Source organism: Macaca nemestrina, chromosome 4, assembly GCF_043159975.1.
Source record: "Macaca nemestrina isolate mMacNem1 chromosome 4, mMacNem.hap1, whole genome shotgun sequence".
Classification (NCBI taxonomy): domain Eukaryota; kingdom Metazoa; phylum Chordata; class Mammalia; order Primates; family Cercopithecidae; genus Macaca; species Macaca nemestrina.
The window spans coordinates 187,487,462-187,627,664 of record NC_092128.1 but is presented as its reverse complement, the minus strand read 5'-3'; the positions used below and the strand labels follow the sequence as shown (position 1 = coordinate 187,627,664).

The following is a 140,203-nucleotide window of genomic DNA, read 5'->3' as shown; positions in this document are numbered from 1 at the left end:
CAAACTGCCACAAATTCTATTTCTGGTGAAGCTGAAAAAATGTGCACTCTAAATAGCCTGCCTGTCCTTGAGTACCACAAAACACAAGGTAAACACGTGGGTGCCTCAGTGACAACATTTGCAACATTAACCTCACGTTTTACATTAATTTTTAAATTGAGGAATAACATACATATAAAATGTACCATCTACACCATTTTAAAGCGTACAGCTCAGTGACAAGAAACACGTTTAGATTTCCCTCCTTTATTCCCCCTCCGCCTCCTTCCTCTAGGAGCCACCACTCCACTCTCGGCCTCCACGGGAGCCTCTGGTTTAGCTTCCACATGAGTGACAGCATGAGATGTTTGTCTTTCTGCGCCTGGCTTATTTCACTTAACATAATGACCCCCATTTCCATCTATGTTGCAGTAAATAACAGGATTTCATTCTTTTTGATAGCTGAATAATATTCCATTGTGTATATTTACCACATTTTCTTTATCCATTCATCCACTGATAAGCACTGAGGTCGATTCCGTATCTTGGCTATTGTGAGCAGTGCTGCAATAAACACAGGAGTGCAGAGATCTCTGACATATTAATTTCCTTTCTTTTGGATAAACACCAGTAGTGGAATTGCTGGATTACATGGTAGTTCTGCTTTTCGTACTGTTTTTCGTAGGGCTGTACTGTGTTACCTTCCCACCCACATTGTCTGGGGGCTCTCCATCTCTACATCTTCACCAGCATCTGTTACTGCCTGTCTTTTTGATATAAACCATTTTCACTGGGCTGAGATGGTAATGCACTGTGGTTTGATTTGCATTTCTCTGCTGATTAGTGATGTTGAGCATATTTTAAAACACCTGGTGGCCTTTGTATGCCTTTTTCTGAGAAAAGTCTGTTCACATCTTTTCCCATTTTTAATTGGATGATTATTATTTATTTGTTTGTTTGTTTATTATTTGTTGTTGTTTTGAGATAGGGTCTCACTCTGTTGCCCAGGCTGGAGTGCAGTGGCACAATCAGGGCTCACTGCAGCCTCTGCTCCCCGGGCTCAAGCAATCAGCAATCCTCCCGCCTCAGTCTCCTGAGTAGCGGGGACCACAGGTGTGCGCCACGATGCCTGGCTAATTTTTGTATTTTTGTAGAGAGAGGGTTTTGCCATGTTGCCCAGGCTGGTCTCAAACTCCTGGGGTCAAGTGATCCACTGCATTGGCCTCCCAAAGTGCTGGGATTACAGGTGTGAGCCACTGCACCTGGCTGCTTTTTTTTTGCTATTGAGTTGTCTGAGCTCCTCATATATTTGGGTTACGAATCCCTTGCCAGATGGATAGTTTGCAAATATTTTCTTCGATTCTGTGGGTTCTCTCTTCACGTTGTCAACCTCACTTTTTTGAACTTGTCATTGCTGTCTTCGGCAGAATGTTAAGCAGGGCACAGGGTGGCCCTTGGGGAAGTCCACATAGTGACTGCAGCCTGGCGAGCCCTTTCCAAATGAGCCCATCTCCAAGGCTTGCCCCAGGCCTCAGGCCCCAGCAACACGCTCCAAAAGCGCCAGATGAGCCAGTCTCCGAGGCTTACCCCAGGTCTCAGATCCCTGTGACATGCTTCAAAAGCGTGGTCCTAGCTTGACTTTTTTTTTTTTTTTTTTTTTTGAGAAGGAGTTTTGCTCTTGTCGCCCAGGCTAGAGTGCAATGGTGCGATCTCGGCTCACCGCAACCTCTGCCTCCCGGGATCAAGCAATTCTCCTGCCTCAGCCTCCCGAGTAGCTGGGATTACAGGCGCCTGCCACCACACCTGGCTAATTGTGTATTTTTAGTAGAGATGGGGTTTCTCCATGTTGGTCAGGCTGGTCTTGAACTCCCGACCTCAGGTGATCCGCCTGCCTCGGCCTCCCAAAGTGCTGGGATTACAGGCGTGAGCCATCGTGCCTGTCCACTTTATCAGATTTTTAAAAATGTACTAGAAAATCATAAGAAGAAAAATAGCTCATAATCCCAAATGAACCCTTTTGGTCCTTCTAGAAAAGAAGTAATCCATGATTGAAACCTGGAATATTTAAATACTACAGAAATGTGCACAGAACCAGAGCCTTCCCACCTGGCCCCACCACCTTCCCCACAGAGCCAGAGCCTTCCCACCTGGCCCCACCACCTTCCCCACAGAGCCAGAGCCTTCCCACCTGGCCCCACCACCTTCCCCACAGAGCCAGAGCCTTCCCACCTGGCCCCACCACCTTCCACAGAACCAGAGCCTTCCCACCTGGCCCCACCACCTTCCCCACAGAGCCAGAGCCTTCCCACCTGGCCCCACCACCTTCCACAGAGCCAGAGCCTTCCCACCTGGCCCCACCACCTTCCACAGAACCAGAGCCTTCCCACCTGGCCCCACCACCTTCCACAGAACCAGAGCCTTCCCACCTGGCCCCGCCACCTTCCCCACAGAGCCAGAGCCTTCCCACCTGGCCCCGCCACCTTCCACAGAGCCAGAGCCTTCCCACCTGGCCCCGCCACCTTCCACAGAACCAGAGCCTTCCCACCTGGCCCCGCCACCTTCCCCACAGAGCCAGAGCCTTCCCACCTGGCCCCACCACCTTCCACAGAACCAGAGCCTTCCCACCTGGCCCCGCCACCTTCCCCACAGAGCCAGAGCCTTCCCACCTGGCCCCGCCACCTTCCCCACAGAACCAGAGCCTTCCCACCTGGCCCCGCCACCTTCCCCACAGAACCAGAGCCTTCCCACCTGGCCCCGCCACCTTCCCCACAGAGCCAGAGCCTTCCCACCTGGCCCCACCACCTTCCCCACAGAGCCAGAGCCTTCCCACCTGGCCCCGCCACCTTCCACAGAGCCAGAGCCTTCCCACCTGGCCCCACCACCTTCCACAGAACCAGAGCCTTCCCACCTGGCCCCGCCACCTTCCCCACAGAGCCAGAGCCTTCCCACCTGGCCCCACCACCTTCCCCACAGAACCAGAGCCTTCCCACCTGGCCCCGCCACCTTCCCCACAGAGCCAGAGCCTTCCCACCTGGCCCCGCCACCTTGCCCCAAAGAGGCTCCTCTTGGATTCATTCTAGGAAGTCACTCCCACACACATGCCCGTCCACACTCACAGGCACGCTCACCCACAGAGACCCTGAGCGCCAGTCAGCACCTTGCTGCTGGAGGGTATCTCCTGCATCCGTGTCCTTAGAAAACCCAGTTTTAAAAACACCTTAAGATAACAAACATAGGACACCAATATGGAGGCCAGAACGGGGACTTGGAGTCAGTCTGGGATCAACAAGCCAACAGGCAGATGGCTGGTGGTCGGTCACCTTGAATCCCACCCTTCCTTCTCTCTGGGGGGTCCTTCTGGAAGCTTCCCCACAGCACCCTCCCCATGGCTCCTTAGGCGCGGCGGTGGGGGGGCTCCTGCTCTCTAGCCCCTCCCTATGCGGACACCCAGGGTGGGCCCCAGCGGGGTCTGCGCTCTGGGAGCAGGGATGTGGCCAGTCCAGGCCCTGTGTCCGCAGATCCCAAAGGGTCCAAGGAGCCTGGCGGGGGGCACACCAGGGCGTCTCCATCCTGCTTCGGGGCGCTGGGGGAGCGCTGGCGGGGCGGGGTGGCCGTCCCATGCCATCGCCCCTAAGCCAGGCTTCCTGCGCCCTGACTCTGCAGGGCCTGGGCGGGAGAGGTGCGCCCGCCTCCCTTCCCTAGTTCTGGGTGATTCACATCAAACAGGAGGCGTCTTTGTTCCTCCCTGGCTCTGCGCTCCCACGCGGGCCTTTCCTTGCTCCTCGGAGGCCGCGAGGCGTGAGCAGGCCCGTGGTAGCCCGGCGGGGCCCGCACTAATTACAGCTCTGCCTCCCTCGACTCCTCCCGCGCCTTTGAAGTGGGGGCTGCGGCCCCGCCGGCCTCGCACCCGGTAATTGCAGCTTCCCTCCAGGGCCTGGGGACGGCTGGTTGCTAAGCTCCCTTGGTCTTTTCAACAGGTTGTTGGGGTAAATTACAATGCAGCTCCCAGTGGAAGGGAAAACGTTTGCCTTTACCGGGTTTAGATTAATGTGGGTTAATCTGTAAAGAATTTTAAGAACATGCTTGGCTGGGTAGGGTGGGCTTTGCCTGGGGGTGGGAACTGGTGCCTCGGGCAAGCTGCAAATGACAGGCTTAGTGAACCGGAGGGGAAGGCGCGGCCGGTGGCCTCGCACCGCACAGTGGCTGAGGCAGCCTCGTCGTCTAGGAAACAAACGGCCAACGCTCCCTTGTCTGTGCCTTTAGACCAGAAAGCCTGGTCAACTGAACGCCGGCTTCCTTTTCCTAACGAGCTGAGAAAACGAAGTTGAGTGCTTGCACTAATGCAGCTTTTGGTATTTGAAATAAGCCAAAAGTCAGTTATTGAGGGAGAAGGAGGGAAATAGTTCCTTCTTACCCCTACTCCTTTGATTCTCTGCAAGAAAACATACCGTTGAGTCAGTCAGTCCTTCGGAGATTTTGTCTCCAGCAGTAAATGATTATAGAAATGATGACCTGGGCTGGGGGCAGGGGAGTTTTGCGTGCGGAGATGTCATACCTAGAGATGCAGGAAGCCTCACCGAGTCCCCGCTGACAGTGGCTGCCTTCTGTCTTCCCGGAGCGCATGGCTCCCTCAGCCACTCCACACCTGCCTTCCACACACGGACATCAGACCGACTGTGGACAAACCTGGCAGAGCCCGGAATCGTCAAAGAAAAACTCCAGGGCCGTCCTTAAGTTGCAAGTGTGACGTAATGTACTGAGCCCTTGGTAAGGGTTTGTCTGGGCTGAGATCATACTAAAGAGTCTCCTAGAAATTTATGGGATGTTATAGAGCAGAATATTGTGGAAAACAGTAAATAAATGCCTAATTCATGTCTCAACCTACTTAAGGAAGGGGGTCCATTGAAAACAGATCCTGGCCAGGCGCAGTGACTCACACCTGTAATCCCAACACTTTGGGAGGCAGAGGCGGGCGGATCATGAGGTCAAGAGATCGAGACTATCCTGGCTAACAGGGTGAAACCCCGTCTCTACTAAAAATACAAAAAAAAAAAAAAAAAAGTTGCCGGGCGTGGTGGCGGGCGCCTGTAGTCCCAGCTACGCGGGAGGCTGAGGCAGGAGAATTGCTTGAACCCGGGAGGTGGAGGTTGCAGTGAGCCAAGATCACACCACTGCACTCCAGCCTGGGTGACAGAGTGAGACTCTGTCTCAAAAAGAAAAAAAAAAAAGAAAGAAAAAAGAAAACAGATCCTACCATCAAATAGGCCACGTTGAAATTCCCTAGAACAGTGGTTTCCAGGCTTTTACACTTTTAGGAGAATCTTTTTCCCCCAAAGTGACATTACATAGAACTCCAATATATGATAATAATAAAAGCAGAACTTCTCTGTTTGTGAAGAGGTCAAGATCCAGGAGCCTCACTCCCTCAGTTCAACCCCCTCCTCTTCCTCCACCTCCTCCACTCTCCCCACCCTACCTTAGGGTGTATGTTGGAAAATAATTTCAGAAGCACTGCCCTATCTATCTATCTTTTTCTTTCTTTCTTTATTTTTGAGACAGAGTCTCACTCTGTCACCCAGGCTGGAGTGCAGTGGTGCGATCTCGGCTCACTGCAACCTCCGCCTCCTGGGTTCAAGTGATTCTCCTGCCTCAGCCTCACGAGTAACTGGGATTACAGGTGCACGCCACCAGGCCAGGCTAATTTTTGTAATTTTAGTAGAGACAGGGTTTCGCCATGTTGGCCAGGCTGGTCTCGAATTCCTGACCTCAGGTGATCCCCCCACCTCGGCCTCCCAAAGTGCTGGGAATACAGGCGTGAGCCGTTGTGCCCGGCCTTGTCTATCTATCTGTCTGTCTCTCTCTCTCTCTCTCTATCTATCTATTATCTATCTATCTATCAATCATCTATCTATGACATATTTTTCTGGAAAATCACCCAGTTCCTCGTATGTGTGTGTGTGTAGGAGTGTGTGTGTGTATACATACATGAGTGATTTATTTTAAGGAATTGCCTTATGTGATTGTGGGGGCTGGCAAGTCCAAAATCTGCAGGTGAGTTCAGCAAGCCAGAGATCCAGGGAAGAGTTGGTACAGCAGTTCGAATCTGAAGGCCAACTTCTGGCAGAATTCCCTCTTCTTCATGGGGAGGTCAATCTTCGTCTTAAGGCTTTCAATCGATTGGAAGAGACCCACCCACATTATGAAGAGTAATCTGCTTTACTCAAAGTCTCCTAATTTAAATATTAATCTCATCTAAAAAATACCTTCACAACAATATCCAGGCATGTTTGACCAAATATCTGGGTCCCAGGGCCTAGCCAAGTTGGCACATAAAATTAACCATCACACTAGCAAATGTAAGAGCATCATTAATTTTCCAAATCAAGGCACTTTCTCTGAGGGTACTTCTCTAAGCAGGCAGTCCTGGAACCCTGGAAGAGGCGGTAGCTTTTCTGAGAGTGTGGGACTCAGTTTATGTCCAGCATATTTTTCTTTACTGACTTGGTTGAATATCATGAATGATATTTCATAGTACCACTCCTTTCAGTCTGGTGAAAAGAGGTGATTAAGAGGAAAAGCAGTGGGTGGAGATAAGCTGGGCATTAGGCTCTATTTGACATGAAACTAATTAGTTAATCCTGGGCTCCTTACCATGGAGATTTACAAAGTGTCTCTATTTCAGGACTGGTTTCAATGTCTCCTATTTTGTGAGTCTTTCACCAACTCCTCAAAGCCATACACCTCCTGTAGGCTCTTGTGGTACTTCTGTTGTCAGGTGGAAATCTGTATGGTGGTGTCTGGTGAGTGAAAGCAGAGACAAGTGACATGGACATCAAACACTGTGAATGTTGGTGGAGTGAGTGCCCAGGCAGAGCTAGAGCTGCTCAGGAGAGCTTCAGGGATAAAGAGGAATGTTATGTACCAACCAGGGAAAAAGAAATTGAGAGTATTTAATGATCATAAACATATATGCACCTAACAATATAGCATCAGAATTTATAATACAACAACAGACAGAATTACAGAGAGAAATGGAACGAATAGAGAGCTCAGAAACATACACACACACTCACACAAACACACGCAAACTGTAGGAGAATGGATTGTTTTGTAGACAATGTTGGTAAAACTGTCTACTATATGGAGAAAAAGCAGAGTAAGACCTGTACCCAAGTACTTAAAATATGTCTAAATGTGTTAAAGAGCAAAAACTGAAAGGAACAATTATAAAGCTAATCAAATATCACATCCAGGGGAAAAACAGAATATCTAAGGGCTTGGTAAAACATAATTTTAACATACATTTAGAAACGTGGGTATTCAAAGGACTAATAAATTAGATAAACTCATGGGAAAACTTAAGGACAGAACACAAAAATATGCAACATTAAATATGAGAAAACATAATTGCAGATGCAGAAGAGATATATTTTAAGGACATTTTATGTTAATTATTTGGGAATAAATTTGAAAATTTGGAGGAAGTGGGTGATTTTCCAGAAGACTATGTCATCACCATTATCTCATGAAAGAGTAAAAAACAGAATGAACCAATAATCATAAGAGAAATAGGAAAATTTAAAGCATTTACCACCTAAAGAGTCCCCAGCTGGAATTGAAATATAGAGTGTATATTAGCTTTTTTTTATGGGATCAGTGATATTTTTCTTAGATATGATAGTCTTATTGTAGAAATTTGGAGTGTCCTTATTTTGAGGTGACAATACAGAAATATCTAAGAGTGAAAATCATGTTAATAATTTACATCCAAATGATTCAACAGCAAAAAAGAGTTTACATGGGCACATGTAGACAGGAGAGAGAAAGCAAATGTGACAAAGTAGTAACTAGCAGTGCATTGGGGTGAAGCGTGTTTGTCAAATTTTCTGTAGGCTGGAAAAGTGTTTTAAATGTTGCAAGCTGAAGAAGGCTCAAAAGTTTTCACAAACGAGTTCCAGTTTATCTTCAGGAAACAAATTTTATGATAGCCAAAATATTCTAGACCATATAAAAGCATGAAAAGCACTCCAGTGAATTTTATAAAGTTAGCATAATCCTAGTATCAGCCCACAGTCAAGATAATGAGTTCATTCACTGATTGGTTACACATTTATTGAATGGCAGGCACTGAAGACACAAGGCTAAACCTAAACATGCATGGTCTGGGCCACCTGCGGCTTCTGTTCTGGGGAAAAACACACACAATGATCACTTAAACAAGGGATGGAAACCACCACCCTGAAGGAGGGGCAACACATCGTGCAGTGAGAGCTCCTAATGGGTGACTTTCCCCAGAGGAGTTAATTGGGACGGGGAAAGAAGAAGGGTGTTCAGGGAGAGGGCTCAGCCTGGGGTCAGCCTTGGTAGGTGGAAGCTCATCATGGATGCGTGCCTGGGAGACACCAGTGGCTGGAGCAGAAAAGGGAGGGCATGTGCAGGGCTGAAATTGCAGCTGACGACTCCAGGGCCCTATAGGTCACATCCTGGAATATTGTCTTTATTCTGGGAGCAACCAGAAGTCACTGAAGGGAGTTCTGGCCTAACCAGTTCTGGGTTTTGCAGAGATTGCTCTGAATAGATCCAGGAGACCTAAAGGGGATGTGGGAGACTATCAGGCAGTGAAGGCCATGGGCAATGGAAGTGGCTGGACCAGGAAGGTGGCGGGGGGGTGGAAGGAGAGCAGGAGTGCTTGAGGTTAAACTCAGTGGGACTTCCTGAGAGAGATGCCAAGGATGACTTTAGGATTTCTAGCCTGAACCCCTGGATGGGGGTCAGTTTTGAGATGGGAAACATTTCCCACCTCAGTGGAGAGGGGTGGGCTGTGTCACCCATTTCTTAATCTCTGCATTTAGGGAAGACCAAAGCCTGAGGGCACTTTCTGGAAAGAGCACTAAGAAGAGAAGAATGTGTACAAATGCAACATCAGACTGAACTCAGAAGTGTATGAAAAGAAAAATGCATCCTCACTCTGTGTAATCTATTCCAGGAATGTAAGGATGTTCAGCATTAGGAAAGCAATACTTGTAATTAGTTCTATTAATAACTAAAATTGGAAATGTGAAACCATATCAACTGATGTGCAACAGCATTTAAGAAAATTCAGCAGCCGGCCGGGTGTGGTGGCTTACGCCTGTAATTCCAATACTTTGTGAGGCCGAGGCGCGGGGATCACGATGTCGGGAGATTGAGACCATCCTGGCTAACGTGGTGAAACCCCATCTTTACTAACAAAATACAAAAGATTAGCCAGGTGTGGTAGCGGGCGCCTGTAGTCCCAGCTACTCAAGAGGCTGAGACAGGAGAATGGCGTGAACCTGGGAGGCAGAGCTTGCAGAGAGCCGAGATCGCACCACTGCACTCCAGCCTGGGTGACAGACCGAGACTTCGTCTCAAAAAAAAAAAAAGTAAAGAAAATTCAGCAGCCATTCCTACTCTGAGAGGAAAAGAGGAAAAATTCTTTAATATGATAATGACTACCAAACCCCACAGCCATTACCACTGAAATTAGGAATGAAATAAGAAGTCTACTATTGCCACTATTTTCAACATTTGTTTTGAAGGCTCTAGTTCATGCTATAAAATAAGAAAACAAATCTATTGGTACACATAGTAAAACTGAAGAGGAAAATTATTTATCCTAGAAAAACAAGAGATTCTAAAATCACATAGTAAATTTAAAGTTGCTAGATATAAGATAACTGTACAAAATGAAACAATTTTCTTTATACAAGCAATAACCAATTACAAATAGAAATGGGGGAATATATTTACAATAATGATAAAATCACAAAGAAATGTATAGAAAGAACTTTACAGAGAAAATACAGGACCTCTACTGTCAAAATTATAATTAAAAAAATGATTAAAGATTGGAATAAACAGAGAGATATCTTCAGTGTGAAGACTTCATATCATAAAAATGTTCATCTGAGATAAAAACGTTCATCATTCTCAAATTAATCTATAGATGTGTTGCCATTCTAATAAGTATTTCTATAGTGTTTTTTCCTTGTTTGTTTGATTTTGATTTGGGAGATGGAAACCAATAATTTTTAAAGTCCATGTGGAAGAGTAAGTATGTTAGAATTTCTAACACATTTTTGAAAAGGGAAACTAATGCATATATTATCAGTATGAACCCTTACTATAAATACTGTTATTAAAATAATATAATGCTGACAAAGGAAATTGACAGAGATAAATAGAGCCAAGATTAATGGAATAGATCCAAGTATATATAGAAGCCTAATTAATCATAAATGTGACATTTCAAGGTGGTGGGAAAGAAGTATGTAATAAATGGAGTGTGCATAATGACCTTCTGGAAACAGTTAGACTCACTGCATTCCATATGCAAAATCACATTCCAGATGGAAGAGCAATCTAAATAGACACATACAATGGCAAAAAAGTCTAAAAATTGTAATTCAAAAATTGTCTGCAAGTTTAGTGAGCATTAGAATAAAAATTGTATTTTAAGACACATAAAGTCTCGCAGAAAATATTGCTGATTAAATGAACATTTAAAATACCTGGCAAAATGACAAGGTAAAACAAAGCATCAAAAACAGGGAAGCAGGCTGGGTGTGGTGGCTCATGCCTGTAATCCCAGCACTTTGGGAGGCCAAGGCAGCTGGATTACTTGAGCTCAGGCATTCAAGACCAGCCTGGGTAACATGGCAAAACCCCATCTTTAAACACACACACACACACACACACACACACACACACACACACACACACACACACACAGAAGCAATCAGGATAAAGCAGACAAAGGGTAACACCCTACTATTTAAAGATCTCTTTGAAAGAAAAAAAAATAGACCCTAATGTAATAGGTCAAGGGTCAGATTCTAGTGTTAGATTTTAAGAACCAAAATTTCCTCTCTTTGGAGGTCAAGATTAATAATTAATGTTGTTCTTAGTAATATAAAAGACCTACAGTATTTTTTGTTTTAAAAAAAAAACTCTTTATGTGAGAAAATAATCTGTTATTTTCTTATTAAATAACTAATGAGATCTAAATGACTTTCAAATTGGAATTCTAGCATGTATTTTCTGGAGACAATGGACCTCACATGTGCCTGGCCAGGTGACTCAATGACTGATGGACCCAGTTGCTCAGTGACAGGAGCCCAGCCTTGGAGGGCCTGGCCCAAGAGCATATAACCCCAGTGTATTAGTTCATTCTCACACTGCTATAAAGAACTCCCTGAGACTGGGTAATCTATGAAGAGGTTTATTTGACTCACAGTTCTGCAGGCTTAACAGGAAGCATGAATGGGAGGCCTCAGGAAACTTACAATCATGGTGGAAGGTGAAGGGGAAGAAAGCACGTCTTACCATGGTGGAGCAGGAGAGAGAGAGAGTGAGGGAGGGAAGCACCACACACTTTTAAACCATCAGATCTCCGAGAACTCACTATCATGGGAGAAATCCGCCCTCATGATTCAATCACCTCCCACCAGGTCCTTCCTCCAACACTGGGAATTACAATTCAACATGAGATTTAGGAGGAGACTCAGAGCCAGGCCATATCACCCAGACAGTTGGCTAATGTTCATTATCCAGGCTTGCCAAGTACTCTCCAGTCTATCTAAACTCATTGTCAGACGTCATGTGCATGCCTTCTTTTTTTTTTCCAGATACCTTTTCAAACATCATACAACAGTGGTCATTATATACCAAGTGATGGTGTATCCTGGAAGAATTGTTGTGACTTTAAATTATTAAAAACCAGCCTGGGCAGCATAATGAGACTCTATTTCTACAAAAAAATTAAAAACTAGCTGGGTATGGTGGTATGTGCCTCTCTGGTCCCAGCGACTTGGGAGGCTAAGGCAAGAGGATCACTTGAGGCCAGGAGTTCCAGGCTGCAGCGAGCCATGATCTTGCCACTACACCCCAGCATGGGTGACAGAGCAAGACATTATCTCTAAAAAGGAAACAACAAAAACCAAAATACAAAGTCCTTCTGGAGTTCATAGATCACAGAAGTGATGGTTTAGTTTAACAGAACCCAAAACTGGAGGAGTGAATGCAAGAGTGTTATTTTTGTAACATACGGTTATCATTTCCAGTTTCTCTTTGAGCTCCGTTTCTTGTTTTCTTGGAGAATGCATTGTTCCCTGGTTGGGGTAGGTTGAACATTTAAAGACATGGACACACTTCACAGGCACCTTTGGCCAAACAATGACATGCTCAGGGTTACTTCTGCAGCTTGATGAAGCCCATAATGACCTCCTGGGGTTTGCTTACTGATCTGACTTGATTAACAACCTGTGTCCTTAGAGAATAGATGGAGCCCTCCTCCTCTTCTATTGATCGTCTCTATTTCCCTTGAAGCAGACAAATTGAGTGACAGCCTGTACCAGGAAGTGTTTGGGGGAAGTTCTTGGGACATTTTCTCTTTTATTGTTTGGAGGCAGAGTTAGCAGACCTGGGATGGGCTGCTGTTCCTTCCTATGCTGTGAGGGCCTGGTGGGCCATGAATTCCCTCATTAACAATTGCAGTGCTTACCCAACCTGCTTCCCAGAAATGAAGCTCAGCTCTGATGTCTGATGTTATGGCAGGGACATGCTTTCTTCTTTACACATGCGTTTCTCTTAGTGGGTTCTGGGGATTCGTCTCCATGAGACTTTGATACATATCATGTGGGAGATTTCTGTCTTTTCTTTTCCTCTTTCTCGCTTAGTCTGTTTTCACACTGCTATGAAGAACTACCTGAGACTGGGTAATTTATGAAGAAAAGAGGTTTAATTGACTCAGTTCCACAGGCTTAACAGGAAACATGGCTAGGAGACCTCAGGAATCTTACAATCATGGCGGAAGGTGAAAGGGAAGCAAGCACATCTTACCATGGTGGAGCAGGAGACAGAGAGAGCAAAGGGGAATGCCCTATACCTTTAAAGAAAGAGATCTCACGAGAATTCCACCATGAGACAGCACGAAGGGGATAGTGCTAAACCACTAGAAACCACCCCCATGATCCAATCACCTCCCAACAGGCCCCTTCTTCAACATGTGGGAATTACAATTTGACATGAGCTTTGGGTGGGGACTCCTTCCCCTCCCCTCCCCTCCCTTCCCTTCCCTTTCCTTCCCTTCTCTCCCCTCCCTTCCCTTCCCTTCCTTCCCTCCCCTCCCCTCTCCTCTCCCTCTTTCCCTCCCTCCCTCCCTCCCTCCCTCCCTCCCTCCCTCCCTCCCTCCCTTCCTTCCTTCCTTCCTTCCTTCCTTCCTTCCTTCCTTTCCTTCCTCTCTCCCTCTCTTTCTCTCTCTCTCAAAAGAGTCTTCCTCTGTCGCCCAGGCTGGAGTGCAGCGGTATGATCATGGCTCACTGTAACCTCCACCTCCTGGGCTCATGTGATCCTTCAATCTCAGCCTCCTGAGTAGCTGGCACTATAGGTGCACACCACCACATTCAGCTAATTTTTAAAATTTTTTGTAGACATAGGGTCTCACTATATTGCCAATGTTGGTCTTGAACTCAGTTCAAGCAATCCTCCCAGTTCAGCCTCACAAAGTGCTAGGCTTTCAGGTGGGTGCCACCTCGCCCAGCCTAGGCAGGCTTCTGATCACCAGTGTCTCAGAGCTCCGCGTGGGTGACCCAAGCTTGTGTTCCTGAGGAAGAGGCAGTGGAGTCCACCTACAAATGCACCTGCTTTTTCTCATTGAGCATTTTGGAGCTGGTGTTCCCTGGGTCACGGTTCAAGAAATGCTGCTTTAGGTACATTGTACCTATCACTTAATTTATAGGACAGTCTACCACGCAGGTCCTCCTAGGCACATTTTACAGACGTGGAAGTTAAACCTTGGGGAATTTAAGTACTTGTCCAGGGTCACACAGGGAGCTGTAGAGGAGGGAACTCTGAGCTTTCCTCCTGCACTCAGCACATCTTTGTGAAGTTTTGTATATGAGCAGTATTTCCACTGGCTCACCCTTATTTATCTTTGAGACTATTACTAGTATGACTGCATCAAATGTAACATAAGGAAAATTTCCCAGAAGGGTTCAAGGCAACATAATTGTGATTCTTTAAATGAGCTCTGGAGTGCCACCTGCCCATCCTTTGCAGGGAGTCCCCACCCCCCAGGGGCATGGTTTCAGAGGCCACTGTGACCCGCAGCTGGCCCAGGATGAAGTTCCCATCCATTGGGAAACAAAAGAGGAAGACTCCATTTATTCCAAATTTACACAACGATCAGGCCTTTTGCTCCTTTAGGGAACCACGTCCTCCTTCATCAGGTTAGGGTTGTCATGAATGGTGCTGTGTGGAGCGTTTCCAGCTGCTGAGCCCCAGAAGGGTGGGGAGCCCACTGAGGAAGCCTCTGTCCCTGCACCGTGTGCCCGCCAGAGCTGGCAGGGGGTCCTGGGGCGGAAGGAGGCACACCCCACCCCAGGGCTCACTTGGGTGCTGGAAGAGGAGTCACATACAATGGAAGACCTTCAACCTCCTTTCATATGATGCCAGTTAACTCAAACCTCATAAATAGGATTACGAATTAATATCTGTAAATTAATATTAATTATGAATTAATATCCCTGGGGGTGGGGTCGGGTAAAAGAGGAAGAGGGAGGGAGAGAGCATGAGCCTCTCTGATCACAGGTGCTGTTTATGGGAAGAGCCTCCAGTGCCCCAGGAGCTCTCTGTGTCTCCCCACTTTCTCTTTCTCCCACTCCCTCTAGGTCTTTCCTCACTCTCTGTCCCTCTCTTCAGCCCCTTTCTCCTCCCCTCCCTCTGTCTCTGTCTCTGTCTCTCTCAACAAGCCCTAATGACAGGGTCTGTGCTCTTGGAAAACTCATTGTATCTGAGGTCCTGGAGCTGGGGCTTCCTTCTGAAACCAGCGGGAGTGTGCATTTTGGGGGCCTGTGAACCAGGGAAAGCCGTCGGCCTCAGACCAGTTTGCCAGGGCCTCCGCACCAGACACAGAAACCCGTCACCCAGTTGCGTTGGCAATTTCTGCAAGAACGCTGCGTTCGGTGCTGTTTGGAGAGGGTAGGGGGGCAGGGCACTTTTGTAAAAAGAACACTCCTAGTTAATAGCTGCTCCCCTCGAGTGGCATTTCATGCCCATTGCAGTGTCGAGAGGTCAGACGCGAGGGTCCTCGGCACTGGATGAGTGACCATGGCCGCGCCCCTTCCCCGAGGGACACTTGCCTCTGCTCCTTCTCATTAGCTGTTCCCTTTAAGGACCGACTTCCCTCCAGAGGGAAATTCCTGAAACCCAACAGTTGACAAACCCACACACCCTCGGGAGGGCTGGGCACCAGATAAAAAGCCCTCCGAGGGAGCCCAGCCCCTCCTGGGGACGGCCGCTGCCGCTGGGGGACTCAGCAGAGCCCGGGACCTGCCGCCTAGACCCCCAGCAGAGCCTGGGACCTGCCTCCAGGACCACCCCCCCCCACCAGCAGAGCCCAGGACCTGACACCTGGACCCCCCACCCCCCGCAGAGCAGAGGACCTACCTCTGGGACCCCACCCCCACCCCCAGCAGAGCCCAGACCTGCCTTTAGGACTCCCTGGCAGAGCCTGGACCTGCCTCTAGGACCCTCCAGCAGACTGTGGGGACCTGCTGCCCAAACCCCAGCCAGAGTGCACCCACCCTGCCCACTCCCGGCCTGCCATGGTCGCCTGTGCCCCTGGTCCTAAAAGGCGGTGAGCCCAGGGAGCCTGCGCCCGAGGGAAACGGGTCTTCTAAGTTTCTCTGGCTTGTTCTCAGCTCTCCGCAGCACGACCTAGTTCTGTCTTTCCTTTTGGAAAGTGTGCTTTGCCAGCGACTAATCCCAGGCCGTGCCAAGATTGTTATCACCTGTCACCTGCACGCAGGACCCAAGCCCATCAGGGAAATGAGATAAACCAGCGGCTGCAGCCCCACCTGCCAGGGCCACTTGCCTCCCGCAGGCAGCAACCAGAAGCTTCCCCACTGCGACCGCCAGGGCCACCTCTGTCCCCACCGCCCGCCGCTGGCATGTGGCCGTCGCAGTGACCCCCGGGGGCCCCACGGCCGCCCCTGGAAAGGCTGACGCAGACGTCTGAGGAGCAGCCACCTCCCTGCCGGCTGAGCCGAGCCCTGGATGGAGCTTGGCACCCAAGCCCCTCATGTCTGCCCTGCTGAGGCTGTGTTTTGTGCTGCCCCTGGTGGCCCCCAGCCATGGCACCCAGCGTTGGGAGCCCTGCACAGGTAAGGCAGGGGCACAGGGACTTGGGCGGGGGGAACTTGCAGGGGAGCTGGGAGGGGTGTCGAGTTGCAAATGCCACTTTCGAACACTGATTCAAGCCGCGGTGCCCGAGGACCCTTTGGCAGGACTGGCAGGTAGCACCCTGGGGAGACGGGCAGAGGCGGGAGGAGCACAGGTGGGAAAGATGAAAGCGCAGGGCGGGCAGTTGCAATAGAAACGCGGCTCTTTAGAACGCACGCAGGGTGGGGACGAGCTTCAAGAGCTAACCAGCAGCCACCGGGGCCTCCACAAGTGCTTACCTGCTGGGCCTCCTGGGGGGAGGGGCGGGGGGGGGGAGAGGCTGACACCTGCTTTGGGAATGAAGAATGAAGTCGCAGCAGCCTAGCAGGCCGCTGTGCATGAGTCCTTTCCTTAGCTGCTGGAGATGCCCCCAGCCTGCACTCAGCAAAGCAAAAGGCCACAGCAGCCCTGCTCCTTCCCCACATGAGCGAAAAACTGGAGACACAGGCACAGCCCCAAACACAACCATCTCCGGAGTGAAGAGCTCGGTTCTTTGGGGCATAACCTGGTCTGAGTGGAGAGCACTGGGCTGGCTCACCCCGGGGGATCCTGGCGAAGCCTGGGGGTTTCCTTCCCACCTTTTAGAAAGGCGATTTGGCTTGCTCTTGACCATGGCACACTAATACTTTTCTAGAGTTTCTACTGAGGGATTTTACTTATCAAACCAAAATTTAATAAAGGAATAGGACAACTAGACCTGGTTGCTAGAAACCAGGACAGTAAATTAGTGACTCGAGCACTCAGGCTCGGCAGCGCCTGTCGGGGTAGGTGAGGAGATGGCTTGCGCTTCTGGTTTTGTTTGCAAATCATGCATCCTTGGTTCCCTGGAATAGATGAAGTCTACCCCAGGCACCAGGCCACAGCTCTCTGCTTGGATGGCGCTCAGATCCCAATGACATGACCAGGGGATGAGCACGATCACCCGAGTGTGGACCGTGCTGACTCGCGTGGGTGGTGGAGGTGGGGGTCATAAACGTCTCCACCCACCCAGGGACAGCCGACTGTGCCTCCAGGGCAGCCCTGGGGCTGTGCGGTGGGAGGCAGGCAGGTCTTCCGTGCTGGAACCATTGCTGCCTGCGTGTTGGGGACAGGACTGAAGCCCCTGCTCCCTGGGCTCCAGCACAGCTGCACCTGCCTGCAGGGACTGCCTTGGAACCGGGTGATTCTGCAAACAATACGAGAGCCAAGTCAGCTTGTCGCAGAGCAAAATCCCCTGGCTTCACGCGATCTGGGGCCCAGTGCCAGCCTTTCTCCCTCCCCGGCTTGGGGACCCCGGGGCAGCTGAGCGACTCCTCAGCACACCCTGGAGTTGGGGGGGTGGGGGGCATGAGTCACAGACATGTATTTTCATGTTCCCTTTAGCTCGGGGAACAGAATCAACCTGCATAATAATAATACAGATTATTTATAAAACCCGCCCCCTCTCCCCTGAAGCTACGTTGCAAATAGTTAAAAGATGACCCAGTTATAAATACCAAGAACCAGGGAGGAAAGATAAAAGTCAAGCAAGTAATATTGAGCTAAATTTGGAACACTCCCAAGAGAATTGCATAAGGGCCAGCCAGGGTTTCAGATCGTTTTGTAGAAGTCACCTTGGTTCCATTCCGTTTGGGGAAGCACAGGCGCTTGCTGGCGCTGTAGGGTTCTGTGGGATTCCGCCTTCGCGTGGGCCCCGCTGGCTGGGGCTGTGCCGTGTGTGCGTGAAGGCACCGGGCCCTGGCTGCGCCGTCTCAGCTTTCTAATCCTGCTCCCTGAGTCTGTGCCCGCGGCGTGGAGCCGCGGCTGGTGGTTGACCCGCAGGGTACAGGCGGTCGCGAGGCTGGGGGTTTGGGTCTGCCACGGGGCCCATGCCCCTTCTCTGGAGGAGTTGGGAGGGGAACCTGCTTTGATTTCCGGCACTCATTCCCCTCTCCTCTCGCTTTGCCTTGTCCGGCAGCTTTCTAGGACTTAGTTTGCTAATCAAGTGACTGGCAGGCTTTGGGGAAGTTGTGGGAATTTCAGACGGCCCCAGCCCGGTGGGCAGCAGTGGAGGACAAGCCTGTGCTTTCACACCCGCCGTAGGAAGCCTCAGCGCAAAGCCTCCCTGCCAAGCCTCAGTGGAAGGGCAGGGACCCTTCCGATTCTTCTAAGGAGCCTGTGGTCCGGGCTGTGTGGTGCTGCGGAGCCAGGAGAGTGGGCTGCACCCTAGGCTCAGCACCCCTCACTCAGAGCAACCCACGTCACCTCCACGTGGACAGGAGGTCAAGGCGGGAGATTCCGTGGGAACCCTCTGAGGAGGGCTGGACCCAGTGGCCGGGGTCACTGGTGGGCTCTGGGGGGCTGGGCAGAGGGAGGGCTGAGAGGCTGGGAGTGGAGGAACTGCAGGATGCGAGGGCTGCCAGGTCTCTTTCCGTTGCCTCTTCCTGTCCTGAGTGTTACCGCAGGAACGGTCAGCGGTGGGTACCAGTCACGCAGGACCCTGCTCAGTGAGGCCTCAGCCCCTGAGCTGCCTAGCTCTCCTCATCCACTCCCCTTCCCCCTACATTTGCTCAGCATCTATGCCAGGAAGGGCCGTGCCCCCGCCCGGGATGTGGCAGCCACAGGCCAGGGCCCTGCCCACACGGAGCTGGTAACTTGGCCAAACTGCTGCTCTGCCTGGAGCGAGTGCTGTGAGGTCCCGTGGGCTGTGCCGGCCCTGCAGGTGTCCTGGGGGGCCTCAGGGAGCAGCATTTGGGGAGGTGACTGCAGTTTGGAAGGCTGTCAGCAGGTGGAGAGACCCCAGGGTGGGCTGAGGGAGGAATGAGAGTGGTCAGGTCTCTGGGCCTGGGGACGGGCGGGGTGCATCCCAGGAACTGGAGATGGCACTGAGGAAATGATGGTGCAGATTTGCATCTTAAAAGATCACTGGGGCCTGGAGGCTGCAGGCTGGAGCCCCTTTGCAATAGGAGGTTGGGGGAGGTTTTCCAGCCCAGCCCTCCTACTTCCACTGGTGCTCCCAGGAGCTCTGCCCTCAGCCTCTGTCCTCTGGACTTCAGTGCCTAAAGGAGTGTGAGTGGTGGGAGTCCTGGTCCCTAGCAAGGTCCCCAAGGCCGCTCTGGAAGGCTCTGTGCCAGTGACACCTTCTCTTGGCTGCGTGTGCATGACCAACGCTCTTTGAGTGTCCTGCAGTTAGGAAGCATACCCATTCCTGACCCGCAGGCGGCCCTGTCCTCTGTCCAGTGGGCCCAGCTCCCCACTCAGAGCAGGAGCCTGAAGTCCCCCCTGCTGGGGGCTGGAGGAAAGATCTGAGCTCCAGCCTGTTACCCCCAGTGCATGCATGCCCAGGTTACCCCCAGTGCACACTTGCACTCCCTCTCTCTCCTGTCCTTGCTGGCTCTTTCTCTCTCATATCTCTATTGCCTTGTGCTGTGTGTGGTGTGTGTGTGCGGGGGGCGGTGGGAGGGGGGGATCGGGGGCCACAGGCCAGGCAGCCAGGAAGGATGTGTGTGAGCCCCAGGGCTCTGGGACAGGGTGGGGGACCGAGGCTGAGGGACCCACTGGGAACGGACTGTCCAGTCCACTCCAGTGGGCCTAGGGCTTGTGGCATTTTTGTATCATGTTTATTTATCTATTCATGTTCTGAAATGAATGACACCCACCTATAGAGGCTTAGCTGCCTCACCCATCACCTTTGTCTCTTGGAAAACAAATATCAGCGTTAAGGACCCCCTCATTCCCTGTCCGGAGCCAGTCAGTCACTCTGGGACTCCTGAAGAGCAAACTGTCAGTGGCCATGCCTTTCCTTTTATAAAATTCTAAACTATAAGGCCAGGGCGTTTCCCCCCATCCCCCACTGCGTCCCCATGGTCATCAGGAAACAAAGAATGTTTAGTTTTAGGGCTGAGCCCCATGCACTCTGTTGGACACTAGGGTTCTGCTCCAGACAAGCCAAGGGTCTCCAGCCTCCCTGTTTCCAGGATAAGGAGCCGCACACGCAGGGCCCCGATGGGTCTGGACTGGGTTCACAGCTGAATGCCCCTCCTCTGCCCCTCCCTGTGCCCCGCAGCTGCGGAGCCTCGGCCTCCGCCATTACCCCTCACCCTCCCGACCCCGCGTCCTCTCTCCCCTCACCCTCTCCACCCTGCGTCCTCTCCCCACCCCCATCTTCCTGGTGGAGACCTTGGTGTTGGGGTGGGGGCGGGGGTGGAGCAGCAGGAGTGGGGAGGGCAGGTGCAGTCCTCCTGGATGTCGCCCCCTCCTAATACCAAATCCGCCTCCAGTGAACTTCGCACCCTGATGGCCTGGGCTGGGGCTAGGGGTGCTCCCTGGTCCCACCCAACTGATAAATGGAGGCGACCCCGCCTTACTGTTCCCAGAACCCCCAACTGATGCGGGCACCAATTCCACTAGGAAAGTCGGGTGGGGACGGACGTGAAAGTGGGTGCTTCCCTGCCCGCCTCTGTCCTTGGAGGGGTTGGGGGTGGAGGGACCCCATCTCTCCATGGCTCACTTTTCATCGCCCCCACCAAGGTGGGGCTTGGGGGTGGCTTTGGCCCTGGGTGGGATCTGCATAGGGGACTCTGGCGAATCCAATCCCATGGGCACCTTGGGCACTGTCAGGGGCTTGGGGGCGCCGAAGAGAAACAGAAGAGAAACTCGCCTCGCTTCTAGGGTGACCCAGTCGGGTTCAGCCTGGGGAGCCCCTCCCCGGCCCCTGACCCAGCAGCTGGGGCAGGATAGCGGTGGCGGGGCGACCCCTGAGTCCCGGGGCTGCTCAATACCCCCCACCGGCACTTCCATCTCGGTTGCTTCCTCTGAGAAGTGGGTGAAGCGCAGCGCAGCAAAATGACTGCGTGGGAAGAGTTTAGAGTGTGCTGCATGCGGGTCGGAGCCGGGAACTCCGGGAGGGTCGTACTGCACGGCTGGGGACAGCGGTGTGCGCACGGGTGTGTACATGGGTACATGCGCGTGGGTGTGTGAGCGTGGGTGCGCGCATGGGTGTGTGCTCGTGGGTGTGTGCGCGTGGGTCAGTGCTTGCGGGTACACACACCTGCGCGGAAGAACCCGGGACGCAGCCGCCCTTCCTTGGTTTTGCCGGTGCATGTTTTCTGAGGTTTCTACCAGAGCCTGGTCTTGCAACAGGGGAGGCGCTGCCAACTCTACCCGGCCTAGGCTGCCGGTGGGCACTGGGAAGGGTCTGGGGGAACCCGTGCTCACACCAGGCCTCGATCTGCAGCTGGGGGTTAGGGGCTGAGCTTGGGGCGCCAGGGAAGGGTCACCAGTCGTTGGGGACAGGCCATCGCCGGCCATGGAGAACAGGTCAGCGTATCTGGGCGGGGCGGGCATCCAGGGCTCCTTTGTAGTTAAACTGCGCCCCCCGAGGCAGCTGGGCTCCATCCAGGGTCCATGGATGGCGTGCAGGGGCCGTGACTGGGTGGGAGCTGCTGCATCTTTCTCCTGAAAACATCTCCGCAGTGATGGGTGCGGAGGCAGCGCACCGCTGAGTGGGCAGCACCTGCCACTGTCACCCAACAAGGCTCTGCTTCTGGTCCCCATGGTAGATTTGTGGAAACTTCGTGTGGGCCCATCGTGGAGAGACCCCTGCTCCTCTTGTTCATCCAAGCCTTGGTGGAAAGATTCTCAAGCCGCTGCCCTTTGGTTCTGAACGATCTGGGTAACCAGCTCCATCCAGGTGTCCCCCTTGGAAGTCTGGTGTATTCTGTCTCATGTGTTGAGAAACCTGTTCTGAGAAGGCCATGGGTTTTACCTGCCGCTGGAGGCCAACAGCTCTGGCAGGTCAGGGCCACCCCCCACTGTTTGGGTTCCCTGGGGGTTGGGGGTGGACTTGGCTAGAGGGAGGCTGATGATGTCACAGACGGGGGAAAATCTGGACTGACAGGCCACAGAAAATTTCAGGCCCCAACAGCCAGGGAAGTGGGCTTCTCTCACCCCATGTTCCATGGTAGGGACCCCTGGAGAGTGGTGGTGGTGGTGGTGGGGTACCCCAGGGAAGCAGGGGGCAGGGTCCCAGCTACCTCCCCACCCCCGGGGGCTAGGAAGACGATGGTAGGACCCAATCCATCTGAACCTATTGTCACCAACCCTGTTCTAATTGCGGGAGGGCCCTCCTCTCACTGAGGGTCTCCTCTCACTGAGGGACCTTGCAGGGAGAGTGGCACTGGAAAAGCGGGCCCAGTCGAGGGCATCTGCCCACACTCTCCAGAGGAGACAGAGGCCAGGTGATCTTAGACCTGCACTGAGGGTCCTGGGAACGTCTTGCTGGATTTCAGGGCCTCCTGGGATTGCAGCCCTGTGCACCCCTCTCAGTCCCACCCTGTTCCAGCTCCACTGCAGCTGGGGGGTCTCAGGAGCTGGGTGGTGGCATTGGTGTGGTGTGGAGGGGACAGCAGGTGAGGAGGCAGCTCTGGTGGGGAGTGAGCCTGGGTGTGGGACCCTTGGGGATCCTGAAAACACTGGCCCCAAAGGAAACCCCCAAAGAGTGGCCAGCTTGGGCCCCAGATCCCATTGTGGGATCCCTAGGTCATGTACCCTTTGGCCTCTTTCCCTCTGACCTCTGCCGCTCCTGGCTAGACCTGGGGCCAAAGAAGAGATGTTGCATTACCCTTCACAAGCACAAACAGAAGGCGTTGGCCATTTAAATAAAATGCCAGGGCTCCAGGGGAGAGGGAGGCCCCACCCCACCCCACCCAGGAGCTGGTTGACCACAGTGACACTCAGCTTCAGCTGTGCCTGCTGAGGGCCCTGCACAGAGGCCAACCTGGGCCCTGTCCCCGGGGTTCCTCAAACTCACCAGGGACAGGGAGGCATGGGGGCACCAGGCCCCTCCTGCCAAGGAGTCCTCTGGTCAGATGTGCCACCAGAGACATCACCACCTGAATCCTGGATTTGCAGCAGGGTCACCCTGAGAGTTGCCTGGAGGTGCAGATCCAGGAGGCCTGGGCTGCAGGGATGGGAGCCTGGAACTCAGCACCACTAGAAATGCTCCCACGACATGGCTAGGGTTGCCAAAGCCAGGGCTGTGTTTGCACAGAGGGCCAGAGAAAGAATGAAATAGAACACTAGGCCAGGAGATGAGCACGCAGAGGCAGGCAAGGCCAGTTTATTCATTGTGTGAGGCACGTGGTGGGCAAGGGCGGCTGATGGCTTGGAGGAGAAGGGCAGGGGGGCCCAGGGACCTCCTGTGGCTGTGGGTGACTATTCTGCCAGGGAACACGTGGGGCCCCTCAATAATAGGAGAGGGCTGTCTCGTGGTCACCTGGGCCTGGCTTGGAGGTAGTGGATGGGTAAGCCGTGGTTGTGGGGTGTGAGGTCAGCCAGCTTGCACACTGCGGTGTGTACCAGTGTGGTGTGTACTAGTGCGGCGTGTATTAGTGCGTGTGCTGAGAGGTCAGCAGTGGGAGAGGTTGGGGGGAACCTGAGCCTGGCTCGTCCTAGGGGACTTGCCCGTCAGTAGCTGGGCTTCTGGCCTGAGCAGAGGCCTCAGCAGGCCAGGCAGAGCACACAGGGCGGCAGAGGCGGGACATGCAGGAGGCCAGGCAGCAGTGGCTGGGCTGGCAGGAGAAGGCGGGCACACAACAGGAGGGGACGGGCACACAGCAGGTGGGCCTGCACACAGGGCGGCAGAGGAGGGACATGGAGGAGGAGGGTCTGCAGCAGGAGGAGGTGCAGCAAACCGGCTGGCAGCTAGACTGCTGGCAGCACAGAGAGGAAGCCCCAGAGCAGACAGGCACACAGCAGACGGGCTTGCAGCAGACAAGCTTGCAGCAGACGGGCACGCAGCAGCCCTGCTGGCAGGGGGAGGAGGTGCAGCAAGCCGGCTGGCAGCTAGACTGCTGGCAGCATGAAGTGGAAGCCCCAGAGCAGACGGGCACACAGCAGAGGGACTTGCAGCACACACGCTTGGAGCAGACGGGCACACAGGAGGACTGCTGACACGGGGAGGAGGTGCAGTAAGCTGTTTGGCAGCTAGACTGCTGGCAGCATGAAGAGGAATCCTCAGAGCAGGTGGGCGCAAAGCAGACGGGCTTGCAGCAGATGGGCATGCATCAGGCCTGCTGGCAGGGGGAGGAGGTGCAGCAAGCCAACTGGCAGCTAGACTGCTGGCAGCACGAGGACGTGCAGGAGCTGGTGCAGCCTGATTGGCAGGGGCTGGGCTCACAGGCCGTCTGGCAGCAGGGGCTGGACACACAGCTCACTGGGGTGCAGACCAGGGTCAGGCAGGAGGCCGGGGTGCAGCAGCTGGGGGCACAGCAGGGGGGCTCGCAGCAGCTCTCTGGGCAGTCGTCCACCTGCCAGGAGTCAGAGCAAGAGTCACAGGAACCAGGAAGGCAGACGCGGCTGCTGTAGCTCAGGTCACTGGAGCAGATAGACATGGTGGACGTGGCCATGCTGGGAGTTGAGCTGGGGGAGATGGAAGAGAGTGGGTGAGGGTGTGGGGGGGAGTGGGGGAGGGAGTAGGTGAGGGAGTAGGGGGAAGTAGGGGAGGGATGGGGGAGGGAGTGACAGAGGGAGTTGGGGGAAGTGGGGGGAGAAGGGGAGGAAGTGGGGGAGGGGTGGGTGAGGGAGTGGGAGGTGGGGGGAGTGGAGGTAGTGGGTGAGGGAGTGGGGGTAGTGGGTGAGCAAGTGAGGGGGAGAAGGAGAGGGAGTCGGGGGGAGTGGAAGGGGGAGTGAGGGGAGCGGGGGAAGTTGGGGGAAGTGGAGAGGGGAGTGGATGAGGGAGTGAGGGGAAGGGGAGGGAGTGAGAGGAAGGGGAGGGAGTGGGGGAGGGGTAAGTGGGGAGTGCAGGGGGGAGTGGGTGAGCGGGGAGCGGGGGAGGGAGTGGGGGAGGGAGTGCGAGGTGCTTGGGGCTGGGAGCTTTTATATCCCTATGTGTTGGGTGTTGTCTTAGTAAGAGGCTTCTCAGTGTTCCTCTTTCCTTGTTGGTGTTTGGAGCCGGCTCTTGGGAACCCCTCATCAGGGCTGGTTTATTTTCCCCGGAGAGGCTCCCCTGTCATAAAAGCCCTGGCTGCGCTGGGTCTGGGCTGGCAGGTCCTGACTGGGTCTTCTCAGTGGATAGGACCTACTCCTCAGTGGGTAGGGAGGATCACGCTCTGGAGTGTGAACACTTGGGTGCCGGGCTCTCATCTTGGGGGACCCAATGACAGGGTGACTTGGACTCTGAGCTCACAGAATGGCTCATGCTTGAGCCCCGCTCTGGGGCCTGGAGCCCCTTTCCGTTTGTGTTTGTCGCCAGGTCTCTGCAGGTGAAGGGAGGGTGGTGATTCCAGGCCCGGCTCTGCCCGTGACTGCGGCCCACTGTTCCTGCCTCAGGCTGCGCCCTGGATGTCTGTGTCCTGCCTGGGGTGCCAGCAGCCAACGCGATTTTTCTGCCAGTTGAGACACGTGGGCTCCAGGTCGTGGGATTGTGTCTGTGGGCAGGGGACCAGGTGGCTGGCATCCGGCTCAGCAGCGGCCGCCACACGGAGGTGTGAGTCCCTTCCAGCCACACCTGCTCACAGCGCCTGTGGTGCGGGCCCAGCAGGGGCTCAGCCAGGTGTGTGGCCCCGTTGCACGTCGCAGGCTGGGGGCTCTGGAGGCCTCGCGGGCTTGGCTTTAGCCTCTGCTGCCTGCCAAGGAGGTGGTTGGCGCTGCTTCTGCATCTTCTTCTGCCACGTTGTGCGTGAGCACAGACCCTCATGCCCAGCGTACCTTTCCTGGGGGCCAAGCCGAGGCGTCTGTTCACGGGCCCGTGGACAACCCCTGGGCTGCTCATTGGTGGTCAGAAGACAGTGACTGATGCTCTGCCAGGGATGAAAGTTGTGGTGTCCACTCTCAAGGAGGCAGTGGGCAGGCACCACTGCACTCAGGCTGCCCAGGCCCTGGGCTAGCAGGACAGAGACAGCCACCTGTGGGCAGGCAGGGAGCGAGGAGACTGCACTGCAGCAGGCAGCAGGTGCCTGTGGGGCACACAGGGACAGCTGGAACACCACAGCCACTGGAGGGTGGGAGCCCGAGGCAGGGAGGCCCTGCAAGGAGGCGAGGCAGTCAGGTCCTTGAAGACTGAGAGCACCTTCGTCCGCCAGGGATTGAAGGGGCTAGACCTGACCCATTAGAAGGCTGGGGCTCTATTTCGCGATTACTATTTCATTATTACTGTCGTCTGAAAGATGTTTTTTAAACCAGAATACCCGGAAATTGTGCAAGTTACGTCGATCATACAGTGCTTCACATACATTTGCAGAGTTTCTTGTGGCTGCTCTAATAAATCATCGCTAACTTGATGGTTTAAAAAACAGACATGTGGCCGGGCGCGGTGGCTCAAGCCTGTAATCCCAGCACTTTGGGAGGCCGAGACGGGCGGATCACGAGGTCAGGAGATCGAGACCATCCTGGCTAACCCGGTGAAACCCCGTCTCTACTAAAAATACAAAAAAAAAACTAGCCGGGCGAGGTGGCGGGCGCCTGTGGTCCCAGCTACTCGGGAGGCTGAGGCAGGAGAATGGCGGGAACCCGGGAGGCGGAGCTTGCAGTGAGCTAAGGTCCGGCTACTGCACTCCAACCCGGGCGACAGAGCGAGACTCCGTCTCAAAAAAAAAAAAACACAAAAAAAACCCAGACATGTATTCTGTTATTCTGGAGGCCAGATGCCTGGGAGCAGTGTTACTGAGAGAGAGTGAGGAGTCCGCAGAGCTGTGCTCCCTGCCAGAGGCTCAGGGAGGCCCCTTTGTTCCTCTTCCAGCTTTTGCTCAGTGGGGTGGATGGTGGCCTCTGCCCGCATCGCTTCAGTCTCCACCCCTGTGCTCACACGGACGCCGCCTCTCCCGGGTGGTTTCTCTGCCTCCCTCTCATAGGAACATGTGTGACGGCACTAGGGTCTCCTGGCTAAGGCAGGATCATCTCATATCTCAGGGCTCTGAACTTGGCTCAGAGATAGAAGACAGGGAACATGGATCTCGCAGAAGGAAAACAGGGCAAGAGATGCTGGAGGCTGGAAGGGCAGGGCAGGGAGGATAGGCAGAGGCTTGTTGAAGGACACAGAATTGCAGCTGGTCAGGAGGGACATGTTCTAGTATTCTATAGCAGGGGGTCCCAACCCTGGTACCGGGGACCACTATGGCCATGGCCTGTTAGGAATTGGGCTGCACAGCCGGAGGCGAGTGGCAGGCGAGTGAGCGTTACCGCCTGAGCTCCGCCTCCTGCCAGATCGGTGGCAGCACTGGATTCTCAGAGGAGCATGAACCCTGCTGTGAACTGTGCGTGTGACGGGTCTATGTCGCTCCTTATAAGAATCTAATGTCTGATGATCTGCCACTGTCTCCCCTCACCCCCTGATGGGACCATCTAATTGCAGGAAAACAAGCTCAGGCTCCCACTGATTCCACATGGTGGTGAGTTGTATAATTATTTCATTATATATTACAATGTGATAATGGAAATAAAGGGCACAATAAATGTAATGCGCTTGAATCATCTCCAAACCATCCCTTCCCTGGTCTGTGGAAAAGTCGTCTTCCGCAAAACTGGTCCCTGGTGCCATAAAGGTTGGGGACCGCTCTTCTAGATAGCACTGTAGGATGACTGTAAATCAGCAAGAATATATGGTTTCAAGTCGCTGGAAGGAAGGTATCAAATGTTCCCCACAGAAACAGTCCCTGTTTGAGGTGATGGGAGCTCTGGGCCTCCCGACCTGACCACTCCACGCTGTCCCAATGGAAGCATCTCTGGGAACCACATGGATATGTACAACGATGATGTGTCTGTTTAAAAAATGTTCAAGGATCTTAATCAGCAACCTGTAGTCAATCTGCAAAGTGCTTTTTCTCACTATAAGGGCAGATTCACAGCTTCTAGGGATGAGGCTGGGGACATCGTCTGGGGGAGTGTCATTTCGCCACCACACCTTCTTTCCCGGTGTTCTGTTGGTTTCTGCCTCTGTCCACCTCTCTCCCCTCACTTGGCTTGTGTGACCTTGGAAGATCACCCTGTGGGCTGTGGTTTCCTCTTCTGCAAGATGGGGTCATGGTCCGCCCACCCCACAGGGCCACGTGAGGATTATGTGGTTCAAAACAGGTCACGAAGGCTTCCTGAAGGTCAGCCACTGTTTTTATTGGCCACGAGGCAATATCGAGCTGAACAGTGACGCCTGAATTTCCTCTCAAGCCTGGAAAGCCTGGGATGCCCTGAGGTGGAAGGTTTCACTGCTGTAGGTGGGTTTGACCAGACACTGCTGCGGGGCTGAGGCTTCAGGGCCTCCGGGAGTTCCTTAACCATGAAGTTCCCACTGCCCGGCCCCAAGGCGGGTTCAAACCACTGACTTCATGGATATAGTGTAGTTCTAACAAAATAGAAAGCCTCATGCGGTGCCCCCGGGGCTTCCAGGCCCTGCTCACCGTGTGCTGTTTGGCTGGCAAGGCGGGGCTCTGGGAAGTCCCTGCTCCCTCCGACCTTCTCGTGTGGACTGGCCTCCTCTCTCTGGTCCTTCAACACTGAGGGACTGCAGGGATGGGCTGAGGGACTGCACGGGGGGCGGCAGAGGAGGGGCCCCAGCAAGCACAGCGGAATGGCTCTCCCTGCCAAACACACGTGGCACCCAGCACGGCCCCCAGCCTTTCTGCCGCCGGCCCTTTGCTTCCCGCTCTCTAGCCGTCCGTCATGGTGGTGGAAGCCTGGACTGAAAGGCACAGTGTCTTCTAAAGTCACCAACTTCTTCCTGTCTTTCTCCAAAATCAGCATCTTCTCCTGGACAAAGAACATGCTTTCTTCCAAAAATAAATTCTGTAGAGGAATCTCGGTTGTCACGGGGCGCTCTCAAAGCATGGGCGTCTCCCAGGATGCTCTCACCTGTGGACATGGCTGTTGACAGCCCTGCTGGCCCAGAGCTGTTGAGCAAATCGGGGCCAAAGTCACCCTAAGCTAAAGAAGTGGTGGTGGGGAGAGGCAGGGCAGACCCTGAAGATATCTGGCAGCTCAGTGAAGATGGCAGGGTTGGGGGTGGGGTGGAGTCCAGCTGCCACAGCTGGTCAGGGGAGAGGGCAGTTTGGAGGAAGATGCTAGCTCAGCTTCACATGTGCCCAGGTGCAGCTTCCCTTCGGTCTTGGGGCACATCTGGAGGCCGCCGTAAGCGTGGCTGGGAGCCCAAGGGAGGCACCTGGATGGAGGCCTGGAGGTTGGGGGCAGGGAAAGAACACACATAGAGGAAAGTCAGAGGAATGGGCACAGGAACTGAGACAGACGCAGCCTGGAAGCCCAGGAAGACGGCGTTACAGGGCCAGGTGCAGCAGGGGCCAGCCGGCAGAGTGAGGGACAGAGGGACAGCGACCTCAGCACTGCAGTTCTTGGCCAGATGAAGAGGGAAGGGAAGAACGGTGTGTTGGAGGAGCTGGGAGTGCGATGGGGTCGCCAGGAGCCGCTTCCTCTGGGAGGTGCAAAGCAGCACTGCGATCAGGAGGCTGCAGTCAGTCAGAGGCTGTGATCAGGAGGCTGCAGTCAGAGGCTGCGATCAGGAGGCTGCAGTCAGTCAGAGGCTGTGATCAGGAGGCTGCAGTCAGAGGCTGCGATCAGGAGGCTGCAGTCAGTCAGAGGCTGCGATCAGGAGGCTGCAGTCAGAGGCTGCGATCAGGAGGCTGCAGTCAGTCAGAGGCTGCGATCAGGAGGCTGCAGTCAGAGGCTGCGATCAGGAGGCTGCAGTCAGTCAGAGGCTGCGATCAGGAGGCTGCAGTCAGAGGCTGCGATCAGGAGGCTGCAGTCAGAGGCTGCGATCAGGAGGCTGCAGTCAGAGGCTGCGATCAGGAGGCTGCAGTCAGAGGCTGCGATCAGGAGGCTGCAGTCAGAGGCTGCGATCAGGTGGGAGGGGCCTTCGGCTGCATCCTTTTGCTTTCTTCATTTTTTTTTTTTTTTTTTTTTTTTGAGACAGGGTCTCACTCTCACCCAGGCTAGAGTGCAGTGGCTCAATCATAGCTCACTGCAGCCTTGATATCCCAGGCTCAAGTGATCCTCCCACCTCAGCCTCCTGAGTAGCTGGGATGACAGGTTCATGCCACCATGCCCAGCTATGTATTTTTTATTTTAATTAATTAATTAATTTTTTGAGACAGGGTCTGGAGTGCAGTGGTACAATCTCGGCTCACTGCAGCCTCCGCCTCCTGGCTCAAGTGATTCTTCTGCCTCAGCCTCCCGGGTAGCTGGGACCACAGGCGCGTGCCATGATGCCCTGCTAATTCTTGTATTTTTAGAGACAAGGTCTCACTATGTTGGCCAGGCTGGTCTCGAACTCCTGGGCTCAAGTGATCTTCCCACCTCGGTCTCCCAAAGTGCTGGGACTACAGGCCTGAGCCACATGCCTGGCCTTTTTATTTTTAATGGAGACAAGGTTTCACTCTGTTGCCCAGGCTGGAGCTTTATCTATTTTCTGTTAAAAAAGACTTCAGGATATTCATGATCTGGGCAGCAGGCTTCAGACACAGGAGTTGTAGGGGCAGTAGAAGGAAGCTGGGCTGCTTCAGACACGGGAGTTGTAGGGGCAGTAGAAGGAAGCTGGGCTGCTTCAGACACGGGAGTTGTAGGGGCAGTAGAAGGAAGCTGGGCTGCTTCAGACACGGGAGTTGTAGGGGCAGTAGAAGGAAGCTGGGCTGCTTCAGACATGGGAGTTGTAGGGGCAGTAGAAGGAAGCTGGGCTGCTTCCGGAGCTGGAGAGGCGGGACAGGCTTGGACAGCTGAGCCTGGGCACTTGTCCCCGGGACTCTGAATCTCCCTGTGAGGACTGAGGGGCTGGGCTGCAGGTGGAGCAAACCGTCCTCTCTGTCTGGGGCCTGGACTCTGTATCCAGTAAGCCCCCACTCGGCAGGGAGTGGCAACTCCACGGGGAAATGCAGGACGGTGGGGGCGGCTGTGCCTGCGAGTGACCCCGCTGCTGCCACCTCTGACACTCACCCATCAGGGCCCTGAGAGATGGACTTGCTTGCTGGGCTGGGGTGGGGATGGCTGCTCCGTTGATCCTCCCTGGGACTGGTACATTCCTCTGGGGACGGCACCAGTGCCAGACTAATGCGTGTTGGGGCCTGGAGAAGGGCTGAAGCTGGGCATGAGGGCCCCAGGAGGCTGCACCTGTGTCCTGGCCTCTTGTTGGGCTGGCCAGCAGTTCAACCAGAAATGACCCAAAGAAGAGAGCAAAGCGAAGCCAGACCACGTGGAGGGCGTTTATTAGGACTTCCAGGCATGGTCCTAGAATGGCAGAGGAGGCACAGCAGCTTCCAAGGAAGCGAGACCACAGAGGCCTGGAATGTGGGAAGTGGTCCAGAAGAGCAGGGGCAGTGGGTGGAGGCAAGTTCACCTGGAGCTTAGCAGGAGCCCCCAGGGCTTAGGGGAGGAGAGGCTGTGCACACATATCCAAGGAAGATACAACAGAGCAGCTGAGGGACCAGTAGTGGGAGAGGTGGGGACTCACAGTGGTCCCGGGGGACATGCCTGGCAGCAGCTGGACTTCTGGCCTGAGCAGAGGGAGGGAGGGAGTGTCTGGGTGCTGGATGGGAAGGAGGGAGGGAGTGAGTGAGTATCTGGGTGCTGGATGGGAAGGAGGGAGTGAATGTCTGGGTACAGGATGGGAAGGAGTGAGTGAGTGAGTGAGTATCTGGGTGCTGGATGGGAAGGAGGGAGGGAGGGAGTGTCTGGGTGCTAGATGGGAAGGAGGGAGGGAGGGAGTGTCTGGGTGCTGGATGGGAAGGAGGGAGGGAGTGAGTGAGTGTCTGGGTGCTGGATGGGAAGGAGGGAGGGAGTGAGTGTCTGGGTGGGAAGTGAGTGCTGGATGGGAAGGAGAGAGGGAAGTCAACAAGCTGCAGCCTTGTGTGCGTTCTTTTCATTATAGGCAAGCAATAATTGTTGTATATTATTACTTTATCAATACATGTGTGCCAAAACTGCATATTCTTCCATTTGACTGCCTTTAAAAATGTTTTATCATGATAAAATATATATAACATAAAATAGTCATTTTAACTATTTTTATCTTTTAAACATTGTGGTAAAATATGCACAGCATAAAATTTACCATTTTAACCATTTTTAAGTGAACAATTCTGTGGGTTAAGTACATTCACAGTGCTGTGCAACCACCACCACCGTTCACCTCCAGGACTGTTTCTTCTTGCCGAACTGAAACTCTGTCCCCATTAAACACTCACTCCCCATTTCCTTCTTCCCACTGTCACTGGTCACTTCTATTCTACCTTCTGTTTCTGTGAAGTTGCCTGTTCTAGATATTTCATGTAAGAGAAATCAAACAATATTTGTTTTTTTGTGACTGACTTATTTCACTTGGCACAATGTTTCCAATGTTTATCTGTATTGTAGTATGTGTCAGGACTTCTTTCATTTTTATGGATAATTAATATTCCTTCATATGGATATACCACATGTTTCTTTTCATGTGGAAATCTAGTTTTCCCAGCACCATTTGGGGAAGAGATGATTCCTTCTCCATTGATTGGTCTTGGCACTCTTGTTGAAAATTGGTTGACCATGAATGAATAGCTTTATTTCTGGACTCTTAGATTCCATTGCTCTTTGTGTCTATCCTTATGCTACTACTGCACTGTTTTGATTAATGTAGCTTTGCAGTAGGTTTTAAAATTGGGAAGTGTGAATCCATTCATCCATTCATCTGTTGGTAGATACTTGGGTTATTCATACCTTTTGGCTATTATGAATAATGCTGCAAAGAATGTTGACATACAAGGATCTATTTGAGCCTCTCTCTTTTTATTTATTTACTCATTTTTAGTTCTTTTGGGTACTCCTTATTTCCTGAGCCATGTGGTAATTCTATGTTTAACTTTTGAGGAACCGTCAAAATGTTTCCATAGTGGTTGCATTATTCTACATTCCCACTGGTAATGTATGAGGGTTCCAGTTTCTCCACATCTTTGTCAACACTTGTTATTTTCCTTTTTTTAAAAAAGAATTACAGCCATCCTGGTAGGTGTGAAGTCGCATCTCATTGTGGTTTTGATTTCCATTTTCCTAATGAGTAATACTGTTGCGCATCTTTTCATGTACTTATTGGCCATTTGCATACCTTCACTGGAGAAGTGTCTACTCAGTCCTTTGCCTATTTTTTAGTTGGGTTGTCCTTTTGTTGTTGAGTCACAGTCAGATGTATGATTTGCAAATATTTTCTTTCATTCTGTAGATTGTCTTTTCACTTTCTTGACAGTGTTCTCTGATTCAAAAAAGTTTCAAATTTCGGTGAAGTTCAGTTTATTTTTTCTTTTGTTGCTGGTGCTTCTTGTGTAATATCTAAGAACCCAGTGTCAAATCCAAGGTCATAAAGCATTTCTCCCATCTTTTCTTCTAAGATTTTGATGGTCTCAGCTACTATATTTAGGGCATTGATCCATTTTGAGTTAATTTTTGTATATGATATTAGGTAAGGGCCCAACTTCATTCTTTCCCATCTGGAAATCTAGTTTTCCTAGCACCATTTGTTGAAGAGATTATTCTTTTCTCGTTGAATTATCTTGACACTGTTGTTGAAAATCGATTGACCATAAATGTGTGAGTTTATTTCTGAACTTTGAGTTCTATTCTATTGGTTTATATGTCTATTCTTAGGCCAGTACCACACTGTTTTGATTACTGTAGCTTTGTAGTAAGTTTTGAAATTAGGAAGTGTGAATCCTCCAACTTTGTCCCTCTTTTTCAAGATTGTTTTGGCTATTCTGAGCTCCTATAATCTGTATATGCTTGAAGATCAGCTTTTTCATTTCTTGAAAAAAAAAAAAAGACTTGGAATTTTTATAAGGACTGCATTGAATCTGTAGATTTCTTTGGGTAGTAATGCCATTTTAACAACATGAAGTCTTCTAATCCATGAACATGGATATCTTTCCATTTATTTAGATCTTCTTTAATTCTTTCAGCAATGTTTTATAGTTATTGTACAGGTCTCTTATCTCCTTGGTGTTATTTGTTACTAGGTATTTTATTCTTTAGGATGCCATTGAAATGGAATTGTTTTTCTTCATTTCCTTTTCAGATTGTTCATTGCTGGTGTATAGAAACATGTATGATTTTTGTATATTGATCTTGTACCCTGAAACTTTGGTGAATTCTTTAATAAAGCTCTAGTAGCTATCTTGTGGATTCTTTGGGATTTTCTATAGATAAAATTATGTCGCCTGTGAAAAGAAATAATTTTACTTCTTCCTTTCAAATTTTGATGACATTTATTTATTTATTTTTCTTGTTTAATAGCTCTGGCTAGAACTTCCAGTACAATGTTGAATATTGGTGGTGAAAAGGGACATCCTGTCTTGTTCCTAATCTTAGGGGGTAAGCTTTCAGTCTTTCACTGTTGAGCATGTTGCAAGCTGTGGGTTTTTCATAAATGCTGTTTAGTATGTTGAGGAAATTCCCTTCTATTCCTAGTTTTCTGAGTGTTTTAAAATCATGAAATGGTGTTGGACTTTGTCAAAGCCTTTTCTTTGTTAATTGAGATCGTGTGTTTTTTTTTCCACTTCATTCTGTTCGTGTGGTATACTACATTGATTATTTTTAATCTGGAACTATCTTTGCATTCCTGGGATAAATCCAACTTGGTCATGGTATATAATCCTTTTAATATGCTGTTGGAATCACTTTGCTAGTATTTTGTTGAGAATTTTTGCATCTGTATTTAAAAGGCATGCTCGTCTGTGATTTTATTTTCTTTTGATGTTTTATGTGGGTTTGGTATCAGCATAATGTTGGCTTCATAGGTGAGTTAGAAAGTGGTCCTTCTATTTTTTCTTTCACAAATTGAGGAGGTTTTTGTTAAATTTTTAAAAAATGTGTGGTGATATTCACCAGTAAAGCTGTTGTAGGGTGGAGTGTCCTATACATGTCTTTTGTGAGTAACTGGTTGATAGTGGGTTCAGTTCTCTATTTCCTATTGACCTTCTGACTAGATGTTCTGTTCATTATTGAAAATGAAATATTGAAGTCTCCAACTATTGTAGAACGGTCTATTTCTCACTTGAATTCTGTCAATGTTTGCTTCATGTATGTTGGGGACTCTTTGTATGGTGCATATATGTTTCTAATTCTCATACCTTTGATGAGTTGAGTCTTTTATCCATACATAATGTCCTCATGCATTTTTGCAGTTAGCACAATATGGAAAAATAGGTCCTTGATGTTCTGTCTCTCAGTTTTTAGGGTCTTTGTGTATAGATGGGGACATAAGGATTCTTGAAAAAATAAGCTTATTATAGAGAAAGTCAGACGTAAGTAATGGCTGATACATGGTACGGTGTTAACAGTTTTACTTGAGAGACATAGGGGTGAGTGCCATTGTTTGCTGTCAGCTCTGTTCCCTGGCACCTAATGAGGCACATGCTAATTCCATAATCTCTTGAAGCTTGGAGAGAGAGAGGGACTCAAAGCAACAACGTTGTAAAATCATGTTCTTAAGAGACATCTCAGATGCTACCTAGGTAAGGGGGTGAGCGGGAGAGAGAGAGAGAAGTGGGGAGAGAGGAGAGAAGGGGAGAGGAGGCGAGGGGAGATGAAGGGAAGGGAGGGGAGGAGGAAAAACTGGCAGGTGTCAGGATTCTCCATTCCACTTTAAATTAGAGAAGCTGTGTTTTAATCTGTTTGACAGACTTGACATCTAAGTCAAATATTGAAAAAATATTTCCACTGCTTTAAAATATTTTGAAAAGAGCCTGGCATGGTGGTACATACCTGTAGGCCCAGCTCCTTGAGAGGCTGAGGTGGAAGGATCGCTTGAGCCCAGAAGCTTGATGCTAGACTGGCAACATGGCAAGACCACCCATCTCTATAAACAAACAGACAAACAAAAATGTAGAAAGGCAAATGACCACACACCCAGAGGATAAAATACATGCTACTGAGTCTTAGAAAAACACATATGCCAAATTTCACATGAAAAATCTTACTTCAAATTTATAAAAGGAAAGTAGGAAAATATAAATTGGAGCTGCTTTGGCTGACACGGGTTCCAGGGGACCGTGCCTGTTTAGTCTTCTGCACCTTCCGTCCATGGCCCCTGAGACAGTTCCACAGACCCTCTAGGAACCTTCCAAACTCAGCGTGAAAACTGGAGTAATGAGCTCAAATCTGTATTTCCATGCTGCACCAGCCTAGACAAAAAGAGTAAGGTCACAAATATTTTTCTCAAAGAGTACATTTCTTTGACTTAGAAAAGAAAATCATTTAAAAGTTATAATACTAGAACATTGGCAAGAAAATGGAGAAGAAATTTTTTAGGTTGTGGAAAATAAGATAAATTATACCCAGCAAGAGGACAGTCAAAAATTTTGAGCCCTAGAAGAATATCTTAAGATTATTTTGTGCTCAATAATATATAACTTATGACAAGAAAGAGAAAAGCATTATGTTCAGATAGGTTAAGGAGAAACATTTATATGAATATATTTTTAAACTTCTAGTATGTAATTTCAGCGCCAAGTTAGAAGCTGTGCCTAGAATTTTGTTTTTGAGTATGGAATGAAATGGGAAGGTAGAAATTGGAAAAGACTAAATCTAAGAATCATTCCTGGAGAGGTATGGCGGAATAAGTTGGCAATATGCCATGAGTACATGGATTTGTGTATACCGCTCTGTATCCTGCCACTATGCTAAACTATCAATAAATCTGCTGTCCTTATCTGTAAAAAAAAAAAAAAATAAATACAAAAAATAAGAAAAACACATATGCTTACTTAATAGTTTTATGGTTAATAAGTAGATGTCATGTTTATTGCTTATCTTAAGAACTGTTTATCTTCTGCTTAACCTGTTTCTTTAGAGCATGCTCATCTTTGGAAGTGTGGGCTGAATGTTGACCTCCTGGACATTGTGAGTGTTGTTCTGTGAGTCTATAGCATTCGGTGTTGCTGATGAGATGTCTGATGCTAATCTGATTTTTATTGCTTGTGGGTGACTTCGTTTGTTTGATTTTCTGGAAGCTCATGGGAACCACTTGTTATCTTTGATGTTATATAATTTCAACAGGACGTATCTAGGATTTTTCCATTCATTTTCTTGGCATCACTTGGTTCTTTTCGGCCTGAAGACTGTGTCTTTAACCTTGGGAAATGCTCCTCTTTAGGGGTTTATGTGCATCCTCTCCTCAATCTCACTGTCCCGCTTTTTGGGACTCCCACACATCAGGGATTGCATTCACTAGATCAGTCATTTATGATATTTTTTCCTCATATTTTTTATCTCTTTGATGTTTTGTTCCAAATCGGAGAGATTTCTCAACCTCATGGTGATGGTTAATACTGAGTGTCAACTTGATTGGACTGAAGGATACAAAGCATTGATCCTGGGTGTGTCTGTGAGGGTGTTGCCAAAGGAGATTAGCATTTGAGTCAGTGGACTGGGGAAGGCGGACTCACCCTTAATGGGGTGGGCACCATCTAATCAGCTGCCAGCAAATATAAAGCAGACAGAAAAAAACGTGAAAAGGCGAGACTGGCCCAGCCTCCCAGCCTCCATCTTTCTCCCGTGCTGGATGCTTCCTGCCCTCGAACGCTGGACTCCAAGTTCTCCAGTTTTGGGACTCGGACTGGATCTCTGCTCCTCAGCTTGCAGACGGCCTGTGGTGGGACCTTGTGATCCTGTTAGTTAATACTTAGTAACCCACCCCCATATATATATGTGTGTGTGTGTGTGTGTGTGTGTGTGTGTATATACTGCTTGTGGGTGACTTTGTTTGTTTGTTTGTTTGATTTTCTGGAAGCTCATGGGAACCACTTGTTATCTTTGATGTTATATAATTTCAACAGGACATATCTAGGATTTTTCCATTCATTTTATTCATATATATTCACACACACACACACACACACACACACACACACACACACATATATATTCTATTAGTTCTGTCCCTCTAAGGGAACCCTAATACAATCACCTTTAAGCCTCTCTGTTTAATATTAGATATGAATGAGATGTTTAATATCTATGACATTTTGGGGATCATTGTTCTAATTGTTCATTTTCAAAGCATCTTGTTCTTGTTTGATAGATGTAACATCTTCCTGAATGTCTAAGTGTATTTAGGATTTTTTAAGTTCCTTAAACCATTGGTTTCCCCTGGGTGCCATGATATGTTAGTTTATCTTGGTCTTGCTTTTTGTGCTGCCGGCTTCTCTCCTGGTTGGGGTGAGGGGTGGTTCCGGCTCCCCTCCTGGCTGGAGAGAGGGGTGGTCCCGGCTTCCCTCCTGGCTGGGGCGAGGGTGGTTCCGGGCTGCCTGGGCTCCTCTCCTGCTGTATATGTGGTCTGTTTGCTGCTGGAGGAGCCCCCACTTAAGTGGGGAGGTTGGCCTGGTGCTCTATGCTTGGGGCGCAGGTCCATCCATTGCCAGCATCACTTTGGAGTAAAAGTGATGGAAGCCCAAGGCCAGCATGAGAGAATTGTGCCTGGTGACCCTCAGGGCCTTGGGGGGCCTGGCCAGAGGGTGCCGTGCTCACACCTTCAGTTCCCCTCTCCACTGCAGCCCTCCCCACTCTCCTTCTGCTGGGCTCGCTGGGAAGCAGAGCTGCATGGGGCTCCCGAGCAGGTGGGTCCCACCTCTGCCCTGGCCAGCAGTCCACATACCCCTCTCTTTCCTTTTCATTGCTGGAGTCCCTCATCCTTGGTAAACTCATTTCCCTTCCCCTGTGGTGGTCTTGAGAAGGTGGAAACGGGAACGGTGGGCCGGGTCTGCCATCCTGCCCTGGGGCAGCCATGCTGTTTGAGTGTTGGCTTCCTCATGACTGTCCTGCTGCTTCTGGGACATTTGGTTGACCCGCAATCTACCGTTATTCTCCTTGAATGCTGGGTACCCCAGTTCTCTGCGTGTACCCCACTTCCCTCTGATCGTACCCCAGTTCTCCAAAGCAGAGATCCCGTGTGTGTCTTCTACTTTTTATGAAAACATTTACTATTTTCATCTTCTTAACTACTTTTTAAAAACGATCTTTATTTTCATTTGGTTATGAAAAACGGAAACATACAGAAAAGTTGTAAAAATTAAACAGTGGGCATCCACGCGCCTGGCCCTGGATCTGCACCTGGCAGGGCACTCACTCGGCTTGATCGGATAGTCACCCATGAGCCGGCCTCTGTCCGTACATCTTATTTCACATGCACTGCAGGAGGCGCAGCAACCGCGCACTTTACTCTCACACACTTCAGCAACGTGCCATTAACTCGAGTTCAGCATTTGTTTTTTGTGTGAAATGAGACAAACCTCAAGGGTATCATTTGATGAAGTTTGCCAATCCATCAACACAGGTCACCCAGGCCCCCTCAAGGCCCAGGGGATGGTGGGCTTCTCACACCCCGTCAGGACCCTGGACTTGACCATCCTCCCCAGAACTCTTCTGCCTTCCCCAGTCAACTTCACCCAATCCCCCAGAGATGGCCGCTGCTGAGAATTTTTAAAAGCATAAACGAGTTCTCCTTGTTTTAGAACTCATTTAGATGGCATCATACAGCAAGTCCTCCTGTGCCAGCCTATCCCACCCCGCGGGTGTTTCTGCGACGCGTTCCTGTTGCCATTGTGCGTAAGAATGCCGCCCTCAGTGCTGGTGTGGATTGCACTGTACTGCTGCGTCAGGCTGTTTATCCATCCACTGGCTGACGGACACATGGGCCATTCCGGTTTTGTCTGGCATGACACAGTGGGAGAAGTGTGCCTGCCGTTCAGAGCCCTCAGCACCCAGAAGCTGAGTAATCACCAGGCTCCAAGTATGTCACTGGGAGCCCTGGCTTTTAGGGGACTCTTCCTCCTGTTGAGCTGAAATCTGCTTCCCTGTCACACTGGCTCAGTGGCCCCAATCCAGCCTCTGGGGAAATGCGTGCTGGGGAAAAGCCCTTCTGACACCCGAAGTCAGCCACCAGGTTCCCCAGGCTCAGCCTCCTCCTTCCCACAGTCCTTTGTCCTGAGGCTTGGTTTCCAGGCTCCAAAAGAGCCCCGGGTGAGAGTCCTCGTCTGAAACCACTGGGAAGGAAACACCCACTTTGGACTCAGCAGTTTCAGCCACAGCTTTTCCCAGAGCGGCTTCCTGACATCCCAGGGTCAAGCTCCACCTCTGAGCAGTGACCCACGACAGGACCCCGCGCTGACATCGTCTTGGTCAGGAAGGCAAAGGACAGTGAGAAACAGTTTCAGGGAAATTTTTAAAAAGACCCAGTGTTGAGGAGCAGAGAGACGTATTTTTGATAGGGAACTAAGCCTTCCTGGACAAGAACGTTCAGGGGAAATTCCAGCCACGGCGGGAGATGGATTCGTCACTGGGGACTGAGAAGTGCAGGGGGATTGTGATAATAGGATAAAGGGAAAGGCTTTTGGTAAATAATAGCAGAGAGCCGGTTATCAGGATAATCCGCCAGCAGCAGGCCGGTGTGGCAGGTCACAGGTCTGCAGGCCAGGGAAGGGGCAGGAGGGCCGGCAGCACCTGGAGGACCGGCAGGAGGCGGCCACTCACAGGCCTGACCTGAGCATGCGGCAGGCCAGCTGGCAGGAAGTGGACGCCTCACACAGGGGCCGGCACAGCACAGCTGCGCGGTGGGGGCGGGGGTGGTGGTGGCCAGGTGGCAGCAGGAGGTCCCACAGCCCTGGGTGGGCAGCAGGTGGTGGGGATGCAGCATGGAGCCAGGGCAGGCCATGGTTGTCCGGGCAGCAAGCGCCCTGGTGTCTTCTCCTCTGCCCTCTCCTGTTGATCTCTCTGGGTTTTCTTGTTGAGGTTACTCAGTTCAGGAAACTCTGAGCTGGGGACTCCTGCAACTCAGCAGACCATGTGTTTCCTGGAAACAGAGCCGGGGGTGGCTGGTGAAGGGCTGTCAGTGAGGCCAGGGGCCCGCCTCATGGATGTTCAGGGTCCCCCTGTTGTAAATACTGTCTGGAACTCAACACAAGCACAGTCACAATCACTGCACCAGGGGCCCCGTTTTGACTGAGCTCAGTCATCATCAGGGTCTTCCCGAGTAATGAGAGCCAAGCTACTGGGCTCCATATTGTGGAATAATAATGATGATTATTGGGGGAGCAATAATGCACAGAGGTCTAGCGCTGTGCCAGGCTGTGATTGGCATCTTACGGGGTTATCTCATTCATCTTTGCCAGCATTCGGGGTGGCCGATACCCCATTTTACAGATCATGCAAGTCCTAGATCATTTGCATGATGGGTGCGTGTCCGTGCCACTGCAGAGACGCAGGGATCTGGACTGCTTAGTTTCACTCTGGAATCCGTGGTCGTTACCACTGTGCCAAATTATACTGGGCTCAGGGTTCAATACGTGACTCATCCTGAAGTCCTGAACCAGCTGGGACAGAGAAGATGGATGAAAACATCGGTGGCTCAGGCGTGTGACCACAGTGGGCTTCCTGACACCACACCTCAGAAAAGCCCACTTCACACGAGAAGCACTAGTGGCCACAGGCCACCTCTGCAGACGGAGCCCAGGAGGACCCATCATGGAGGGGGGCCTGAGCTACTCCTGTCTGGTTCCTCTCCCACGCTGAGGGTCTGATCAGTCTCACCTCTGCAGAGGCAGCGTGGGGGAGAGTGAGGAGCTGGCGTGAAATTCCAGGATGCTCCTGCACTTGGGAAGCAGCGGGCAGGAGTGTGGGTGGCACGTTCCTCCTCACACTCCAGCTCTGTTCTCTTGACGGATTGGCCACAGCGCTTTATTCTACGGTGGTGTCACACGGTAGGGGATGAGCCGTCTCTCAGGGCAGAGCTACTCCCTCCATCCCAGGCAGCTCCCAGGGGCACCCTCTGCTCCCGTGTGGGTCCTCCTGTGCCTGCTGGTGGTGGATACAGGTGATTCCTGCCACAGAGCCTTTGGACAACTCAGACACCACGTTAATGAAATCCCCTCCCAGGCTGAAGACCAAGTGGGGTCTCACAACTGTGGACAGAACTTACAAGTCTACGGATCCAGAGCTGATCGGTGGCCATGTGGTGGGAGTGACCTTAAGGCCTAGGGACAAGCCGGGTGAGGCCACAAGTTCAATCCTGTCACAGGCAACTCCTTTCACTACTATAGCTCAGAATCACACTTAAAAACCAAGAGAATTGGTTGCAGCCATGGTGACCATATGTTCTTTTTTTTTTTTTTTAAGTGATTAAAGGCAATTTTATTACAGCAGCATGTACTTACTTTGTTCTAAAAGAATAGAATTCATAAACAGAAACAGCTTTTATATTTGTTTGCAACCTGCAAAATTGAGTTATTTTGCTGATATAAAATGCTAAGAACTCACTAGAGGACCATGCCACCTTCTGAAAAGGCCACACACCTACTTCTTAAATGTGTTAAAGTTACAGCGTGTCCCAGACTCGTCCAGAGCAAAATAAGCAAGCGACTGACTGCTCTTGACTGTCCCTTCCCCAGCAATAGCACTGATTGTGTTGGGAAAAGCCACAGAGCAAGGCTGCACAGCCAGATGGAGGAGACTTTATTTAAAGGCAAAATACCAAAATGGCTCTCTGGTGTAGGTGATTTCTACTTTCATACTCAGCTTGTACAGGATCCCCTAACCTTAATTTCTTTTTCCTTCAGGGGCTGATTTGGATTGACTTGTTGAGAATGGTATCCATTATTACTGAGTCAGGAGAGAAAGGGATTTCTGTGGTTACATGTAAACTTGTGATAGGTCTGCAGAAGTTACAGGTGAAGAGGGTAGTGAGGAAGTCAGCCACGATCCATCTACGTGAAGGTCACACCAGCTTCATTGTACACTTTGAAGACTTTCTCAATGGCATTGACATAGGCAGCTGTTCTCAGGTCCAATCCCAGGTTATACTTCATGGCTGTGCGCATAATTTGCCTGGCAGATCGCTCCATTGTGTACGCCAAGCCAGAATGCACGCAACGTGCACGGATGTGCTTTAGGTTGACTAGGATGAGGCCAGGTGGGCCCTGACCTGCAGGAAGGAGTAGAGGGCATGGGGGGAGGTAAAGGAGCAGGTAAATATCAAAGACGCGTCCTTGTTCTTCTGTAATCGACTCGTAAGACACCTAACCTTTAAAATGGGTTACTTGGTGATTAGGTCACGTAAGACCATATGTGACCATATGGGCGGGTCTCACTCTAGTCTGGTCCTTACTCATTTGGTGCCAGGCTGTAGGGGGTCTCGGCTGGATGTTGGTGTGGGGGCTGGAGTGGGGGCTTCACTCTTAATCCTCCAGCAGCTTCTCTCTGGTGAGCCTGTGGTGGCCTTGCCCTGGGAATACACAGCCCTGCCCATCCCACAGATTCACAGTCAACTCCCACACTGCGAGGGCTGCTCTCCACATGGACCCTTCTTTCCGCTTCTCTGCTCCTTGGACTCCAGGGCTTCAACTGCATGGGCACTGGCCCTTCCTCCTTGGCAGAGTTGGACCATTGTATTTTGCTCAGACTGCAGCTGGTGACACTGCATTTTGGAAGCCTGCCCCAGCAGAGAGCTGGGAAGTGGGAGTTTATCTCCTAAGTTTCTTCTCTCTCAGGAATCACAGTCTGCACTGCTGGTTAACCGCTGCCTGAAAACGAGAGTCTCCTAAATCTCAACTGTATGGTTGATAGAGTAGCCAGTTTTGCATCACTCACTCCAGCAGGTTTCCCAGTGTGATTACATTGTCTATATTCAGTTCTGGTCTCTTCCCCAAAGTTTCTGGTTGATGCAACAGAAGTTGTGGTTCGAGGAGGTTTTTTGGGTACCACTCATGTCTGCTTCAGTGTGGAACTAATGAAGGGAGGCAGCTATCAGGCAGGTGGAGCTAAAACTGCCTGTGCATCACCAATAAATTTGGGCAGGTTCCAGATGTAACAAGAGCTTGAAGAAGGTGCAATTAGTCATGAAACAAAGGGCCAAATAAAAAACATGAGCATCTACAACAGAAAACTGGGTTCCAGAAAACAGCCTTGAGGAAGAAAAACAAGGAAGACAACAGGTGCGTGCTTCTGTGCTGTGGGGACGCCTGGGTCCAGGTATAAAGGCTGCCCAGGGAAGCTGTCCCCAGACATCACTGCCCTCTGCCTCGACCTTATCCAGCCACACACCACCATGTGCCATACCAGCTGCTCCTCAGGCTGCCAGCCAGCCTGCTGCGTGTCCAGTCCCTGCCAGGCATCCTGCTGCGTGCCTGTGGGCTGCCAGTCCTCCGTGTGTGTGCCCGTGAGCTGCAAGCCAGCCGTGTGTGTGCCTGTGAGCTGCCAGTCTTCCGTGTGTCTGCCTGTGAGCTGCCAGTCCTCTGTGTGCTTGTCTGTGAGTTGCAGGCCCGTTGTGTATGCGGCCCCCTCCTGCCAGTCCTCCGTGTGTGTGCCTGTGAGCTGCAGGCCCGTCGTGTATGTGGCTCCCTCCTGCCAGTCCTCCGGGTGCTGCCAGCCCTCCTGCGCCAGCGTCCTCTGCAGACCCATCTCCTGCGGCATCCCTTCCTGCTGCTGACCATGAATCTCCAGACCCGCTGCTCCCAGTGCAGATGAGGCCACACCTGCACACTCCCTGGATGAGTCCTCAGTTGGTCTTCTGCACATGGGGCAGGTGAAAAGCATGCTTAGTGAACCCTCTGAATTCTGGATCGAGAATATGACAGAATGATCTGGAGCCCTTGCTGACCTTGCCCATCCCCCCAGGGAAGTCCGGGGTCCCAGAGTCATTCTCTGACCCCACGAGAACCAAATAAACCAGCTTTCCCTATGCAGCTCTGCGTTTCTGGTCTTTGTTTTTTATTTCCATACTCCCCGCTGTCTATTCTTCTGATTACATAGAATTTGCTGCTAAACCTTCTTCAGTGGTCCCTTCACACAATCCTCATCAGAAGGTGGTGTCCCGGGTGGAGGGCACGGCTAAAGATGCCCATATGGTCTCGCCCAGGACTCCCAGGGCCCAGGTGCAGTGGCCACAGCTGTGACTTACCCGCCCGTGGTGGAGTGAGTGGTCTTCCCCACTGGCTGTCCACTCCTGCTCCAGGCCAGCAAGCCCTGCACTGATGGCCAAAGCCTCAGAGGACCGAGGATCAGGTTTTCCCATGTGGTTGGTGGACGTCCTGTTCCCAGGTTGCGGAGGATCTCGGGTTTACAGAACTGGATTAGTTCTGCAGCACACACTCCCATCACTGGTCCACATATGGCACTTTTAAAAAATTGATACATAATATCTTTATGTATTTATGGGGTATATGTGATACTTTACACACAGAGGATATGTAATGATGAAATCAGGATATTCATCACCTTGTCTATCACTTCTCCGTGTTGAGAACATTTTACACTCTCTCTTCCAGCTGATGTGAGACATATAATACATGGTTAACTGTAGTCACCCTATGCTGATATCAAATACTAGAACTTATTCTTTCTGTGTAACTGCATGTTTGTACCTATTAACCAAACTCACTTCCCCTCTAACACACACCCCTCTTCAACTCTGGTAATATCATTCTACTCTACTTCCACGGGATCAACTTTGTAAACTCCCACATGTGAGTGAGAACATGTAATATTTGTCTTCAGTGACCTTTGGTTCCATCCATGTTGCTGCAAATGGCATGACTTCATTCTTTTTTATGGCCGAATAAGATTCCATTGTGAATATATGCCACAGTATCTTGATTCATTTATTTATTGATAGACACTTAGGTTGAATCTGTATCTTTGCTATTGTGAATAGTGCTGCAATAAACATGGGGGTGCAGGTATCTTTTTGATACGCCAATTCCCTATCCTTTGAATAAATAGTAGCAGGATTTCTGGATAGTATGGTAGTTTTATTTTAGTTTTCTGAGAAAGCTCTGTACTGTTTTTGATAATGGCTGTACTAATTTACACTTCCACAAATGAAGTATGAGTTCTCTTTTCTCCACATCTTTACTGGCATCTGTTATTTTTTGTCTTTTTGATAATAGCCATTCTAATTGGGGTAAGATGATGCTATCTCATTCTAGTTTTGACTTCAGTTCCCTGATGATTAGTGTGATGTTGAGTTTTTTTTGTTTTTTGTTTTTTGTTTTTTGTTTTTTTTTTTTGCATACCTGTTGGCCACTTGTATGTCTTCTTTTGGGAGATGCCTATTCAGGTGCTTTGCCCATTTATCAGTGGAATTATTTGTTTTGTTGTTGTTGTTGTTGTTGTTGTTGTTGAGTTGTTTGAGTTCCTTACCTATTCTGGATATTGGTCACTTTTCAGATGCATAGTTTACAAATATTTTCTCCCATTTAACAGGTTGTCTCTTCACTCTGTTGATTGTTCCCTTTGCTGTGCAGAGCTTTTCAGTTTAATATAATCTCACTTGTCTATTTTGGTTTTTGTCGCCTGTGTTTTTGTAGTCTGAGCTATAAACTGTTCGCCTAGACCGATGTCCTGGAGCATTTCATTTATGTTTTCTTCTGGTAGCTTTATGGTTTTCAGGCTTATGTTTAAGGCTTTGATCCATCTTGAGTTGATTTCTGTATATGATGTGAGGTAGGGATCCAGTTTCATTCTTCTGCATGTGGCTATGCAGTTTTCCCAGCACCATTTATTGAGGTTTTTTTTTTTTTCTGTATTGTACATTTTTGGCACCTTTGTTGAAAATCAATTGGCTGTAAATATATGGATTTATTTCTGGGTTCTCTATTCTGTTCCATTGATCTATGTGTCTGGTTTTATACCAATACTATGCTGTTTAGCCTTGTAATATATTTTGAAGTCAAGTGGTGTGATGCCTACAGGGTTTTTTTGGTTCCATATGAGTTTTAGGACTGTTTTTTCTACTTCTGTGAAACATGTCATTGGCATTTTGATAGAGAATGCATTGAGTCTGTTGATTGCTTTGGGCAGTATGATCATTCTAACAATGTCATTTCTTCTGATCCATGAACATGGAATGTCTTTCCATTTGTTTGTGTCTTCTTCAATTTATTTTATCAGTGTTTTGTAGTTTTCCTTGCAGAGGTCTTTCACATCCTTGGTTATATTTATTGCCAGGTATTTTATTTTTAAAATAGCTATTGTGAATGAGATTGTGTTCCATGGTGGGCAGGTCTGTGTAAACCTACCCCCAAAGTTCAAGGAAGCTGAGAGGCCACAGAAAGAGGCTGACAGATCCAGTTTCTCAGAAAGAAACATTTAATAAGGACTTAAAACAGAAGCCATGTGTGACTTGGGTGGTGATAAGATAAGTTGGCGGATCCCTGTGCCATTACCCCATCCACACCCAAGGCTTATATACCATAAGGAAAGGGCATACGTGATTTAGAAGGGCTCTGTAATCAATTGAAGTACAATAACATCAAGGTTGTTTTGAAGCAAGATTTATAGTATGTGCTCTTATACAATGAACAGTAGATTAAACTGGAAATCTTAGAGGCCTTCCAAGAACAGGTTAACTAGAAGTCCATATGGCAGATTAGCATCCAAGATAGAGTTGTTTTAGCCTTCATGGATTGCCTTTTTGCTTACTTTGTCAACTAGTTTGTTATTGGTGTATCAAGACACTATTGATTTTTATATGTTGATTTTGTATCCTGCAACTTTACTAAATTTGTTTATCAGTTCTAAGAGATTTTTGGTGGAGTCTTTAGGTTTTCCTAAATATAAAATCATGTCATGTGCAAAGAGGGACCATTTGACTTCCTCTATTCCAATTGGGATGGCTTTTATTTCTATCTCTTACCTGATTGCACTGGCTTGGGCTTCCAGTACTATGTTGAATAGGTGTATTTGTCCATTCTTACATTGCTATAAAGCTATACCTGAGACTGGGTAATTTATAAAGAAAAGAGGTTTAATTGGTTCATAGTTCTGCAGGCTATACAGGAACCATAGAGGCTTCTGCTTCTGGGGCAGCCTCAGGAAGCTTACAATCATGGCAGAAGGCAAGAGGGGCACCAATGCTTCACATGTCTGGAGCGGTGTGGGGTGGTACAGGGTGCCACACACTTTTAAACAACCAGATCTCACAAGAACTCACTATTATGACAACACCTCCAACAGGGACAGTGCTAAACCATTCATGAGAAATGGCCCTCATGATCAAATCACCTCCCACCCGGCCCCACCTCCAGCACTGGGGATTACAATTAAATATGAGATTTGGGTGGGGACACAGATCCAAACCATGTCAATAGGAGTGATTAAAATAGGCATCCTTGACATATGCACGCATGCCTCTACTTACTCATGCCGCTATGGCAGCTCCCGTGTCCACCAGCAGCACTGTCTGCTCGACAGAGATTCTGTGGGCCTGTCAGTTATCAGGTGTGACCCCCGCTGCCCAGAGTTGTCTCTGTGGGAAGTTTGTCCTCCGCCCATTGCGACCATGCCACAGATACTCTATTTCAGGCAGCTCTGGGTTGACTACTGGCAAAATTGCTGGAGCTGGCCTCTTCTTTGTTGGTGGAGGTATTGGTGGCACTATCCTGTATGCCAAATGGGATTCCCATTTCCGGGAAAGTGTGGAGAAAACCATACCTTACTCAGACAAACTCTTCGAGATGGTTCTTGGTTCCACATCTTATAATGTTCCATTGCCAAAGAAATTGATTCAGTCTGGTCCACCAAAAATCTCTAGTGTATTGGAAGTAACAAAAGTCTAAATAGCCTGCCTCACAACTCCAAAAGCCAAAGGGAGATACTCCAGCTTCAGCAACAGCAGGTGATACGCTGTTGGTCCCTGGGGTTCAGCATGAGGAATCTTTAAAAACTGATCACCCTGAAATTGGTGAAGGAAAACCCACACCCCTCCACTTTCAGAAGAAGCATCCTCATCTTCTGTAAGGGAACGAGCACCTGAAGAAGTTGCAGCTTGCCTTGCACAACAGGAAAAACAAGAACAAGTTAAAATTGAGTCTCTAGCCAAGAGCTTAGAAGATGCTCTGAGGCAAACTCCAAGTGTCACTCTGCAGGCTATTTCAGCTCAGAACGCTGCGGTCCAGGCTGTCAATGCGCACTCCAACATATTGAAAGCTGCCACGGACAATTCTGAGATTGAGGGCAAGAAGAAGTCTGCTAAGTGGCGCACAGTGCAGGGTGCATTGAAAGAAGGCGGAAAGGCAGTAGAGGAAGCTGCTGATGCCCTTCTCAAAGCCAAAGAAGAGTTAGAGAAGATGAAAAGTGTGACTGAAAATGCAAAGAAAGAGGAGGTTGCTGGGGCCAAGCCTCATTTAAACTTCACAACACGATAGTTGATCTGGATAATGTGGTCAAAAAGGTCCAAGCAGCTCAATTTGAGGCTAAGGTGGTATCTCAGTATCATGAGCTGGTGGTCCAAGCTTGGGATGATTTCATTACTCCAGAAGTCCTTCCTGGGTGGAAAGGAACGAGTGTTTCTGACCTAGCGGACAAACTCTCTACTGATGATCTGAACTCCCTGATTGCTCATGCACATCGTCATATCGACCAGCTGAACAGAGAGCTAGCAGAACAGATGGCCACAGAAAAGCAGCACATCACATTAGCCTTGGAGAAACAAAAGCTGGAAGAAAAGCAGGCATTTGACTCTGCAGCAGCAAAAGCATTAGAACATCACAGAAGTAAAATGCAGTCTGAATAGGACAGAAAGATAGAGGAAGTCAGAGACGCCATGGAGAATGAAATGAGAACCCAGCTTCACTGACAGGCCGCTGCCCACACTGATCACTTGCGAGATGTCCTTAGGGTACAAGAACAGGAACTGAAGTGTGAATTTGAGTAGAACCTGTCTGAGAAACTCTCAGAACAAGAATTACAGTTTTGTCGTCTCAGTCAAGAGCAAGTTGACAACTTTACTCTGGATATAAACACTGACTATGCCAGACTCAGAGGAATTGAACAGGTTGTTCAGAGTCATGCAGTTGCTGAAGAGGAAGCCAGAAAAGCCTACCAACTCTGGCTTTCAGTGGAGGCATTAAAGTACGGCATGCAGACCTCATCTGCAGAAACGCCTACTGTCCCACTGGGTAGTGCAGTTGAGGCCATCAAAGCCAACTGTTCTGATAATGAATTTACCCAAACTTTAACCACAGCCATCCCTCCAGAGTCCCTGACCCGTAGAGTGTACAGTGAAGAGACCCTTAGAGCCTGCTTTTATACTGTTCAAAAACTGGCCCAAAGGGTAGCAATGATTGATGAAACCAGCAATAGCTTGTGTCAGTACTTCCTCTCCTACCTACAGTCCCTGCTTCTATTCCTGCCTCAGCAACTGAATCCGCCCCCGGAGCTCTGACCTGAGGATATAAACACATTTAAATTACTGTCATACGCCTCCTATTGCATTGAGCATGGTGATCTAGAGCTAGCAGCAAAGTTTGTCAATCAGCCGAAGTGGGAATCCAGACGAGTGGCACAGGACTGGCTGAAGGAAGCCCGAATGACCCTAGAAACAAAACAGTGGAAATCTTGACAGCATATGCCAGTGCCGTAGGCGTAGGAACCACTCAAATGCAGCCAGAGTAAGGTCTAGGAAGATTTTCGTAAAGTCGTATTTCATGTCGAAATCAGCAGTGATATATGATGGGTTTGCAACAAGGGTCCCAGCATTGTCTAGAAATGAGCAGGTTTACAAGTACTGTTCTAAATGTGAACACCTGTTGCATTTATATTCTTTCCACTTGCTATCACGCTAGTGAACTCCAGGAGTGCTTTCTTTGCAACTCAGGTAACATTTTCTGTTTTTCAGGTTTTACTGATCAGACTTGTGAGGCCAATCAAAATAATGTTTGTGATCTCTACTACTGTTGATTTTGCCCTCGGAGCAAACTGAATAAACAAGATGAAAACTGAAAAAAAAAAAAAATGCATCCTTGTCTCATTCAGTTCATAGAAGAAAGGCTTTCAGCTTTTTTCCATTTAATATGATGTTAGTTGTGGGTTTGTCATACATGGCCTTTATTATTTTGAGGTATGTTTCTTCTGTGCATAGTTTGTTGAGAATTTTTATCATGAAGGATATTGAATTTTGTCAAATGCTTCTTCTGCATCTATTGAGATGCTCATATACTTTCTGTCCTTCATTCTGTTGCTGTGATGTATCATGTTTATTGATTTGTGTATGTTGAGTCACCCTTGCATCTGTGTGATAATTTCCACTTGATCATGGTATATTATCTTTTCGATGGTCTGCTGGATTCAGTTTGCTAGTATTTTGTTGAGGAGTTTTGCATCTATGTTCATTAGGGATATTGGTCTGTACTTTTTTTACTGTGCTTTTGTCTGGTTTTGGTATCAAGGTAATGTTGGCCTCATAGAATGAGTTAAGAAGAATTCCCTCCTCTTCAATTTTTTGGAACAATTTGAGGAGAATTAGTGTTGGTTCTTCATGTGTTTGGTATAATTTGGCAGTGAAGCCATTCAGGCCTGGGCTCTTCTTTGCTGGGAGACTTTTTATTACTGATTCAATCTTGTTACTCATTATTGGTGTGTTCAGGTTTTCTATTTCTTTTTGATTCAATCTTGGTAGGTTGTATATGTCCAGGAAAATATTCATTTCCTCTAGATTTTCCAGCTTTTTAGAATATAGTCTCTGATAATCTTTTATATATAAAATATAAGTATATATTATATATAAAAAATATATTTTATAATTATATATTTAAAATATATATTAAAAAAATATATATATATTTTAAAGACAGGGTCTCCCTTTGTCACCCAGGCTGGAGTGCAGTGACCTAATCATGGCGTGGTCATGGCTCACCACAGCCTTGACCTCCTGGGCTCAGGTGATCCTCCCACCTCAGCCTTCTGAGTATCTGAGACTACAGGCATGTGCCACCATAACTAGCTAATTTTTGTATTTTTTTTTTTTTTTTGAGACAGAGTCTCGCTCTGTCGCCCAGGCTGGAGTGCAGTGGCCGGATCTCAGCTCACTGCAAGCTCCGCCTCCCGGGTTCACGCCATTCTCCTGCCTCAGCCTCCCGAGTAGCTGGGACTACAGACGCCCGCCACCTCGCCCGGCTAGTTTTTTGCATTTTTTAGTAGAGACGGGGTTTCACCATGTTAACCAGGATGGTCTCAATCTCCTGACCTCGTGATCCGCCCGTCTCGGCCTCCCAAAGTGCTGGGATTACAGGCTTGAGCCACCGCGCCCGGCCTAATTTTTGTATTTTTTATAGAGTTGGGCATTTGCCATGTTGCCAAGGCTGGTCTCAAACTCTTGGGCTCAAGTGATCTACCTGCCTTGGCCTCCCAAAGTGCTAAGATTACAGGCATGAGTCACTGTGCCCAGCCAGATGATCTTTGGTATTTCCATGGTATCAGTTGTAATGTCTCCTTTTTCATTTCTGATTTTGTGTATTGGGGTCTTCTTTCTTTTTCACTTGGTTAGCCTAGCTAGCTGTTTATTGATTTTGTTTATCTTTTTAAAAGACCAACTTTTTGTTTTGTTAATTCTTTGTATTTTTTAAAAGTCTATTTTGTTTAGCTATATTCTTTATTGTCTCTTTCCTTCTACTAATTTTAGATTTGGTTTGTTCTTGCTCTTCTAGTTCCTTGAGGTGCATCATTAGATCGTTTATTTGAAATCTTTTTACTTTTCTTTTTGAGATGGAGTCTTACTGTGTTGCTCAGACTGGCCTTAAATTCCTGGGTTCAAGTGATCCTCTCACCTCAACCTCCCTAGTAGCTGGGACTATAGGCACCACCACATCTGCCTTTTTGATGTAGGCATTTATTACTACTAATATCCCTCTTAGCACTGTTTTTGTTGTAGCCTATAGGTTTTGATATGTTGTGTTTCCCTTTTTTTTTTTTTTTGAGAAATTTTTTGATTTCCTTATTAATGTCTTCATTAACCCAATAGTCATTTAGGAGCATGTCGTTCAGTTTCCACATATTTGTACAGTTTCCAAAGCTCTTCTTGTTACTGATATCCAGTTTTAATTATTGTGGTCTGCGAAGATACTTGATATGATTTTGATTTTTTAAAGTTAGTTGAGACTTGTTTTGTGGTCAAACATAAGGTCTGTCCTGGATAATGTTCCATGTGCTTATGAGAAGAATGTGTATTCTGCAGCTGTTGGATGAAATGTTCTTTAAATGCCTATTAGGTCCATTTGTTTTAAAGTTCAGTTTAAATCCAATTTTTTGTTGTTGTTGTTGATTTTCTGTTTGGATGATATATCTACTGGTGAGAGTGGGGTGTTGAAGTCCTCAACTGTTATTGTATTGGAGTCTATCTCCTCCTTTAGATCTAATAATATTTGCTTGTATATCTGGCTCTTTTGGTGTTGGGGGCATATAGATTTAGAATTGTAATATTCTCTTAAGAATTTCCTATGTGGCCAGTCCAGTGGTGATGAATACCCTCAGCTTTTGATTGTCCACGAAAGACTTTATTTCTGTTTATTTATGAAGGATAATTTTGCTAAGTATAGTATCCTTGGCTATCAGTTTCTTTCTTTCAGCACTTTGAATATATCATCCCATTCTCTCCTGACCTGTAAGGTTTCTGCTGAGAAATCCACTGTTAGTCTGATGGGGGTTGCCTTATATACGACTAGTTGCTTTCTTCTTTCTATTTTTAGAATTCTCTCCTTGTCTTTGACTTTTGACAGTTTGACTATAATGTGCCATGGAAAAGAACTTTTTGAATTGTATCTATTTGTTGATCTGTGTTAGTACGTTCTTGCATTGCTATAAAGAACTACCTGAGACTGGGTAATTTATAAAGAAAAGAGGATTAATTGGCTCATGGTTCTGCAGGCTGTACAGGAAGTGTGGTTTGGGAAGCCTCAGGAAACTTATAATTATGGCAAAAGGTAAATGGGAAGCCGAAATGTCCTACATGGCTGGAGCAGGAGGAAGAGAGAAAATGGGGGGGGGGGGTGTTACACATTTTTAAACAAACAGGCCTCATGAGAACTTACTATCATGAGAACTGCAAGGGGGAAATCTGCCCCCATGATCCAATCACCTCCCCCTCAGCCCCTTCTCCAACACTGAGGATAACAATTCAACATGGGATTTTGGCAGAGATAGAATTCCAAACCATATCAGGATCTCTGAGCTTTCTGCATCTGAATGTTTAAATCTCTTACTAGACTAGGGAAATTTTCACCTATCACTTTGCTAAATAGGTTTTCTATGCCTTTGGGCTGGGCTTCTCTTTGTTTTCTGGAACATCCAATATTAGAATATTTGCTCACTTTATAGTTTTCCATATGTCAGATAGGCTTTGTTTATTCTTTTTTTCTTTTTGACTGAGTTGTTTAAAAAGACCAGTCTTCAACTTCTGAAATTTTTTCTTCTGCTTGATCTGCTGTATTGTTGAAGCTCTCAAATGGACTTTTTATTTCATTTATTGAATTATTCATTTCCAGGATTTCTGTTTGATTCTTCGGTTATGATGTCTGTCTCTTTGGTTATTCTCATTCATATCCTGAATTGTTTTTCAGTTTATTTGTATTGTTTATCTGTGTTCTCTTATATCTCACAGAATGTCTTTAATATCACTATTTTGAATTCTTTTTCTGCTAATTCACACATTTCTTTTTCATTTGAATCTGCTGCACAATTCTTGTGTCCCTTTGGAGGTGTGACATTTCCTTGTTTTTTCACGTTTCTTGAGTCCTCAGATGTTGATATCTGCACATCTGACGTAACAATCACTTCTTCCAATTTTGGGGACTGGTTTTTTTATGAAAAGACTTTTTCCTGAAGATATGTCTATGGTGGTGGCTGGGTGGGATACTTTAGCTATTATTCTGGGTGCATGCAGTAGTTTAGTCTGTGTATGATTTCTTTGGCTATGAACAGCATCAGTAGTGTTTGTGATTTGCTCAGCGGTTTGGCTGTGATTGTCAGTGGAGGCTGTGGTGAGGCTTTTCTGGGGTCAGAAATACCAGGTTAGCCAGATCCCAGGCCCCGGTGTTGGCAGCAGTGGGCCAAATGTGCCTGTCCTTAGGCCCCTGAGTAGCATATGCTGGCACTGGTGTTACCATGTCCAGGCAGGCTGATTCTTGGGCCTCCAGACAGCTTGCTTGTGTGCTAGCAGTGGCAGCAGTAGGATGGATGCATGGATGGGTCCTTGGGCCACTGGGCAGTGTGTCTGACATGGATGATGGTAGTAGCAATGGTGGGACGGCCTTTGGGCTCTCAGAAAGCACTTACTAATGTTAGCGGTGGTTGTGACAGGCTAGGCAAGCCAGTCCCCAAGCTCCCAGGTGGCACATGCAAGTGGGCACTGGTGATAGTGGCAGGCTGGGTGGGCCCATCCCTAGGTCCCTGGGAGGAGTGCATAGATGGCCGGCATTGGTAGACTGCATGGGGGGGATCACCAGGCCCCCAGATGGTATGCTTGGGCACTGGGGGTGCAGTGCCAGGCCACACAGTATGCATGGACACAGGCTATGGTGAATAGTGTGGGGTAATTTATGATGGTGGGTGTGGAAAGCCTGTACTCAGGGTACATGCAAGTGCATGGTAACCCCTGCCTTATTGATGTGTCCAGCTGGTATTGCACTCCTGCAGCCCTTCTGGGTTGGTGGGGGTTGTGGGGTTCAGTAGGGCTGAAGGGATGTGGAGATACAGGATCTGTTGGGACCCAGGGCAGGATGCAGACTTTTAGGGGCTGGGCTCTCAAAATGGCACCATGCTACAGCTGGCTGCTCAGGACTTGGTGGGTGTGTGGGACCCAGCGTGGGCTCTTTCTCTGGAGCAATGCCATTATGTAGCATCCTGGCAAATCCCTATGCAAGTCTCAGGGCCTGTGAAGGACAAGAGGCTCTCCCATGGCTAGGGTTTCAGGTCCATGCTGAGTCCATGGTGGAAATGTAGACAGCTAGGAATCTCTCATTTACCATTTCCCTGCACTGGGGAGTCTCTGTGAGCTCCCGACTGATTCCAACTGGGCCAGCTGCCTCCCTTCCCTCTCCTTCTGTGCCTCACATATTTCCTGTCACTTCTCTGCTGAATTCCAGTGTCTCTCTTAGATGTCCCATTCAAAATGTTGTTACCTACTTACTCTTTTGGGTTCTTCTTTGTGGAAGAGGCAAGTGTCAGGTGCCTCTACTCAGCCATCTTGAGCCTGCCCACTTTTTATTGATCGATTATTAATGATTGTAACAACCCCCCCACCAACCTATGAACCATGAACCCACTACCTGACAGAAACTAGAACATCATCAATAATTTACCATGGACTTCTTGGGGCAGCCACTGTTGGGATTGTGTGCCCCTTATTCTGTTACTTTCTAGAAAAAGTCGAGTTGAGTCATATCTCTTTGTATTCCTGAAATGTGTGTTTTCTAACTTAGTGGTTCTGAGTGATATTAAAAGGGCATTATTCTGAGTAATTTTCTGAGACTTATGTCTCCCACTCTGTATAGAGTTGCCAAAGGTCCTCTGCATTTCTCATGGGTGTATTCTGTATCCAGCGTGGCTGCTTCCTGGGATTCTGATGTTTCTACTTCAGGTTAAATGCTCTCTAGTAGATGGGCAGGCCTGTTGTTCCCAAGAGTCTGCTATTACAGATGGCGCTGATAAAAACATTTGCAAACCCATCCCACAATCTGTTTGTTAGTGTTCTGGGGGTAGGACTTCTCGGGGTGGGACTGCTAGGGCAAAGTGCATCTGGATTTTCATCCCAACAAGGTGCGTCACCTCCTGCAGGTGATCCATAAGCCGAGGAGGAGGATGGTGGGAATACTGGGACGGCTGTTTCCAGTAGCAATGGAGTGTGCCAGAACCCGATGTCATGGTCTCAGGTTTTCAACCTGGCAGCCTCAGTCCAGGCTCCAGGCTCCAGGCTCCTTAGTCTATACTGCAGGCAAACAGCTAGCTTCTCTTTAACTGAAAGTACAGCCCTCCAAACCCTCACCCTTGTCCCCTTGTTGCTGAGGGGCAGAGGAGGCTCTGTGTTTGTAGCTTTGTGTTTTAGGGGAGAATGCCCAGTGCTTTATTTTTTTGAAAAAAATTTATTTTTATTTATTTATTTATTTTGAGATGGAGTCCCACTCTGTCACAGGCTGGAGTGTAGTGGTGCAATCTCTCCTTACTGCAAACTCTGCCTCCTAGGTTCAAGTGATTCTCCTGCCTCAGTCTCCCAAGTAACTGGGACTACAGGTGCGTGCCACCATACCCAGCTAATTTTTGTATTTTTAGTAGAGACAGGGTTTCACCCTGTTAGCCAAGGTCTCAATCTCTTGACCTTGTGATCCACCCGCCTTGGCCTCCCAAAGTGCTGGGATTATAGTTTGATATTACATATATGCAATGCTGTTTAATGATGTCTCAGAAGCTCTTTTCATTTTTCTTAATTCTTTTTCTTCCTCTCCTTCATTTTGGATAATTTCTATTGATGTGCCTTCAAGATCATGGACTATTCTTCAATCTCATTCTACTTTTATGTCTATCATGTGGATTTTAAAATATCAGCTATTGTAGTTTTTAGTTCTAGCATTCCCATTTAAAAAATAGTTTTGATTTCTCTACTGAGATTCTCTATCTTTGATCCTGTTTGAGTTAATTTTGTATATGGTGTGAGGTAAGGGTTAAAAATAATCTTTTGTGTGTGGATATCCTGTTTTCCCATTGCCATTTGTTAAAAGTCTGTCCTTCCCTCATTGAAAGGTCTTGACAGCCTTGTCAAAAATTATTTGACTGTAGTTGTGAGTTTATTTCTGGGCTTTCTATGCTATTCCATTAGTCTATATATTGGTCTTCATGCCAGTACCACAGCTTCGATTATTGTAGTGTTGTAGTAAGTTTTGAAATCAGAAAGTGTGACTCCTCCAGCTCTGTTCTTTTTTTATGATTGATTTGGCTATTTATGGTCCCTTGAGATGCCACATAAATTTTAGGATGGGTTTTTCTATTTCTGCAATAAACATCCTTGGGATTTTGACAGGAATTGCATTGAATCTGTAGATTCCTTTGGTTAGTATGGACATATTAACAATTTCCAATTCATGAACATGGAATGTGTTTCCGTTTATTTATGTTGCCTTCAATTTCTTTCAACAATGTTTTGTAGTTTTTGTTACACAATTATTTTACTTCTTTGGTTAACTCCTATTTTATTCTTTTTAATGTATTGTAAATGGAATTGTTATTGTACTTTCCTTTTGAGATTATGCTTGTTAGTTTATGGAAATAGAACTGATTTTTGTGTTTTGCTTTTGTATCCTGCTACTTTGCTGAATTCATTTATTACTTCTTATAGTTTTTTTGTGGAATATTTAGAGTTTTCTACATATAAAAATCATATCACAGAGTTTACTTCTTGCTTTCCAATTTGGATGCTTTTTGTTTGTTTCTTTCTTTCTTTTACAAAAATTTGCCTAGTTGTTCTTAGTAAAATTTCCAGTACTACGCTGGCTTTGTTCCCAATATTAGAGAAGAAGCTTTCAGTCTCTCACCATTGGGTATGAGGCTTGCTGTGGGTCTTTCATGTATGGCTTGTATTGTGTTAAGGTAGTTTTCTTCTATTCTTAGTTTGTTGATTGTTGTCATCATGAAAGCATCTTGAATTTTGTGAAATGCCTTTTCTATATCAATTGAGATGATCACGTGGCTTTTTCCTTCGTTCTGTTATTATGGTGCCAAGTTCCAAGTGATCTGGTGTTGACATCTGTAGGCTCAGAGATTCTACTGTCCCTGCAGTATGGGGTGCACATGGCTTTCTGCTGAACATGCCCAGAAGTCATTCTGGCCCTTGGAACCTTCTATATTCAGCTCACACATATCCTGCTGTGGCTGTCCACGGGGCACTTCACTGGCCTGACATGCTTCCCTGGGAACACACTTGGACCAACTTGATTTCCTTAGAGCTGTGTCTCTATGCATGAGGGCCAGTGGTGTTGTTTCATCTTGGTTCTTAACTAGGAGGATTTCTCAAGACAAAGATCCATGGTCACCACTCACAAGAAGTTCTCTGTGACCCACACTCTTTGTCCCCACTCATCCTATGGACAAGTGATTTCCATGTTCTTTCTCCATCTGCTAACTCTCTCATCCAGCTCTAAGCTCTCAGGACATCCACAGAACAGCTGGAAACACTCTATTCTATCTCACATTGACTATGGAGCCTTCCTGAGCCATGGGAGGAGTGTAAACTTCTATCTTTTAAGGACCATCATCACACAGAGAGGAAAATCTGGAGATCTGAGTTTTTTGAATCTCACAAAAGTAACTCAGGTAAAAATTTTACAGAACAAAGAAGAATCCAGATGCAGACAGTAAAACACTCTGGCTGGTTTCCAAGCATACCAAGAGCTCGAAGAAGGTACAATTAGTCATGAAACTAAGGGCCAAACAAAACCTAGAGACACCTACAACAGAAAATTAAGCTCCAGGAGACAGCACTGAGGAAGAAAAACAAGGAAGGCAGGCGTACTTCTGTGTTGTGGGGATGCCTGGGTCCAGGTATAAAGGCTGCCCAGGGAGGCCATCCCCAGACATCACTGTCTTCTGCCTCGACCTTATCCAGCCACATACCACCATGTGCCATACCAGCTGCTCCTCAGGCTGCCAGCCAACCTGCTGCGTGTCCAGCCCCTGCCAGGCTTCCTGCTGCGTGCCTGTGGGCTGCCAGTCCTCCGTGTGTGTGCCCGTGAGCTTCAAGCCAGCTGTGTGCGTGCCTGTGAGCTGCCAGTCTTCCGTGTGCGTGCCTGTGAGCTGCAGGCCCATCGTGTGTGTGGCCCCCTCCTGCCAGTCCTCCCTGTGCGTGCCTGTGAGCTGCAGGCCCGTTGTTTATGCGGCTCTCTCCTGTCAGTCCTCCGGGTGCTGCCAGCCCTCCTGCGCCAGCGTCCTCTGCAGACCCATCTCCTGCAGCATCCCTGCCTGCTGCTGACCATGAATCTCCAGACCCGCTGCTCCCAGTGCAGATGAAGCCACACCTGCACACTCCCTGGATGAGTCCTCAGTTGGTCTTCTGCACATGGGGCAGGTGAAAAGCATGCTCAGTGAACCCTCTGAATTCTGGATCGAGAATATGACAGAATGATCTGGAGCCCTTGCTGACCTTGCCCATCCCCCCAGGGAAGTCCGGGGTCCTAGAGTCATTCTCTGACCCCACGAGAACCAAATAAACCAGCTTTCCCTATGCAGCTCTGCGTTTCTGGTCTTTGTTTTTTATTTCCATACTCCCTGCTGTTTATTCAGCTGATTACATAGAATTTGCTGCTAAACTCTCTTCAGTGGTCCCTTCACACAGTCCTCATCAGAAGGTGGTGTCCCGGGTGGAGGGCACGGCTAAAGATGCCCATATGGTCTCGCCCAAGACTCCCAGGGCCCAGATGCGGTGGCCACAGCAGTGACTTACCCGCCCGTGGTGGAGTGAGTGGTCTTCCCCACTGGCTGTCCACTCCTGCTCCAGGCCAGCAAGCCCTGCACTGATGGCCAAAGCCTCAGAGGACCGAGGATCAGGTTTTCCCATGTGGTTGGTGGACGTCCTGTTCCCAGGTCGGGGAGGATCTCAGATTTACAGAACTGGATTAGTTCTGCAGCACACACTCCCATCACTGGTCCCCAGAGGCTCAGCTCTTACTGATTGACTGATGACCAATTACTGAGAATCCTAATACAATAAACCCCCATGAACCCACTGCCTGACATAGAAATGAGAACATCATCAATAATTTACCACGAACTTCTTGGGGCAGCCACTGTTGGGATTGTGTGCTCCTTATTCTATTACTTTCTAGAAAAAATAGAGTTGAGTCATATCTCTGTGTATTCCTGCAATGCGTGTTTTCTAATTTAGTAATTTCTGATGATATGAAAAAGGAGTTATTCTGAATGTAATCTGGAACTTGCTTTTCCCAGTCTGTGTTGTGCTGGTGGCGTTCTTCCGCATTTCCCCTGTCTGGGCTGCATTCTCCTTCTGGGGGGCTCTGCTGTGGCTGTCTCAGGTTAAACGTTCCCCAGTAGATGGGCCAGCCCTCTTGCCCCAGGAGCCTACTATTCCAGATAGTATAGCCCAGAACTGTCCCCGAAGGGCATTCTCACTACTGGCTGTCTTAGATTCCAAGCTTTCTATTTGCCTTGGAGGCAGATGTTGAGTTTAGAGTTGAAAAACTTGTTTCATCATCTTTTAGGCAAGGTGATCAGGGACCTATTGTGTTGTTTAAATTGGGGGATTTTGGATAAAACTGAGCAAGAAATGGAACCAATCAATCCAGACATATAAATGCTTGCAGCTGAACACATTCAAACCCATGAACACATGCAATGTGTGCACTATACAACATGCACACACTTATGCACACACGTAAGCACTCTGGTCCCCCAGGCTGGGAGTTGGAGGTGAAACTGGAAATCAGAGCATGAGAGGAGGGAGGGCTGGTAACCAAAAAATGCTTCTGGAGGGAAGCATGGATGAGGCCTGGCTCAGCCCCCGCCCTCCAGAGCTGTGGGGCCCTCAGGGCCACTTGGAGCCCACGTTCTGTGCTGCTAGTGCTCCACATGGGGCATGTGTTAGTGAGTCCAGGTTTTTGCGTGGACATATTTGTTTCTCTCTCTTGGGTGAACATCTAGGAGTGGAATAGCTGGGTCATATGCTAAGTGTCTTGTTGCCAACACCGTCCTGTCCTGATAAATGCAGCTTTATAGCAGGTCTTGAAATCAGCTAGTGTGAGTTCTCCAATTTTGTTCTTCTTTTAAGAAGTTGTTTAGGCTACTCTAGTTTCTTTGTCTTTCCATACAGATATTTGAATAAGCTTATCAATATCTGCAGAATTTGTGTTGAGATTTTGATTGGGAGTGTATTGAAACTATAGATCAGTTTGGGGGAGAGTTGACATATCCAGCCATCCATAACATGGTCCATTTATTTAGGTTTTCTCTGATTTTTCTCATCAATATTTTGTAGTTTTCACTGTATATATTTTATTTCCTCATAATTTACCCCTAAGTATTTTATAATGTTTAATGCTATTATGGTCCTATTTTTAAGTTTCAATTTCTGATTGTTGATTGCTAGTATATTAAAATAAATTGATTTTTGTATATTGGCATTTTTTCTTTGACCTTGTTAAATTCACTTACTAGTTCTTGTAGCTTTATTGTAGAATTTGGGGGATTTTCTAGGTAGACGATAATATAATATGTTAATAGAGACTGTGTTATTTCTTCCTTTCCAGCCTGCATGCTTTTTACTTCGCTGTTTGGGAAGTCCAGTATGGTAATAAACAGCAGAGGCAAAAGCGAATGTTCTTGCTTTATTCTTGATTTTAAGGGAAAGCATACAGTCTTTCATCATTAAGTATGATATTAGCTATAGGTTTTCACAGATGTTCTTTAAAAGAAGTTGCTTTTAATTTCTAGTTTGCTAACAGTTTTTGTTCTGAATGGATGTTGAATTTTATCCAAAGCCGTTTCTGAATCTATTGAGATAATAATATGGTGCTTCCTCTTTAGTCTGTTGATATGGTGAATTATATAAGTTGATTTTTTAACACTGAACCAACCTTGCATTCTTGGGATAAATCCCACATGATCACGACCTTTTATCTCTTTTACATATTTCTGGTTTGAATTTGCTAGTATTTCGTTGATAATTTTGGCATCTATATCCATAAGAGATATTATTAGTAGTATATAGTTTTCTTGTAATACTTCTGTTCAAATTTGATATCAAGATTATGCTGGCCCTATAAATTTAATTGGGAATGATTCCTTTCCTTCTATTTTCTGTAAGAGATCATGTAGAATTGGTTATATTTCTTCTTTAAATGTTTGGTAGAATTTTCCAGGGAAGTCATTTGCCTCTAGTTTTGTTCGTTGAAAGGTTTTAACTGAAAATTCAACTTCTTTAATAGATATGATACTATTCAGGCTACCTACTTCTCTGGAATAAGCTTTCATACTTTAAAAAAAAGTGCCAATTTTATGTACATTATTAAATTTAGTGGTACGAAGTTGTTTACGTCATTCCTCTATCATGCTTTTAATAACTGTAAGATTTGTAATGATGTCTCTTTTTCACTCCTAATATTGCTATTTTGTGTCTCTTCTTTCTTTTTATTATAATTTTCCTGATCGGTCTGGCTAGATGCTTATTCATTTCATTGTTCTTTTCAAAGAAGCGGCTTTTGGCTTCATTGAAATTTTTTCCGTTTTCTGCTTCATTATTTTTTTGCAGATTTTTAATTATTTATTTTGCTAATTTTGAGTTTAATTTGCTTTCTTTTCTTTAAAGTGCAGACTTAGATAACTGATTTCAGGACTTTCTTCTTTGTGAATATAAGCACTTACTGATATAATTTTATCCCTCTAAACACCATTTTAGCCATGTTCCATATATTTTGACATGTTTTATTTTAATTTGTATTTAATTCAAAATATTTTCTAATTTCTCTTGTGATTCTTCTTTGAACCATGGGTTATCTAGAAGTGTGTTGGCTAGTTTACAGTTCTGCAGGGTGTTTCTAGTTATCATTTTGTTGTTAATGTCTAATTTAATTTCTTTGTGGTCAGAGAACATACATTGTGTTAGTTCAACTTTTTTTATATGGGTTGAAGTTTATTTTACGGCCAGAATATAGTCTTTTTGGTGAATGTTTCATGTGTTTGAAAAGAATGTGTATCTGTTATTGTTGGGTGGAGTGTTCTATAAATATCCATTAGGTCAAGTTGATTGATGGTGTTGTCCAGGCCTTCTGTATCCTTCCTGATTTTCTATCTACTTGTTCTCTTGAAGCTGAAGTCTAGTGACCAATCTGATTTATTTGTTTCTCCTTTACCTTCTGAGTTTTTTTGTTGTGTGTGTTTTGAAAGTTGGCTGTTTGGTGCTTACACATTTAGAGTTGTTATGTTTCCATGGTGAATTGATGCTTTATCATTATGTAATATTCCTTTTTATCCCTGGTAATATTTCTTTTGTGAAGCTGACTTTGTTTGATATTAATATAACCATTCCAATTTTATTTGATTAATGTTTGTGTGGTATATTTTTCCATCTGCTTACTTTTAACCTATCTATGTTTTTATATTTAATGTGAGGTTTCTGGTAGATAGAATATAGTTGGATCCTGAATTATTTAATCTAATTAAAAATCTCTGTTTTTTAGTTTTGGTGTTTAGATGATTTGCATTTAATTTAATTTAATTTTTGATCTACTTAATGTAAAATATCACTTTGCTATTTGTATTCTATTTGTTCCATCTGTTCCTTTTTATCTTCGCCCTCTTTCTATGCCACTTTTTGGATTAGCATTCTTAGTTTTTCCCTTTTATATCTACTTTTTGTATACATCTTGATAGAGTTTGGATTTGTGTCCCCGCCCAAATCTCATGTTGAATTGTAATTTCGATCGTTGGAGGTGGGATCTGGTGGGAGGTGATTGGATCATGGGGGTGGATTTCTCATGAATGGTTTAGCAGCATCCCCTTGGTGCTGTCCTTGAGACAGAGAGTGAGTTCTTGGGAGACCTCGTTGTTTAAAGGCGTGTGGCCCCTCCCCTGTCTTTCTCTCTTGCTCCTGCTCTGGCCACTGATGTGCCTGCTCCCCCTTCACCTTCCACCGTGCCTGTAAGTTTGCTCACAATTCTGCCTCCCCAGAAGCAGAGCAGATGCCAGGATTATGCTTCCTGTGCAGCTTGCAGAACTGTAAGCCAATTAAACCTCCTTCCTTTATAAATTACTCAGTCTCAGGTATTTCCTTATAGCAAGGCGATAATAGCCTAATACGTCTTTTCAAACTTAGTTGGCCTAAGATTTACAATATAAACCTTTACTGTAACAAAGTATACCTCCGGGTAATATGACGCCACCTCATCTGTAAGTGGCAGGACTTGACGGCGGTGTACCTCCATGTCCTCTTTTATATTCCTTGTGTGATTGTTGCCATGTTTTACTTTTACTTATGTTAAAAATCCCACAATGCATTGTCACTATTTTTGCTCTGGACAGTCAATTAGTTATAATGCTTTTTATATTTATCTTCTTTTAAAATAATTTCTAGAGCTCTTCTTTTCTTTCTCTCTCTCTTTTTTTTCCCCTCAAGACAGAGTCTTGCTCTGTCATCCAGGCTGGAGTACAGTGGTGCAATCTTGGCTCACTGCAACCTCCGCCTCCTGGGTTCAAGCAATTCTCCTGCCTTAGCCTCCCGAGTAGCTGGGATTACAAGAGCACGCCACCATGCCTGGCTAATTTTTGTATTTTTAGTAGAGATGGGGTTTCACCATGTTGGCCAGGCTGGCCTCAAACTCTTGACCTCAGGTGATCCACCCACCTCGGCCTCCCAAAGTGCTGGGATTACAGACGTGAACCACTGCACCCAGCCAAGAGCTCTTCTTTTCTTTGTGTGAATCCAAGTTTGTATCTGCTGTCATATTCCTTGGCTCGAAGAAATTTTTTAAGAATTTCTTATAGTGCATGTGTGCGGTTAATGAAGTCTTTCAGTTTTTGTTCATCTTTTAGTGTCATGGGATCGACAGATTTTCTTTCAGTATTTTAAAGATGTACTTTGGGTCGTGTGATTTCTGATTAGAAGTCTGATGTAAACCTTACCTTTGTCCTTATGCTCATAGTCTGCTTTTAAAACATGGATGCTTTCAAGATTTCCCTTTTTACCTTTGGTTTTTGTCAGTCACAGATTTAATGTGACATGTCTAGTCATTTGTAGTGGGGATACAGTTACTCAATTTGGGGTTCTCTGAACTTTTTGGATATGGGGCTTTATGTATTTCATTATTTTTAGAATATTTCTCAGCTATTACTTCTTTGAATATTTCTTCTGCCCTGCCCTCTCTTTCTTCTCTTTCAGGGACTCCAATTACATTCATAAATTAGGATTTGATATTGTCCCAGAGCTTTTTGATGTTTTTCTCTTGTCTTCCTCCACCCTCCTCTTTCTCTTTGTGTTTTAATTTGGTCAATTTATATTTACATGTCTTCAAATTCTAAGCTTCCACACCTGGTTGTATCAAGTATACTGATGAGCCCACTGAAGGAAGCCATCTTTGATATTGTATTTTGATTTTTACCATATCCACTTGACCCTTTCTTATAGTTTCCATCTGTCTCATGAAATTACCCATCTCTTCATATATGGTTTTAATGCTTTATCCTTGACCCTTTAATCTATTCATTACAGTTAAAGTTACAGCCTGATAGCTGTAAACCTGTGTCATTTTACTTTTTATTTTTAGAGATAGTGTCTTGCTCTTTTACCCAGGCTGGTGCAATCTCAGCTCACTGCAGCCTTGAACTACGAGGCTTAAACAACTCTCCAGCCTCAGCCTCCCAATGTGCTGGGGTTATAGGTGTGAACTGTGCCCAGTTCTTGGGTCACTTTTGAATCCAGTTTTGTTGATTTCTTTGCCGACAATGGCTTGGTTTTTCCTTGCTTTTTTGCATGTCTTATAATTTTTTATTGAATATCAGACATCAACATTTCCTTCTGGAAATGCATGTGTCCCTTTTTCTGTCAGGTCATTCGTGTGTAGGGGGAGGTGGATGAATCAATCTGGTCAGACATTGACGGTGGTTTGTGTTTTGTTGTTATCGTGGTTGCCTTCAGTGCACCAGTGGCTTGCGTTTAGGGTATATCAGTGCTTGCGCTTAAGATGAGGGGTGGGGAGGTCAGTGCATTTGCTCCACCCTCAGTTTTCACACGCCCCTGCATGCCTGACATTCAGAGGAGATCTCTACACACTTCTGCCTTTCCCCAGAGGCAGGCTGATGTTGCTTTTTGAGCTGTGCCTGCTAGGCTGGAGCTGGAGACAGGAGGGCTCTCTGTCCTGGTCCAGTGTCAGTCTTAGGCAGGCCCTTTGCATGTGGGACTTGGAGAATGAGACTTTCTTGAACTTCCTGCTGCCCCTGCCCGGGACAGACGAGCTCTGCGCTGTATTTGTGGTGGTTGTTGTTTGAAAGAGTTTCCTGCCCTCTTTGCCATAGTAATCCTTTGAGGTATTGCATGGGATCTGGGGCCCAGGACTATTTCCCATCCCTCCTTCTGGGTAGAGGATTGTTTTCTTCTACCCTCCCCCTAACACTTTCCATCTGGAAGCTTCTCTCTGGTGGTCTTTATACCCGGGTCCCAGACATCTGGGTAACATAAAAACACAACAGTTGTCTTCCTCATGGTGGTTTCCACCGTGTTTCCCAACATCTTACTATCCCACAGTGCGAAGCTTGAGGACTGAGTGTGGGGACAGCACCTTCGGGCCACTCCCCCAACCAAGAACCCTCCACTTCAGCTCAGCCATCAGGAAGGAGGCTCTCTGAAGAGGTGCTGCTGCCGTTAAAGTTGGTAGGTACCTTCAAGGAAAGAACTTACAAAATACATGAGGATAAAAGAGAGAGACGAGGTGTAAAGGGACGGCTGATTTATTTGGCTCACATGGGTTTTAGTTTCCTGCTGGAGTGAGAGAAGGACTCTGGTAGCCAGGACTTCCTTGAGGGGGTTCCCGGGGTCACAGAAGGTCTGAATCATTTTTCCATGTTCTCACCCCAAAGTTCAGAGGTTTCCTTGAGCATGCTTTTCATCTGCCCCATGTGTACAGTCTGGGGGTCCACCAGATGCTAGTTCATGGAGGGATACAGGTGTGTACCCCTGTGTACCAGGAGCAGCTGGTCAGCAGCAGGAAGGGGCGCTGCAGGAGATGGGTCTGCAGAGGATGGTGGTGCAGGGAGGCTGGCAACACCCAGAAGATTGGCAGGAGGGAGTCACATATATGATAGGCCTGCAGCTCACAGGCACACACACAGAGGGCTGGCAGGAGGGAGCCACACACACAATGCGCGTGCAGCTCACGGGCACGCACACGGAGGACTGGCAGCTCACGGGCATGTAGCAGGATGCCTGGCAGGGGCTGGGTATGCAGCAGGTTGGCTGGCAGCCTGGGGAGCAGCTGGTTTGGCACATGATGGCGTGTGGCTGGGCTGGTACTGGGGAGGAGGGTGGTGATGTCTGGAAGCCGCTTCTCTGGTGGTCTTTATACCTGGGTCCCAGGCATCTGGGTAACACAAAAACACGACTGTTGTCTTCCTCATGGTTGCTGCCACTGTGTTTCCCAACATCTTATTTTCCCGCGTGCGCTTTCCCGCGTTATGCTCTACCATAAATATCTTTGGCCTCGAGGTTAGTTTCTTCTGTAAACAGGATGTTCTGGTTTGACATTATGCAGGTTTTTTGTTGATTTTTTTCAGGCTACTACTGTGCACATAGCACCACTGGCTTGACTCAAAGTACCAAATCCTGTTTGTTCACTTTTGTTTCATGCTATCAAGGAAGATGTTGAGATAGTAATGTGTTTTGAGCTTTTATTTTGTAGAGTAAAACTTTAAGGCACAGGTTGGCAAACTATGGTCTGGGAGCCAAATTTGGCCCACTGCCTGTTTTTCAAATGAACTTTTATTGGATCACAGCATGCCATTAGTTTATGTGTCGTCTGTGGCTTCTTTTGCACTGCATTGGTACAACTGAGTAGTTATGGAAGAGACTGTAACATGCAAAGTCTAAAATATTTGCCATCTGCCCTTTGCAGAAAGTTAGTCAACCCTGCCATAGAGTAATCTATACAAGAAGTTATTTGTTCATTCAACAAATATATATTGTGTAGTAGCAGCAAAGAGGTCTTGGCCTCAAGAGCCTTCTAGCAGTGGGCAGTGAATAAATGAGTAAAGGAAGAAATGAATGCATGAAATAATTCCATACAGGGCTGAGTGCCGGGGAAAAATGGGTTCAGGAGATAGTAATGAGGGTGCCAGTGGGTGGTCTGGGGGGGGCCTCTGTGAGGAGACAGTGTGGCCATGGAGAGAGTGAGGATGCTGCTGCAGAAATCGGTATGTCCAGGGAAGGCAGGAATCCTGCACTCTGGGTATTGGGCCATGGGTGCAGGAAAACTGGTCAGATCATGAGGACTCAAGAACCAAGCATCAGAATCCCATGCTAGGGGGTCTGGGGTTTGGGGTTAGGAGTTGGATGGAAAAAGAATCAGTGAACCTGAAGACACACCAGTAGAAATTATCCTGTCTCGAAGAGGAGAAAGAATGAAGAAAAATGAAAAGACGTATGAGACAGTACTGAACTGTCTAACATACTAGCAATTTCAGCCTCGGAAAGAGAAGAGAGTGATGCTGAACCATAAATAAGTTTTGAAAAAAATAATGGCCCAAGGCACCAAATATAATTTAAAAAATAACAACTTACAGACCCAAGAATCTCAGAAACCTGTAGGAGGATCAATACAAAGAAAGCCATATCCAAGCATCAAATAGTAAAAGTGATGAAAACCAAAAATCAAAAAAATATTGAAGACAGTGGGAAGAAAAGGCACTTTTCATACAAGGTACAAGGTTCTTGAAAGGATGAGAAAATCCCTCACTTCTCAGCAAAAACAGTGGAGGCCAGAAGACAATGGAGCAACTTCTTTAAAATTCTGAGGGAAAATTTGCCAACCCAGAATTCTATACCTATGAAAAAAATCCTTCAAAACATGTTGAGGTAAAAACCTGTTCAGAAGAGCAAAAGCTGGGAGAAATCCTCCCCTGCAGATGCACGCTGCAGGCAACGTGCACGGATGTGCTTTAGGTTGACTAGGACGAGGCCAGGTGGACCCTGACCTGCAGGAAGGAGTAGAGGGCATGGGGGAAGGTAAAGAAGCAGGTAAATATCAGAGATGCATCTTTGTTCTTCTGTAATCGACTCGTAAGACAACTAACCTTTAAAATGAGTTACTTGGTGACTAGGTCACATAGGAACATGTGATCACCGTGGCTGCCCCAATTCTCTTGTTTTTAAGTATGATAATGAACGATAGCAGTGAAAGGAGTTGCTTGTGACAGGACTGAACTTGTGGCCTCACCCGGCTTGTCCCTAGGCCTTAAGGTCACTCCCACCACATGGCCACCGATCGGCTCTGGATCCGTAGACTTGTAAGTTCTGTCTACAGCTGTGAGACCCCACTTGGTCTTCAGCCTGGGAGGGGATTTCATTAACGTGGTGTCTAAGTTGTCCAAAGGCTCTGTGGCAGGAATCACCTGTATCCACCACCAGCAGGCACAGGAGGACCCACATGGGAGCAGAGGGTGCCCCTGGGAGCTGCCTGGGATGGAGGGAGTAGCTCTGCCCTGAGAGATGGCTCATCCCCTACCATGTGACACCACCATAGAATAAAGCGCTGTGGCCAATCCGTCAAGAGAACAGAGCTGGAGTGTGAGGAGGAACGTGCCACCCACACTCCTGCCCGCTGCTTCCCAAGTGCAGGAGCATCCTGGAATTTCACGCCAGCTCCTCACTCTCCCCCACGCTGCCTCTGCAGAGGTGAGACTGATCAGAGCCTCAGCGTGGGAGAGGAACCAGACAGGAGTAGCTCAGGCCCCCCTCCATGATGGGTCCTCCTGGGCTCCGTCTGCAGAGGCGGCGGCCTGTGGCCACTAGTGCTTCTCGTGTGAAGTGGGCTCTTCTGAGGTGTGGTGTCAGGAAGCCCACTGTGGTCACACGCCTGAGCCACCGATGTTTTCATCCATCTTCTCTGTCCCAGCTGGTTCAGGACTTCAGGATGAGCCACGTATTGAACCCTGAGCCCAGTATAATTTGGCACAGTGGGAACGACCACGGATTCCAGAGTGAAACTAAGCAGTCCAGATCCCTGCGTCTCTGCAGTGGCACGGACACGCACCCATCATGCAAATGATCTAGGACTTGCATGATCTGTAAAATGGGGTATCGGCCACCCCGAATGCTGGCAAAGATGAATGAGATAACCCCGTAAGATGCCAATCACAGCCTGGCACAGCGCTAGACCTCTGTGCATTATTGTTCCCCCAATAATCATCATTATTATTCCACAATATGGAGCCCAGTAGCTTGGCTCTCGTTACTCGGGAAGACCCTGATGATGACTGAGCTTCTCAGTCGAAACGGGGCCCCTGGTGCAGTGATTGTGACTGTGCTTGTGTGAGTTCCAGACAGTATTTACAACGGGGGGACCCTGAACATCCATGAGGTGGGCCCCTGGCCTCACTGACAGCCCTTCACCAGCTACCCTTGGCTCTGTTTCCAGGAAACACACAGTCTGCTGAATGATAGGGCTCCCCCAGCTGAAAGAGTTTCCTAAGCTAAGTAACCTCAACAGGAAAACACAGAAAGATCAACCGGAGAGGGCAGAGGAGGAAAAACCACCCACGAGCAAGATGCCAGGGGGCTTGTTGCCAGGATGCCAGTGGCCTGGGTATAAAGGCCACCCAAGGAAGCAGGCTCCAGACCAGCCCTGTCCTCTGTGCCCCCACCTGTCCACACCCCATCATGTGCCACACCAGCTGCTCTTCAGGCTGCCCGATGGCCTGCCCTGGCTCCCCATGCTGCGTCCCCAGCACCTGCTACCCACCCCAGGGCTGTGGGACCTCCTGCTGCTGCTCAGCCCCCTGTGTGATTCTGCTGTGCCAGCCCCTGTGTGGGGTGTCCACCTGCTGCCAGCCGGCCTGCTGTGTGCCCAGCCCCTGTCAGGTGGCCTGCTGTGTGTCTGTGAGCTGCAAGCCTGTTTTGTGTGTGGCCTCCTTCTGCCCAACCTCTGGGTGCTGCCAGCCCTCCTGCCCCACCCTGGTCTATAGACCGGTCACCTGCAGCACCCCCACCTGCTGCTGAGTGAGTGGCCTCCTATGACCCTTGTAGGTGTGAGGTCAGAAGCCAGCAGGCTCTCTGAACTCCTGCCAGGCAGTCCCCACATCCTCCCACAGCAGACTTTCGTCACCTGACCAGACCACCTGCCTCCTTTGCAGCATGGTCACTAGATCCTGACCAGTGAGTCCATGCGCCTTTCTACAGTTTCCCCGGGTTCTCGGCCTGGGTCATCCACAGGGCCCTCTGCACTGTCTGACACTGGGTCTCTTGCAAATATCTCATCAATACCAGACGCTGAGTGCTCACCTGAGTCTGTGTGATGCCTTCTCCTCAGCGTCTTTGCCACACTCCTTCCTCAGGAGGTTTCTTCCCCAGGATTCTGGAAAGTTCCTTCCCTGCAGAGAAGGCGCAGGTACCAGGTGACTGTTAGGCCTGGTGAGGAACCTCCCAATAGCACCCTCTCGGGCTAGAGGGCCGCGCTCCTGAGCTTGGCCTGATGCGAACCCCCAACCCCAGTCACATCAGGCTTCCTTTTGTCCCACTTTGTTCCTTAAATTTATGAGGTCAGTTCTTACTCTCTTCTGGGTGAGATTGAGGACAAATCACTAATTTTGTAGTTTGATCCATTTTAGGTAAAATAGGCCTTCTGCTTATTAGCTGGTATGTGCAACCCACTCTTGTCAAGAAATTAAAATATTAAACTGAATTTAAATCGACAGCTACTCCTTCACCCAACTGGATGGGAAAGAGGTTTGCGGTGTTGATAAACAAAAAATCAAGCTTTTAAGGAATTAAAGTGAGCTTTACTCAGAAGTTTTACCAAGGACTATAGAAGAGTGAGGTTTCTAGCCCCGGGGGCAGCTCTGTCAGAGGCTCGTCTCCCTGTTTCAGCTCACAGTTCATATGCAGGTGGTGGGAGGTCAGCATGTGCAGATCACATCAAACTGGCTCAGAAGCTGCATCAAAGCAGAATCCCATCCAGGTTTGGGGGCAGGAGCACATCTGGTTATGGACTGCGGAGGCGTCAACACTCGCCCTATAAGACATTATCTTGTGTGCAGGAAAAGGCAAGGACTAGCATCGTTTATCTTTTAAAGAATGTGGTGACTCAGGCAAGAGACATCAGGGGCCATGTGCTCTGTCTTGTTTTGTCTCAAAACCATCTCTGGAGAGCTGAGATGTGAGACACTGGGGCTTTGTGAAGTTTTGCTGGCAAGAAAAGCCAGCACACAGGGCTTCTTACGTTTGCTACTTGGTCTCACGAGTTCCCACTTTTGGTCATAAATCAACTGCCTGGTTGCATTTATAAGACCAGCGTTTATCATCCCATGTGGCTAGGAAGGTTCTTTCCTAGGAAGATCGATAGTCTACAGTTGTAGTTGTAAGGAATGAGTGCTGGGCCGAGCGTTTATTTTTGCATATTTATTGGAAAACACGCTTCAAATCGCATCTATTTTTAAATTAGCATGATCGGTGTTTTTTTCCTAATGCGATGTTTTCCTGCACCTAACACGACACCTTCATAGGACAATTACAAGGATACTACAATCATTCATAACAGCACATATTTAATTACGTCAAAGTGAGTTACAGGTAGGAAAAAAATATGATAACCATTTAACAAAACCAGAACATACGTTTGTATGTTTTTTCATTAACTGTATTCTTTAATTTTATAAATTTTTGTATCCACACTTACTAGAGTCTTCTCCATGAAAAGAGCTGATCACAAATGTTTTTAGAGAAGAATTCAGAACTATATCTGATTCCAAGTTCCAAAAACTTGGAATAGCCATGGTGAAAAGTTGATGGAAGTTTCCAACTGACAAGGAAATTTAGCATTTTAAGATAATAATCAGAAACATACTGACAGTGTCACATCAGGACTGTCAGACTTTTAAATTTCATATAATCTTTAGAATACTCACATTAATAACATTTCCATACAAACATAACTTTAGAAAAGATTTAACATAATTGAAATTATGACACTTTAGATTTTTTATGAATTTATATAATTTTTGAAACATTTATATCAACAACATTCTCATAAATGTAACTGAAAAAAGATCTAGTATAACTTATTATTTTACAATATTTTCCATACAATTTACCAAATAAGTCCTGGAGAAACCTGTCAAAGATGTAAAAAGTTTTAAAACATTTGATCAAAACAGAATTACAGGTCATTTAAAAATAATAGATATTCATTTAACCACAGTGATAATCAAAAGTCCTCAAAAGCAATATAGAAAGTGGCATGGAACAATTCAGATATATCAAGAAAAACCAAGTTACAGAATCAAGTAATACTGGAGGAAAAATGCTGCTTTTCTAAACTTTCAGGATAAATATTTCAGTGTCAGGCCACATAGCAGAGTTAGAATTGCAGGAAAAAAGTTATAGGAGCTGATAAAAAGTTGAAGGAGAGAATTATCATCCCAGGTCTTCTCAAGAGAAGAAAAAGCTGAAGGTTAATGACGTATGACCTGAAAATCACATGCAGCAAGGTACAGCAGAAGCTGGATTTCTGAGGCATACATCTAAGAAGTTTTAAAAAGAAACCGATTTCAGAATTAAAAACCAAAACTTCTTGCAATTTTATTAACAGCAAATCAATACTTTAAGAAAACCTTGTTGCTCTAACACAGGGGATCAAAATTTTTAGTTGTATATTAGTATATGTTTTAATGTCAATGCTCAATCTGTAGAAAGACTATTATAAATAATTTCATTTTAACTGTAGCCAACCTAATCATATACAAAATTCCTTTTATAAATTATCTTTTCAAGAGCTTTATCGTGACTTACACAGACCAGTTAGAACATGCCTGGATTTTCTGCTTTGTCCTAGTCTTCCTTATTCTTTTTTTTTTTTTTTTTTTTTTGAGACGGAGTCTCGCTCTGTCGCCTGGGCTGGAGTGCAGTGGCCAGATCTCAGCTCACTGCAAGCTCCGCCTCCCGGGTTCACGCCATTCTCCTGCCTCAGCCTCCCGAGTAGCTGGGACTACAGGCGCCACTACCTCGCCCGGCTAGTTTTTTGTATTTTTTAGTAGAGACGGGGTTTCACCGTGTTCGCCAGGATGGTCTCGATTTCCTGACCTTGTGATCCGCCTGTCTCGGCCTCCCAAAGTGCTGGGATTACAGGCTTGAGCCACCGCGCCCGGCCGTCTTCCTTATTCTTAAATAACCAGTCATTGTACGTAAGGATAAAAATTCACTATATAAGATTTTTTCATACAAAATTATTCTCTTTTCTTGTTAATCTTCCTTACCAAAAACACATCTTCATATCCATAACTTTCTTCACATTTCTTTCTCCTACTTACTGGTTACTTTCTATCTCGTTTCATGTTTCCTTCCTAAATCCATATTTTGAAACAACTTTTAAATAACCTTTGAATTTGGCAAATTATTCTTTTTCTCAATAAGGAACACCATTTTTATGCCTTTCTTACAATTTTTTCTTATTAAAGCTCATCTTATTTTTGGCAGTTTTTATACATATAATTATATATACTAATTAAAATTTTGAGTTCCTAGTAATCTTAAACTTTATTGAAAACCTAGGAAACAAATTTTAAATTTTCTGTCACATAACAATATTTAACATATAAGAACAACTTTATCATTTTTAGAAACATGTTTTCTTATCATGTAAATTTTAAAATTGAAAATGACTCAGGCATGTAATGCGTATCTATTGTTTAATTTAACATAATTTTTAGATTTCAAATTACACAAAGTTTATAGATGTTTATCTCGTTTACATTTGCCTAATTTATTTTTAACAATTGTGAAAACTGACATATTAGACAACCTTAGTCATTGTTTCAAGTTATTTCCTTGTTAATCATTTTTATAGCCTGTGAATATAGGTTTCACCTAAATAAGAAACTTAAATGTATGGGGATTTTGTTGATAGCTCAGAAGATACAGTTGTTTTCATTAAACCAACAATATTAAATTAGTCTTAGTTATAAAACATGACACAAAAGTCATTCTGTTTTTGGCTGGGTTTATAGTCTTCTAAACTTTATGTTAAACTCTGACATCCTAAAATATTTATTAGAGACAAATGTAAAACTGCCTGACGAGTAAATCCAGGGAAAAACGTATGCTGACAATTTGGAAGATATTTTAATTTTTACTTTAGTTACTTTAAAACCATCTTATTTATTAAAGATTTACTTAGGTCATGTGAACTTGGAAAATAGACTTGATAATTTATGAGTGCTCATTTATTGAAAAGTCAATTTGATATCATGTAGACACAACATATAACATAATAATACATGTACATATACATAAACACATCCAAACAAACACACAAATAAAGATCTTACCCCTTTCATTTTAGAATTTTAGTCATGAACTAGTAATACTCATTGGTTTATAAAGAATGGTTGGATCCAAATTATATTTCTGACAAAACTGAGACCTATTTACATGGCTAAACTTTGTTTGCCCAATAGATAATCTAATTAAGTTTGTGGGTCAAAATTTTGGATAAAGCGGTTTCCCTGGCAGTTTGATTTTTTAAACTTCTTTTATTCTTTCCTTCTGTTTCAAACGAGTTTAGGGTTAACTTTTCAATGTTTATATTTCAGCTAGAACTGGCTGAATTGTATAAGAAAAAGTCTACAGGCAGCCTTGAATTAGTAATACCATAAGAAGTGAATTTTTTCTCAACACCAGTAGAAAAGTCAACAGATTCAAAGTAGGCAGAAAAAAAAAATAGAGAACTCAGAGGAGTCTACCTGGGGGACCGTCAGGGAGTGTCGCCCTGTCTTCCCCCCGAGCATCTGCACAGATTCTGGCCTCAAACTTGGGTGTGTCAGACCCAAGCCATGGTTATCTCCTCTTCAGAGAACTCCGTCCACCTCTGGGGATCTCTGTGGCTTGTCCCTTGGCCTGTAGGAGGTCACAGGCCCCAGGCACTTCCCTCAGAACTCCTTTCCCAGCTTCTAGCCCCATTTCCCTGGACTCTCCACCCTCGTTGGGGGCTGGAGCTGGAGGGTACGTTGACATCCGGGGGCTGCTGTGACAGAGCCCCACGCCGGCCACGTGACACGGCAGAAGCTCAGGTCTCACGGTTCTGGAGGACTGAAGTCTGAGGCGAAGGCATTAGTGGGGCTGGTTCCTTCTGCGGTGGTGAAGGAGAGTCTGTCCCAGTCTGGGGGATGACTCTGTCCTGTTTTCTGGGCCTGTTGCCTTCTTTGGCGTCCTTGGCTTGCAGGGGCACCGCCCAGTCTCTGTTCATCATCACATGGCGTTCTCCCCGTGCCCATTTGTGTGCAATTTTTGCCTTTTTATGAAAACAGAAGTGATGTTGGCTCAGGGTCCCCCCCAGTGACTTCACTTCAACTTGACTACATCTGCAAAGATCCTGTTTCCACATAAGGTCATGTTTACAGTATGAGGGATTAGCATTAGCATCCAACATATACCTTTTCCCTTCCTTCCTTCCTTCCTTCCCTCCTTCCTTCCTTCCCTCCTTCCTTCCTTCCTCCCTCCCTCCCTCCCCCCCCCTCCCTCCCTCCCTCCCTCCCTTTCTTCCTTCCTTCCTTCCTTCCTTCCTTCCTTCCTTCCTTCCTTCCTTCCTTCCTTCCTTCCTTCCTTCCTTCCTTCCTTCCTTCCTTCCTTCCTTCCTTCCTTCCTTCCTCTTGCCTGGTCACCCAGGCTGGAATGCAGTGGTGTGACCACAGCTCACTGCAGCCTTGACCTCCCAGGCTCAAGCCGTCTTCCCACCAAAGTAGCTGGGACTATAAGTGCACACCACCATGTTCAGCTAAGTTTTAATTTTTTATTTTTTTGTAGAGATGGGGTCTCCCAGTGTTGCCTGGGCTGCTCTCAAACTCCCGGGCTCAAGTGATCCTCCCTCCTCAGCCTCCCACAGTGCTGGGATGACAGGTATACACCACTGTGTCTGGACCAACATGTCTTTTTTTAAGGGCACAAGGGGACACTATTCAGCCCAGGAAAGGGGTCGGCGCAAAGCCGTGAGAGCAGCCCGGGCTCCTCTGTGTGTCCGTGGGCTGTGGTTCCTTAGCAAGGAAGAGTTCACTGAGAATCCGCGTGGCTGGGTCTCTTCAGGACACAGCCTGAGCCCACTGCACACACAGCAAGGCCCGGCGCTGGGCCTGAGGGTGGCCCAGCTCCCATCCAGGCATTGAGGCTGTTGCAGAAGGAGGGAGGCCTGCGTGGGGGATGCCGGGGCTAATTCCAGGAATGGGAAGCCTGGCCCCAAAAACCAAGGGCTGCCCTGATAGAGCCAGCTTGGTCCCTGGGGCATGAGTGTGGGTCACACAGGAGAAAGGGTGTGGGCGTGTCCTGGGTGTGAGTGGGATTTGCCTGGAGGGGGTGCTGTCCTCCGTAGAAGGAGGCTGTTGGCACACGTGGGTACCGGGGGAGCCTTTTGGGAACCAAGAAATCAACTAAGAGGAGCACTGGCCAGTGTACCCCTCCCGCTGAGAGGCCCATATCTAGAAACTTCTGTTACCAGGATGCCCTGTGTTGACAAGCATGTGAGGTCCGAGAGGACTCCTTAGAGGGCCCCCCTCCACAGACCGCTGCTCGTCCCTTCTCCCAGGCCAGCAGCCTCGCACAGGGGCTGTGCTCTCACCCTTACAACTGGGCGAGGGCGTCTGCAGGCTGGAGGGTACCTGATCACACCCTGATGAGCATGCGCTGGCCATGTCCTCGCCTTACAGACACCCTCCCCCTGTCCCCAGGGGCTGTCCGGCTCTGTCCAGCATGGCCATGTCCTCGCCTTACAGACACCTTCCCCCGTCCCCAGGGGCTGTCCGGCTCTGTCCAGCATGGCTATGTCCTCGCCTTACAGACACCCTCCCCCTGTCCCCAGGGGCTGTCCGGCTCTGTCCGGCAGGCGGTGGAGGGGCTTTTGTGGTTTCCTGTGGTTTCACGGGATGCCTTTGAAGGCAGCAACTGCCCCTGACTCAGTGGGTCCTGCATCTCGCTCACAGCCGGGAGGGGCACTCACAGCTGTCGCTGCGCTGTGAATACCTTCATGCAGGTTCACAAGGGAGGGGGCCCGGCCGCTGCCATCCTACTCTGTCCTCTGCATCTGACACGGCAGCTTGACCGTGTGGGCTCAGACAGCTGCATGGACACATGGCCACCAGCAGACCTGCGTGTTAGCTGCCACACAGAGCACAGGGGCCCAGGTGTCACAAGCTGTGCCCCGCTGGGGCTGTCCCTGGCTTTCCCCTCAGGAGCCGTCGGGAGGCTCAGAGGCTCTCGTGCCCTGGAGGCCATGGCCCTGGGTGCGTCTGCCCGCTGGCTGCACAGCGGCTCAGCCTCAGCAATGTTGGTGCCCGCTGTGCCGACTCCCCTGTACCTTAGACTCCCCTGTACCTTTGGTTAATGGTGAGGTGGAAGTGTCTCCCCGTCTTTTTTAACTCTTTGTGCTCTGAAGGGACTATGAAGGCCTTTGTCCACTTATGTATGGGTATGACCATATTTTTCTTAATATTTGAATAGCAAGTAATGGACACGGGTGGAATAAACTTGCAAACTGAGAGATCTGTGAGTCATTGAAGGTTTAAATTCAGCTACTTTCTGGTTAAAGGTTCCCTTAGGGTTTTTGTTCTGTCGCCTCTTCCCTGGGCCCTCCCAGCCTCCTGAGGAGGTGCTGACCTGGCTGGTCTCACTGGCGCCCTCGTCACTTTCCGGTGCTAGGGGTCCACTGAGACTATAGCCTTATCCTCTTCCACTGTCCTAAGGGTTTGTAGATAAGGTGTCTTTTTGCTCTGTGTCTCCTCACTCAGGCCTTAAACCCTGAGTAGGATGAGTGATGTCCAAGTGACCCCAGAACCCCTCTTGGGGCCCACGGAATTGCTAGTGCTTCAGAGCACACAGGGTGGCCCTCAGGCTCTCGGGGCAGCCCTCTGTGTGGGCACCTTCTCCACGGCCCACACACCAGGAGGCCAGCATGGTGGCTGGGGCTCTCAGGTCCCAACTGAACAGGGTTTCTTCTTCTGCCCGACTCAGCTTTAGCTTGGACTGGCAGGGGACAGGTGTGGGCAGGTGGCACAAAGCTCACCAGAGGCTGAGCCTGCTCAGCTCTGCTCCCCTCCCTGGCTCAGTTGGAGGCTTGTCCCCTGTGGGCAGAGCGTGGCTTCCCCTGTGGGCAGGGCGTGGCTTCCCCTGTGGGCAGAGCGTGGCTTCCCCTGTGGGCAGGGCGTGGCTTCCCCTGTGGGCAGGGCGTGGCTTCCCCTGTGGGCAGGGCGTAGCTTCGGCTGCAGGAAGAGTGTGGAGATGATCACATCTGCTTTCAAATCCTGCTGTCTCTCTCGGGTGTTTGATCTCGGAATAAGAGACATTGTCCTGTCTGCCTTCAACAGGACAGTGGTCCCACACCCCAAATTTGGAGTAGGCAAAGGGGCTCAGGGGAAGAGCAGAAAGTGCACACCAGCCCGTATTTCCTGACTCAAGAATATATTGATTAGAGCAATTCTTTGTCACATTGGGTGCAAACAGCACATTTGGAGAAGGGGGTTCCAGAAGGCCACAGTCCACCTGCTGAGGGATTTGTGGGTTGTCTCTTCCCAGAGAGGGAGGAGGGAAGTGTGATGTGCTCAAAATCCCCTTCAGGCAGCAACTATGTGGCTACTGATGGAGCTGGTGCATTCTGAGGACTCCAGGGGCTCCTGAGACTGGAGAATCCTGCTTGGCGGCAAAGACAGTCAGTAGATGAGTGAGGACTGAGCACTCAGCAGCTGGACTTCTCGCCTGAGCAGAGGACTCAGCAGGCCGGGCGGGAGCACACAGGGCGGCAGAGGAGGGACACGCAGGAGGCTGGGCGGCAGCAGCTAGGCTGGCAGGAGGAGGCGGGCGCACAGCAGGAGGAGACGGGCACGCAGCAGGCGGACCTGTACACGGGGCGGCAGATGAGGGACACGGAGGAGGAGGGTCTGCAGCAGGAGGTGGTACAGCAAGTTGGTTGGCAGCTAGACTGCTGGCAGCATGAAGTGGAAGCCCCAGAGCACACAGGCAGACAGCAGACGGACTTGCAGCAGACAGGCATGCAGCAGGCCTGCTGGCATGGGGAGGAGGTGCAGCAAGCTGGCTGGCAGCTAGACTGCTGGCAGCATGAAGAGGAATCCTTAGAGCAGGTGGGCACACAGCAGACAGGCTTGCAGCAGATGGGCACACAGCAGGCCTGCTGGCAGGAAGAAGAGGCACAGCAAGCTGGCTGGCAGCTAGATTGCTGGCAGCATGAAGAAGCAGCCCCATAGCAGACGGGCACACAGCAGATGGGTTTGCAGCAGACAGGCTTGCAGCAGATGGGCACACAGCAGGATTGCTGGCAGGGGGAGGAGGTGCAGCAAGCCGGCTGACAGCTAGACTGCTGGCAGCACGAGGGTGTGCAGGAGCTGGTGCAGCCTGATTGGCAGGGGCTGGGCTCACAGGCCGCCTGGCAGCAGGGGCTGGACACACAGCTCACTGGGGTGCAGACCAGGGTCAGGCAGGAGGCCGGGGTGTAGCAGCTGGGGGCACAACAAGGGGGCTCGCAGCAGCTCTCTGGGCAGTCGTCCACCTGCCAGGAGTCGGTGCAGGTGCTGGAGCAGACGGACATGGTGGACGCGGCCATGCTGGGGTGGGAGGAGGTGAGCTGGGGGAGGTGTGAGGGAGTGAGTGTGGGAGTGAGTGAGTGAGTGAGTGAGCTGCTCAGGGCTGTGGGGCTTTTAAATCCCTCCCTGGCGTGTGTTGTCCTGACAGGAGGCTCCAGAAGCTTCTCTTCCTTGTTGGTGTTTAGAGCTGGTGGCTGGAGATGCGTCATTCGTGCTGGTTTATCTCTTTGTTTTTCCCTCATTAAACTTGTGTGTATGTTGCAGGGCTCTGTTTCTTCATCAGTTTTTATTTTGGCCCCAGAAATGTGGTGGAAAATATTTCAAGAAAGCTTTCATTCAGTTGAGGTTTTAGAGATGAATGTTTCTCCAAAAGGAGCAATTCTGGTTCCACCTATCCTGTTTCTGGACTGATTAGATATATTTTATTACTTTTAGCATATTAAAACATAAACATGGAGAAAAATGTGCACTTCGTATGAAATAAAAATGGTACTGAGGATAAGAGGAAGCTGGCCAAGCATGGTGACTCATGCCTGTAATCCCAGCACTTTGGGAAGCTGAGGTGAGTGGATCGCAAGGTAGGAGTTTGAGACCAGCCTGGCCAGCATGGTGAAACCCCGTCTCTACTGAAAATAGAAAAAATTAGCCAAGCATGGTGGAATGTGCCTGTAGTCCCAGTTACTCAGGAGGCTGAGGCAGGAGAATTGCTTGAACCCAGCAGGTGGAGGTTGCAGTGAGCTGAGATCGCACCATTGCACTCCAGCCTGGGCGACAGAGCCAGACTCTTTCTCAAAAAAAAAAAAAAAAAAAAAGGAAGCTAAGTGGCCCTCCCTTCAGTCACTCACACCTTGTAAGGAGAATGCTCAGTGATTCAGAGATTCAGTATCTGGTGGATCCACACTTTATCTTTGTCTCTTTAGCTCTTCCATGCCATCCTCAGAGTCCTCTCTTTGTTTTATTTGAAGCTGCACTCTGTATTCTTTCAATTTTCATTTTGCCTTGGTGAAAGATCAAGTACTTTTTCATATATGGTGATTTTAGGACACACATTTTAAGATTCCTTGCTTGTCTGAAAATATGTCAACTTTATCCTCACATTTATAATGATAGTTTAGCTGGGTATAAAATTCTGGTTTTAAATTACTTTTCCTCAAAATGGTGAACAAATGTCACCATTTCTTTGTGATGTCCAGTGCTGCTAATGACAGTTTGATGCTGGTCATTTGTCATTTTTTCATTTGTCTCTCTCTTTCCTTAACTCTCTGGGAGCTTTTGGGTTTCTTTTTATTATTCTAAAATGTCACGTTTTTGTTTCTAGGCTTATGCATTATTTTACTTTCTGTGGTTAGACCTTATTGAGCCTTTCAATATAAAGACTCATCTCAGAAGTGTTTTTCCATTTTTAATAATAATTTCATCTTTCCTGGTCTTTCTTTTTATTACTTTTTATTTTCATCTAGTGATGAAAGAAATATGTTACCCATTCACTCTGATGATGTTATTTTGAGTTTTTAAATGTTTTTTCCTTGTTTCATTGGACATCAGATAAAGTCTACCCATTGGTGGCAGTTCATTCAGCTTTCTGAATAAAAGACTATTTTATTCCAGTGCATTAGTGTCCTGCTCCAATTTACTCTCTAACCTGTTTCTGTTTGTCTTTTCTACAAATATATGAAAGACCCTACTGAGCCTCTCTTTATTGTTAAATAATTTTGATTTCTTTTTCTTTAATAACTCGTTAAATATCCTTTCAGTGATTATTAGTACGGATGTGTGAGAACTGTGTGCTTAATCCACTTTCTGGGACTGAAGGACTTGGTGCTGCTTTCAGGAGATGATAGGAAAGCCAGAAAGTCTAGGGTGACATCGTATTAGTGGGTGCACTACAGACACACACAGTGCACATGTGGTCTTTTTATGTCAGCCACAACATGAGGTGCAAGTTTGGAGCCCTGCACTCATTGGAGACATGACTTTTTGGATTATGGAACTTTCCACTGGGGGCCAGCAGGGCAGCTTCTGTGGACAGTCAAATGACCAAACCATTTCTTTTTTTTTTTTTTTTGAGACAGAGTCTTGCTCTGTCACCCCAGCTGGAGTACAGTGGTGCTATCTCAGCTCACTGCCAGCTCCGCCTCCCGGGTTCAAGCCATTCTCCTGCCTCAGCCTCCCGAGTAGCTGGGACTATAGGTGCCCGCCACCACGCCCGGCTAGTTTTTTGTATTTTTTAGTAGAGATGGGGTTTCACCGTGTTAGCCAGGATGGTCTCGATCTCCTGACCTAGTGATCCGCCCATCTCGGCCTCCCAAAGTGCTGGGATTACAGGCTTGAGCCACCATGCCTGGCTTTTTGCATTTTTAGTAGAGACAGGGTTTCGCCATGTTAACCAGGATGGTCTCCATCTCCTGACCTCGTGATCATGCCTGGGATTACAGGCGTGAGCCACCACGCCTGGCCCAAACCATTTCTTAAATCAAGCAGACACTCTGGGCGATCTGAGTGAGCTGAGTGGCAGGGATTAAATGGCCCTGGTTGGAGGAGGGAGGTGCCAGGAGGGTATGTGAGTTTGCAGGGCAGGGTGGCCCACAGCTGGGTCTTTTGCAAGTGACACACATTTGGATTCTTCTTTTCTAAAATGTAGTCTTTTGTTTTATTTGACTCCCTTTTGTCATGGCTGGCTGCCCAGCACAACGCTGGAGACGCTATGACAGCAGCCCGCTGGTCTTGTTTCCAAAGTTAACAGAAGTGCCTCCCTCTGCACTAAGCCAGTGTTTGCTAGTTTGTAGCACAGCCTTGGTCTCGCGCATGCAGTGTTTTCCTACTTTAGTTTATTGTGAATTTTGCCTCGGGCTTTTAAGGAAGGAATGAGTTTGTTCGTGTGTGTGTGTGTGTGTGTGTGTGTGTGTGTGTGTGTGTGTGTGTGTATTAATCTACTGAGAGTTCCAGTGGCTTTTCTGCTTCTATTTTATGAGTATAATGATACCCTTTGTAACTTGAGCTATCTGAGATAAACATTGCTTGATAATGGCTTATTATCCCTTTTTCCCCAGCTTTATTGAGATATCATTGACAAACAAGAATTATATAAATTCAAGGTGTACAGCATGACATCTTGATCACACATTGTGTGATGATTACCAAGGTCAAGCTAATTAATATGTCCATCACCCCACATAGTTACCTTTATTTTGTGATGAGACATTTAAAATGGACTCTTAGAAGATTTCAGTGTTACTATGTTGCATTCTGTGTTACAGTCAACTGTCCTCGTGCTGCACACGAGGTTTCCAGAACTGACTCATCCTGCACAGCTGAAGCTGTATCCTGCCATCAACATGTCCCCACTCCCTGCACCCCCAGCCCCTCGAACCCCCACTCTACTCTCTGCTTTGGTAAACTTGGCTTTTTTAGATTCCACATATAAGTGAGGTCTGCAGTATTTGTCTTTCTGTGGCCTGGGTCACTTCACCTAGCATAGTGTCTGCAGGTTCATCCGTGTTGCCACAGATGACAGGATCTCCCTCCTTTCTGTGGCTGAGTCGTATTCCGTCATGCATATTCACCACATTTTCTTTATCCACTCATCTGTTGATGGGCACTTAGGTTGCTTCCATATCTTGGCTGTTGTGAATAGTGCTGCAGTTAGCATGGCAGTGCAGGTATCTGAGATCTGGCTTTAATTTGTCTTGTATAAATACACAGAAGTGGGATTGCTCATCACATGGTAGTTCCATTTTTAATTTTTTGAGGAACTTCTGTACTACTTCCCATAATGGCTATACATAATGGCTTAGTTTGTTAATGTAGGCTCATAGAATCTCTTATATTATTTTTTTAAACGACATTGGTCTACAGTCCTATCTTTCTCACTGTTGCTCCTGATTTTGGCATCAGCGTGTCACCAGTCATACTAGAGGAATCCAGAGGACCTCTGGCTTCTTCTGATCTCTGGAATATTTCAAGTATCACAGAAAAGTCTTTATATTGAAGACTAATGGTATACACCTTTGAAACATCTGAGTCTGCCTTCTGAAGAATGACCTTTTTCAATACCACTTCCATATTTTCCTGGATATCATTGTATTAAATTTTTTGTTTTGTTACTCAGTGTAGGTAATTTATATTTTTTAGAACACAGTACATTTCATTTATATTTCCAAATTTTAGGATAAATATACCCATACTATTTTCTTATACTGAAAAAGGAAAATCTGAATCTGTGAGCATACTTCTTTTTCCATCTTTCAGGTCTGCTTACTTTTATTAGACTATTTTATTTAGATTTTCGTTGATGGACGTCTGTGGATTTTTGTGGAAGTTTGGAAAGAGGGGGTCGTGTTTCTTCTTGTTGGGGATTGCTTAGTAAAATTTCAGAAAGCATCGTGGGTGGTAAACTATCCAGATCCCTGTTGTTTAAGAACAGCCTTCCCGCTGACACCTGCCACAGCAGAGTCTACGTGCAGAATTTCTTCCCTCCATCTTGGTAGAGGCTGGGCTACCAATGGGTCTCATATTTGCATAACTTTGATCTTCTTGTGAAACCTTTCCTTTGTGTAGAACCTGGCACTATTGTCTCCTTCTTGTACTTCATTTCACCAGACCCCTCCCCCAACACTGTCATCAGCTGTGTTCATCCCCTCGGTCCCATCTTCCTTTAGTTCAAGGAACTTTTATTTCCATATGGGTTTGATGATTTTCTTCCATTCTTGGATTTTCTCCCCACTGTGATCCTGGTGAGGATCACAGACCCTGGGTCTCCTGGGTTCTTCCCACTCAGATCTCAGGCTCTTCTTGGCTTTATCTCTGTCCTTCTGCATTGGGTTTGGGTCAATCCTTGCCTGAAATGGGGTCACTGTATCAGCAATTCTGCTTTCAGGGTCTATTATGCAGACCATCATTGAGTTTCATGTGTGTTTAGAGTGTCGCACTTTCAGTCTCCTGGAACTTGGGGTGTTTTCCTTCTTCCTCTTCCTCCTCCTTTTTGGTAGCGCCCTGTTCTTGTTTCATGTAGCGACAGCCTCTTTGTTTCCTCGCATCTGCATCATCGTTTGTTCCGACTTTGCTTCTCTGTCATACTGTGATTTCCTCACATGTCTGAGGACTCTTAGTTGTTGTTCACATTTTTAAGTGAGGGTCGAGATTGTTTGGCATTCATTGCTGAAAGGTTTTCTGCACATAGATACACATATTCTGCACCCAGAGCTGATGCTGGGGCTCTGATGAGGGGGGCCTTGTTCATCGCTGATTGGACATGGGGGCTCCAGTTTATCTTGGCATCCAGAGCTTCCTGGGGTGTGGCCTCTTCCTCTCCAGCTTGGGACCTAGGCTCGGAGTCTCCTGGGCCAGCCCCACCCTTCCTGGTTCTCCTGCTGGTTGCAGGGCAAGGAATGGCTCTTCTTCAGAACTCGACCTCTCAGTTAAAGACGACTGAGTGCCCACAGTCATCCTCATATATGGTCCCTTTGCTAGGGTCTCCGGGAAAACTCATTTGTCTTCAGAGTCCTTCTCCTGCCTTTCTTTCTGTTGGATTTAAAGTCAATAGAACCTGATCTTTTTGTCTTGCCTTTCCCAGAAAATCTTTACTGACCTGGTCTGTGGATGGCATGCCTCCGTTTTCTATCACTGCTCTGGCACCATTCATTTTTATTTGGATGAACAGGAGGTGGAGGCATTGGCCAGTGGCCATCCCAAACGGAGGGCTGAGGCTATTTGTTTTTAACGCATTGACCGAGAGAAAATTCACAAGCCATGGAGTTCACCCACTGCAGGTGCACGGTCCATTGGTTTTTAGTAAATTCCCAGGGTTTTTCAGCCATCACCAATATGTAATTTTATAACATTCCCACTCCAAAAACCACACCCATAAGCAGTCTCCTCTCATGAGCCCCTCCCCCAGCCTTGGTCACCCACTTATCTACTTTCTTTCTCTGTGGATTTGCCTGTTCTGAGTCTTTCATACAAATAGAATCCCACTACATGTGGCCTCTCGCTGAGCATCATGCTTTCAAGGCTCATGCATGTTGTAGCCTGTGTCAGTATTTGATCCGTTTTCATGGCTGAATAATATTCCGCATGGGAATGGGCTGCGTTTTGCTTGTGTGGATAGGCTGTGTTTTGCTTGTCCATTCATCCTCTGATGGACATCTGGGCTCTTTCCACTTCTTGGCTACTGTCAGTGGTGCTGTGTACATGGGCACACAAATCTGTGTGTGAATGTTTGTTTCATTCCTCTGAGGTAGATGCCTAGAACTAGACTGACAGGGTCACAGGGTCACACAGTGAGTGACATTTTGAGGATCTGTTTTCCAAGGTGCTTTCACTAGGGGTTGAAGCTCTGATGAGGCAGGAGAACATCGAATGGAGACCCAGAGCAGGGGTCAGAGCTGAGACCCCCCACAGCTCTGGTCACCAGGAGGTGTCCTCCCTGGGGATGGCCAGACAGGCTGGGTCCTTTTGGTGCCTCGGACAAGGGCAGGTGGGGGACAATGACAAATGTGGAGGAGGTCAGAGAGCCAGCCCTGGGCCCTCCTCCTGGCTCTCTGTTCTCACCTGAGGCCATCAGTGGGCACAGTGAGGTGGGGCTCAGACACGTATGTATGGGGAGCTCCTCCCCAGGATGGCCCTGGAGCCCTAGGATGAAGTCTTGGCCCCGCCAGCTACCTGGAGAACCAGGGCAGGAAGCAAACATCTCTGTCCCTGGAGGCCCTCATCTGTCCCTTCATGGGGACCTGGCTTTGCTTCCAAAGAGATGGACGAGGCTGTGTCAGTTTGGCCTCCGGCCCGGGGAATGGCTGCTGCTGGGTGGTCTGTCCTGGGTGGTCTGCCTCGAGGGGAGTGAGGGAGGTGGCTGTGCTGACCACGGTGAACTCTGTCAGGTGGGACTCCGGGAGGTCCCGGTGCTGGGGCTGGAGGCCTCTGGCATTGACATGCAAGGGTCATTTTCTGGAGCCGGACCTGGTCTCTCGAATGCACACAGCGACCCGGTGGAAAGAGTGTGGCGGCTCATACCACTCGCCCAACGTGGCATCTGGGACGGAGGGTGGCAGGCAGAGCTGAGGGCTATTTGGGAGAGAGCTGGGAGGTTGGGGATGTGGGGACAGGGTCCTCGGGGTCAGAGTCCAGGACCACAGGATCAGGAGGGAGCCAGGACCCTGAATCTCTAGGCGAGGCTGCATGGGGCAGGGGGGCCGCAGGCTTGGTTAGTGGGTGCCATGGTCCCTGCCCATCTGTGCTCTCGCCAGCGATGCCTGAGCAATGGGTATTCAAGAACCCCATGAAGAACCCCAGGCTTCTGGGCTCAAGTCCTGGGGGAGGGGCTGTCCCACGTCTTACTGTGGAGGAGACGAGGGCTGCAGGGACGGGCACTGTGGTCCATAGCTGGTCTCCCCAGGGGTAACAGGACCGGTGAGGCTGCTGGGTGGAGCCAGGCCCCGGGTGGGCTACCCCAGTCCTGGGGGGCAGCCATGGAGCTGGGGAGGGTGAATGTGGCTCAGGGGCCCAGAGCTGCTGCCAGGGTCCACTTTGTCCCAAAACTCCTGGCCTTGGTTCCAGAGGCAGCTTCCCTAAGATGGGCTGGGGCGTCACGTGCTGGGGCTGGGGGCCCACGGGGCTAAGAGGGAGCCTGGCCTTCAGGGTTCACAGAGGCCAGCACCAGGCGCATTGCTTCCTGCCTCATCCCACGCCCCTCGGGGTCCACAGACAGGATCGAAGGTCGACAGAGACAGAGGCAGCTTTCCTAGGACTCAGAGGGGCGCTGCCCAGGGTGGAACCAGGCCTGCTGGGGGTCAGGACTGTCCCTGCAGTCAGGGGTGGCATCACTTCCCACCTCACCCTGTGCCCCCCGGGGGTCCACAGACAGGACAGAGGTTGGTGTGAGACAGAGGCGGCTTTATTAGAACTCAGAGGGGCGCTGCCCAGGGTGGAACCAGGCCTGCTGGGGTCAGTTCTGCAGAACTTGGGTCTGGGGGAGCAGCTGGGGTCCCTCGTGCAGCCAGCATCTGGGAAGGACTGGGGGAGCATCTTGGTCCCTGAGACAAAGAGCCTGCCCCATATTCTCAGGGTGTCAATGCCAGAGAGGGAGGAGCTGGCTGGGACCCCTTGGAGGTCAGCCCCAGGTGGGAAGGGACTCTGGATGACATTCAGCGCCGTCAGCAGCTGGACTTCTGGCCAGAGCAGAGGCTGTAGCAGGCCGGGCGGGAGCACGTGGGGCGGCAGAGGAGGGACACGCAGGAGGCCGGGTAGCAGCAGCTGGTCTGGCAGGAGGAGGCAGGGGCACAGCAGGAGGAGACGGGCACGCAGCAGGCAGACCTGCACACGGGGCGGCAGAGGAGGGACATGGAGGAGGAGGGTCTGCAGCAGGAGGTGGTGCAGCAAGCTGGCTGGCAGCTAGACTGCTGGCAGCATGAAGTGGAAGCCCCAGAGCAGACGGGCGCACAGCAGAGGGACTTGCAGCAGACAGGTTTGGAGCAGATGGGCACACAGGAGGACTGCTGACACGGGGAGGAGGTGCAGCAAGCCGGCTGGCAGCTAGACTGCTGGCAGCATGAGGAGGAATCCTCAGAGCAGGTGGGCACACAGCAGACGGGCTTGCAGCAGACAGGCACACAGCAGGCCTGCTGGCAGGGGGAGGAGGTGCAGCAAGCCGGCTGGCAGCTAGACTGCTGGCAGCATGAAGAGGAAGGCTCAGAGCAGGTAGGCACGAAGCACACAGGCTTGTAGCAGACGGGTACGCAGCAGACCTGCTGGCAGGGGGAGGAGGTGCAGCAAGCCGGCTGGCAGCTAGACTGCTGGCAGCATGAGGGTGTGCAGGAGCTGGTGCACCCTGATTGGCAGGGGCTGGACTCACAGGCCACCTGGCAGCAGGGGCTGGACACACAGCTCACTGGGGTGCAGACCAGGGTCAGGCAGGAGGCAGGGGCGCAGCAGCTGGGGGCGCAGCAGCTGGGGGCGCAGCAGCTGGGGGCGCAGCAGCTGGGGGCGCAGCAGCTGGGGGCGCAGCAGGGGAGCTCGCAGCAGCTCTCTGGGCAGTCGTCCACCTGCCAGGAGTCGGTGCAGGCGCTGGAGCAGACGGACATGGTGGACGCGGCCATGCTGGGGTGGGGAGGAGGTGAGCTGGGGGAGGTGTGAGTGAGTGAGTGTGTGAGTGAGTGTGTGTCTGAGCCTGTCGGCTGCTGGGGCTTTTATATGCCCAGGACCTGTGTTTTCCTAGCAGGAGACTCAGCAACGCCCTCCCCTTCCGTGTTGGTGTTTGGAGCCGGGAGGACCCTCGTTATTTCTGCTTCCCTTGCCATGACTTGTCCTCACTCTGCTCCTAACACTCGGCTGGTCCTGGGCAGGGCCTGCACCCCTGGCTGAGCCTGTCCCCGGGAACACCAGGAGGGAGGGTGTGGCCTCTCTGGGGCTGACCTGGTGACTTCCACCTGGCAGGTCTCGTGACTGTGCCCGGCGTGGGGCCAGGAGGATGCCCAGCCTCTGCAGGGACTTCATGGGGTGGGCTGGTGTGGCTGCGACTGGGAGAGCCAGGACAGAGGTGCCTGTGTTGGGAAAATGTGCTTGAGGACAGTGCTTCCTGGTGGGCTCTGGGATTTTCTGAGATCCTGATGTCTGCCAAGGGTAGGAGGAGAGGGAGGACCTCTCCTCCCCTGAGAAGGAAACAGAACATTCCAGCAAGGCCTCTGGATAGTCAAGTCATTAGGAGGACAAGGCTTAGGGACTGGCCTTTGGGTCTGGACTGCTGTCCCCTGGAGCCCTGGTCAGGTGTCCTGAGAGGGGCGGGTGCAGGTCAGGGCCTGAGGTTGGGGAGGTGCCTCCACCTTGGAGAGGCAGGTGTGGAGTGAGGGTTGTGTGGTGAGTGGAGGACATCGGGGTTGGCAAAGCTGTCCTATGCTCAGGAGGTCATCGGGCAGGGCTGGCCCTGACCCTGGGGCAGAGACCATCACAGGCAAGCTCCTCTGTCCCAGGGCCTGAGCCCAGCACAGCCTGAGGCTGGTTCTGACCAGGAACTACCAACATCTCCCAATGTCCTTCCAGCCTCTTCTGGATGAGAAAAGAGTCCAGTGGGGACACAGTCAGCCACACTGCCCAGACGCCTGGGAGCTTTACTGAAGACAAGAGCCTTACTCTGTGTTTGCACCTTGGCCGAAGCCACATGCCAAGAAATTGAAACGTGGTGGGAATTTGTGGTATCTGTAGGTGACATGATTGTACACCTAGGATCAGAGTGACTGTCCCAGGCCACGCTCACCGAAGGGCTAGATGAGAGACAAAGTCACTGCACCCAGCAGCCCCTACCTGTACCCCTGCCATGACAGTGTGAAAATACAATGGGAAAGGAAGTCCATCAGCCTGGCAGACCCAAGTATAAAATGCCCAGTGGGAATGTTAGAGGGTCAGATGTGAACGAAAGCATAAACCTTGACCAGAGCACCTACAACGTATGTCCCCTGGAAACCTGGCATGGTTGGGCACTGGAGACTGGTCCACGTGCCTCAGCTTAGCTCAGCATCCATGACATTCCCATCACAGCCCCGAAGGAATCGTTGGGTATACAAATGAAGATATGAACGGCCAGAAAGTACTTGCAATCTCCATGACAGATGGAAGATTAATGTGAAAATTTTAAAGTCCTTACCACTAAAACAGGATAAGATACAAAAGAATTGAATACAAGATTAAAAATTTTAAATTTCCAATAAGCCTTAATGAGATGAACAGCTAGTTGATCTCATTAATAACTAAAGTTCCTCAGATTTAAACACACACCTCCCACCTGTAAGAGCAAACAAGATTTAAAATGCTGATAGTATCCAGTACTGCGGCGCTCGGGCTTCATTCTTAGAAACCCTTGGCAGGTGTAATTTTATTTAAACTGTGATCAACCATAACATAAAATTTACCATTTTACCCATTTTAAAGTGTGCGATTCAGTGACATTTAGTGCAGCCACAATGTTGTGCAACCATCCCCACTACCTAGTTCCAGAACTATCTTCGCTCCAGAAGGAAACCCGTAGTATTAAGCAGCCACACCCAGCCCCTGGCAACCACTGCTATTCTACTTGTCTCTATATGGATTTGCCTGTTTTGCACATTTCATATAGATGGAGTCATAGAATATGTGCTCTCTGTGTCTAGCTTCGTTCACTGAGCATGTTTTCAAGGTACACCTGTGTTGGGGTATGTTTCAGAATGCCATTCCTTTTTATGGCTGAATTGTATTCCATCATAATGACACCACATTTCATTTATCCGTTCATCTGCTGATGGACTTTTGGGTTCTTTTCAACTTTTGGCTACTGTGAATAGTGCTTCTATAAACATTCTTTTTTTTTTTTTTTTTTTTTTTTTTTGAGACAGAGTCTCCCTCTGTCACCCAGGCTGGAGTGCAGTGGCACCATCTCAGCTCACTGCCACCTCCACCTCCTGGGTTCAAGCGATTCTCCTGCCTCAGCCTCCCAAGTAGCTGGGATTACAGGTGTGTACCACCATACCTGGCTAATTTTTTATATTTTTGGTAGAGGTGGGGTTTCACCATGTTGGCCAGGCTGGTCTTGAACTCCTGACCTCAAGTGATCCTCCCACCTCGGCCTCCCGAAGTGCTGGGATTACAGGTGTGAGCCACTGTGCCTGGCCCTATAAACATTCTTGTACACGTTTTTGTTTGAACACCTCTTTTTAATTCTGTTGGGTATATACCTAGGATTGGGAACTGATGAGTTGTATGGAATTCCATGTTCACATTTTGAGGACCTGTCAGACTGTTTTTCACAGCATTTATACCATTTTATATTCTCACTAGCAACGTACAGGCATTCCAGTTTCTCTTTGTCCTTGTCAACATCTGCTACCTTCTATTTGTTGGTGTATGTGTGTGTTAAATTATAACCACCTTAGTGGGTGTGAAGTATCAGTAGCATGTCATTGTGCTGTGGATTTACATTTCCCTAATGACCAATAATATTGGGCTTATTTTCCTGCATGTATTGGCCATTTGCATATCTTCCTTGGAGAAATGTCTATTACAGGACTTTGCCTATTTTTAAATTGGGTTGACTTTTTGATGTTGATTTGTAAGAGTTCTTTATATATTCTGGATGTTAGCTCCTTATCAGAATTATGATTTACAAGCATGTTCTCCCCTTGTACGGGTTGTTTTGCTCTCTTCATAGTGTCCTTTGATGCACAAAATTTTTTAATTTTGATGACATCTAATTTATCTATTTTTCCTTTTGTTGCTTGTGCTTCTGGTGTCGTATCTAAAAAACCGTTGCCCAATATAAGGTCATGCATATTTACTCTTATGTTTCCTTCTAGGAGTTTTATGGCTTTATCTCATATATGTGGGGCTTTGATCCATTTTTAGTTAATTTGTTGGTGTGAGATATAGTGCAACTTTATGATTTCGTGTGTAGATATCCAGTTGTCCCAGCACCATTAAAACAATTAGAGACAGGGTGTTGCTTTTTTGCCCAGGCTGGAGTGCAGTGGCACAGTCATAACTCACTGCAGCCTCAAACTCCTGGACTCAAGTGATCCTCCCACCTCAGTTTCCCAGGTAGCTGGGACTACAGGTGCACACCACCATACTTCGCTAATTAAAAAAAATTTTTTTTAGGGACCAGGGTCTTGCTATGTTACCCAGGCTGGTCTCGAACTCTTGGCCTCAAACAATCCTCTCATCTCAACCTCCCGAGTAGTTGGGATTACAGGCATAAGCCATCATTTTATAACATTTATGTACCTAACATCAGTTATAAACATTTATGTACCTAACATCAGACCCCCAAAATATACCAAGCATAAATGGACAGAATTGAAGACAGAAATAGACAATTGCAGCTCAACAATAATATTTGAAGACTTCAATAAGTCACTTCCAATGATTAAAAAAAAAAATTTTAAATAGAACTAGATCAAAGATCAATAACAAAATAGAGAACTTGAAGAACACTATAAACAAGCTAGATCTAATATGGCCATATATAAAACACTCAACCCAACAACAGCAGAATACACATTCTTCCCGAATACACATTCTTCCCGAATACACATTCTTCCCGAATACACATTCTTCTCAGTCCTCCAGATTAGACCATACGTTAGTCCAAAAAACAAGTCTCAATAAATTTAAAACTATTGAAATCATATAATGTATCTTCTCTGACCACAATGGAAATTAGAAATCAATAACAAAAGGAAAACTGGAAAATTCACAAATATGTGGCAATTAAATAACACACACTTAACCAGTTGATCAAAGAAGAAATCAAAAGAGAAGTTAGAAAATACTATGGGATAAATGACAGTGATTATATAACAAATCAAAACTTATGGGATACGGCAAAACAGTTTATGGAGGGAAATTTATAGCTATAAATGCTTATGTTAAAAAACAAGAAAGATCTCAATTCGGTAATCTAACTTCACACCTTAAGGAACCAGGAAAAGGAAGAGCAAACTAAACCCAAACCTAGAAGAAGGAAGAAAATAAAGATTATATGTAGAATAAAGGGAGCAAATAAAGAAATTGAGAATAGAAAAACAATAGAACCAATGAAGCCTAAAATTAGTTTTTTGAAAGCAACAATAAAATTTACAAACCTTTAACTAGACTAAGAAAAAAGAGAAGGCTCTAATTATTAAAATCAGAAATGAAAACGGGAACATCACTACTGACCTATATAAATAAAGAAGACTATAAGAGAATATGTGAACAATTGTACACTAACACATAATATCAATAAAATTTATTCCATTTAAGCATGCTTAGTGATATTACATACATTCGTAATGTAGATAACCTAGATGTAATGGATAAATTCCTATTAACATACAAATTACCAAAACTGATACCTTTATTAGTGTTTTTTATTTCTTTTCTTCTTTTTCTTTTTGAGATGGAGTCTCACACTGTTGCCCGGGCTGGAGTGCAGTGGCACCATCTCGGCTCACTGCGACCTCTGCCTCCCAGGTTCAACTGATTCTCCTGCCTCAGCCTCCAAAGTAGCTGGGATTACAGGTGCCCACCACCACACTCGGCTACTTTTTTTTTGTATTTTTAGTAGAGATGGAGTTTCACTATGTTGGCCAGGCTGGTCTCGAACCCCTGACCTTGCAACCTGCCTACCTCAGCCTCCCAAAGTGCTGGGATTACAGGTGTGATCCACTGCACCCAGCCAGTTCTTTCTTTCTTTCTTTTTTTTTTTTTTTTTTTTTGAGATGGAGTCTCGCTCTGTTGCCCAGGCTGGAGTGCAGTGGCCGGATCTCAGCTCACTGCAAGCTCCGCCTCCCGGGTTCACACCATTCTCCTGCCTCAGCCTCCTGTGTAGCTGGGACTACAGGCGCCCGCCACCAAGCTCAGCTAATTTTTTGTATATTTAGTAGAGACGAGGTTTCACCATGTTAGCCAGGATGGTGTCAATCTCCTGACCTCGTGATCCACCCATCTTGGCCTCCCAAAGTGCTGGGATTACAGGCTTGAGCCACCATGCCCGGCCGACTCTTTATTTCTTAATATGGCTTCAAGTTACTGTCTAGTACCCTTTGATTTCATCCCGAGCTGTCAGTTTTTGTAGGGCAGGCCTACTGGCAATGAACTCTCTCAATATTTATTTATTCAGAAGTGTCCTAATTTCTCCTTTAGTTTCGAAGAATCATTTCACTTGACATAGACTTCTTGGTGGACAGTGTTTTCTCTTTCAGTACTTTAAGTACAACATCCCATTGCCTTCTGTTCTTTATGGTTTTTGATGAGAAATTGGCTGTTAATCTTCTCTCTTCCTGCTCTCAAGATTCTCTTTTTGTCTTTGGCTTTCAGTAATTTAATTTTGTCTTTCTGTGTGGATCTTTTTGAATTTATTCTACTTGAAGCTCATGGAGCTTCTTGAATGTGTAGATTCATAAGTTTCATCATATTTGGAAAGTTTTTGGCCATTATTACTTCAAATATTTAAAAAAGTATTGTAGTAAAATACACACGAAATTTATCCCATTTTAAGTGTACCGTTCAGTGATATTAACACATTCATAATGCAGTGCAGTCAGCGCCACCATCTGGCCTCGTAACTTTCATCTTGGAAAACTGAAACTCTGTCCCCATCAAACACTAACTCCACATTCCTCCTCCCCACAAGCCCCTGGCAACCACCATTTTACTTTCTGTCTCTACCATTTTTCTTCAAATATTTTTGAGTGCTCCATTCTCTCTCTGCTCTTCTTCTGACCCTGCTGTTAAGTGTGCTGTTGGTATGTTTGATGTTGTCCTACAGGCCAGTTAAATTCTGTTCATTTTAAAAATTCTTTTGTTTCTGTTTGTTTTGAGATGGAGTCTCACTCTGTCATTCAGGCTGGAGTGCAGTGGCATGATCTTGGCTCACTGTAACCTCCGCTTCCCTAATTCAAGTGATTCTCCTGCCTCAGGCTCCTGAGTAGCTGAGATTACAGGCACCACGCCCAGCTATTAATTAATTAATTTTATTTTTCTGTTTGCTGTTCTCAAACTCCCAACCTCAAACAATCTGCCTTAGCCTCCCAAAGTGCTGGGATTACAGGTGTGAGCCATCATGCTCGGCCTCTTTTGGCTTTTATGCCCTTCAGACTGGAGTATTTCACATGACCTATCCACCTGGTCTCTAATTTTTCCTTCTGTCTGCTCAAATCTGCTGTGGGGCTTCTCTAGCAAAATTTTCGTATCAGTTATACTTTTCAACTCCAGAAGTTCTATTTGATTCCTCTTTATAATCTCTCTCTTTATTGATATTCTCTCTTGGTTGAGATGTTGTTTTCTTCTCTTTGTTCTTTTGCCATGGTTTCCTTTAGCTCTTTGAGTATATTTAAGAGAGTTAATGGAAAGACTTTGTCTAGTAAATTCAATCCTGGGCTGCTTCAAGGACATTTTTTACTAATTGGCCTTTTTTTTTTTTTCTGTGAATGAACAGTACATTCTTGCTTCTTTGCATGCCTCATAATTTTTGCTGAAAACTTGACATTTAGAATATTATAATTTGATAATTCTGGATGGCAGATTCTCTCTCTTCCCTGTGGTTTGTTGTTGCTGGTTGCATGGCTAGTAGTTTTTTGTTTTGTTTTTAAGTGACTTTCCTAAACTATTTTAGTAATGACTATACTCTTTGTCATGAAGGGGGTCACTATTCCATTTGCTTAGTGCGCAGATAGTAATTTGACAGAGTTTCTTAAACACCTGGAGTCAAAAGATGTTTTTTTCCCAGTCTTTGTAGCTGGGCTCTTTGTGTTGGTCCACACCCTGAGCGCTCACCTGGGCGGTTTGTGACTCTGCCTTCCCCTTCACTTCCTGCCTTCCCCTTCACTTCCTGCCTTCCCCTTCACTTCCTGCTTACTCAGAGCCTGCAGTTCAGCCAGAGGTGAGCACTGAGAGCGTCTCAGGTCTTTTCTGTGCCCCATCATGGGCATGCGTGGGGGTCTTGTAGACTCCCAAGAATATGTGGAATCTTCCAACGCCCTTATTCCCCAAAGTGTCTAATTTCTCAGCTCTTCCTCCCAGGTTTTTTGGGGTGTCCATTGTTTTCCCAACAGATATCCTTTGCCCAGGTGGCAGTGACTGGTTCATTTACCTTTACATGTTCTGACCAAGCCTCTGGTAGCTGCTTCTCTGGCTGGAGGGAATCTGAGTTGGTAAAAGAAGGCAAGCCCTATGTGTTAGTCCTTCTGGAAGCCATCCCTACTGTGCCCCTCCCCTGCCTTGTTCTGTTAGATCTTTGGAGAAAAAATTATTTACCTTCACATTTAACTTCCCCAGGGCTTGTTCCCCCTCCGCCTACCGCAGGATGCCCCTGCCCTCAGAACATGACTGGAAAGCCCCTCATCAAGGTCTCCAAGGACTCCCATTCCTAAATCCTGAGTTGGTTTCTATCACTGTGAGTGTGTGTACTCCAGACCCTGAAGCCCTAGGTCACTCTCCATACCACTCAGGAAGCCTGTGCAAGACGCTCCTGACCCCCTCGACAGCCCTGTGGCCCCCACTTTCCCTGCACCCATCCCTGTGTGGCCTGTCTCTTCCAGCACAGTTGCCTGGCCTGCGCTCCATCCCCACCTTCCCCGTCTGGACGTAAGCCATGCTTCCTGCGGCGGGACCAGTGAGAATTCCCATTAGGAGCCAGGCACTGGGGACAACAGGATGCCTAAACAGGAACCATTTGGTGGGTGTCTGAGGTCTCTGGACAGCATTGTTCAGTGGGTGAAGGGGTCCACGTGAGCAGAATTTCCCAGAGGGCCGTGTCCCTGTCCAAATGTCCATCCTTGCAGTTTATGGACAGGGAGTGCCTGCTCCAGCCAGGTGCCACTGGGGTCTTCAAGGCACAGGTGGCCTCACTGCCACCCTCACTCCTGCCTCAAGGGCCAAAGCCAGAGCCCCCTATTATGGGCTGACTTGTGATTCCCCCGAATTCACATGTTGAAGTCCTAAGTTAAAATTAGGTCCTATGGATGGGCCCTAATCCAATGACTGGTGTCCTCGTGAGAAGAGGAGAGGAGGGCAGAGACACACACAGAGGGACAGCCCCATGAGGACACAGGGAGGAGACTGTGTCTTCAAGCCCAGGAGAGAGGCTTCAGGAACCAGCCCTGCCACACCTGGGCCTCGATTTCCAGCCCCAGGACTGTGAGGGACCCCTTGTGTGTGGCTCGAGCCCCCAGACCGTGGACTTTGTCACAGCAGCCTGAGCTGACACATGCAGCCCCTCAGGTGTGGGGGTCCTTTGTGTCCACAGAGTATGGCTGAGGCCTCAAAACCCGACTGTGTTCTCCTAAGGCAAGAAGAGTGGGCAGCATTGCAGCCCCAGGTCATGGGGCAGGGGGCGTGGGTGAGGACTGGAGGGGACAGTGTGGCTCTGGCCGTCTGCCTGTCCCGTGGGAGGAGCTAAGAACCTGCCCCCAGGAGGCCTCCTTCTTGCTCTCTGGTCTGGACACATTCCCACACTGTCCTGGGACTCCTCTGTCATCGGCACCCTGAGACCTTTCTGTTCCCATGGGCCCTCCGCCCATCCAGCCCAGCACAGGGAGCTCTGGAGGCCACGTCTCTGTTCTCTGCTCTGCATCCCAGCGGCAAGCCCAGGGTTGGAGCAGGGGGCGTCCTGAGTGTCTGTGAGTGTGCGTAGGAGGCCAGGATGGCCAAGCTGTCTCCGAGTGGAACTCCTGAGCACCGGGGCAGCTGGAGCCCAAGCCTCCATACCCGCCCCCCACTGCCCGTCTCCCACCTCCCAGCACAACTGGAGCCTGCCAGCCCCTGGGATAGCCCCAACCCTTGCCATGGGAAGGAGCTGCTTCTACCCACGGTGAGTGGAGCGTTGGCCCGAGCCATGTAGTGTCTGTGGGATTCAGTCAGTGAGCAAAGCTTTTGGGCTCCACAGGACCTGGGAGGGGAGCCAGACAGCAGAACGTGCCACAAGGTGGACAGGAGCTTCCAAGTGTCACCCAAGAGCCCCCCACATCCCCCCAGCTGGGGATGTAAAGAGATCCACAGGGCCCAGCCCCCCAGAGCCAGGCCAGGTCCCACTCTGCCCCATCCCGCCCTGGGTGTGAAGAGTCAGCACAGAGTCAGCTGGGGCTGCAGAGGCTTTATTGGTGCCCAGAGGCAGAGGGTGACACTCCTGGGTGTGAGACCCGGGTCAGGAGGGCCCATACCCGACCAGCAGAGGGTCGTGATCTGCAGCCAGGAAGCGCCATGAGGAGTAGTCAGGGCTCGCCCACCCTGGGGGAGGTCAGGGAGGAGCCAGTGAGCATCTCAGACCCCACCCCTGGGCTGGGCAGCTGTGGGTGGGGCTGCTCCTTCTCTGTGTTGAGCTGTGCTGAGGCTGGGTGGGGTGGGAGGTCAGGGGCTTCCAAGGGCTGGAAGAGAGGTGGGGCCTGAGCCTGGCTGGCCCTAGGGGACATGGCCATCAGCAGCTGGACTTCTGGCCTGAGGAGAGGCTTCAGCAGGCCGGGCGGGAGCACGCGGGGCGGCAGAGGAGGGACACACAGGAGGCTCGACGGCAACAGCTGGGCTGGCAGGAGGAGGTGGGGGCACAGCAGGAGGGCACAGGCACACAGCAGATGGGCCTGCACACAGGGCGGCAGAGGAGGGACACGGAGGAGGAGGGTCTGCAGCAGGAGGTGGTGCAGCAAGCCGGCTGGCAGCTAGACTGCTGGCAGCATGGAGAGGAAGTGCCAGAGCAGACAGGCACACAGCAGATGGGTTTGCAGCAGACAGACTTGCAGCAGACGGGCACACAGCAGGACTGCTGGCAGGGGGAGGAGGTGCAGCAGATCGGCTGGCAGCTAGACTGCTGGCAGCATGAAGAAGCCCCACAGCAGATGGGCACACAACACACAGGCTTGCAGCACACGGGCTTGCAGCAGACGGGCACACAGCAGGCCTGCTGACACGGGGAGGAGGTGCAGCAATCCGGCTGGCAGCTAGACTGCTGGCAGCACGAGGGTGTGCAGGAGCTGGTGCAGCCTGATTGGCAGGGATTGGGCTCACAGGCCACCTGGCAGCAGGGGCTGGACACACAGCTCACTGGGGTACAGACCAGGGTCAGGCAGGAGGCTGGGGCGCAGCAGCTGGGGGCACAGCAGGGGGGCTCGCAGCAGCTCTCCGGGCAGTCGTCCACCTGCCAGGAGTCAGTGCAGGCGCTGGAGCAGAGGGACATGGTGGACGCGGTCATGCTGGGGTGGGGAGGAGGTGAGCTGGGGGAGGTGTGAGTGTGGAAGTGTGTGAGGTTCTTGGGGCTCTCCGGCTTTTATATCCCTCCTGGCCTTGTTGTTCCAGGGCCCACAGCCTCCCCTTCCTTGTAGCTGAGAGGCGGCGTCTGTTATGATTAGGGGTGTTTGTTTGCTGGTGATATTGCCCAGCTCCCAAATCTCCTTTCACACATGGGCTATAGCCTGTCACATGTGGAACCTCAGGGGTGGGAGTAGGGGTGGGCCTGATCCCAACTGGCTTCTGGAGGCAAGGAGGGCTATGGGCATCCGGCGGGTGGGATGTGGGTGGGATGTGCCTGGGGCCATCCTTGGTTGCTGGGGCATCGTCCAGCACCTGCTGGGAGGTGCTGGGGCACCACCCGGCAACCTCAGGACATGGGCTCCCTCTGCAGGAAGCCAGCCCTTAGGAATTATTTCGCGTGGTGCAAAGTCTTCCTGTAGCATGGTCCTTCCCCTGCTGCACGACACAGGACTTGCCAATTTCTAGTCCCCATGGCCTCTGTGCCTCCTGCCCTCTGTTCACTGCCCACCTTGTCCTTTGCTTGGGAGGCAGCAGGACTGTTCCAGGGCCAGGATCGTGGGCTCAGCCTGCTCCTTGTTCAGACACAATGACAGCATCCTGGGCTGTGGTTTTGGGTTCTGAACCTGTGAAGTGGCTGTGCTAGGCAGCAGGCGACCACCAGCCCTCACCACTGCTGGAGCCATCTCCTCTGTGTGCCCGGCACTGCAAGCATCTTTTTCTCACCAGCCCTGCCCACAGGTCCCATCACACACCCCCAGGTCAGCCACAGGCAACTCTCACAGCAGCACAATATTTGATGATGAATTGTTGTCACCACAGGGCATAATGAAGTCCCGAGCTTCTCGCCTTCTTAAATGGCCCTGATCACTTTCCAGGAACATTGCTACCCACCAGCTAATTATAATATTGATTGTGATTTCACATTTTTATTTAAAAATTCAAGTACACATATGTATATTTCATTGTAAAATAAGACATATTACACGATGTTGAGTAGAATGTCTTTGTTGCTCTGAATCTGGCAAAGTTGGAAACGACTTCTCATTCTAAAAATAATGCTAACCTTCTGGGTCAGACCTGTCCCTACAGGGCTTTCTAAAATAAGACAGAAGCTGATCAGCTATGGCCGGCTGCCACACCCCACCAGTGCTGCCCAGGTTGTAAGAAGCAGGCTGTGGAGGCAGGGGTGGCCTTTCAGCCTTACGCAAAGTGTGGTGTCCCAGGGAGAGAGTCCTCCAACTCTTGTCCCTGGGGGCATCTCCTCTTTGAAGTGGGTCCTCACTGAAGAGGCAGAAGCAGCCGGTAGAAGCACAGGATCACTGGAGCAGCCGGAGAGAAGGTGCAGCAGGGGCCAGTGAGCCCCACAGTGGTGGCCCTGCACATTCCTTCCCCCGTAGCCATCCCTGGAGGAGATAGAGCCCAAAACAGGGATAAGAGGAGCAAGGAAGGAGAGGCCACGTCCCTCCCCACGGCCTTCCCCGAGGCCCCCACAGACGTGCGTGTGGGAACGCTGGGGATAGGACTGGGTTTCAGATGGGAAAGAAAAGTTTGAACTGGTCCATTTGGGGTTGTGGATTTGGTTCTGCTCTTAAAAGCTATAATAGCTTTATGATGCGCTTCAATCATCGATAGTTCAAGTCCCATTATCAACATTTCTTTTTGTAAAAAAAAATTTGTAGAGACCAGAGTCTTGCTATGTTGCCCAACTGGTCTTGAACTCCTGGGCTTAAGTGATCCTCTTGCCTCGGCCTCCCAAATTGCTGGGACTACAGATGCGAGCCACCATGCCTGGCCCATCATCAGTATTTCTGTGCCAAGTCTCCTAACTTTTCTTGCTCATTTTCTTTGCTGTCCTCAGCTCCCATTATTCAAAGATAAGTTTCATGTGGGCAGGAAGTGTGTTTATCATGTTCACCACTCAATCTCTGAGGGCCTAAAATAATGCCTGGAATAGGGAAGATCCTTCATAAAAATGGGCTGAAATAATAAATGTTTTTGGAGAAATTATTGAAGAGTAATTCTGAGCTCTGAGAACGATTCCACTGTGCCACCTTTTTCTTATGCTGTATAAAACTCTCTGTCAAGTTCTATTTTCGTGTGTGGGGAATTGGCTTACATCAGACTGGCCATCTAGCCGAGAAAAATTAGGAAACCTGGTTTAACAAACAAAATCTGTATTTGAGGGCACCAGGAGGCACCAAGACAGCTGAGACTTGAGTGAGTGAATCACCAGTAGAGAGAAAGTGTACCGAAGTCAGTCCAATATTTCTTGTGGATTTTCTTATTGAGGCATTTACTGATTCACAGACCACAGCCGTGAGGCTGAGGCTGAGCACAGCTTTGAGTGGGTCTCATGTAACTGGAAGACAAAAACAGAGAGTTCAGGACCTGACAAGGGGGAGGGATTCTGGTAAAACAACAACAACAACAACAACAAAAACAGACTTTCAGTTGGAAACAGTGAATATAAGTGAAAGATTACTCCCTAGGATGAAGGAAAAACCAGAAAGAAGAATGAAGCCCACCTTTAAATCAGCTCGTATTCAACTCATGTAATTTGTCCATAGCCTAACTGCCTCCCGGAAACTAAAGTGATCTCTTCTGGAGATAGCAGCATCAACAGAGGCTCAAATCATCTCAGAAATTTTCATGAAGTCCTGGATTCAGTCAAAAATTACTAGGGATACTAGAAGACAAACCAACTGACCAAAGGACCAAGAGGAAAAAACAAACAAGAGAAACAGATACACAGGGCCTTTAGATATTAGAAGTGTCAAACTGGAATTTAAAGTAGTGCTGATTAGCTTGCTCGGGAAAACAGATGACAAATGGAGAATTTCAGTGTCAAACTAGATTTATGAAATGGAATCAAACAGTAATTCTGGAAATGAACATAATAGCTGAAATTAAGAACTAAGTAGATTAGCTAGACAACATATTAGACAAACCCAAAGAGATTAGTGAAGAAAGGGAGATGAGGAAATGTCAAGCCTGAGTACAGAGATGGGAAAGAAAAGAGGGAAATAAAGAAAGTGGAGTAATAAGCATGCCCTTAGGTTGTAAATAATTTGAATATAAATGGTTGAAATCATAGAAGGAGATGAGTAAAATAAGGGTAATAAAATATATGAAGGTATAATAGACAAGAAGTTTAAAGTGATGAAAAACATTAACCCATAGATGCAAAAAGCATTTAAGAATCGTGAGCAAGGTGAATACAAAGGAAACTACACCTGTGCATATTGGGGCAGAAATCCAAAGACAGAGAAAAATTTTAAAACAACCAGAGGGGAACAAAAAGATACTACCTTTAAAGAAGCAACAATAACATTTACAGATGACTTCTCAGTAGGAATGATGGAAGCCAGAGGATGATGGAATGATATATTTACTGTCTGAGAGAAAAGAAGCACCCAACTAGAATTCTACATCTGGGAAGAAGATCCTCAAAAATGAGGACAGGAAAATGACATTCTCTGGATGCTGACAGGATGTGTCACCAGCAGGATCTGCACTAAGGAAAATAAAAAGATAATTAGGCAGAATGAAAATGATCACAGATGGAAGCAAGAAGTCAAAAAGGAAATGAAGTGTAACAAAAGGAGGACACATACGGGGAAATCTAAGTGAATATTTACTGTATAAGATGTCTTAGAAGTTGTAAAATATTAATAGAAATAAAATACATGGCAAGAAGATCACAAAATTCAGGAGGGGGCTACATGAAGTTAAAGTGATCTTAGTACACAATACTCTCTGGGAAATAATGTAAGATCTAATTTACATTACACTTTAAAAAGTCATAGAGTCATGTTGTAATCTCCACTAGAGTAATCAAAGAATATACAGCTCAGGAGGAAGGAGATGAGTGTAGTGGGTTGAATCTTGCCTCCCCAAAAATCATATCCACCCAGAACCTTGCTGTGTTAGGCTGGTCTTGCATTGCTATAAAGAAATATTTGAGACTGGGTTGTTTACAAAGAGAAAAGTTTAGTTGGCTCATGGTTCTGCAGGTTGCACAGGAAGCACGGTGCTGGCATCTGCTCCGCTTCTGTGGAGGCCTCAGGGAGCTTTACTCACGGTGGAAGGTGAAGGGGGAGTGGGCATGTCACATGGCAAAAGCAGCAGCAAGAGAAAGAGAGTGGAGGATGGGAGGTGCTACACACTTAAACAACCAGATCTTGCCAGAGCTCCTTCACTATCACAAGGACAGCAGTAAGTCATGAGGGATCCACTCCCGTGACCCAGATAGCTCCCCCCAGGCCCCACCTCCAACAGTGGAGATCACATTTCACAATGAGATTTGGCAGGGCCATAGAACCAAACCATATCACTCACAGTGTGACCTTACATAGAAATAGGGTCTTTGCAGATGTAGTTAAAATGAGGTCATACCAGGTTATAGTGAATCTTAAATCCAATGACTAGTGTCTTTATAAGAGAATGGAGAAGGAAGTTCAAACACACACACAAAGGGAAGAAGGCATATGACAACCAAGGCAAAGATTGGCATGAGGCAGCTATAAGCCAAGGGACGCCAAGGTTTGCTGGGAGCACCAGAAACTAGAAGGGGCAAGGACAGATTCTCCCTTGGGGCTCAGAGAAAGCATGGCTCTGTGGATACCTTCATTTCAGGGTGCCTGGCCCTCAGAACTGCGAGATAATACATTTCCACTCTTATAAGTCACTTTTTTGGTGTCATTTGCTGTGGCAACCCTAGGAACTAATATGGTGAATGGAACATGGTGGAATAACAATCTCAAAACACTAGATCCACAAACAGTAAAGCAAGGAGATAAAAGGGAGTAGATTCCTTGCATAAGCAAAAACCAAAGTGAGATGGGAGGTTTAAGCTCAAACGTATCAGCAAAGCCCCACATTCTTGCCAGTCTGCACAGCAGATATATTGTTACTTTAGTCAACACAGCTGTATAGAGAGAGTCACTGGGGTTTAAGTTTGCATTGTCCTGATGACTCATGATGTGGAGCGTGTTTTCATGTATTTATTTGCCATCTGTATCTGCTCTTTAGTGAAGGGTCTATTTAAGTCAATTATTATATGGCAAAATACTAAGCACCATGGGGTTCCATGCGTATAACATTTTGGAAAAGGTAATAGTAAAGGGACCAAAAAAATATCTGTGGCTGCCAGGGGCTAGGATCGGGATATGGAATGACTACAAAGGGCCATGAGGGAAATTTATGGGATGATGAGAGGAGTCTATGTTTTGATTGCGTTGGTGGAGACACAACTATTTGTCAAGACACCAAATCCACACAACAGGAAAAAAAAATATAAATATCCTATATTGATTAAATAACTTGAATCTAAAATTAAAAGCTTTCCTACAGAGCCAACTACAGACCCAAGTACTTTCACTGCTGAATGTTCTCAAACACCTGGGAGAGAAATAATACCAGTCTTAAATTTGTCAGCTTATTTTATTAGGCCGCCATAATTTTCCAGACCTTAGGAAGTGAGGCCTGAAGTATTGGCCTCTAGTGAGAGCAACTGAGGAATGTTATGTGCTGCCCTGGGGGCCACATGGTGACCTGGGGACATGATGGCCCTACTGGGGAGGGACAAGTCACAGGCCAGGAAAGGAGCCTGATGAGGAAGCCACTGTCATACAGACTGATCAGCAGGGGCTGGGCCCACAGGATATTATGTAGTGATTAAAGTCCATCCATCAATAAGATATACCAATTATAAATATATACACATTTAACATCAGATCACCAATGTATATGAAACAAAAATGGACAGACTTGAAGAAAGAAATAGACAGTTCCAGTTCTACAATAAGAGTTTGAGACTTCAATAAGCCATTCCTCTAATTTAAAAAGTATAAAATAACAACTAAATTTTTATTCAATAAGGAAATACAGAACTTGAAAAATGACATAAATCTACTAGGTCTAACAGATATATGCAACTACAGCAGAAAACTCACTCTCCTCAAGTTCACATGGGACATTCTTCAGATTAGACTATACCTTAGGCCACAAAATTAGCCTCAATAATCTAAATGGACTTAAATCATACAGAGTATCTTCTCTGATTACAATGGAAAGAAACTAGAAATCAGTAACAAAAGAAAAGCTGGAATTCACAAATATGTGTAAACTAAATAGCACACTTTCAAACAACAAATTAGTCAATGGAGAATTCAAAGAGAAGATATAAAACTCTTGGAAAGGAAAGAAAAAGAAATCACAGTAAACCATAACTTATGAGATGCAATGAAGGCAGTACATAGAGGGAAATTGATAGCTATGAATGCTTACATTAAAAAAATAGAAACCTCTCAAATCATTAATCTAACTTTACACCTTAAGGAACCAGAAAAAGAGCAAACTGAATCCAAATTTAGCAGAAGGTAGAAAATAAAGTCTAGAGCGCAGATAAATGGAATAGATATTTTAAAAATCAATAGAGAGAATCAATAAACCAAAAAGTTGGTTCTTTGAGAAGAGCAGCAGATTTAACAAACCTCTATCTAGACTGATTAAAGGAAGACAGATTCAAATAACTAAAATCGTAAATGAAAATGGGAACATCACTACTGACCTTACATTAATAAAAATAATTATAAAGGAATACTATGAATATTTGTATCCAACAAATTAGATAACCAAGATGTAATGGAGAAACTCCTATAAACACACAAACTACCAACATGGCTACCTTTACTGTTGATCTTTCTTCATTCATATTGCTTCAGGTTACTATCTACTGCCCTTCTATTTCAGCCTGAATTAGCATTTCTTGTAAGGCACAGCTTTCAGCAATGAGCGCTCTCAGGTTTTATTTACCTCAAAATGTGTTACTTCTTCACTTTTGAAGGATCACTTTGCCAGATGCAGACGTCTTTTTGGTTATTGGGTGCTCCCTATCCCTGTGCCCAAACCCAGCATGTTAAATATGTCATCCCACTGCCTTCTGGCCTCCATGGTTTCTGATGAGAAATCTGCTGTTAGTCTTCTGTCCCACTGCTTTCTAGATTCTCTCTTTGTTTTGACTTCTGAGAGTTTGATTATACTGTGTTTCTATGTGAATCTCTTTGAGTTAGATTGATGTGTTTCCTCAGTTTTGGAAGTTTGGGCCATTATTTCTTCAACTATTTTTTCTGCTCCCACTGTCTCCCCTCCAACTGGAAATCCTGCTAAGTGTGTTGGTATGCTTGATGGTGTCCCACAGGTCTTTTCCGATTTGTTTTTTTCTTCATTCTCTCATCTGCTACTCATTTTCTCATCTACTTTTCAGACTAGAATACTTTAATGGATCTATCTTCATGTTCACTATTTCTTATAGATGCTAAAATCTGCTGTTGAAACCATATCATGAGTTATTTATTTCAGTGATTGTACTTTCCAATTCCAGAATTTCTATTTAATTTCTTTTTCAAATTCCTCCTATCTCTTTATTGATATTCTCTATTTGGTAAGGCATTATTCTCCTGGTTTATCTTAATTCATTGTCTGTGATTTTATTTAGTATTTTGAACATGTTTAAGAGAGTTGATTGAAAGGCTTTGTCTAGTAAGTCCAATTCTGGGCTTCCTTAGGAAGATTTTCCATTAATTGCATTTCCTCCTCATGAGTAGCTCATATTTTTTGCTGCTTTTGCATGGCACATGCCTCTGGCGAAAACTGGACAGTGACTATTACAGTGGGATATTTCTGGGTATCAGGTTCTCCTCCCTCTGAGCAGTTTTGCCGTTGCTGATTGTTGTGGATTGTGGTTGTTTTTGTTTGTTTCTGTCAGTTTTAAAAATAGTTTCTTCATCATGTGTGCTCACTGTTCTGTTAGCTTAGTGCTGAGATAGTAATTTGACAGAGAGTTCCTTAAACCCCTGGAAACAAAAAATATTTTTCTTTAGGGTTTGTAGCTAGGCTCTGTGTGTTGTCCCACACCCTCAGCACTCAGCTGGGGAGTTTGCAACTCTGCCTTCCCCTTCACTTCCTGCTTGCACCTTCACTTCCTGCTTGCACCTTCACTTCCTGCTTGCTCAGTGCCTGAAGTTCAGCCAGAGGTGAGCATTGAGAGCTTCTCAGCTCTTTTCTGAGCCATGTCATAGACATGCATGGGGGCTTTCTGGACTCTTAAAAATATGGGGAATCTTCTAACTCCCTTATTCCTCAAAGCATGTCATCTCCCAGCTTTTCCTCCCAGGCTTTTGGGGAGTTTTCAATGTTTTCCCAACTAACCTTTTTTGACTTAGGTGTCAGTGACTTGTTCATTTACCTTTAAACGTTGTAACACACACCCTGCATATAGCTGTTCCTCTGCCTTGAGAAAGTCTGAGTTGGTGAAATAAAGCAAGCCCTGTGTGTTAGTCCTTTAGGGAGCCGCCAGACAGGTCGAAACAGACAACTGCACTGCCTTGCAAACAAGGTCCACTCTGCTTCCCTGGCAGCAGCACCCCACACCAGGAACTCCGGCTGCTGTCCTCCTGACTGCCACCCAGCTGGGGATGGGGGATGGGGCAAGGGGAAGTTAAAATCCACAAGCCTCTCCTATTGTTCCCTTGCTTGCTGCAAACCTTCGACTGTTTTCCAGAGTTCAGATAAAGTTGATTTTACCAGGTAGTGTTTGTCTGTTTGTTTTTGTTTGTGTATTAGTCCTTTTTCACACTGCTATAAAGATACTATCCAAGATTGAGTAATTAATAAAAGAAAGAGCTCTGATTGACTCACAGTTCCACATGGCTGGGGAGGCCTCAGGAAACTTACAGTCATGGCGGAAGGCAATGGGGAAGCAAGGACCTTCTTCATATGGTGGCAGGAGAAAGAAGAAAGTGAGACCAGGAAAAACTGCTTTATAAAACTGTCAGATCTGGTGGATCACGAGGTCAGGAGACCGAGACCGTCCTGGCTAACATGGTGAAAACCTGTCTCTACTAAAAAATACAAAAAATTAGCCGGGCGTGGTGTTGGGCGCTTGTAGTCCCAGTTACTGGGGAGGCCGAGGCAGGAGAATGGAGTGAACCTGGGAAGCAGAGCTTGCAGTGAGCTGAGATTGCACCACTGCACTCCAGCCTGGGTGACAGAGCGAGACTCGTCTCAAAACAAAAACAAAAACAAAAAAAACTCAAAAAACAAAAAAACTACCAGATCTGGTGAGAACTCACTCACTATCCCGAGAACAGCATGGGGGAAGCCATCTCCACGATCCAATCACCAGGTCTCTCCATCAACACCTGGGGATGACAGTTCAAGATGAGATTTGGGTGGGGACACAAAGTCCAACCATATCTGTTTGTTTTGCCAGTTTCCGATGTTCCGTGGAGGGACAGGCCCTTACAGTTACCCACTGCACCATTCCCTCTGTCATCGGTCTTAGCAGGCAGTTTGGACACTCTTTTTGAGGGTATTTCTAAGTATCTTTGTGCATTCAAAATCTGCTAACACTCCAGCTTAGAAGTGCCACTTTTAGGAATTTAGGCAAACACGTACCTGAGTGTGGAAAGGTATATGGTGGAAACACCCGCAGAAGTGTCATTTGTAATAATTAACAACTGGAGAGACATTCAGGGCCATCCACCTGGCATTGCAGCCATCAAGTGCAGCGTGTCCACACTTTGGAACACTGCGCACCTAGCTGAAGAAAACCTTAAGATATTTTTCTTTATTAAATAGGCAAAGAATAATGTGTGCCCCTGACATTGTGATTGTATAGCTGTTAAGAAGTAAAGACTCAGGGCTTCTTGCAGGCAACCTGGTGACAGCCACACCTCGCCAGCGTCCCTTGCCTGCAGTTGCATTTCTAGGAGTCTGTTCTCAGATTGGCTCCATCCTGTTTGAAACCACATCTGGCTACATCTGGACCTGTGTGTCTGTGTGTTTCTCTCGCCCTCTGGTCTGCATGTGTCCCCACGCTGTCCCGGGCTTCCCTGCCATTGGGGCCTTCCTGTTCCCACTGGCCCTCCGCCCACCCAGCCCAGCACAGGGAATTCCGGAGGCTGTGTCTCTGTTCTCTGTTCTGCATCCCAGCGGCAAGCCTGGGGCTGGAGCAGAGGGTGTCCCTGAGTGTCTGTGAGCATGCACAGGAGGCCAGGATGCCCAAGCTGTCCATGAGTGGAACTCCCTGAGCATTGGGATAGCTGGAGCCCAAGTCTCCCCCCCTGTCTCACCTCCCAGCACAGCTGGGGCCTGCCACCTGCTAGGAGTCAGTGTGAGTGCTAGAGCAATGAACATGGTGGATGTGGCCATGCTGGGGGTGTGGAAGGGGTGAGCTGGGGGAGGCGTGAGTGAGTGAGTGGGTGAGTGAGTGAGGTGCGTGGGGCTTTTGGGGTTTTAGAGACCCCCCATGTGTGTTTTCTGCCAGGGCTCCCCACTGCACCTTCCTTTCCTGGTTGCTTTTCCTGGTGGGTGTCTAGGCTGTGGCACATGTTCCTCCTAGGAATTTTTAGCACAGCCTTGGGGCTGTGTTGAATTGGCTGGGCTGTTCGGCCCCAGGAGCAAAAGTCAGACAAAAAATACACCTGAGTGGGCGGGTATGGCTGGAGCAGAGGCTGAGGCTTGGGCGGACACCTGCTGCCATAGGGCTGCTTGGTGTGGTCACACCGCAGACTCTGTGCTGCCTGCGCTGAGCCAGGTGTCTGGTGCACAGCTGCATTGCCGTGGTGTCTCGTTCTCACTGCTGAGTAGAACTCTCGAAGCAGATGCTGACCAGGGTCTTGTTTCCAGGTACACAAAGCCAGGCTTGCCCCACTGATCTGAGAACAGGGACTGGAGGAGTTGTGGGAGGTGGAGGAGGAGGCTGTGAAGCTCTGGAAGGCACCTGGCAGGGAGGAGAAGGAGGCAGGGCCAGGCAGCATGGTGAGGGTCTGGGGACCCCGGGTCGGGGGTTGACGGGCTCTGAAAGGTAAGAGCCCCGTGGCTGCATGCCTGTGACATTTGGGCCAGTGTCCCAGCCTCGTGTCTGTGGCCGTGTAGAAGGTGGTGTGGAGTGGAGAAGGGAGAGGCCCACCCCCAAGGCAATGTCCTGGCAGAGAAAAAGAATTGTAAGATCTCTCCCCACTTTAGAGACAAAAGGGCACCGTGAGAGCATCCACCTCCCTTGCGGTTTGTTCCCTGCTGTTGTGTCGTTGCAGCAGAGGTGACCCCGGCAGGGATGTGGGGCAGCTGCCTTTGCCAGCATCAAACGGATGCGGCCTTGGGCTGGAGAGCCTAAACGTGCATGTACTGACACATAGGAAGCCCCGTCGGGAGGCCCGGCTGACACATTGCACTCTGCCCAGGCGCTGCCAACCAGTATCTGTGGAGATGGGGTGGTCTCTCCGTGTGGCCTCCGCTGGGGGATGTGGCTCTGCAGGGACACCTTGTTGCTCAAGCACCTCCTGACAGTGGCTTTGGCATCCCTGGTGGCTCCGCCTGAAGCACCTGTCTCATGGGAGTGTTTTCCTTGATGAAGACCTCGCAGCAAAGTCCAGAATGCTCAGGACCCGGTCCTGGGAGGGCGCTGCTGGGTTAAATGAGACGAGAACGTCAGGGTCACCAGGGCAGTGCACAGACCACTCTGATTCCAGTTTGGGGGCTTTTTGGGAAATGTGGATACGACTGTTGCATGACGCTCTGCTTCTTTTGGTAACTATATATGTAGAAGTTGGCCGTCCTCAGCTGCACTCGTGGCGGGCAGGCGGGAGAAGGCTTTGGTTCCCAGGAGGCACCTGCAGAGGCCCCCGGGGGAAGCGCCGCCATGTGGTACAACACTGAATTTCAAATGGTTCCACAGAAACCAGAATAAATGTTTTAAAAAACAAACCTTTTATCATGGAATTAATGACATCTGGTTAATCTGGGTGGTGGGATCCCCGCTGTCATTCATTCTACGATAAAAGTTTCTTTAATCCCCCAGCTATGTCTCTGGAAAATACGCTGAGAGGAAGGATCCCATCCACTTATTTAGACAAACTGCTGAGGCGTGTCCCCAGGCCAGAGAGCGTTGCCTCGCTTGGCACCTGCGCGGCCTGGGCTTTCGCCCGCAGCCTGCGCACTGGCGCTCCCGTGTGTGTGCGGCTCAGGGGAGCGCACGGCCCTCGTTCAGGGCCTCCCCGTGGTGCGGCGCTGGCTCCGTTCACCTCCATTCCCTCGTGGATGGATATTTAGGTGGTTTTTAATTTTTCATGGTAACAAGCAGTGTCGCTTTCGTACATGCGCCGGAGACTTTTCAGCACTGCGGATGGCGGGGTCCAGGAGGGCCTCCCACATGGTAAGATACGGCCCCGCCTCTTCCCAAAGCAGTGGTGCCAATCCCCCAATTCCACAGCCTTTTCTTCCGCGACAGGTGGGGTGAGGTGCCTGGGGTTCCTGTCGGCAGGACCCTGCCTTCCAGGGGTGCCGATGTCTCAGGTTCCAGGGCCGTTTGGGCCACTGCGTGGGAGTAGCCTGTCCATGCCTATTTCCTCCTGGGAGTTTATGCCTTTGTCTCATTGAAATCTTCTCAGTTCTGTGTCTTCTCTCACACCGTGGCTTCCTTTTTCACTGGTTTCCTGCTATGGTCTTGTGGCATAGAGAGGTTACTGTCTGTTTATGGAGTCAAGTACATCGGCGTTTTCTTGAACTCTTGCTCTCCGTGTCTCATTGGAGAAGTCTGTCGTGCATTCAACTGTCTGCTGGTGATGGTCCCTGCAGCCCAACATCCCCGGGCAGGCCCGGTCAGAGGGGAGAGGGACCAGAGCAGGAACGTCCAGGAGCCCCGCCGCATGGCCCCACCAGGAACCAAGCCTGGAACCGGGAGGAGAGGAGGGCAGACCAGGGACTCTGTTCCACCATCACCCGGGCCCTGGGATTGGTCACTCACGAATAGCAGAGGTTTCTTGGACTCCCTGTCTGCGAGGGACCCACCCCAACAGCCCCCCCAGGGAGGGTGCCTGTTGTGGAGCCGGGCTCCCTCCAGCCACTATGACTACTGGTCATGTCTCTGGGTGCTGTCCCCCGGAGGTGATACAAAGTGCACGACGCAGGCCAACTTAGGGCTGCCTGACATCAGTGCGGACAGCCGTCGCCAGCTCAGACCGTGCGCTGGGCTTGAATGCGTGGGGAGGGGGCAGTGATGCTGGCCGCACGGATGGTGAATCAGTCAAAGCAGAGAGGTGGGGACTTGGTGCTGTGCACAGAGCAAGATGGGGGAGCTGAGGTCCCCAGAGACAGACACCAAACACCCCAACAGACACCAGAGCAGGAGCTCATGGGGTCACCAGGTGAGGGACCTACGGCGGGATGGGCAAGCCCAGCAGAGCAGGGGCCCTCCCTATGCCTCTGGGCAGGGTGAGAGGAGGAGAGGCCTGAGCTGGAGCTGTGTGGATCCCTGATCCAGGTTGGGGGAGCAGAGCCACAGGGCCTTGAAGAACCTGGCCAGGTCTGCCCTGGGAGAGATTAGGGACAAGCCTTGAAAATCACAAGTCACGCACCTAAACGACATGCAGGATGTGCATTTCAGGGGCAGGGGGCGACAGGCCTTGGGGAATGTCCCAGTCAGCAGCAAGCATTCCACCCCCATCCCATCCCTCCACCCACTCCATGATGCTTTTGTCTCCATCAAGATCCTTGGGGAATGTTGCATGTCCCTCCACCCACCCCATGATGCTTTTGTCCCCATCGAGCCCCTTGTCTCCTGTGCAGGTGCAGCACCCCTCACTCTCCCCTTGCGTTGCTGCTAAACGGGCAGAACCCTCCAGTGGGCGGCACACAGGGACGGTGACCAGGTCCGGAGGCTGTGGTGCCTGGACCCCAGACCGGCTTCCTGGCAGGTGACCCTGCAGGGTGAGCTCTCCCAGGTGGCACAGTGGGTAGGATGGCCCTGGGACCTGGAGAGCCCCACAGCCCAGGGCACGGCAGTGAATGACCAGGCTCAGGAAGACCTGGGCATGGGGGCTGAGCAAGGACTGAGCCTTCCTGGGCACGGCCGTGAGTCCCACCTGGTGACCTCCCTGGAGGAGTTAGGCCACTGTCCCCTGTGACTTCTAGGTTAAGTCACTCACTCCTAGAAACAGTCATGGCTGGAGGAGACCAATGTCAGCTCAAAACCGTGTGTGCCCCCAGGAGCACAGCAGGAAAAGAGAATCAGGTGACCAAGGAGTTTATTGGGGAGCAGGAGGAGGTGCTGACAGGTTTAAGTCGAGGCCAAGTGACCCACGGCAGAAAAGCTGGGAGGGAGGACAGGGGACCCAGCAGGCAGCGGGGCACCTGCTGGGAGGCAAGAGCTGGGGAACAGCGATGATGGAGGCTCCTGGGAGTAAAGAGGGGGAGGTCACCTCAGCACAGGGGAGACACGGGGACCCCGTCTCAGGTAGGGGCAGCCACCTAACCCAGGTCGGGACCTGAGCCAGCTGGCCCTAGTGGATGTGCCCATCAGCAGCTAGACTCCTGGCCTGAGAAGAGGGCTCAGCAGGCCGGGCAGGAGCATGCAGGGTGGCAGAGGAGGGACACGTAGGAGGCCGGGCGGCAGCAGCGGGGCTGGCAGGAGGCAGGGGCACAGCAGGAGGAGATGGGCATGCAGCAGGTGGACCTGCACACGGGGCGGCAGAGAAGGGACACGCAGGAGGAGGGTCTGCAGCAGGAGATGGTGCAGCAAGCCGGCTGGCAGCTAGACTTCTGGCAGCATGAAGAGGAAGACTCAGAGCAGATGGGCACGCAGTAGATGGGCTTGCAGCAGATGGGCACACAGCAGGCCTGTTGGCATGGGGAGGAGGTGCAGTAAGCTGACTGGCAGCTAGATTGCTGGGAGCATGGGGAGGAAGCTCCAGAGCACATGGACACACAGCACACGGACTTGCAGCAGATGGGCACACAGCACACAGGCTTGCAGCAGACGGACTTGCAGCAGACAGGCACACTGCAGGCCTGTTGGCAGGGGGAGGAGGTGCAGCAAGCCAGCTGGCAGCTAGACTGCTGGCAGCATGAGGGTGTGCAGGAGCTGGTGCAGCCTGATTGGCAGGGGCTGGGCTCACAGCTCACTGGGGCACAGACCAGGGCCAGACAGGGGGGTGGGGCACAGCAGCTAGTGGTACAGCAGCTGGGGGCACAGCAGGGGGGCTCGCAGCAGCTCTCCTGGCAATTGTCCACCTGCCAGGAGGAGCCGGTACAGGTGCTGGGGGAGGAGACTCGGCTGACACAGCCCACGTCACTGGAGCAGACAGACATGGTGGATGCAGCAATCACATATGTCCTGGTGCAGCAGGTGTCAGCCATGGTGGGTGCTGGGATGGGTGGTGTGAGTGCTGGTGTGAGGTGTGTGTGTTTGCGTTCCCTGGCTGCTGAGGTTTTATACCCTCCCTGGGTATTTTCCTCACAGGAGTCTCACAAGCATTCCTTTTCCTTGTTGTGGCTGAGACTTTGCCTCCAGGCAACCCTAATTAGTTTACTTGCTGTGGGATGTTACTGTGGTCCCAGGACTGCTGCATGTGGTTGGGTGATGCTGGCCACTTGCAGGTGTCTGTGCCCAGCAAATACACACAATGATGCTGAATGTCTGCTGGTGGAGCTGGGAGTCGAATAGTTCATGAGTTGGCGAGTCTGGAAAACCCGGCCCCACTTTCCTCCTCTCTTTGCCTGTGTGTCTTTGCTATTGGGGTATTTGGTGCCGAGGTGGGGTGTGTTTTACCAGCAGATGCTCTTCACCTGTCCCAGAGTCCTGCTCCACTGAACAATGGGTGTCTTGGCTGGGAATGCACCCCTGGCTCCACACCCTGCCACCCCCACCTGCTCCATCTGCAAACTCTGGTGGGGATGCCCCTGTATTAGTCCACTTTCACACTGCTGATAAAGACATACCCAAGACTCAGAAGAAAAAGGGTTTTAATTGGACTTACAGTTCCACATGGCTGGGGAGGCCTCAGAATCTTGGTGGGAGGTGAGAGGCACTTCTTACATGGTGGCAGCAAGAAAAAATAAGGAAGAAGCAAAAACAGAAACCCCTGATAAACCCATCAGATCTCATGAGACTTATTCACTATCACTAGAATAGCACAGGAAAGAGCGGCCTCCATGATTCAATTACCTCCCCCGGGTTCCTCCCACAACATGTGGGAATTCTGGGAGATGCAATTCAAGTTGAGATTTGGGCAAGGACACAGCCAAACCGTATCATTCTGTCCCTGGCCCCTCCAAATCTTATGTCTTCACATTTCAAAACCAATCATGCCTTCCCAACAGTCCCCCAAAGTCTTAACTCATTTCAGCATTAACCCAAAAGTCCACAGTCCAAAGTTTCATCTGAGACAAGGCAAGTTCCTTCCACCTGTGAGCCTGCAAAATCAAAAACAAGCTAGTTTCTTCCTAGATAAAATAGGGATACAGGTATTTGGTAAATACAGCCATTCAAAATGGCAGAAATTGTCCAAAACAAAGGGGTTACAGGAACATGCAAGTCCAAAACCCAGCAGGGGAGTCAAATTTTAAAGCTCCAAAATGGTCTCGTTTGACTCCAGGTCTCATCCAGGTCATACTTATGGAAAAGGTGGGTTCCCATGGTCTCAGACAGCTCCACCCCTGTGGCTTTGCACCCCTGTGGCCTCCTTCCTGGCTGCTTTCACAGGCCGGCATTGAGTGTCAGCAGCTTTTCCAGGCACATGGTGCAAGGTGTCAGTAGATCTATCATTCTGGGGTCTGGAGGATGGTGGCCCTCTTATCACAGCTCCACTAGGCAGTGCCCCAGTAGGGACTCTGTGTGGGGGCCCTGGCCCCACATTTCCCTTCCACACTGCCCTAGCAGAAGTTCTCCATGAGGGCTCCACCCATGCAGCAAACTTCTGCCTTGGCATCCATGCATTTTCATACATCTTCTGAAATCTAACCTCAATTCTTGACTTCTGTGCACTTGCAGGCTCAACACAACATGGAAGCTGCCAAGGCTTGGGGCTTCCACCCTCTGAAGTCACAGCCTGAGCTGTACATTGGCCCCTTTCAGCCATGGCCGGAGTGGCTGGGATGCAGGGCACCAAGTACCCAGGCTGTACACAGCATGGGGACCCTGGACCTACAAAACCACTTTTTCCTCCTAGGCCTCTGGGCTTGTGATGGAAGGGGCTGCCATGAAGGTCTCTGACATGGCCTGGAGATATTTTCCCCAAGGTCTTGGGGATTAACATTAGGCTTCTTGTTACTTATGCAAATTTCTGCATCCAGCTTGAATTTCTCCCTAGAAAATGGGTTTTTCTTTTCTATTGCATAGTCAGACTGAAAATTTTTCAAACTTTTATGCTCTGCTTTCCTTATAAAACTGAATACCTTTAACAACCCCCTCTCCCTGGTGTACATCTCTCTCAAGGCCCATCCCAGATGCTCTTCTTAGTTCTGCTTATCTCAGAATTATTAAACAATGCATATGCTCTGTTATTTCTTGCATTTTCAATTTCAGATATGATCTGATTTCCTATTGTGGAGGAAAGTACTTTCTCTTGTTTATCACCAGGCCCATGAAAAGTTCCCCTCTTCCCATCCTCAGAAGGCAAGGGCAGTAAAATATCAATATTTGGTTAAATCAGTGTTCAGAATGTATATTATAATAAAGTAAGTATTGTTCATAGCCAAGTCTGAATAGTGGAACCAGATTAAATTTCCTTATTTGTACATGTTTTGTTTTTGTTTATGTTTTCCCCCTCTTGGAGTTAAAAATTGCTCCTCCCCAAACTCTGACTCATTCATCCCCATGCTCCACTCAAGAGATTCAAATATAACAATCTATTAGCTTCATTTATTTTTTGGAAACATCTCTCTTAGAACTCTCTTATTTGTGGACTGGTCTCTATTGACTGCTCCCTCAGCCTGGTACACAGGTTTCCTGGGATCTCCCTTCACTCTTGTCTTTGAATTTTCATTCATCTCTCTCCGATGTTGACTCCATTACTTCCTGGATGCCTTGTCTTTTTCTTTCTAGATTTATGCTGTTGTTTTGGTGGAGCACATCCTCCAGTAACTTTCTGAAAATGGGTGCAAGGAAGATATATTTCTGAGCCATAGCATGACTAAAAATGCCTTTATTCTGCTCTTCTATTTGATTGATAGCTTAGTTGGATATAATCTGGGTGGAATTGTTTCCCTTTAGAATATTTTGGGGAAGTTGTGGAACATTTCCAGAATCCTAAATGATCCCTTGTGCTGTCTCTCTGTTGACCCCTCCTCCCTAAGTATTAGTTGCTGTTCTACCTTCTCTCATCATTGGTTAGCTTTGCCTGTTCTATGGAGCTCTTTTGTTTTATGACTCCTTTTGTTCAGCACAATATCTGTGAGAAGCACCTTGTTGCTGCATGCATCAGTACATCACTCTTTTTTTTTTTTTTTTTTTTTTTTTTGCTACCCCATTGCATTAAATTCTACAATGTATTATTTGTCCATTCTCTTTCACAGTGTTAGAGATTTGGATTATTTCCAGATTTTGGCTGCTATTAATAGTGCTGCTAGAAAAATTCTTGTAAACTTTTTCATTGATACTTTTACTAATTTCTCTTCATTGTGCTCCCAAAAGTGGAATTGCTCAGTCATAGATAGGCATGTGTTGGTTTAGCATATACCAACAACTTTCTAAAGAAATTTACATCCCCACTAGTTGATTTTATAATTCCATTTATTCTGTATCTTTACAAAATGAGGTTTATCAGTCTTTTAAAATTGGTTTATTTTGGAAAGTGTGTAGGAATATTGCACTGTTGCACTAATGTGCATATCCCTGATGAGTAAAGCTGCTCATTGAACCTTGGATATCTTTTCTTGTGAAGTACCTGTTCAAGGCATTTGCTTGCTTTTTAAAATATGGCTACTTGTGTTTCTTATTGATTTGCAGAAATTTATTACGTATTCTGAATATGAGTGATTGTATATTTGCGATGTGTCAGTGAATGTTCAATAACTGGCTTTTGTTTTTGTAACAAAAATCAAAACAGAAGTCCTGATTGACTGCATTTGCCAACGTCCACATGTGAATACTCCCAACCCAGCTAAATCCAGGCTGCCAAGACAACATCACTTAATACAGAGATGGGAAGAGAGGGGTGCACATTAGCTCTCATGAGCCAGGGCATGCTGACTTTAGTGCACCGCTGGATATGGGAATTGCAGATAACTCATCCAAGTCTGGGGTTTAAAAATAAAGTTTTTAAAAAGTCAGTTTTATTGAAGTATGATTCCATACTGTAAAATGTACCTATTTAAAGTTATCATTTGATAAGGTTTGAGAAAATATACATTCATGTAACCACTACCTGGATTTTCTATCATCCCCAAGTTTCCAGGTGTACTTTTCATGATCAATCCCCACCCCTCCTGACTCTGCCCCAGCAAACAACTGATTTCCTCTGTATCTCAAATAGGTTTGTCTTTCCTGGAATTTCATATAAATCAAATTCTATAGTACAATTGACCCATGTGTCGATGGACACATGGCTTGTGTGGCAAAAGCTTCTTTAAACATTTGTGAGCAAGTCTTTGTGATATGATTTCACTTTTCTTGGGTAAACACATAGGAGGTGGAGTGTGTGGGGCATGTGAAGGGGGCGTGTGTCATGTTTATGACACCACCAAACTGTTTTTCAGAGGGATTGTTCCATTTCATGTTCCCACCCCAGCAAATGTAGGAGAGTTCCATTTCCTGCACACATTTGCTGACACTCGGTATTGGTCGTCTATTTCAATTTGAGTCATGGTTATGGATGTGTTGTGGTATTAATAGTATCATTTGATGAAGAGACGCTCTTAATTGTGGTAAAATCCGATTTACTAATTTACTCTCTTATGTGTAGCATTTTTACCTCCTGTTCCCAAAATCTTTGCCTACAACAACATCGTGAAGACATTCCCCTATATGTGCTTCTAGAGCTTCATTATTTTTATTTCATTTATTGTTTATTTACTAATTTTTAAATTGACAAATAATAATTGTGTGTATTTACTGGGTATAATGTGATGTTTTGATCTATAATGTGATGTTTTGATCTATGCATGCATTGTAGAAAGATTAAATCAAGCCCTGTAATACCAGCACTTTGGGAGGCCAAGGCAGGTGGATGATGAGGTCAGGAGATCAAGACCATCCCGGCCAACATGGTGAAACCTTGTCTCTACTAAAAATACAAAAATTAGCTGGGTGTGGTGGCGCACACCTGTAGTCCCAGCTACTCAAGAGACTGAGGCACAAGAATCGCTTGAACCCGTAAGGCAGAGGCTGCAGTGAGCCAAGATCGTGTCACTGCACTCCAGCCTGGTGAGAGAGCAAGACTCTGTCTAAAAAAAAAAAAAGAGAGATTAAATCGAGCTACTTAACATAACCATCATCTTACCAACTTACCATTTTTCTGGTAAATTAAAAATGTATTCTTTTACCAATTTTGAAGTATGCAACACATTATTTTTATGTGTCACCATGCAATGCAATAGGTCACTAAAGCTTTTTCCTCCAGTGTGATGGAATTGTTGTTTCCTTTTATCAACATTCCCTTCCCCCATTCCTCCCCTCTGGCAGCCCCCAGCCTCTGGTAACCACCTTTCTGCTCTCTGTTTCTAAGTTTGACAGTTTTAGATTCTAGACACAAATCATGCCGTTTGTCTTTCTGTGCCTGGCTTATTTCACTTAGCATAATGTCCTCCAGGTCCATTCAAGTTGTCACAAATGACAGGATTTTTCTCCTTTTCATGGCTGAATAGTATTCCGTTGTGTATATATGCCACATTTTCTTTATCCATTTGTCTATTGATGGACTTAGATTGATTCCATACCTAGGCTATTGTGAACATAGGAATGCAGACCTCTCCCCAACAGAATCATTTCAGTTATTTTAGATATAAACCCAGAAGTGGGATTTGTGGATCATAGGGAAGGTCTATTTTTAGTTTTCTGAGGAACCGCTATACTGTTTCCTGTAGTGGTTGTACTAATTTAGATTCCCACCAACAGTGTACAAGACTTCCCTCTTTTCTATATCCTCCCTAACACTTGTTCGCTTTCATCTTTTTGATAAGAACCATTCTGACAAGTGTGAGGTGATGTTTCATTGCATCTTCAATGTGCGTTTTCCTGATGACCAGTGATGTTGAGCATTGTTAAATATACCTGCTGTCCATTTAAATGGCTTCTTTTGAGAAATGTCTGTTTAGGTCTTTTGCTCATTTTTATTTATTTATGTAGTTACAGTTTTTTGAGCCAGGGTCTTGCTCTGTTGCCAGGCTGTTTTGTCCATTTTTAAATTGGGTTATTTATTTTCTTGCTACTGGGTTGAGTTCCTTATTGTGAGCAGTAGCCCCTTGTCAAATATATGGTTTGCAGATTTTTTCTCCCAGTCCATGGATTGTTTCTTCACCCTGTTGATTGTCTCCTTGGCTGTACAGCTTTTCGTTTGATGCAATCCCATTTGTCTATGTTTTCTTTCGTTGGGTGTGGTTTTGGGGTCCTATTCAAGGAATAATTGCCTGGACCAATGTAATGGAGATTTTCCACTATGCTTTCTTCTAGCAGTCTCACATTTCAGGTCTTATGCTGAGGTCTTCAGTGCATTTTGAGTTGATTTTTGCATATGATGTAAGATGAGGGTCCAATTTTAGTTTTCTGCACATGGATATTGAGTTTTCCCAACACCGTTTATTGAAGAGTCTGTCCTTTCCCCATCGTTTGTTCTTGGCACCTTTGCCAGAAATCAATTGACAGCAAACACTTGGGTTTGTTTCTGGGATTTCTGTCCCATTCCATTGGTTGATATGTCTGTTTTTATGCCAGTCCCATGGTGTTTGGATTACAATAGCTTTAAAGTATTTTGAAATTAGGGAGTGTGATGCCTCCAGCTTTGTTCTTTCTACTCAAAACTGTGTTGACTATTCAAAGTCTTCCTACTCAAGACTGTTGGCTATTTAGAGTCTTTTATGGTTTCATATGAATTTTAGGATTGTTCTTTTCTATGTATTTGTAAAAATGATATTGAAATTGTTAGAGATTGCATTGAATCTGTAGATAGCTTTAGGTAGTATGGACATTTTAACAATATTAATTCTTGTAATCCATGAATATGGGACATTGTTCCATTTATTTGTGTCTTCTCCAATTTCTTCTCCAATTTCTTTCATCAATGTTTTGTAGTTTTCAGTGTACAGATCTTTCACTTCCTTGCTTAAATATCTTTCTAAACTCTTTTTAATGCTATTGTTTCTTTATCTCTTTTTTGGATCCTTATTCATTGTTAGTATATAGAAATGCTATTAATTTTTCTATGTTGGTTTTGTAACTCGCAACTTTATTAAATTTGTTTATCAGTCCTAACAGTTTGAAGACTAACAGGTAGAGTCTTTACAAGAAAAGAAAACTACAGGCCAATGTCCTTGATGAATATAGATGCAAAAATCCTCAAAAAAAAAGACTAGCAAACTGAATTCAACAGCACATTAAAAAGATCATTCGCTATGATCAAGTGAGGTTTATCCCAGGGATGCAAGGATGGTTCAACATACATAAATCAATAAATGTGATACATCACACTAACATTAGGAACAAAAACCACACGATCATCTCAATAGATGCAAAAGAAACATTTGAAAAACTTCAGCGTTCATTCATGATTAAAACTCTCAAGAAAATAGATATAGAAGAGATGCACCTCATCGTGATAAAGGCCATATGCAACAAGCCCACAGTTGACGCCATACTCAGTGGTGAAAAGCTGAAAGCTCTTTCTCTAAGATCAAAAACAAGGCAAGGATGCCCACTCTTGTCCTGGAAGTTCTAGCCAGAGCAATTAGGCAAGAAAAAGAAATAAAAGATACTAACATAGGAAAGAAAGAAGTGAGACTGTCTCTGCTGGTGATGTGATCTTATATAGAGATCTCATTATTTTATCTTTGACATTTAAGTCTAGGGTTCACCCCTAGTTAATTTTTGTGCATGGTGTCTCGATCGTCAGTGAGATTGGCTATCTTATCCTATGATTTTTGGCCATTGGACATCTTATCCTATAATTGAGTATTTCCATCTCTTTTAGTAATTTCTTTTAATGTTTTCTTTATAAATTCTGAATTTGAATCCTTTGTTACATACTGTTGGTGAAGGTAATCAGTGCTGGTTCAGAAACCAACAGAATTCAGCACGTCAATGGCTTAAGCCCACAAAGCCTTCCCCACTCCTCACATCGCCATCCAAGCATGCCGTGCCCCTACCTTGTGGACCCACTCTGGCACGGGAGCCTCCAAGATAGCCTGGCAAGGAAGAGAGGCAGCAGGGCTCCCAGAACCTGTGGCCAGGAAGTGGCAAACATCTCCTCATGCACGTTTAACCAATAGAAACTCATCGTGTGGCCCTAACTAACTGCAAATGGCTGGAACCTGCCAGCCCATGTGCCCAGGAGGGAGACAGTGAGCCCACAGACTACCCAAGATGCCCCACAGGTGGCTTCTCTGGATGGGATTGGTGGGAACTTTGGTTGTGTGCTTGTGCTTTTGTGTGCACTTTACTGCATTCAAGATTGTCAACATTTTCTCTAATGATTTGTGCCTTTTGCATTTTTTATGAGATATTGGTTCTTTCACCAAGGATGGCAGTAGGCATTGTTGACAAGGGGCAAATAGTGATGTCCAGGTGACAAAGGGCAGTTTCAGCCACCGTCAGCTTCTGTGGTGCAGCTGAGAATGGCCCCTTGGAGGAGGCCTCCTCTCTCCGCCCAGCCCCCTGGTGCGCCCTTCCTCTGCGCGAGCCTCTGAAGTTCCACCTTGGAAAGGAACTTGATGTTTCTCCCCCACAGCACACCTCCCTTGAAGTTCACACCCGGGGCGTGGGGGCATGTTTGCACAGAAGCTCACATGCCTGGATGCTTGCTGGGGCCATGCCCTGGGGGAAGAGCCAAGTCTGGGATGCTCAGAGGAGGACGTGCTTCTCTGAGCAAGGCCCCTCCGTCTTGCTGTCTGTGGGATTCAGGTGCCTGTAGTTGGGGGGCTCACCACATGGTCCTCTTGGTGCCTCCTGGACAGCCAGAGGGAAGCCAGTGAGGCAAAGCCTGGCTGCCGACTTAGGGTGCAGCCCTCATGCCAGGTGGGGTATGTGGGGGCTTATTCCTTGCTGGTGCTCCAGCCCCACGCCAGAGTTTCAGGTCACAGCCTCTGTGGCCACCACAGGGGAGGGATGGCTTGTTGCAGGCGCAGTACGGCTCTGCTCCTTGTGAAACCCACGATGGCCTGGCCTCACCCAGCCTCCTCCTCTGTCTCCACCCCATCTGGAGCTGGAGTCAAAGGAAGCACCACCAGAAATGTGCCCAGCACTGTCCTAGGACAGCATTGTTGTCACTTGGGAAGGGCACCCTGGGGCCCCAAGGCCACTCAGGGTGGCGATTCTCCAGGAGGACACAGGCCACAGAGGTCGTGGTATTCACGGCTGTGAGTTCCCACAGGAGAGGACACTGAGAAAGATCAGCCAAGAGAAGGATGCCTGGGACCAAGTCCAGGGGCACCAAGCTCAGCTTTGGAGGCCTCTCCCGGGGCAGGGGTCACGCAGGACCGCCCTTACTCCCCTTGCAAGTAGCTGGGACTCTGCGTGTGTGACGTTGGGGACGCCCTGCCTGGTGGTGTACCCAGGGATTGGTCACATGAGCAACTTCTGCCTGGGCTGCGCCAGAATTCCAGAGACTCCCAGCGGGGACGGGAGTGTCTGCCTAAACGACGTGGTACAAACAGCTCAGGCCCAGTGAGTGGGGCGGGGTAAGCCCCTCGGAAATCCCAGTTGCCATATTCTAGCCAAAGGCCAGACCAGCCAGCAGGCCTCAGGACGGCCGTCCCTGCCCACTGTGTGGACCTTTTCTGCACACACGGCCATGGGGTTTCCTTTCTGGAGCCAGGGGCTGGACACAACCCAGTTTCCGGGGAGCCCCCAGGGCAGCTCCACCCAGGGCAGGCGCTGCTGTTGGATCACTCACCTCTCCCATCCCTCAGGCCTGCCTACCCCTCGGACATCCCTGTGGTGAGGGTGGGGCGGGGCTGCCAGGACACCTGGGAAGGACAGGGACCTCGTGGCGTGGGAGCAGCCCAGGACCACCCATGGGTAGGGGGCATCAGGCAGGGGTCTTTGGTTGTGAACAACAAGAATGAATTCCAGTTGTACTTTTTAGGAAAGGAATTTATTAGAAGGGTCTGACCTGTTCCCATGGTCAGGGAAGACAGAGAAAGAGGCCCAGGCCCACAGCAGGGGAGGAGCAGAGCTTGCCACTGGGCCAGGGCAGTGACGAGAAACCCACACCGGATACGTGTCTACCCTCGTTTCTCCCCACACCGGGTCATGGGCTGGGAGGACCCACTGACTTTGCTGGGTCACTGCCCACCTGTTGCTGGGGAGGCAGGGCTGGGTAACTGGGGGAAAGTCAAGACTTGGAGAAACAGCTGAGCTGCTGCTAGGAGGAGAAGTGCACACTGGGTGGCCAGCTGGCCACTGACGCCCACTGCAGGGCTCAGGAGCGGGATGTGGAGAGCCGTCAAGGGTAAAGAACCCAGGGGTGCAGGGGCAGTGAGCACTCGGCTTTGGATGATCTTAAGGAGATCACTCAGCAGCTGGACTTCTGGGTTGAGGTGGGGCCGCAGCATGCCGGGCGGGAGCACACAGGGCGGCAAAGGAGGGACACACAGGAGGCCGGGCGGCAGCAGCTGGACTGGCAGGAGGAGGTGGGGGCACAGCAGGAGGGGATGGGCACGCAGCAGGCGGGCCTGCACACGGGGCGGCAGAGGAGGGACACGGAGGAGGAGGGTCTGCAGCAGGAGGTGGTGCAGCAAGCTGGCTGGCAGCTAGACTGCTGGCAGCATGAAGTGGAAGCCCCAGAGCAAACAGGCACGCAGCTCACAGGCTTGCAGCAGACAGGCACGCAGCAGCCTTGCTGGCTTTGGGAGGAGGTGCAGCAAGCCGGCTGGCAGCAAGACTGCTGGCAGCACAGAGAGGAAGCCCCAGAGCAGATAGGCACACAGCAGATGGGCTTGCAGCAGACAGGCTTGCAGCAGACGGGCACACAGCAGCCCTGCTGGTTTTGGGAGGAGGTGCAACAGGCTGGCTGGCAGCTAGACTGCTGGCAGCATGAAGAGGAGTCCTCAGAGCAGGTGGGCACACAGCACACAGGCTTGCAGCAGACAGGCACACAACAGGACTGCTGGCAGGGGCAGGAGGTGCAGCAATCTGACTGGCAGCTAGACTGCTGGCAGCATGAGGGTGTGCAGGAGCTGGTGCAGCCTGATTGGCAGGGGCTGGGCTCACAGGCCACCTGGCAGGAGGGGTTGGGCACAGAGCTCACACAGCTAGACTGCTGACAGCACAAAGAGGAAATCCCAGAGCAGATGGGCTTGCAGCAGACGGGCACACAGCAGGCCTGCTGGCAGGGGGAGGAGGTGCAGCAAGTTGGCTGGCAGCTAGACTGCTGGCAGCATGAAGAAGAAGCCCCACTGTAGACGGGCACACAGCACACAGGCTTGCAGCAGACAGTCTTGCAGCAGACAGGCACGCAGCAGGACTGCTGGCACAGGGAGGAGGTGCAGCAAGCCGGCTGGCAGCTAGACTGCTGGCAGCACGAGGGTGTGCAGGAGCTGGTGCAGCCTGATTGGCAGGGGCTGGGCTCACAGGCCACCTGGCAGCAGGGGCTGGACACACAGCTCACTGGGGTGCAGACCAGGGTCAGGCAGGGGGCCGGGGCACAGCAGCTGGGGGCGCAGCAGGGGGGTTCACAGCAGCTCTCTGGGCAGTCGTCCACCTGCCAGGAGTCAGAGCAAGAGTCACAGGAACCAGGAAGGCAGACGCGGCTGCCGTAGCTCATGTTGCTGGAGCAGACGGACATGGTGGACGCGGCCATGCTGGGGGTTGAGCTGGAGGAGACGGGAGTGAGTGGTTGAGTGAGTGGGTGAGTGGGTGGGTGAGTGGGTAAGTGGGTGGGTGAGTGGGTGGGTGAGTGGGTGAGTGAGTGGGTGAGTGGGTGAGTGTGTGTGTTAGGTGCTCAAGGATGTTGGCTTTTATATCTGTCCCTGGCCTGTTGTCCCAGCTGGAGTGTCAACAACTCCCACCCCTTCCTTGTTTGTGTTTAAAACCTAGAGAACTCTTATTAGTGTGAGTTTCATGTTTAGTCCTATGAGATGCCGTTCAGTTTGTGAAGTCCAGAGTCTATATTTGGGTCTGTTGACACACCATCACCTCCTTTGGCTCCAGAGCATAATATTGAAGTAGACAGGGTAGAATGTCTGGAAATAGAGTGTCACGGGGGCCTATGCTGGCTGCAGGAGAGATCCATCCATCCTAATCCCAGTGTCTGTGGGCCGTCGCCAGGGGACTCTGCTTGTCTGGGTGGCTGTGGCTTCTGGAATGCCAGGCTCGAGAAACCCCAGTCAGTGATGGCGTGAGGGTGGAACGTTGCTAGAAGTGACTCCCCACACTCTCTCTGTTGTATGAAGTCCCCCCTCAAGGGCTTTAGAGCAAGTGGCAAATGGGAAAGGGTGGACAGTGGTGTGAGCCATTTGCCGTCAGGTTCACAGTAGTTCCTAGGGGGCTGTGCACCCTCTCTTCCATATGGGCTCTTAGGGAGGTCCCAGATCCCCGTATGGGGCCTCCCATCTCCATTTGCTTTTATCCCGAACACCGCGACCCTGTGAGTCTAACCCAGAACACCTAATGCATCTCCCCCGCGAAAAGCACAGCCACCCGCGACAGCGCTGCTGTGTGGGAAGCAGAGAGCACTGCTTTCGCTTCCAGTGTATTTTCCTGATTGCTCACTAAGTCCTTGGTCACCCCAGCTAGACATCTGATCTAAGTCTCCATTTCTTCTGCAAATAATATCCAGTTGGCCATCACGTCTTTTTGGTTCTTTCTGCTAAATGTTTCCGATTTTATCTGATACTTTTACTTCTCAAGCATTCATTTATTCACGATGCAGTGAGTCCTCCCCTGTGCTGGAGATTGCACCAGGTGCTGAGAATGTGAAGGTGAAGGGTCAGTAGCCCTGACGGTGCGCCCCACCAGGGAGGGAGGTGGGCTGCTTGGTGGCTGGTGATGTCAGTGATGACTGGGCAGAGCCCAGCATGCATGGGGCCCAGAGGAGTGGCCCCTTTCCAGGTGAGAGGGCTCCAGGGGCCCTTCTGGTGGGGTTTGATGCCCAGGCAAACCTCAGAGGCTCAGGGCGTTCTGTGTCTCTATCTGTGTTTCCCAGTCCAGGCCTCTTAACTCCTAGGGGATTTAAGAAAAGTACAAAAGGCCTCAGAGGGCTAGAAAGTCAGTTACGTGGTGGGATGAATTGTCTTTCTGTATATTTTGAACTATAAAAATAATATAAATTTGAGCATGGCCTGGTTCCTCCAGAGGTATAGGATCTGGTCCTATAGGATGGAAGTACATTGAGAGAGAGAGAGAGAGAGAGAGAGAGAATGGGGGCCTCTGTTTCCATCTGGGACAAAGTAGCTGTGTCAGACATATACTCCTGCTGAGAACAACCTGAAAAGCTGAACAAAATGTTTTAAAAATGATTCCTTAAAAGCTCTCATAAAAGAGCTGTTGAAAAAACTAAAGGTAATAGAATGACATCTTTAAAGGGCTGAAAGAAAATCACTGCAAGCCTAGAATTCTAGACCAGGAAGAACATTGTTCAAAGGTGAAAGTGAAACAAAACATTTCTGGATAATAACTGAGCAAATTGAACATGAGCAGACCCACATTACAGTAACTGTGAACGGGAATTTTTCAGGCAGGATGACTGAAAGATAAAAATGCAGGAAAGAACCAGGAGGATCTGAAAGGGTAATATTATTATATTTATAATGTCTTGTGGGGTCTAAACTACAAGCAGAGAAGTAATGCATGATGACATTAACAATAAAAGGTGAGAAGGATAAATGGAGTGAAAGTTTTCTAAGGTTTCAGGATTGCTTTGGAAGTGGTAGAAATGCTGATGTATGAATGCTGACACTTGAATAATCTAAGAATGTGTGCTATAATCTCTAAAGTGACCACTGAAGAGATAGCAAAAACTATGTACAAACAATAATGTTAGAAGTAAGGCTCAGAGTCGTAAGGAAAAATGGGCACTTAGACAAAGGATTTCTCAGCAAAGCAAATTTACTTCTGTGCAGAAGGGTGTTTCCCATATGGCTGGTTGCCACGAGAGCACACAGAACAAAAGACACTAGAAGTTTTTATTCCTAACAAGACTCCTGCCCCGTGTCCTTTCCCCATTGGCTGCAGTTGGACTGCACAATTTAAACTAGACCCGACTGGCTAAACATTTAAACTTTCTTAGATAAGGTGGATGCATAATGGGAGACATGGGAGAGGAGGAAGGGGTCATCTATGGCAAACTGGAGAGCCAGTCTTTTCCTAAACACGGAATGGAATGTGAGCTGGTGCTGATAACACCACTGATGCTGTGGCATGCCTGGGCATGTAGTAAAGTCAGAAAGTAGAAAAGGAGAAGAAAGAGAGGGGGCGGGGTACTAGGAATTAAAGAATAAAAGGTTGAGCACACTGTTTGAAGAGAAGCCTTGCCATATCTTATGAATAATGAATAGAACAGAAGAAGGAAAATAAATAATAAAAAATACTTGATTAATCCAAAATAGACAGGAAGTGATTTTTAAAAGAATCATTAAAATTTGGGACAAATAGAAATTGTACAATCAGATGGTAGATAGGTATAAACTAAATATCAGTCAGTAAGTTAAAGTATCAGATATTCCAATTAAAATATATTGTTGATCTGAATAAAAAATAGAAAACCTAACAGCTACATGCTGCTTACCAGATACAGAACCTGAATACAAGAGTACAGAGACCAGGCGCCGTGGCTGCTGCCTGTAATCCCAGCACTGTGAGAGCCTAGGGCAGTCGGATCACCTGAGGTCAGGAGTTCGAGACTAGCCTGGCCAACATGGTATAAAGCCCCATCTCTACTAAAAATACAAAATTAGCTGGGCATGGTGGTGGGCACCAGTAATCTCAGCTACTTGGGAGGCTGAGGCAGGAGAATCGCTTGAACCCATGAGGTGGAAGTTGCAGTGAGCTGAGATCGCACTACTGCCCTCCAGCCTGGGTGACAAGAGTGATACTCCATAAAAAAAAAAAAAAAAAAGAGAGAGAGAAAAAGAAAAAGAGCACAGAAAGCTTGAAAGTAACAAAATGGAAGAAAATACACCATGCAAACACTAACTAAAATGCTGGCGTGACTTATGAATATCAGAAAAAGTAGATTTTAGAGCAATAGAGATGAAGAAAGAAATGTATAAAGCTAAAAGAGTCAACCTACCAGGAAGATGTAACAATTCTAAATTTGGATGTATCTAATTACATAGCTTGAAACATAAAATTAAAAAATTAAAATAAAAACTGTTTTTTAATTTTTTAACTGACAGCTAAAAGTAGAAATAGAGAAAAGGGAAAATCATAGTGGGGGATGTTAATACACCTGTCGATAATGGTAGGAAAGGAAAGAAAAATCATCTCAGAGTAGAAAGGGCTATTCTAAGTTTTGAGTAAAACACGGAAGCCATCTAAAAAACCGATAAAACTAATTACATAAGAATTTTTAAATTGCAGGAGAGAAAACATCATAAACCAAGTCGAAAGACAAACAACAATATGGGAAACACATTTCCTATTCATATATCAGAGAAAGGGCTAATTTACTTAATATCCAAAGAGCTCCCACAAGTTAAGATCAATAATAGCAACATAACAGAAAATGAGCAAAGGATACAGAGGGACAACTGAAAGAAATATACATGGTTCTTAAATGTGAAAACATGCTCGGCCCCATTTAAAATGAGATAAAACAAATTTCATGGCCATATATCATTTTTTATATTGGAAAAAATGGAAACCATTGATGTTCCCGCTACGGGTTGGTGAGGGTGTGGGCAGACCACCCAGATGACTCGCTGCTGCTGGGCTGAGGATGGTTCCACAGCTTTGGCTGGCAGTTTGCTGCTATGCATCAAAATTCAAAATCTCATGCCTTTGAGCCTGAATCACTAGGCTGACATCCTGTAGATACTCCTGGGTGGATACACGGTATGTGCAAAGGTATCACAGCCATGAGATTGTCCAGACAGTGGGAAACAGACTCTAGGGTGGCCCCACATCCCTCACCTCCTGGTGGTCATTGGCTGTGTGCCCCACACCCCTTGAGTGTGGGTGGGCCTGTGACATGTGTATAGACACAAGGAGCACAGAGACGTGATGGGACGTGCATGATCCCATTACGTAAGGTCGTAATGCTCATCTTGGGAGGAATCTGTCTCCCTGGCTGGCTGTGAAGAAGCCAGCACATTGTGAGCTGCCCATTGAGGCCACATGGAAAGAGATGGTGGCAGCCTCCGGTTGACAGCTGGTGAGAAACTGAGGCACTTAGTCCAAGAAGCTGCAAGTAACTGAGTTCTGCTAACAATCACATGAGCTTGGAAGTGGATCCTTCTCCAATTGAACCTTCAGATGAGACACTCTGATACGGCCCTACAGAGACCCCAATTTAACTGTGCCTGGACTCCTGACCCACAGAAACTGAGATGATAAATGTGTGTTATTTGAACCCACTAAGCTTGTGGTACTTCATTACATGCAATGGAAAATGAACACACAGACCAACATGGAATTCTATGCAGCTGTAAACAAGAGAGAGATCATGATGTATGCATAGGAAAGAAGCTCCATGTTTACAAAAACATAGTAGGTAGAGTATGACATAATTTGTATTTTAAAAATTTATGTATACAGAGGCATTATATGTATGTATGTGTATGTACCTATCTGTTGACAATATGCATAACAGAATGAGGTGATGTTTTGCTTTCCTGTCTCAGCTCGCATATGGTAAACAGGTGTCCTTGTTACGTTCTCCTCAGTGCCGCGCGTTCCTCCCTGATGCTGCGATCTTGTTGTTTAAAGTGTCCCAATACAGTGCTGCTGTGCTGCTCGGTGTCCGGAGCTCAGAAGGCTCCAGCACGTCTTACAGAGAAAACACATGTGTTCAACCAACTTCATTCAGGCTCTATGGGGCCGTTGGCTGTGAGTTCAGTGTTGATAAATCAACTATATAGATTCAATAAGGTGTCTTTAGACGGAAGCACTCATAAGACATGTCTATGCATTGATTGGTTGATGAGAATGTTGTGATCAGAGGCTCATGAGACCATAATCCTGTGCTTCTTCCTGTAGGAGCACTGGTTCAGTATTTGGTTATTCGCTGCTGGTGGAGACTTTATAGAACAGAACCTCTGGGAATAATGAGAAGGAGTTGTGTGTGTGTGTGTGTGTGTGTGTGTGTGTGTGTGTGTGTGCATATATGGAAGAGGCAGACAGTTGTGTGTATGTGTGCATACACGGAAGAGGCAGACAGACAGAGACAGACAGAGACAGAGAGAGACAGAGAGAAAGAGAATAAATGGGTGAAAGTAGCTGCTTCCTGAGAGGAGAATTGAGTGACTGCTTGTGTTCACTTAAAAAAATCACAATCTGGCCAGGTGCAATGGCTTAGGCCTGTAATCCTAGCATGTTTGGGAGGCCAAGGTAGGTGGATCACTTGAGGTCAGGAGTTTGAGACCAGCCTGGTTTCACCAACATGGTGAAACCCTGTCTCTACTAAAAATACAAAAATTAGCCAGGCATGGTGGCTTATGCCTGTAATCCCAGCTACTCAGGAGACTGAGGCAGGAGAATTGCTGGAACCGGGTGGTGGAGGCTGCAGTGAGCTGAGATTGTACCACTGCACTCCAGCCTGGGCAACAGATTGAGACTCCATCTCAAAAAAATCACAGATCTGTAAGTTTGGAAGAAAAGAGGAGACTTTGTTTCTTCTACAGGGGCACAGCCTGCAAGAAGGCCATCCTGCAGGCTGGGAAGCACAGCTCTGGCCAAGACCAGGGCCAGGAGGAGGCACTTCAGAACGGGAGGGGCTGGGGCAGGAGCTCCACGCTGACCAGGTTGGCTAAATACACGTGTGCAATAGGTTATGGAGGAATAGTGAATATTCATGAAGGAGGAAACGAACAAACATGCATGTAACATACAACCTGTTTTCACTCTGGGGTTGTGAGAAACACGGTCACCCGTCCAAATCCAAAGAATGGAAGTAGAGGCGTGAGGAACAGTGAAAGTGAGACTCTAATGACGGTCTTACAAGACCAGGTGTCTGATGGGCAGGCACATCCAGCACAGTTTCAACAAGCAATTTATCCCCTAGCGTGCAGGTCCCTCCCCTGTTCCTCGCAGCCTGAGTCCTGTGGGGTCGCAGTCTTCCCGGACGTCACCTAGGTTTCATTATCCCCTTATAAGGTTACAGCTTATCCCCTTCCCCACTTTACGTTTTGATTTCTCAATGGCAAAAGTTTCTTTCCTTTTATGGGTTAACCGTCCCCCACTTTTGCTTCCTCCCCTCTGACTTCTGTGAGTCTTATCACTCTTCCCAGATGTCTGTACCGTGTGGCTTGTCACATCTGCAAGGGAGCTGCCTGGACTTGCCAGGGCCTGTTTTCTGAATATGGACCACTTAAAATGTATTTCTTGGCCGGGCGCGGTGGCTCACGCCTGTAATCCCAGTGCTTTAGGAGGCCGAGGTGGGTGGATCACAAGGTCAGGAGATTGAGACCATCCTGGCTAACACGGTGAAATCCCATCTCTACTAAAAATACAAAAAATTAGCCGGGCGTGGTGGCGGGCGCCTGTAGTCCCAGCTACTCGGGAGGCTGAGGCAGGAGAATGGCGTAAACCCGGGAGGCGGAGCTTGCAGTGAGCCCAGATTGCGCCACTGCACTCCAGCCTGGGAGACAGAGCGAGACTCCGTATTAAAAAAAAAAAAAAAAAAGGACTTCCTGTAGGGTGGAATCTTAACACGTCAGTGTGTCTCAATGAGGCTGTAAACCTCGGAGGTCTTCTCAGGACACAAAGGCACTCAAGAGGCAGCTTCTGTGAATCAGCTGGAGCCGGTCCACGGTCTGGGTCCCTTATCAGGAGGAGGCTCCTGAAGTCAGTCTCCCGCCCAATCAGAGCTGTGGTCATGGCTGTGGGACGTGGTCAGTTGGCGTCTGCAGGTGGATGGGCCGTGGTCGTTTGAATCTTGCTCATCCTCATGGCGGGGCCAGTGCGTGTTTAGCCGCTGGAGAAAAGGCAGCAGCCGTGGTGTGAGAGCAGAGTCCGTCCTCTCAGTGTAGGGTACTCAGCTCGACCCTTGCCTGGTGTGGCCTGAGGTCCTGTTTGTAATTTGATATCTTGTTGTCACAGAGTCTGTTCTGTGGGTCTTACCGTCTCTATTTTAACTTTAATACGGGGCAGTGTTGGTGTCTAAACCCTAAAGGGAGGGGGTGTAACGCGGCGTGTCTGACCTCCCTCCCTGTCATGGCCAGGAACACAGTGTTTCAGGGGTCCCCATGACCAAGATGGGGTCCATTTAGTCAGTTGAGGGGCTTTGGCTTTATGTTTGGTTTACACTGGCAATAAGGTTGCAGTGAGATCAATGTGCCTTGGACCCATTTTGTGTCTTCCGTGCGGGTTCTTTGGACAGATGTCCCTTAATTTTAAGGTGGTGACACTAAGAGGCCTGGCACAGGGCTTGGAAGACAGGGCTGGGAAATGGGCCCCGCAGGAGGCTGGGTGGGGACTGACGGGCTGCCTCGGAGAAGCAGAGCACACAGAGGAGCCACCCTAGGCGGGGACGAGGGCTGCTGACCGCCACCGCTCAGCCTGGTTACACTGCAGGTTCAGAACCCAAAACCACAGCCCAGGAGGATGTCATGCTGTCTAAGCAGGGAGGGGCCGAGCCCACCGTCCTTGCCTGGAACACACAGGTCCTGCTGCCTCCGAAACACAAGGACAAGGTGGGCACGAAACAGGGCAGGAGGTGCAGAGGCTGTGGGGATGAGAAGTCGTCCAGAGCTCAGAGGCAAGAGGTCTGGGCACAGGTACAGCTGCCCCCGCATGGCCCCGGGCAGGTCAATGAAGGCTGCTGGGAACCAGGTTGTCCCTCAGAAGACGGCCACAGTCCTGCGTCCCATGATGGGGGAAGGACCACGCTGGATGAGGAGTTTCCACCACAAGAACACTTCCTAAGGCCAGCTGCCTGCAGAGGGAGTCTGTGTCCCGGGACTGCTGGGGCCAGGACTGGACAATGCCCCTGCCTGTAGCTTTCCCAGCTGCCAGAACCCAGCTTGGACCAGGCCCACCCCAGCTCCTGCCCCCAGGGATCCACGTGGGATGGGACACAGCCCAGATGTGACGGGAGATTTATGAGCTGGGCCACATCATAGGCAAACAAACACCCCTAATCCCGGCAGACTCCAGCTTTCAGCAACACGGAAGGGGAAGCTGTGGGCCCGGTGACAACAAGGCCAGGGGGAATAAAAGCCCGAGAACCCCAGCACCTCACAGGCTCACTCCCTCATTCGCTCACTCCCTCACCCTCCGCCAGTTCACCCCCAGCATGGCCGCGTCCACCACGTCCATCTGCTCCAGCAACATGAGCTATGGCAGCCGCGTCTGCCTTCCTGGTCCCTGTGACTCTTGCTCTGACTCCTGGCAGGTGGACGACTGCCCAGAGAGCTGCTGTGAGCCCCCCTGCTGCACCCCCAGCTGCTGCACCCTGGCCCCCTGCCTGACCCTGGTCTGCACCCCAGTGAGCTGTGTGTCCAGCCCCTGCTGCCAGGCGGTCTGTGAGGCCAGCCCCTGCCAATCAGGCTGCACCAGCTCCTGCACACCCTCGTGCTGCCAGCAGTCTAGCTGCCAGCCAGCCTGCTGCACCTCCTCCTCCTGCCAGCAGTCCTGCTGTGTGCCCGTCTGCTGCAAGCCTGTGTGCTGTGTGCCCACCTGTTCTGAGGATTCCTCTTTATGCTGCCAGCAATCTAGCTGCCAGCCAGCCTGCTGCACCTCCTCCCCCTGCCAGCAGGCCTGCTGTGGGCCTGTCTGCTGCAAGCCCGTCTGCTCTGGGGCTTCCACTTCATGCTGCCAGCAGTCTAGCTGCCAGCCAGCTTGCTGCACCACCTCCTGCTGCAGACCCTCCTCCTCCGTGTCCCTCCTCTGCCGCCCCGTGTGCAGGTCCACCTGCTGCGTGCCCGTCTCCTCCTGCCAGACCAGCTGCTGCTACCCGGCCTCCTGCGTGTCCCTCCTCTGCCGCCCCACGTGCTCCCGCCCGGCCTGCTACAGCCTCTGCTCTGGCCAGAAGTCCAGCTGCTGATGGCGCTGAATGTCATCCAGAGTCCCTTCCCACCTGGGGCTGACCTCCAAGGGGTCCCAGCCAGCTCCTCCCTCTCTGGCATTGACACCCTGAGAATATGGGGCAGGCTCTTTGTCTCAGGGACCAAGATGCTCCCCCAGTCCTTCCCAGATGCTGGCTGCACGGGGGACCCCAGCTGCTCCCCCAGACCCAAGTTCTGCAGAATTGACCCCAGCAGGCCTGGTTCCACCCTGGGCAGTGCCCCTCTGAGTTCTAATAAAGCCACCTCTGTCTCACACCAACCTCTGTCCTGTCTGTGGACCCCCGGGGGGCACAGGGTGAGGTGGGAAGTGATGCCACCCCTGACTGCAGGGACAGTCCTGACCCCCAGCAGGCCTGGTTCCACCCTGGGCAGCGCCCCTCTGAGTCCTAGGAAAGCTGCCTCTGTCTCTGTCGACCTTCGATCCTGTCTGTGGACCCCGAGGGGCGTGGGATGAGGCAGGAAGCAATGCGCCTGGTGCTGGCCTCTGTGAACCCTGAAGGCCAGGCTCCCTCTTAGCCCCGTGGGCCCCCAACCCCAGCACGTGACACTCTAGCCCATCTTAGGGAAGCTGCCTCTGGAACCAAGGCCAGGAGTTTTGGGACAAAGTGGACCCTGGCAGCAGCTCTGGGCCCCTGAGCCACATTCACCCTCCCCAGCTCCATGGCTGCCCCCCAGGACCGGGGTAGCCCACCCGGGGCCTGGCTCCACCCAGCAGCCTCACCGGTCCTGTTACCCCTGGGGAGACCAGCTATGGACCACAGTGCCCGTCCCTGCAGCCCTCGTCTCCTCCACAGTAAGACGTGGGACAGCCCCTCCCCCAGGACTTGAGCCCAGAAGCCTGGGGTTCTTCATGGGGTTCTTGAATACCCATTGCTCAGGCATCGCTGGCGAGAGCACAGATGGGCAGGGACCATGGCACCCACTAACCAAGCCTGTGGCCCCCCTGCCCCATGCAGCCTCGCCTAGAGATTCAGGGTCCTGGCTCCCTCCTGGTCCCGTGGTCCTGAACTCTGACCCTGAGGACCCTGTCCCCACACCCCCAGCCTCCCAGGTCTCTCCCAAATAGCCCTTAGCTCTGCCTGCCACCTTCTGCTCTGGCACTCAGACGTGGTACCGGATGCCGCGGTGGGCGAGTGTTACGAGCCGCCACACTCTTTCTGCCTGGTTGCTGTGCGCATTTAAGAGCCCAGGTCTGGCTACTGCCCCAGCAAATGACCCTTGCATGTCAATGCCAGAGGCCTCCAGCCCCAGCACCAGGACCTCCCGGAGTCCCACCCGACAGAGTTCACTGTGGTCAGCACAGCCACCTCCCTCACTCCCCTGGAGGCAGACCACCCAGGACAGACCACCCAGCAGCAGCCGTTCCCCGGGCCGGAGGCCAAACTGACACAGCCTCGTCCACCTCTTTAGAAGCAAAGCCAGGTCCCCATGAAGGGACAAATGAGGGCCTCCAGGGACAGAGATGTTTGCTTCCCGCCCTGGTTCTCCGGGTAGCTGGCGGGGGCGGAGCCTTCATCCTAGGGCTCCAGGGCCATCCTGGGGAGGGGCTCCCCACATATGCATGTCTGAGTCCCACCCGCCTCACTGTGCCCACTGATGGCCACAGGGTCAGAACAGAGAGCCGGGAAGAGGGCCCGGGGCTGGCTCTCTGACCTCCTCCATGTTTGTCATTGTCCCCACCTGCCCTCGTCCGAGGCTCTGACAGGACCCAGCCTGTCTGGCCATCCCCAGGGAGGACACCTCCTGGTGTCCAGGTCTCACCTCTGACCCCTGCTCTGGGTCCTCATTCAATGTGTCTTCTGCTTCATCAGAGCTTCAACCCCAAGTGAAAGCACCTTGGAAAACCGTCCTTCAAAATGGTCACTCACGAAGTGACCCTGTGATCCTGCCACTCCAGTTCTAGGCATCTACCCCAGAGGAATGAAACAAATGTCCACACACAGATTTGTGCACCCATGTATACAGCACCACTGACAGCAGCCAAAGACTGGTGTACCCATGTACACAGCATGACTAACAGTAGCCAAGAAGCGGAAAGAGCCTAAATGTCCATCAGAGGACAACGCAAAACACAGCCCATCCGCACAAGCAAACTGTGGCCCATTCCCTTGGGGAATATTATTCAGCCATGAAAAGGAATCCAATACTGACGCAGGCTACAACATGCATGAGCCTTGAAAGCATGATGCTCAGTGAGAGCCCACATGTGGTGACATTCTATTTGGGTTTTTTTATTTTATATTTTTATTTTATATTTTATTTAGGTTATTGGGGAACAGGTGGTGTTTGGTTACATGGATTAGTAATTTAGTGGTGATTTGTGAGATTGTGGTGCACCCATCATTTGAGCAGTATACACTGCATCCTATTTGTAGTTTTTTATCCCTCACCCCCTTCCCACCCTTTCCCCCTGAGTCCCCAAAGTCCATTGTGTCATTCTTATGCCTTTATATCCTCATAGCTTAGCTCCCACTTATGAGTGAAAACATATGATGTTTGGTTTTCCATTCCTGAGTTACTTCACTTAGAATAATAATTTCCAATCTCATCCAGATTTCTGTGAATGCCATTAATTCATTTATTTTTATTACTGAGTAGTATTCTATTTTATATATATATATATATATATATATATATATATATATATATATATATATATATCTCAGTTTCTTTATCCACTCGTTGATGGGAATTTGGGTTGGTTCCACATTTTTACAATTGCGAATTGTGCTGCTGTAAACATGTGTGTGTAAGTATCTTTTTTGTATAATGACTTCTTTTCCTCTGGGTAGATACCCAGTAGTGGATTTGCTGGATCAAATGGTATTTTAGTTCTTTAAGGAATCTCCATACTGTTTTCCACAGTGGTTGTACTCATTTAAATTCCCACCAGGAGTGTAGAAGTGTTCCCTTGTCACCACATCCTTGCCACCATCTATTCTTTTTTGATTTTTTGATTATGGCCATTCTTGCAAGAGTAAGGTGGTATCCCATTGTGGTTTTGATTTGCATTTCCTTCATCATTAGTGATGTTGAGCTTTTTTCATATGTTTGTTGGCCATTTGTATATCTTCTTTTGAGAATTGTCCGT

The 140,203-nt window shown here is 48.4% G+C and overlaps 10 protein-coding genes and 2 pseudogenes across 15 annotated transcripts; 6 read left to right on the top strand and 6 right to left on the bottom strand.

The window, feature by feature from the left end:
* Nucleotides 1-23,646: 23,646 nt before the first annotated feature.
* LOC139362660 (keratin associated protein 10-12) lies at nt 23,647-24,587 on the bottom strand. Its single transcript, XM_071094159.1, is given in 2 exon segments — nt 23,647-23,690; nt 23,693-24,587. Coding segments are annotated over 2 exon segments (939 nt in total).
* Nucleotides 24,588-41,722: 17,135 nt separating this feature from the next.
* On the top strand, nt 41,723-44,614 carry LOC112425029 (keratin-associated protein 12-2-like). Its single transcript, XM_024790012.2, has one exon. It carries the CDS (start codon nt 44,228-44,230, stop codon nt 44,606-44,608), a length of 381 nt encoding a protein of 126 aa, XP_024645780.1. The 5' UTR covers nt 41,723-44,227; the 3' UTR covers nt 44,609-44,614.
* Nucleotides 44,615-48,305: 3,691 nt separating this feature from the next.
* On the top strand, nt 48,306-50,577 carry LOC105472532 (MICOS complex subunit MIC60 pseudogene; annotated as a pseudogene).
* LOC139363023 (MICOS complex subunit MIC60 pseudogene) lies at nt 49,724-50,574 on the top strand (annotated as a pseudogene).
* A 7,750-nt stretch (nt 50,578-58,327) lies between the features above and the next one.
* On the top strand, nt 58,328-61,958 carry LOC105472531 (keratin-associated protein 12-1-like). The gene has a single exon (XM_024790011.2). The coding sequence runs from the start codon at nt 59,468-59,470 to the stop codon at nt 59,906-59,908; it is 441 nt and encodes a 146-aa protein (XP_024645779.1). The 5' UTR covers nt 58,328-59,467; the 3' UTR covers nt 59,909-61,958.
* A 2,192-nt stretch (nt 61,959-64,150) lies between these two features.
* On the top strand, nt 64,151-73,661 carry LOC105472529 (keratin associated protein 12-4). Its single transcript, XM_071095813.1, has one exon. The coding sequence runs from the start codon at nt 71,312-71,314 to the stop codon at nt 71,648-71,650; it is 339 nt and encodes a 112-aa protein (XP_070951914.1). The 5' UTR covers nt 64,151-71,311; the 3' UTR covers nt 71,651-73,661.
* LOC105472530 (keratin-associated protein 12-3) lies at nt 67,566-72,016 on the bottom strand. Its single transcript, XM_011725876.3, has 2 exons — nt 71,933-72,016; nt 67,566-68,018 (listed from the first exon to the last, which is right to left on the bottom strand). Exon 2 carries the CDS (start codon nt 67,925-67,927, stop codon nt 67,637-67,639), a length of 291 nt encoding a protein of 96 aa, XP_011724178.1. The 5' UTR covers nt 67,928-68,018; nt 71,933-72,016; the 3' UTR covers nt 67,566-67,636.
* A 6,732-nt stretch (nt 73,662-80,393) lies between the features above and the next one.
* On the bottom strand, nt 80,394-81,423 carry LOC105472527 (keratin-associated protein 10-1-like). Its single transcript, XM_024790003.2, has one exon. It carries the CDS (start codon nt 81,240-81,242, stop codon nt 80,394-80,396), a length of 849 nt encoding a protein of 282 aa, XP_024645771.1. The 5' UTR covers nt 81,243-81,423.
* Nucleotides 81,424-89,369: 7,946 nt separating this feature from the next.
* On the bottom strand, nt 89,370-100,900 carry LOC105472526 (keratin-associated protein 10-5-like). Of its 4 annotated transcripts, XM_011725871.3 has the most exons (3): nt 90,228-90,311; nt 89,931-90,152; nt 89,370-89,834 (listed from the first exon to the last, which is right to left on the bottom strand). In XM_011725871.3, the coding sequence occupies exons 1-3, from the start codon at nt 90,309-90,311 to the stop codon at nt 89,370-89,372; spliced, it is 771 nt and encodes a 256-aa protein (XP_011724173.1). The 4 variants fall into 4 exon arrangements, with proteins under 4 accessions (XP_011724173.1, XP_070951912.1, XP_024645768.1 ...); XM_071095811.1 differs by lacking the exon at nt 90,228-90,311 and adding an exon at nt 100,367-100,900 and having other exon boundaries at nt 89,370-90,104; XM_024790000.2 differs by having other exon boundaries at nt 89,370-89,708; nt 89,922-90,311.
* Nucleotides 100,901-115,350: 14,450 nt separating this feature from the next.
* Nucleotides 115,351-116,157, bottom strand: LOC139363022 (keratin-associated protein 10-8-like). Its single transcript, XM_071095812.1, has one exon. It carries the CDS (start codon nt 116,155-116,157, stop codon nt 115,351-115,353), a length of 807 nt encoding a protein of 268 aa, XP_070951913.1.
* Nucleotides 116,158-126,461: 10,304 nt separating this feature from the next.
* Nucleotides 126,462-127,748, bottom strand: LOC105472524 (keratin-associated protein 10-7). Of its 3 annotated transcripts, none has more exons than XM_071095808.1 (2): nt 126,918-127,748; nt 126,462-126,758 (listed from the first exon to the last, which is right to left on the bottom strand). In XM_071095808.1, the coding sequence occupies exons 1-2, from the start codon at nt 127,746-127,748 to the stop codon at nt 126,462-126,464; spliced, it is 1,128 nt and encodes a 375-aa protein (XP_070951909.1). The 3 variants fall into 3 exon arrangements, with proteins under 3 accessions (XP_070951909.1, XP_070951908.1, XP_070951910.1); XM_071095807.1 differs by having other exon boundaries at nt 126,462-126,831; nt 126,988-127,748; XM_071095809.1 differs by having other exon boundaries at nt 126,462-126,750; nt 127,219-127,733.
* A 6,969-nt stretch (nt 127,749-134,717) lies between these two features.
* LOC105472523 (keratin-associated protein 10-3-like) lies at nt 134,718-137,872 on the top strand. The gene has a single exon (XM_011725867.3). The coding sequence runs from the start codon at nt 136,341-136,343 to the stop codon at nt 137,088-137,090; it is 750 nt and encodes a 249-aa protein (XP_011724169.1). The 5' UTR covers nt 134,718-136,340; the 3' UTR covers nt 137,091-137,872.
* Nucleotides 137,873-140,203: the final 2,331 nt, after the last annotated feature.

What these genes read in the sequence shown, in the direction of transcription:
- LOC112425029 (XM_024790012.2), top strand. Translation starts at nt 44,228, where the DNA reads ATGTGCCATACCAGCTGCTCCTCAGGCTGCCAGCCAGCCTGCTGCGTG.
- LOC105472531 (XM_024790011.2), top strand. Translation starts at nt 59,468, where the DNA reads ATGCCTGGGTCCAGGTATAAAGGCTGCCCAGGGAGGCCATCCCCAGAC.
- LOC105472530 (XM_011725876.3), bottom strand. Translation starts at nt 67,927, where the DNA reads ATGTGCCAAACCAGCTGCTCCCCAGGCTGCCAGCCAACCTGCTGCATA.
- LOC105472529 (XM_071095813.1), top strand. Translation starts at nt 71,312, where the DNA reads ATGTGCCACACCAGCTGCTCTTCAGGCTGCCCGATGGCCTGCCCTGGC.
- LOC105472527 (XM_024790003.2), bottom strand. Translation starts at nt 81,242, where the DNA reads ATGGCCGCGTCCACCATGTCCGTCTGCTCCAGCACCTGCACCGACTCC.
- LOC105472526 (XM_071095811.1), bottom strand. Translation starts at nt 100,900, where the DNA reads ATGACCGCGTCCACCATGTCCCTCTGCTCCAGCGCCTGCACTGACTCC. An exon ending in GCTGCCAGCAGTCTAGCTGC is followed by an intron (nt 90,105 to 100,366) that starts CAGCCGGCTTGC and finishes GTCTGCACCCCA; the next exon opens with GTGAGCTGTGTGTCCAGCCC.
- LOC139363022 (XM_071095812.1), bottom strand. Translation starts at nt 116,157, where the DNA reads ATGGCTGACACCTGCTGCACCAGGACATATGTGATTGCTGCATCCACC.
- LOC105472524 (XM_071095807.1), bottom strand. Translation starts at nt 127,748, where the DNA reads ATGGCCGCGTCCACCATGTCCGTCTGCTCCAGCAACATGAGCTACGGC. An exon ending in ACCTGCTCTGAGGACTCCTC is followed by an intron (nt 126,832 to 126,987) that starts TTCATGCTGCCA and finishes GTGCTGCCAGCA; the next exon opens with GTCTTGCTGCCAGCCGGCTT.
- LOC105472523 (XM_011725867.3), top strand. Translation starts at nt 136,341, where the DNA reads ATGGCCGCGTCCACCACGTCCATCTGCTCCAGCAACATGAGCTATGGC.